Source organism: Vipera ursinii (genome assembly GCF_947247035.1).
Source record: "Vipera ursinii genome assembly, chromosome: Z".
Taxonomy (NCBI): Eukaryota; Metazoa; Chordata; class Lepidosauria; order Squamata; family Viperidae; genus Vipera; species Vipera ursinii.
Window position 1 is genome coordinate 52,594,292 of NC_139517.1, and position 101,019 is coordinate 52,695,310.

The window sequence follows — 101,019 nt, forward strand, 5'->3', positions numbered from 1 at the left end:
CCAGCACACTTCAAAGCAGAAACTAGGAAAACTTTGCTAGTTCCCTTCCCAAGAGCTCCTGAGGAGGCCCCCAAGCAACTAGGAAGAGCTCAGTAGGCAATACCAGTCAATCCTTTTACCAGATGCAGATGCCGATCAGAGCAAGCACATACACCATTCAGTTCAGCTTCCAAAAATATAAGTCATTGTTTATTTCTTAAACATCAGCAAACATAGAACATTGACTAAAAAGGTTGTTGATATAAGCCTAAATATTACTTTATCTGGAAAAGTAAACTTTAATGTAGTCACTATGGCTTTCAAAGCAAAAAACTAACATAACATATCATATCTAATTTCACCAACATCTTATTTATATTTCCTTGGATGAAAGCTAATTAAACATTAGGAAATTTAATTGTATATATTTCTCATATCACATTATCATACTGTAGTTTTTTTCAAACAGTAAAATGTTATGTATGTTTACATTACAGCCAACCCTTACCTTGTTTTATATTGTTTACTTAGTGTTACTTATGTGTATTTGTAAATGTCTAAGTAACATCAAGTAAGCAGCATAAAATAATTCCAAGATTTGAAAATCAATACAGCAAGTATTTGCACCTTACTGAACACTTCTAATATATATTTAGTCTATATTTCCAAAAATATATCAGAAATAACTACAAACACTTGCTGTATTGATTTCAAATCTTGGAATTATTTGGCACATATTTCAAATCTTGAAATTATTTGGGACATATTTATGCCTCAGGTTTATTGTTCACAATCTGAATGATTAAATTGTCCTCTAATATAAATTCCAATAGAAAAGAGTAGAATTTTAACCAATACTGTCTGACAAATAATTTCAATCTGTCATAATATTATATGGGATGTCATGGGGTTCCCATCAATATATAGAATGTAAGAGCAACAATAAGTAACAAACAAAAAGGAGATGAAAAAGTCTGATAGGCAGCTGAAGGCATAAAAATATCTTCATACTTGTAAATACTGACCACATGCTCCGAAACTGGTGGAGAATCTATATCATGCCGAGTTATAGAACCTAAAATAGATTTAAAAAAAAGAAAATATAAAAGAAATCATATTAACAATAAATATGGGAAATGCCATAAAAAAGAAGGAACATTTTACTCTATGTGGTGGTTTACATATGTGTATCCCTTAAAAGTATTAGAAAGAAATTATTCAAAATATTAAGAAAATCCTAAAAAACAAGTAAATTTGGCACAACATTGGAAAGGAGGAACTGTGCAGACAATACCAGCCTGGGATACCAAAATTGGAGAATATGCAGCAATGGAAAGATTGCCAGTTTACATACATCATAGAAATCTAGCCAAATTTAAGCAGGAATGGTTCCTGTATATACTATACATTATTATCGTTGTCAGCCATTCAGTCATGTCCAACCCTCAGCCACTCTATGGATTAGGACTCTCCATGCCCCTCAACCTCACACTGCCTCCTTTAGATCTGCCATAGACATACATCCCAGTGTCATCCTTTATAGTGTTCAGCCAGTGGGTACTAGGGCAGCCCCTTCTCCTTTTTCCAGCATGATTGACTTTTTGAGTGAGTCGGCTCTCATGACATGATGAAAGTATGACAGCAATCTTGGCTTCAAGTGGTATTTTTGGTAAAGTTTGGTCTAGGACAGGGGTCCCCAACCACCACTCTGCATCTTGGTAGCAGGCCGTGCCTCATTGGAAAGTAGCCTGCACAAATGGTGAACGAGCATGCAAGCACACAAAGCTCCATTTGTGCAAGTGGCAGGTGCATGTGTGAAACCATCCCCTCTGTCCCTTGCCGCAGTTGGTCTCAGCCAGAAAGGTTGGGGACCGCTGGTCTAGAACTTCTTTGTTATTTTTCCAGTCCATGGAATGCATAAAACTCTCCAACACCACAGTTCAAAGACACACACCCTTCTCCTATCTGCCTTTTTCAGAGTCTTCAGGTTTCTCAGCCATAAATAGCAAACTATTCATTGTATTGCATGGCAAATTTAGAATATTTCCAACCTGCTTTTTGGAACAAAGTTATGGAACCAATAAGAACAATGAATGAAAGTATTTAAATTGATACTAACAGTAATGTTTAATATATAATGTAAAGTTTAAGTATCTAAGTTGTAGTTAGTGGTTAGGGAAATAAATGGAAGGGAAGGGAAGAGAGTTTTCTGAGAATGTTTGTATTTAAGTCTTGTTTATATTTAGTTGTTTCTCTTTTTGTTATTCAACTGTTATCCAATGTAGACCATTATTCTTTTGTATTTCATAATTCTAAAAATATATATTTTAAAAAGAAAAAAATAATGGAAACTGTTAATTAGACAGCTTACATATAATTGTGGGGTTTTTTCCCATTGATCTTGCATGCATTTACATTGAGCAGGAAACTGCACCTCTGCATATTCTCTTCATGAACTTAAGTGGTTGGAACTCAACTCCTAACTGCCTAAATACTTGTGTCCACTTAAACTGCCTTAGTTTTTCATTGCTACTTAACCTTAAGATCAATATGGCAATACAAGTAGCCCCCAACTTACAACCATAATTGAGCCCAAAATTCTGTTGCTAAGCAAGATAGTTGTTGTGAGGGTTGCCTATTTTACAGCCTTTCTTATCACAGTTGTTAAGTGAAGCACTGTAGATATTATGTTAGTAACATGGTTGTTAAGTGAATCTGGGTTCCCCACTGACTTTACTTATCATAAGGTTGCAACTGTCATAAATACATGTCAGTTGCCAACCATCTGAAATTTGATCATGTGATCATGGGGATGCTGCAATAGTTATAGGTATGGAAAATGGTCGTAAATCACCTTTTTCAGTGCTGTTGTAACTTTGAATGGTCGCTAAGCAAGTGGCTGTAAGTTGGGGACTACCTGTATAGTCATGTGGGGAACAGCAGGGTGGTCTGAATATACACAATAACAATTAAGCAACTAACAGTTATTCTGTGCATCATATCATATTAAACCACCCAAAGTCACTTGATAGTAAAATGGGCATATAAATTTAATACATAAATGATGGGAAAATATAATTACCTAAAAGAAGTAGACTTCAAAATATGGATTCATTGACTGACAAAACAAAGTACTTAGTTCATGATTTGAATTATTCCTCAGTAAAAGAATATCGTCTTTTCACTGCTTTGAATCTAACTAAAAAATACACACCTTTCTTAGTAAATGACTGACAAGTGGTACCATGCATTTGGCTTATCATGGGTCTGATATTGATAAGACAAAGAAAACTAAAATTTTCTTTCTCACTTTTTAATTGTAAGCCTCCCAAAGTCTGTTAGGTGAGATGGGCAGAGTTGAAATGTGGAAGATTATAGATAGATAGATAGATAGATAGATAGATAGATAGATAGATAGATAGACAGACAGACAGACAGACAGAAAGACAGATGAGAGAGAGAGAAAGAGAGACAGACAGACGGACGAACAGATATACAATAAATCACAACTGATGAAGTTTCTTGGATGAGACATGAAACATTTTCTTCTTCCTCAAGGAATAAGCAATCCAGTTACCTTTTAAAAAAACCATATTTGAGATTGTCTCGACAACCACAAGGGTGCCCCAGAGGGGATCATCTCTGACAGAGGCATACAGTTTACATCCTGCTTTTGGAGCAAATTTTTAAAATTATTGGGAACATCCCAAGGGCTTAGCTCCTCACACCATCCTCAAATGAATGGAGGCTGTAAATGTATGAATGGTGTCCTAGAACAATGCCTCCGTTGTTATGTCAGCTACCAACAAGACAATTCGTCTGACCTCTTTCCTTTCAAGAAGGTGGCCTATAACAATCCCATGCACTCCAGCACTGGATTTGCACCATTACATGTGGTGATAGGGCAAGAGTTCATGGCTATCCCATGGCAGACCCCCTAGAATAGCTCTCTTGCTGACTGGATGTCATCCGTACAAAATTCTTGGCTGATTATTTGCAAAGTGCTCCAATATCTAGTTCTATGGAAACATTTCCCTGCTTCTGAATCCAAATGGATCCCATGTAAAATCCACTTGCCTCACTCAGAGTTTCCACAACCAATATCCAGACAAGCCTAAATAATTCCTAATTTTTCTTTCCATTTTCTCTTCTCTCCTCTCCAGGTTTAGCTCTTTTCAAAGGGGGCAGAATATCAGAGCTGCCATCTTTTGCTCACTTTTCTGCTTCACTTAGGTGTCATATGTTAAGCGGGGGAGAGGATCTTGAGGGGAATCAGAAGAGGAACCTGCAAGCAAGATATGGGAAACCAAAAGTGATAGTTGTGCCATCCCGAAACATCTCAAGGCCGTGGTCCTGGGAATGGAATGTAGCACCTATCCATATATTGACCACAACAGACCCCGTTACCAAAAAATCTTCTCTAAAGGTAACTGGACAATGGGGAGATAACGAGGGGTTTGGCTTGAGAAGGTGAAGTTAGCCTAAGGATTTTCACGCTTAAATCTTTAGTTCTAGCTTCGCATTACTGTAACCATTTAGCTTTTAGTAAAAGTAACCTTTTTATTACATATGGAGTCAAGAGTAATTCTTTCCTAAAGGATCAAGTTTGGGCCAGGTCTGACAGTGTGACTACCAACAGAGGAGAATATTTGTAGTTGAACTGTGGGGTCCTTGGTGCATTCTAAGCTTGGTTGTTTTCTTTCAGATATTTCACTATCCAACTACCCAACTAGGTATTCACATCAATTCTAGAAGAGAGTGGGGCATGCTTTCTGGCATTCACCCTGTCAGTATTGGTGGGAGTATTCTTGATGATTCCTGTTCTTTACAATTTGATTGAATTGGTATTTCCTTGATTAAGATATAGTTTACTTCTTGATGGTTGGTCTAGTATCAATCTTGATCTTAATTTTTACTTATCTGGGTGTTGATTGTTGGCATAAAATGTTTTAGTCTTTCAGTTTTTCTTTGTCTCTTGAATGATACGTAGATATTGTTTATCTTTATGTGCCTGTTGATGGCTAAGTCATAGGCTTCCAGGTATTCTTTAGCATTTTTGGACTTAGCTTGGTCTCAGACACCCAAAGTTTTCCAGTCGAAACTATGGTAAAGTGTATATATCCTTACAGTATATATTGTAGGTAACGATGTTGTGAAAATGTGACAGTATTATAGGTTTTTGTAGCCCCAGGGGGAAAAAGGGAACCATCCACAACATATAATGTAAGGACTGCAACAGCCACTCTATTGCACTATACAGCATAGACAGAAAACCAGCAAAAGTGCATCCATGAAACAATCAAAAAGTTAAAAGACCACAAAACTTCCTCACTGGCAATCAGCAGCCAGATAAGCAGGGATTAACACAAAAATTAATATTAGACCAATTAATACTAGATCTGGAGTGGGCTACATGTGAGCTGGTGTCATATTGCAATATGGGTTTGGATCTGTGCCAGGCCTCCCAGGGAAACCCCCCCCCACCTCCTGAGGCCACCTGTATTCCATTTGCATGATGACTTAAAGATTTCAACAGAGCGATGCAGTTAAGGACTTTAACTAAGACAATCACATGGATGCCTCACAGCCATAGCTTAAGACCATAATTCTGAACTCAGTTGTCTTTGTAGGCTGAGGTCTTCCTGTAGCATTACAAAATGTTCCAAATGTAATTAATGGTGCAGCATATTGTACAAAACACAAAACTAGGAGATTTGGAAGGATACTTTTGAATCCTTCTCTGACAAAAGTAACATGAAGTAGAAAACACATTTTCTACCAGAAATATATTCAAAAATGAATAAATAAAGGAAGTAGAATTAGACAGAAGATAATTTTAAAAAACCCTCTAATGTCCAATGAAACTATACCTGTCTCTATATATAAAAGGGCATTTTGGATATTTTTGGAACCATCAGCATGACTTGAATAAATTTATTTTGAATAAATAAATATTAAGCTTTGTAAAAAACAAACTAACCCTGATTTGGTTGCCACAAAGAAGCTGAGGGACTACCTTAGTTTGGAAACTGTGCAAGCTCTAGGGATATAATGGATTCCTTTTGTGCAGTAAAATTTTACAATAGCTATAGACAGGTACACAGTGCAACACTTGCCCAGTAAGGAGAGAAGAATGGAATGCCTTCTAAGATATTTATAGATGTGGACCTGCTCAATTTGAGTCCTGTTTGTCTACTGTTTGTAAATTTCTGATAGTATACTGATCGCTTTTGTTCTGTAGAGAATAAATACTTTTCTCATGTTCACCTGTGGACATAATAAGTACATTGTTGGTATACAGTAATGCTGGAATTGCACAATCAGCTAGAATAGGTAGGTGATGGGTGGCAACAGCAAAGACTTGGATTATTGTATTTAAATAGACATCGTTGTCTCCGGGGCTCATGAGCGGGTCGTGGGATTACCAATTCCCACGACGGGGAATGGCAGCAGGCGGATAGACAGGGGGCCATATCGTTACCGGGAGCGCCGTCTCCGCTATTTGCAAGCGGTGGGGCGCTCCGACCCTCTGCTTCTTTCCCGAGGTTCCGGGAGCGAGGATGTGCAGCCTCCTGAGCTCCGGCTGGTGTACCTGAATGCCAGGTCCGTGGTCAACAAAGCTCCCCTTATTAGGGATTTAGTTGAGGGTGAGCATGCGGACCTGGCTTGCATCACGGAGACTTGGTTGGGCCCAGAGGGTGGGGTCCCTTTGGTTGATCTTTGCCCACCAGACTTCCGGGTGCTACACCAGCCTCGAGCTCAGGGTAGGGGTGGGGGAGTGGCGGTGATCGTTAGGGAGACCTTATGTCCGCGGGAGACCACCGTTCCTCAGATAGTCGGGTGTGAGTCTCTCTTTATGAGATTTGGCTCTGGGGCGCAGTTGGGCTTGCTGCTCGTGTACATTTCACCTAGTCGCGTAGCGGCAGCCCTGCCCGAGCTGCTCGATGTCCTCTCAGGGTTGGTGGTTGAGTTCCCCAAACTTATAGTTTTGGGAGACGTCAACCTACCATCCCTGGGAGGTTCATCTGAGCTTGCTCGGGAGTTCATGGCTTCCATGACGGCCATGGACCTGACGCAGGTAATTTCTGAGCCAACTCATGAGGGAGGCCACACCCTTGACCTGATTTTCTTATCTGGACGGTGGTTGGATGATCTTGGTGGGGGCTTTCCATTTATTATGCCCCTGTCATGGACCGATCATCACCTCCTGCGGCTGGTCTTCCATTTTGCCACCCCTCGCCGTGGAGGTACGGAGCCAACTAGATGGTACCGCCCCAGACGCCTAATGGATCCTGAGAGATTCCAAGCGGCGCTGGGGTCTCCACCTGCCTCCATTGCTCACAGCTCGGCGGATGCCTTAGTGGAAGCCTGGGAAAGGGCAGCCACTGAGGCACTCGACCGGGTTGTACCCTTGCGGCCCCTGACCCGGCGCAGATCCCAGTGAGCTCCATGGTTCTCCGCGGAGCTCCGGGAGATGAAGCGTCGGAAACGGGGCCTAGAGAGCTGCTGGAGGTCCAGCCGATCTGAACCCGACCGATTGCGGTTAAGAACCTACATTAGGTCTTATCTCGCTGCGATGAGGGAGGCGAGGTGTAATTACTTCTCCACCCTCATCGCGTCCGCAGACAATCGCCCGGCCGCCTTGTTTAGGGTGACTCGCTCCCTTCTTAATCAGGAGGTGAGGGAGGATCCCTTGCAGGGTCGTGCCGAGGAGTTTGGTCAACATCTGTCGGATAAAATCGCTCGGATTCGGACCGGTTTGGACTCCAGCTGGGCAGAGTCTGACGATCAGGACACGGGCGGTCTTGTCAATGTTATCTGGGAGGAGTTTGATTCTGTGACCCCTGATGAAGTGGACAGGATTATGGGGAAGCTGAGTTCCACCACATGCTTATTGGACCCGTGCCCTTCTTGGCTGGTTTACACAGCTAGGGAGAGGACACGAGGCTGGCTCCAGGCGGTTATATCTGCTTCTTTGAGTGAGGGTTATTTCCCCACCGTCTTGAAGGAGGCGGTGGTGAGACCTCTCCTCAAGAAGCCTGCCTTGGACCCAGCTGTATTGAACAACTTCCGTCCAGTCTCCAACCTTCGCTTTCTTGCGAAGGTTGTTGAGAGTGTGGTGGCGCATCAGCTCCCTCTGGTCCTGGATGAAGCGGATTATCTGGACCCTTACCAATCGGGTTTCAGGCCCGGGCACAGCACAGAGACGGCATTGGTCGCTCTGGTGAATGATCTCTGGAGGGCTCGGGATAGGGGGTATTCCTCTGTCCTAGTCCTATTAGACCTCTCGGCGGCTTTTGATACCATCGACCATGGTATCCTGCTGCAGCGTCTCAGGGGATTGGGAGTGGGAGGCACGGTTTTTCAGTGGTTCTCCTCCTATCTCCTGGGACGCTCGCAGTCGGTGTTGGCAGGGGGGCAGAGGTCGACCCCTAGGACTCTCGCTTGTGGAGTTCCTCAGGGGTCGGTCCTCTCGCCTCTCCTGTTCAACATCTATATGAAACCGCTGGGTGAGATCATTCGTGGTTTTGGAGTTGGGTATCATCAATATGCTGATGATACCCAACTTTTTATTTCGACCCCAAACCACCCCAGTGATGCCCTCGCTGTGATGTCCCGTTGCCTGGAGGCGGTTCGGGTCTGGATGGGGAGGAACAGACTTCAACTCAACCCTGACAAGACTGAGTGGCTGTACATTTCGGCTTCCCGAGACACCTGGGATGTTCCACCTCTTTCTATGGGGGGTGAGCTTTTACCCCCTGTGGATAGGGCTCGCAACTTGGGAGTCCTCCTAGATTCACGACTCACTTTGGAGGATCACATAGTGGCCGTGACTAGGGGGGCTTTTGCCCAGGTTCGCCTGGTGCGCCAGTTGCGGCCCTATCTGGATTGGGAGGCCTTGTGTACGGTCACTCATGCGCTCGTGACCTCTCGCCTAGACTACTGTAACGCTCTCTACATGGGACTTCCCTTGAAGACTACTCGGAGGCTCCAACTGGTACAGAATGCGGCCGCGAGAGTTGTCTTGGGAGTTTCCCGGTACTCCCATGTTACACCTTTGCTCCGTGAGCTGCATTGGTTGCCAGTTGTCTTCCGGGTAAGGTTCAAGGTTTTGGTTATGATCTTTAAGTCCCTACATGGCATGGGTCCGCGATACCTCGAGGACCACCTGCTACCGGCGTCGACTCCCCTCCGCCCTGTGCGCGCCCACAGAGAGGGCCTCCTCAGGGTGCCTCCTGTCAAGGAATGTCGACTGGTGGCCCCCAGGGGGAGGGCCTTCTCTGTGGGTGCTCCGGCGTTATGGAACCAACTGCCGGTCGAGCTCCAGATGGCATCAGACCTCCGATCCTTCCGTCGCGGGTTGAAGACCCATTTATTTGAACTAGCGGGTCTGGCCTGATGGGGGTACTTGGGTTTTTTATTGGTTTGTTTTAGTATTCTGGTTTTAACTTGGGCATTAATTTAATTATTTTTTAATGTTTGTATTGGTGTTTATATTTATGCCCTGTGAACCGCCCTGAGTCCCTTTGGGAGAAGGGCGGTATAAAAATCTCAATAAATTAAATTAAATTAAATTAATTAGAAAGTAGTGGAGATAATATGGAATCTTGTCTTACATCTTTATAGATTGGAACAGTTTTGGATAAATTTCCCCAAGGATTACATCTAATTCTCAGGGAGGTATTTGAATAAAGTGACTAAATGAATTAGGAGCAGGTTTTTTTTATCAATAATGGAAGGTTTCATACTGTCCCACAGTCTCTCCCTTGGTATTAGGTCAAAAAATGACTTAGAATCAACAAAAATTGCAAACAGGAGACACAGAATATTTTTTCCAAATGATAGAGAACTAAACAATGACCTACCATTGACTGTTCCTCTCTAAATCCAGCCTGTAAGTTTAGAAGATTTTATTTGTGAAGATTAAAGTGGGTTTTTACCCAAAACATCTGTTGGTGGAGTCAGGAAGAATTTTTTTATATATAATACAACATACATAATTATAATACCTGCCAGCAGGACCTCATGAGAGCTCCTGCAGATTCTCCACAGTTTTAGGCTTAGAATGGTTTCTGAGCCAGAAGAAACTTCCCTGGGAAACGGGAAGTTCTGAAAATCAACCCTCTTGCTCCCCTGAATAGCTAGATGCTATCAGACTGCTTCTTGATGAAGAAGTAATCAGGTGAGTCCTGGCTGGGGTGGTACAACCATGCAAGTTCACTGTGGAAGAACCAGCTGTTTATTTGGACATTAAGGGACACCGCCAGTTCTTAAGACACTTATTTCTCAATATATTACCTTTCTGGTCAAGAGAGACATCCTCTAGTTGCAGCTTGTCATTTCCTTTTTGTGAAACTATTGTCATTTCTGAAGCTTTGTAACTTTAAAAATGGTGTGGAGGAATCAGTTTTTCCGAGCCAAACTAAAGAAGCTGGAAATCATTATGGAAACTATTTTGGAAACTTAAGGATATAAATCTTCGGATGACTCTATATGGCTGATTGATTATGTGGATTTCTCTGTTCTTTTTTCTGCCTTTAAAACAAAGAATTATTTAAATGAGGCTTTGAGTTTGCTGTGAGGGGAGAGTGAAACAACACCTTTGATTGATTAACAGCTTTGATTGATCCAGACTGTGCCTTTTTTCTCTTTTCTTTTCCTCGGTCAGTACCATAAGTGACCACAAGAGGAAGCCAAAAGATTGTGATATGGTTAACCATTACTTTTTTTTTACTAGTTTTGCAAATTAATTGGATTTATAATAATTTTAAGTTATAATTTATAACTTTAAAGTGTTTAACTTCAAATTTTAAGCTTTATCTTTATATTAAACATGACAACCAGGAAAAGAATGGAGAAGACTGAAAGATTATCAGGGGAGTTAAAGCTCTTAAAACCATTTTTGGATGAATATATAGCTAAGACACATGAGTTAATTCAGAACGTGGGAAGAAGTATCGAGGCTAAATTTGATTCTTTAGTGAAAGAGCTGCATGGTGAAATACAACACTTGACTGGAGAGAATAAGAAGGTGAAAGTGAGATCTAACTTTTTGGAACATGAGATGGAGAAGGTAAATAATTTGCTGGAAGCTGATTTGGACCAAAATGCAACTTTGCAATCTCAGATACAACAGTTCCAATTAAGATTTTGAGCTCTTCCTGAACAGTCAGGAGAAGATATTAGATTAAGGATGGTTAAAGCCCTGACTCAGCTGATCAATTGGGAAGAAAAAAAATATGAATCTAGAGATAGATAACATGTTCAGAGTAAACTCCAGATTTGCTACTATGAGAAGACTACCAAGGGATGTGTTAGTTCACTTTGTAAGAACAAGAAATCTTGTTTTGGATTGCCATTTTAAATCAAAACCAAGAATGGAAAATGTGGATATTATTGTGCAGAAAGAAATCCTGTTAAGAATTTTGAGAAAAAGGAAAACCTATGCTTTTCTTATTGATATCTTAAAGAAGAGAAAGATCCCCTTTCATTGGGATAAACTCAAAGGAATGATGTTTTACCTAAATCTTTCTCTGATCATAACATAACCAGTGTTTTTGGTACTTAGAGGAAAGAGGTTGAATTATAGATGGAGACTATTTTGTAAAAGGAGGTGATTGTGAAAGATTGTAAAAAGATATTAAAAGAATATTTTGATAATAATTTAGGTAGGAAAACAGCTTTAACAACTGTGTGGGATGCAAGCAAGGGTGTTATATGGGGTTATTTTATACAGTATAATAGTCTAGAGAAGAAGAAATCCCTGGAAAAGATGCAAAACATATTAGATGAGATTAGACAGAAAGAAATTGAGTTGCAAAAGACACCTACGGATGTAAAACTTTCACATAAAATTAAATTGTTACAGCAACAACGGTGTATGTTAATGGTTCAAGAAATAGAAACAAAAATGAAGTATGTGAAACAAAGACATTTTGAATTTGCCAATAAACCAGGGAGATGATTGGCATATAAATTAAGGAAGGAAAGGGAAAGTGTATAATTGAGAAAATTTGTGAAGGGGATAAGATAATAACTGATAATGAACTTGTTAAAAAGACTTTCCATAATTTTTATTCTAACTTGTATAAAAACAGGAGTTATATAGGTCTAAAATAGATGAATATTTTTAAGACAAAGGTTACCTAAGTTATCACAATTCCAGAGGCAACTTATGAATGACCCAGTAACAGCCTTCAAAATATCAGAAGCTATTAAAAAAAATGAAACCAGGTAAAGCTCCAGGACCAGATGACCTTACAAGTCAGTACTATAAATGCTTCAAGGAGGAATTTCTGCAGCCACTAAAGAACATAATGAATGATATACTTCAGGAGGGAAGGATATCCCAAACATGGAAGGAAGCCAGTATTGTGTTATTACCAAGGGAGGGTCAGGATCCTACAAAGACAAAGAATTACAGACCAATTTCACTATTGAACAATGACTATAAACTCTGCCACAATCTTGGCAGAAAGTCTAAAGAAGATTTTACAGGTTCATGAAGACCAATCTGGCTTTCTGCCAAAAAGACAGTTAAGGGACGATGTGAGGACTGCTTTGAATATTACTGAATACTTACAATACCACAATGAGAAAAAGGCAGCTTCAATATTCCTAGATGCAGAGAAGGCCTTTGACAATTTAAATTGGGCTTTCATGTTTAAAGTTCTGGAAGAAATGGACTTTGGAGAGAGCTTTGTTCAAGGAGTTAAAGCTATTTATACATCACAGCAAGCAAAATTGTTATTAATGGTGATTTAACTGATCCATGTGACATTCAAAAGGGTACAAGACAAGGATGCCCCTTGTCTCCCTTGTTGTTTATTTTGGTGCTGGAAGTTTTGAATAGAGGCATTAGACAACATGAGAGAATAATGGGTATACATATCAAGAAAGAAGTTTACAAATTGAGGGTATTCGTTGACAACTTGGTTATATTTCTACAGGACCTAAAAAATAATATAGAGTATATGTTGAGGAAATTAAATGTTTGGGGTTCTAGCAGATTTTAAAATAAATAAACAGAAAACAACAATGTTGATGAAGAATATGTCCTCCCAGAATGGTGCTATATTGAGTAAAAGCTCTGGTTTCAAGGTTGAGAAAAAGGCAAAATATTTGGGGGTTATGCTGACAAATACAAACACAAAATTGTTTCAAAATAATTACGTACCTCTTTGGAATGATATAAAAAACGATTTACAAAGATGGGACAAATTACATTTATCACTATTGGGCAGAATTTCAGTAATTAAAATAAATGTTTTGCCAAAGATGCTATTTCTGTTCCAGACAATACCAATACTTGCAAAGGACATTCCATTTAAACAGAGGTGGAGGGATATCTCTAAATTCATGTGGCAAGGAAAGAAACCAAGAATCAAATATAAGTTATTGCAAGATGCCAAAGAGGGGTCTGGGTGTACCAGATTTGAAATTGTATTTTGATGCATGCTGTTTGGTTTGGTTAAAAGAGTGGGTGAACCTCTAGAATAAGAGGCTGCTCAATTTGGAAGGCCATGAATTAAGGTTTTGATGGCATAGGTATATATGGTACGATAAAGTTAAAATAAATGTTTATTTTAATAATCACTTTATTAGACGTGCCATATTAAGAGTTTGGAATAAATATAAATCAAGGGTTTTTTAAATGAAATTGTCCCTATGGGTGTCTCGCCAAGAAGCTTTTTTTAGAAAAGAAATGGTGATGAAACAGGACTGGTGGATATATGGTAAAGAAGTATCTTTCAGTTCTGGAAACCCCAACCTCAAGTCTAGGGAAGAATTGGAATTAGAAGGTCACGCTTGTCACTGGTTTACATATCAACAAATGAAGGAAAGATTTAAACTAGACAAAAAGGCTATGGTTTTGAGTTTGCTAAAAGTGAATTGGAAACCCTGTGTGATAGTAATGATCATATAATTGCCAAGGTCTATAAAATGTTATTAAAATTGAATTTGGAAAATGAACATGTAAAACACTGTATAATCCAGTAGGCAAGAAATTTTTGGTATAATGTGATGTTTGAACAATGGGAGAATAAGTGGATAAAAGGTTTAAAATTCACATTAAGTTATAATCTAAAAGAAAGTTTCTACAAAATGATGTATCTCTGGTATTTAACACCAGATGTTATCGAGAATATATAAAGGTATTTCAAATGAATGTTGAAAATGTAAATATAAACAAGGCACTTTTTATCATTTATGGTGGACATGTGAAGAAGAACTATTGGAGTAGGATTCATATATTAATAGAGAAAATTCTTGAAGTGAACATAAAGATTAAACCAGAAACTTTCCTTCTGGGCCTAATGGACAGAGAACTGGAAAAAAAATGGAACTCTGATTTTATATATAGTAACAGCAGCAAGATTGCTCTATGCACAAAAGTGGAAGGATGCCTCAATTCCCACCATGGACGAATGGTTACAAAAGCTGATGGAATTAGCAGAGGTGGCCAAATTGACTGTGCTGATAAAAGAAAAGAATGTAAGTACTTTTGTTTCTTCTTGGAAACCCCTTCTGGACTTTGTGCTTCAGGTGGAAAAAAATGATATCATGATTTTTGGTTTTACCGATTAGACTGATTTGCTGATATAGAAATGACTAGTGCATACTACTATAGAAATGTAAAAAGTTGAGATTTACTGCAACAGAGTCGGAAGTCAATGCCTTTTGTTTCTTCCCCCCTTTTCTTCACACCATTTTTGTTTTCCCTTTTTCTACTGTTGTCCCCTACTATTTGCTTTTGTATTTTCACATTTTATGTTATAAATGAATAAAACCTAATTAAAGAAAAATAAACAATGACCTACCACTCATTGTTCCCCACTAAATCCAGCCTGTAAGTTTAGAAGACTTTACTCGTGAAGATTAATGTGGGTTTTTACCCAAAACATCTATTGGTGGAGTCAGGGGGAAATTGTTTATATAATACAATATAATTATATTGTATATAATTATACTTACAATACATAATGTAATATAACACAACATAACATAATCACACTTTAGCTTGGCACAATTTGTATATCCAGTCTTAGATCAGATTTTTGGGTTGTTTTACTATGAGTACATACCAGGAATCCTATTCAGGTGTTTCCCTCTCATAAGATAGAACATAATATATAATCATGTCAAAACTTAACCATGCAAGACTACTGTATAGTTTAATTTAGTCTGTGCTGTGTGTTTTGTAATAATACATAAATTAAGAATTAATTAATTGGTTTGATTAAGTGCCATTAATTGTTATTGACACTTAAGACCACATAGATTTTCTCTAGGAGGAGTATAACCACCCAAACAAAAAATGAACTTACCCTGAATTGCTGGGCCCCAAGCAAATAAATAGTACCAACTCAGATGGAGATCTACGATAGTTTCATCCCTGGGAACCTTCACTGGGCGCTTAAATCGACATGTGACACGATTATTTTCAAAAATACCTTCTTCATCTCTGGCAGGGTTTCTTTGGATTTCTTTTGCCCACTGACCAACATTGTAGAAGTGATGTATTCTGACTCTTCCATTATCATCATGAACACAGGCCATAACATCATCTCCACCCTAAATTGAAAAATGAACTAAGAATTTCACTTTCACTTTCTGACTCTAACAACATATATAATAACCAAAATAAGATCAAGTCAAATTGCTGTTGATAGACTAGTGCTATTTCCTCAACTAGTGGAAATTGCTATTTTCTCAACTAGTGGAATAAAGGCCACAAAATTTTATGGGAGAGAATGGGGCTGGAGCTGGCTTATACTAGCTCATAAGAGATGATTATTAATTTTTCTGTAATTTTGTGAGCCAGCTGAGAGCAGAACTAAGCAACAACACTTAGTGCACTGATCAGCTGTATGAAATCAAGTGTGGCAATGGATCAGAGCTGGTTGTTAAATATTGACCATGACATCACTGACTATATACTCTCCTTGTAGATAAAGTTTATTAGTTTCATTGAGGAAGGAAGGAAGGAAGGAAGGAAGGGTGCAAAGTGCAGGGTTCCCCACTATGAAGTGGATGAGAAGGACCCCTATTGACCCACTGCACTCCCATATCCCACACCTACCTCTTTACCTTTACTCCTTGCATTTATCCTCTTTGTTTATCTGCCCAATGGTTAGGCTGGTGGCACTGAAATGAGTAGAGAGTTCAGCAAGGGCTGGCCACCAACTAGAGATCGGAGCTGAGGCTGAAGTCATAGAACTGAGGCCCAGAGGTAGGGAGAAGGAGAAGGGACAAGCAAGGGCATGCTGAATCCGGGCCTCCACTTGTAATTCAGAGGTCAGAGGTGCTGAGCCAAGCCAATGGCATTTGCATTTACTTTTGCATTTGTATCATCTGAGGCAGTAACATCAAAAAGTTTCTCAGGGTGAAATTTGGAGGCAAGAGATGCTGAGCCAAGCCAAAACACTGGCAAAATCTGGTGAAGGAGAAAAGGCAGTGGGGAAGCACCAAAACTTGGTCCTACTCTGATCAGGAAAAGAGATTTCAAATGTGACAGTTGATGACAGTGGCAGGGGCAATAACAGCTATAAGACAATGGATAAAAATGCTGGTGTGGGTTAGGTTTGAAGAGCTGATTTGGAATTACATGGTGATACCAACAAGCCTAGAGACTGCTGACATGCTAGCCAGAATTGGATCCTATGCTTCTAGTAGGACTATTGGAGAGGGTGGATGGGTTGTTTTGGGGAATGGAGGTCTATTGGGATAATAGCTGGGCTGGCAGTGGAGTTCACTGGACTTTGATGCTTGCGGATTTCAACCTGCCATTCTAAAATGTGGGGTCAGATGCAGCTACGGAGTTTATGGCCATCACAGCAACCATGGACCTGGCCCAAGTCATCCAGGACTCAACTCATTGTAATGGTGATACATCTATTGGATCAATACACCCCCAGGCAATTAATGGAACTGGTTGGGTTTCAGAGGGAACTTGAGGTTATTCCAGAAAGCCTGATACTAAATCTAGATGAAGTCTTGGTGCTTGCATGGAATAACAAAGCGGCAGCATCTTTAGATCAGATTGCACCTAAATTACCTCTCTGTGTCTAGGGATCCCTATACTCCCCATGGTATAAATGTAATTAAAAGAAGTGGGCTAAAGCATTCCTGGGGAAAGACATCCAAGTAACTTCAGACGGCGAGTACCCCTTTCATTGTACTAGGTACTGCTCGATAGATGCAGGCCTGAGAGAGGTGGTCGTCTAATCGCTCAATGAAGTGATGGATTAGGGATTGCTCAGGCCACCCCTCTATTCGACCTGCTATCTTGTGAAACTCTCATACGTACTCCATGGCAGGGCTGCCGGCTTGTTTTATTTTTTGGATTTGTTCTCCTGCCTTGAGGCCAATGGATGGGTCCTCAGATCTTTCTCTCAGCCCTAGGAGGAAGAGATGGGGGTCCTCCAATTCGGGGGCTTGCTCATTATATAAATTGTTCAGCCATTTGGATGCTTCTTCCTCTAGGCTGGAGGCACTCACATTGACCATGGCGCCTGGGTCCGGGTAGAGATAGGCTCAGCAGTTCAAATGTGAGTGCACTTGATTGAGGAAGAAAAACAGCTTTTCTGGGTCCCCATCGAAGGTTGCTCTGAAGGGTGGAATCATCATTGTCTGCTGGGGCCCCCACTGTGGCTTTTGCACTTCCAGCTGCCATTGGCCCCACCTGATTGTTGGGTGGGTGGGGGTTGTTGCCATTCCCCCTGCTGCTCTCCTACTTTCTGCATCACCCCAAGTTGTTGCAAGGCCTCTATTAGTTGATGCAAGCTCAGAGGTTGTTAGCCTTCCTTTTTTTGTATATATTTGATTGGTATTTTTTAACAGAACATAAATCATTCAGTAATTTGTAAACAGTATGTTGTCTGGGTAACATTTAGAAGACAATCTTTAACAGTTGATTTCTATAATCTATATTCCATATGTTAATTTCAGTTGATTTCCCCTTTCGCCAAAGTATTTTTCTTTGTAAACATTAGATTAAAACAATTCTCATTATTTTGATAAACAATAATTAAGTACCGGTATATAGTTTTTCCAATATTCCTATTTGTCATTTTAGTTGCCTTATCGTAAATCCTGTTACCGTGCTTGTTTCTGTTTATTTCTCCCCCAAATTCTAAATATTCTTACTAGTGACAGTTTTCTCAACAATTAATTACATTTACATTGGTGGATTTAATTCTATTTTTCCATATAAGCCCTCTCATACTTTTATATTTCTTAATCAATAGGTAAAAAAGTAGAAAGAGAAAAGAGAGAGACAAAAAAGAGGAGAAAAAGAAGAAAGAGGAAAAAAGGACAAAAGCACTGAAAAAAAAATAACATACTACTTAAAATATATCTCTCCCCTAATTTAATATATATTTATTCTCTCAATTTCTTATTCTTTTTAACCAAAGCTGAGAATATATTTAATCTATTTAAACTTTAAGCATTCCATTCAATAGATCTAATCATCTAATCCTTTAACTTTAATTCAAAACACATTTTTATGCTTTTCTTATCGTCACATTTAAATAACTTTGTTTAAATTAGATTCAAGGTACTAGTAATGGTGTTTAAAGCCCTACATGGCAGGGGTCCGGAGTACCTCAGGGAACACCTGCTGCCGGCATCAATCTCCCTGCGCCCTGTGCATTCCCACAGAGAGAGTCTCCTCAGGGTGCCACCGATCAGAGAATGTCGATTGGTGGCCCCCAGGGGGAGATCCTTCTCTGTGGGCGCTCCAGAACTATGGAATCAGTTACCGGTAGAGCTCCGGATGGCGCCTGATCTTCGCTCCTTTCGCCGCGATCTGAAGACGTTTTTGTTTGCGCAAGCCGGCCTAGCCTGATGGAGGATTGGTGGGGTTTTTTATTCTTGTATTTTTATTATTGTATCTTTGGGGTTTTATAATTGTAACATATCAATTGTTTTAAAATCGGGCAATTATTTAATTTCCTTTTAATATTTGTAACTTTGTATTTTATTCTTGCCCTGTGAACCGCCCTGAGTCCTCAGGGAGAAGGGCGGTATAGAAATATTATTAAATTAAATTAAATTAAAATTAAATTACATCATTTCAACATTTTTTATAGAAAGGAAAAAGAAAAAATATTGTATTAGTTAAAAAAATTCATCCCTCTAAGAGTAATATATTCCAAAGTTTTTCCATTTCTTTAGCCATATTCAAACAAATGTTTCTTTTTTAAGTATTCTCTCTGATAAGTCCCATCATCTATTTTCTTGGTTTCCATTTTTTCTCTGGCCATTGCCTTTCTTAATCAGTGTATTTTGCTGCATCATTCATTTCTCTGTAAAGTATTTTTTCTCATTCTTTTCCTTATCTTCAAAGTTGCTTGGATGCATTGAAATATATCCCACTTGAATTAAATCATGATTTTTTATTTTATACGGTTCCATCTTTAAGTCACTATCCTCAGAATTATGTCCAGTCATTTCTACTGTCTTTTCCTGGGAAGTTTCTTGGATTGAAATTAAGTTGGAGATAAGTTGATTCATACTCTCAAAGTTGTTCTGTATTTCTTTGTAGTTTAAAGTCATGGTCCTTTGAAACGGTTGCCACCTATCATATGTTTCCTTCTGTGAAGTATTCATTGCTTCAGATTTTTTAGTCTCACTTTATTTACACAGCTGTACTTTTTAAGAACTTTGAAGGTCAGAGAGAAAAATCCTCACCCACCAGTAGGTGTCAGCGTTTGCTCATTTTTTAGATCTTTCTAGTCTTTTTTTCTCTCTCTAAAGGGTAAGTTTCACTGCTTCCTGTAGCCAAAAGGAGGGAGTAGAAACCCCCTCCTTTTTTCTGGAGATCTCTTATTTTTGGGACTTTCTTCTTCAGGAAAATAGGTAGGGTAGAGAAAATCAATATTCTTACCCAGATTCAGGCATGCTGTTTAAAATCCACTTAATATAAAGCTTGTGACTTCCATTGTTTTCAGCTATGGCTGGACAATGGAGTTAGCCAGACTTTTCTTCTGTTGGTTTCTGGAAGGCTTCTCCTGGACCGTTCGGGGAGACTGCAGTCTCTCCTAAGTCCTTGGGATTTCCTTCCTTCATTCCACCTCTTTGGGGTGGGTTCTGGCCCCTTAGGGTCCCCTACAGAAACAAATTTCAGATGAAGGGTTCAGCATTCCGAATCTTCCAACTGCTCTTCTGGAAATAGGAACAGGAAGTCTCAGAGGTTGTTAGCCTTCCACTTGCAGGGGTTCCCAAACCTCCCATTGCTGCAGGGGCCCCAGGCTGGGGTTTTCTCTCTGTGTGTGGCTGGAGGGCCTGGCAGGGGACTCCTGGGGCTGGAGGACTGACTGGTCTGCAGACAGGATTTTCCACTTACCCAAATTCTCAGTGGTAGACAATCTGGTAGCTCTCCACCATTCTGTTTTTGAAATCTTTGAGGGCAGCAAGGCAGTCTTGAGGCATCTGGTGTCTCCACAGGGCTGGGTCCAGCCTGACAACCAGATAAGCTCTCCTAGCTGCTTGAGTTTTCTCTCCAGCTGGGAATTCTGCAAAAACTCTTCCTCCCCTGGCATCCTGGCTGTCGTTCCCCCACCCCCAGGGTAGCAGCTGATGCCGGGCTGTTTGCTTCAGGCAATTTGCCATTTTTCATGATGAAATCTTGTCTTGGAAATTTTGCCAGCTTCCCTTAAGTTTAAGGGTAGCGACTGGAGTTTAAGACTCTTAGATGTTTTGAAAAGTTTGTTGATCTTGGCATGATGTCATGGTTCTGACTAACGAAACACTTCAAAGAACTTTCAGGCATTGTTTATCCTAAAAAGTCCTTAATCGTGAAACAAAGCATCGGCACAGCATGGTGGATCCCAAGATCTGAATTCCCCTCCCTTTCAGCACCTAATATCTGGCATAATTCCCTCCTCCTCCAGTCATAAATCACATTCTCCAGTCAGTTTGAAGGGCAAAGCTTCCCTTCTATTCTGTAATGTGCCATTTCTTATCTTATTAAAAACAGCTGGGAAAAACATTCTTCCTCCTCCCCCCAGCTTCATCTAATTCTAAGAGCAAAACAATTTAAAGGAAAGGGCTACCTCTTTATATTGTCAAAGCAAAAACATCCAATGTTTGCAGCGTTGACATTAAGTATGTATATGTACACTTTTGAAAGCATACAATAGAATTTCAATTTTAATATGTGCCAGTGTGCCTAGAGTAAAAAATGACAATAAAGATTATCTTATCTATGCTGGACTCCAATGCAGTGTCTATGGAGGTGGTGCGGACTACATCTTGCAAGCCAATCTGGGAAGAGTTTGAGTCGGAGGAGATGGACAGGGCTCTCTCAGTTGCTAGTCCGGCTACCTCCTGTGTATTAGATACTTATCCTTCTTGGCTAATTAAGGCTTCATGGAAGGGGATGCCTGAGTGGGTCTGGGCAAGCTCTTAAAGGATCTACTTAAAAGAACCATTGCATGACCTAGCTACCGGGCATAGATTTTCCAGTTTTCAACCTTCCCTTTCTAGGGAAGGTGGTGGTGATAGTGTTTGTGTTGCTTCAGAGCTTCAGAGAACTCTGGATGAAATAGATTATGTAGAACCCTTTCAGTTAGATTTAGACCTGGGTTTGGGACTTAGACAGCACTCATAGATAACCTCTGTCAGGATTGGGAGTGACATAGTGCATCCATCCTGGTTGTTCTTGACTTCTCAGAAGCATTCAATGCTATCAATCATGGTATCCTTGTGAGCCAGCTCTGGGAAGTAGAAGAGGATGGCATTATATTATGCTGGTTCTTCTTCCTCCATGGCCAGCTCTAGTTAGTGTTGATAGAGGGAGAAAGATCTAGCCTGCAGCCCCTAGTTTGTGGGATGACTCAGGACACTGTTCTCTCCTCTATCTAACATTTATATGAGGCTGCTGGGTGAGGTGATCCACTGGTTTGGGGTGAGTTATCATCAGTTTGCAGATGACACCCAGCTTTATATCTATACTCCATACCCTTGAGTGATTCCATAGATATCTACGTCAGTATCTGGAGGCTGTTGGGAAATGAATGAAGTGAAATGGACTCTGACTCATCTCTAGCAAGACATAGTGGCTTTAAGTATATGGACCCCCTGAAGACAAGGTTTTTCCATCTCTGATTCTGGATGTGGTTGCACTGCCCAAACGGTGCACAATCTGGGAGTCCTTCTGGACGTACAGGTCCTGCTCAAAAAGTAGATGGAAGCGATAGTCAGGAGGGCCTTTGCACATCTCCAGGTGAGGCACAGTTGCTCCCATACTCGGACTGGGAAACCCTGCTCACAGTAACTCACACCCTTATAATCTCCAGGTTAAACTATGGTAACACAGTCTACATGGGGCTGCCCTTGAAGACCATCCAGAAACTTCAAGTGATGCAAAATGCAGCTGCCTGGGTAGTAAATATACAGTACAGGTAACGCCACTCCTACATGAGCAGCACTGGTTACCAATATATTTCTTGGTGCAATTCAAGGTTACCTATAAAGTCCTACATGGCTTGGGACCGGGCAAGCTTTTTCTGCAATGGCCCCCTGCTCTATGGAACATCTTCCCTTCAGAGATTAGAATAGCCCCAACCCTATTAGCCTTTTGTAAGGCCTTAAAAATTTGGATACGTTCCCAAGCCTGGGGCGCTAAATCTGCAAAGGGCCCTCTTTCCTGGCTACATTGTTAACAGACCAAATATCTTGCACTTGTGCATCTTGAATAGGATATTTTAAAGTATTGTTGCTGGTTTTAACATTTTTTACTGGTTTAACTATTTTTATTTTTTTAAATGTTTTTAATTTTTTTATTCTAATATATGTTCTGAATTGTAAGCTAACCAGAGTCATTTAATGAGACTGGCAGTTATAGAAATGGAAGGAAGGAAGGAAGGAAGGAAGGAAGGAAGGAAGGAAGGAAGGAAGGAAGGAAGGAAGGAAGGAAGGAAGGAAGGAAGGAAGACCTAGGAATATTCCATAAAGAAAGGAAATTCTTTATGTGTGATTGTTAAAATAAGAAGGAATTGAAAGAAAAACAGTAGGTTCTAATCATATATTCTTTTCATAAAAAAATTCAAATATAGAAGGTTCTAACTGATTTTAAAACCACATTTGCCATGGCCAAAAATTATAAAGAAGAACAGGTTTATTGATTAAGTGAAACACCTTCTAGGGATAAAAGGTAAAATATTTACTTAAAATTGTTTATCATCCTTAACTGGTTATCACATTTCTGTCATTCTGTCCCACCATTAGAAATGCTACATGTACCAAATTGCTATATTTTGTCATTATCTTTATTCAAATAATAATTTGAATTTTCCCCCCAAGAAAAAGCGGTCATTATTTGAGCAAAGAACACATTCTTACCATTTTCTTATCTGAAGAAAATCCTACAGCTACCCAGCCATCAGCTTCAGCACTCAATTCAAACTCTATGTCAGCTCCAATTCTGCGGTAACTGAGAAAATAGTCACATGTATCTGCAGCGCATCCAGGTTTACCATACCTACATGTGATAAAGGAAATGGAAACCATTCAAATAACTTTCCTGTTGCAGTATATCTGCATTTGCAGCTAAACAACATTAAATTGGCAGTTATTTCAATATTTCAAGGAAATATTGGACTTAGTGTACTACTAACTTTTCCCCCATTTATTTAAGGTTTTATTGAATTATTTGTTATAGTTTTAGTTATTTTTTTACTACTTTATGTATCAGTTCTTAATTTATTAGCTTATGAAAGAATCCTGACCCCTGAGGGCAGGAAGAAAATAAAAGTGTGACAAAATGTGCCCAGTCTATATGATTTCTACAAAATCAGTCAAAATATCTGATAAGAAAACATAATGCATAGTCGCTATATTAAATTCAATTTGAATAGTGAATAACAATGAGATGTTGGATCACAATTTGTGTTGGAACCAGAGCTAGAAAAGTAAAATACTATAGTACTCTATTGGAACAATAGATACAACAAATTGTCTTCTGTTTCTGTGGTCTTGTCAGTTGTTCCAATAAAGTAGTGATCACTTCCCAAATATCATTTGGAAGACCCCAGGGGCTCATTTCATTTAAATTACGAACAGAAGCAGTGCCGTTTTAATTAGCAGCACTAAGTAAAAATACTGACTTGCTAAAATATTATTTTGAAATTGTTCCACAAAAATACTCAGAAAGCTGAATCCTTATTGTTGTTATTTGATGTGCAGTCCTTGAAAACTTTAAGAGTTACACACGAAATAACAATAAAGAGATTACTTAATCATAATGACCCAACACTGATTTGTCCAGAGCCTTTGCTCCTTGCAATTTAAAGCTTGGTGCTAGAACACATAAGATAACTATTTTCCAACAATATGCTTTTGTTGATGAATTTGATGGTTCCTGATGTAGCTAATAGGCAACAGGCCCTTAAGCATGTGTTAATATGCTCAACGTTTTTCTTTGAAACAACTTAGTTGTTTCAATAGGGGAGCATGAATAGTTGATTCCCTCAGTTTGACTTTACAATAGGCACTGTACCAAATACTTCCATACAATACTGCAGGTTGGAATATATTTCATTTTCATATTATCTTATTTCTGGAAATTTGGGCAACAGTAGGTTTCAAAGTGTATGTCTTTGCTTTGAATATTTTGGAAAAATCTCCACTGTCATGAAGGGTACTGTTGCAGGCAGCTTTGCCTTGTTATTTCTACTAGTCTATGAGCTGAGCTGATTGAACTCAGCATTTGTCAGCACTTTGTATACATATTTGACAATTTAACAATCATAGAATCATAGGGCTGGAAGGGACCTTGGAAGTCTTCTAGTCCAACCTCCTGCCTAAGGCAGAAGTCCTTATTCCGTCCTGTACAAATCCATTTTCTTCTTGAAAATCTCCAGTGAATACTTCCAGCGATGAAGCATTCACAACTCCGGGAAGCAAACTATTCCACTGATTATTTGTTCTCACTGTCAGGAAATTTCTCCCTAGTTCCAGGTTGCTTTTCTCTTTAACCAGCTTCCACCCATAGCTTCCTTAGATGGAGAATAAATTAACCCCCTTTTCTTTGTCACTCCTAATCCTTCTCTTTGTTAGGCTAGACATTCATAGTTTCTTTATCTGTTCATCATATAGTTTAGTCTCCAGACCTCTTATCTTTTTTTCTGCACTCTTTCTAGGGTCTCAGATCTTTTTTTTTTTGGTAAGCAGAATTGGATGCAACAAGCTAGCTCAAAGAACTGGTTGATGAAGAGGTTTATAGGTGACAACCAGTACTTTAAATTCACTGGCAACTAGTACAGCTCACAGAGCAGTAGTAACATAATATGAGGCAAATGTATACAAAGGAAAACCAAGATGCCATTACACTGCTGCAGTTTCCTAGTGGTTTTCAAGCACAGCATTGCAGTAAGTTGAAACAGATAGTGATTAAGGCATGAGTGAGTGATTATGAACAAGACCTCCCAAGTCAGAAATAGATACAATATTTGCACAAGATAAGGCCTTCTTGGTCAATATGTCTGCTTCTGCACAATCAAGTATTCTCCTAACCTCCACTACCCCCTTTTAAAGACAACAAGATCAAGGCAATGCTGATCTCTTTCCTAGGTCTTCTATTTTCCCAGGACTGAGCAATTGCTTCCTGTCTGAAGGCCTTAGCTAAACACCTCCATACCCACTACTTGTTGATCAACAGGAGCCATGAGTCTAGAAAATCCACAGATTAAATACTGGATAATGCAACCCCAACCAGGACCAAAGGTGGAATATCTCCTGTTCCAGATGGTTCAAAATGTATGGTGACTTGGTCTTGCTAGCATTAACCCTGAGTCTATTCTTTCCCATCCAGGTTGTTCTGTACCAACCTGCTACCAGCCCTGCAGAAAAGGCAGGGACAACCCCTTTTACAAGAAGGCAAGAGGCTGGAATTACGCCTGCCAAATTTATTGCTACAAAAACAAATAGAACAAGACACGAACCAAGAAAGAAGAGCTTTTCAAGCGGTTGCCTTCAGCAAAGCAGCCCTCCCACGCATTCCCCCTTAAATACAGTTCAGGGCGTGGCTTCTCTCTGCCTCCTTCCGAGGAGCCCCATTGCCTTCCTCTGTTTACTCCTGATTGACTGCCTCCTGCGTCAGGCGTCCTTGAACAGGGCCAGCTGTGGGTCATCTTCATCCACGCTGTCAGGCTCACACAGCTGGGTCTGCATCGTGACCAGATGAGAGGGGCCTGGCTGAGGGCTCTCATCAAGCTGTCCAATCCCCTCAGCAAGCTCTTCAACACCCCCCTCCTCCTCCACCTCTGAGTCGTCCGACCCAACTGCCGAACCCACAGGCTGACCCTGAATCACAACACAGGTCTCTGAAGCAACAAAACCACCGCAACAATGTTTAGCTAGCCAAGAACTGAGATTTATAACTTGATATAATCAATATGCTAAAAGTTGAATACCCAGATGCAGAAATTAAACAGGACTGTGAGGGAGAAACCAATTTTTTACGCATTCCAAAAAGCAAGTTCTGAGGATGAGATCTCTTCCCCCCTCATTGCTAACTGGAGGCAGCTCTGGAAAAAGGAAAGCCTTCACAACACTGTGCCTTCTATTCCCCTATTCCCCTTCATTTGCTTCCAATAACATATGAAAGAGATAAGATTGCTGCTGGAGGACCCAGGCTAGCAGCCAACTTGGGCAATATCCTGTTTCTACTGCTGCTTCCTTATGGCTTCCAATTGATCCAGCACTCTGCCTACAGTAATGAGCCAGGTTGCCACCACTGCTACCACTGAGCTGTTAATAGCAATGCCCTCAGTGCTGCTAGAAAAGTGCTCACTGCTATCAACCAAGCATTCATTAGTCCAAGACATTTGAACTAATCAGCAGTGCCTCCAAGCAAGTGTGCACCACTCAAAACAACTGATCAGCAGCACTGCTGCCGCCGCTACCAAAGAGCTAATCTGGTGAAGTCAGTCAGCATCATCTTCTTAAGTTCCCACACCATTTCAGTGGTACAAGATGCACTCTACATACTGCCTACTCCCAGAAAAACTATTCCTCATCAGCAACTCCAAAAAAACTCCTATTGTTTTCTCAGTCCTTAATAGCCATCAATAGTTCCAGTAGCATCAGAAGATCCTTTACCCTTTCCATAGCCATCATGTTAATTTACAACTCTCCTGAACACTCATTCATCTAAAATCTCCTATTCATCACAGACTACCATCTTGCCTTGGCACTATTAAAAAAAAAAGATTCCAATACAATTTGAATCCACTTTGAACTAATTTGGGAGGGAGGAGAAAGATACATTCTTCATGCTAGAATAGAGGATCAATTGAAGTTCTGTACAAATATTTTAAAAAGACTTGCAAAAAAAATGCAATACCTATTCACCCTAGATGAGTTCAAACCACCAGGATCAGATGAATGACATTCCAGAGTTCTAAAGGAGCTGGCAGGCATGATCTCGGAACCACATCACCATATCTTTCAAAGATCCTGGAGCATCAGATAGCTATCAGAGGACTGGAAAAGAGCTCATGTGGTTCCCATCTTCAAAAAAGGAAGAAAAATGGATCCAGAAACATCAATGCCAGGGAAGACCCTGGAAAAGATCATCAATAGATCTAGAAACACCTAGAAGCAAACAAAGTTATGTCTAGAAGCCAACATGGCATTTTGAAAAACATCATGCCAGACAAACCTTATTGCATTTTTCTTTTAGTCTTCTAGTCTGACCCTCTGCTCAAACAAGATACTGTATACTATCACAAACAATTGGCTGTCTAATAACTTCTTAAAAACATTCAGTGATGGAACACCCACAATTTCTGGAGGCATGTCATCCACTAATTAATTGTTGTTAGGAAATTTCTTCTTATTTCTAGGTTGGCTGTCTCCTTAATTAATTTCCATTGGTTAATTCTTGTGTTGCCCTCAGGTATTTTGGAGAGTAGGTCAACCATCTCCTCTCTGTGACAGCTGTTAGAACTTCTCTTCATTCTACTATACATTCCTAGTTATCACAACCATTCATCATATAGTTTATCCTCCAGTCCCATAATCATCTTTGCTCTTCTTTTCTGCACTGTTTCTAGAGTCTCAACATCACTTTTATACCATGATGACCAAAACTGAATGCAGTATTCCAAGTGTGATCTTGCCAAGGCAGTATAAAATAATACTAACATTTCATGCAATCTTGATATTATCCCTCTGTTGATACAGCTTAGAACTGCATTGGCCTTTTGGCAGCTATGGCATACTGTTGGCTCATACTCATTATCCACTAGGACTCCTAGATCCCTCTCACAGTTATTTCTGTTGAGCCAGGTACCACCTATTCTACATCTGTGCATTTGGTTTTTGTTGACTAACTGTACTATGTGTAAAATCTTTTCTTATCAGTAAACTACATTTTGTTGGATAAGGTCCAATCCTGAAGTTTGTCAAGCTTCTTCTGAATCTTGAATCTATCTTCCAAAGTATTTGCAATTCCCCCCTAACTTTATCTCCTCATCTGGGTCATTTATGAAGAAGTTGAAGAGCACTGGGCCCAAGACAGAACTCTGGAGGTACCCCAATTCCGGTGTTCTTCCATGTAGATGCAGCTCCATTGAGGACTATATGCTGATGTGCACTTGGTTAGAGGTAAAGGTAAAGGTTCCCCCGCACATGCGTGCTAGTCGTTTCCAACTCTAGGGGCCGGTGCTCGTCTCCGTTTCAAAGCCGAAGAGCCAGCGCTTGTCCGAGGACGTCTCCGTGGTCATGTGGCCGGCATGACTAGACGCCAAAGGCGCATGGAACGCTGTTACCTTCCCACCGTAGTGGTCCCTATTTTTCTACTTGCATTTTTACGTGCTTTCGAACTGCCAGGTTGGCAGAAGCTGGGACGAGTAACAGGCGCTCACTCTGTTACGTGGCACTCGGGATTCGACCCGCCAAATTGCCGACCTTCTGATCAACAAGCTCAGCGTCCTAACCCACTTAGCCACCGCGTCACTTGGTTAGGCAACTGCAAATCCATCTGATGGTGGTACTGTCTATTCCACATTATCCTACCTTATCAAGAAGTAGGCTGTGATCTAGTTTGTCAAATGTCTTATTAAATCTCCATATATATTATATCCACAGCATTTCCCTGATTCACTAATTTAGACATTTTGACAAAGAATGCAATAAGGTTTGTTTTTAGCAAATCCATGCTGTCTTCTGGTAATTGCCTTGTTCATTTCCATTAATCTGCTGCATGGTTATTGCTTCCAGGATTTTCCCAGGTATTGATGTCAGGCTGTCTGGTCTGTAGCTTTCTGGATTCACCTTTTTGAAGATTGAAACCACATCAGCTCTTTTCCAGTCCTCTGGTAGTTCCCCTGTGCCCCAGGAATTCTGAAAGATTTTGTTAAGTCGTTCTGAGATCACACCTACTTTGTCTTTCTGAACCATAAACTATCTGGTAAACTATCTGATTTGAACTGCCTAGAATGGATAGGTGTTCTCTTACCAATTTCTTGCCTATCTTGACTTGCATTCCTGTTCCATTTCCCCACAGAATTGCTTTTGACAGATTGAACTATTTTTTTTCCTTTTGCATGAAGACAGGTACAAAGAAGGAATTAGCAGTTCCACTTTCTTCCTGCTGCCTATCATTTTGCTATCTTCTCCCATTAATGGACCAATCATTTCCTTGACTTTCTTCTTGTTCCTCACATATTAAAAGAAAACGTTTTGTTATTTTTGGCATTTGTTGTAAGTCTTAGCTCATTCTAAACCTTAGCTTCCCTCTGACTTCATCTTTGTAGATTTCAGGCTATTTGCTGGTATTCTGCCTTAGTTAAATGCTTCTCTTTCCATTGTTTATACTTTTCCAGTTTGTTCCTCAGTTTGTCAGAGAGTTCTATATGACTATTACATCTAGATCAAACTGATCAGTTATTGAGATTAAAATGTGCGGATGGATACTTTATATGCAAGGCTTCCATTTCATTTTGAACATCCAAGTTGAACTCAAAGTATTTTTTTAGTCAAAGAAAATATTTGTAGATTTTAGTCCCCATATCTTGTTTGGAAATTAGTTTCAATGGCTTTTATGTATCCAAACATAAGTACCACTTATCTTCACGCTGTATTCTTTTTCTATTAACAGGCCCTTATTAACAGCTCCAGATTTCACTAGGCCTTCATTCTTGAAGCAGCTTTGAGGAATGCTATTTTCTGGCCTTTGCAGCATCCATGCTGTTGTGCAATTTTTGGAGGCTCCAGAGGTCACACAAGAGCACACCCATGCAGCTTCTGGAGCCTCCAAAAATTGTGTGAAGGCATACCTGTGCTCACACAATTTTCAGAGGTTCTGAAGGCAATGCAAGAACACAATCTCATGGACAGCTTCAGAGGCTCTGGAGGCTGCACAAGAGCACACCTATTTTCATATGGTCTCTGCAGTCATCAAAAATCACAGAAGACTAGGTGTGCTTTCAAGAATAATTGGTGTTGATAAATGCTAGCATGTCAAACAGAATGTCATAGCACATCACCTTTGATACCCATTACATATGTTTGCTATCACTGCCCTATAGCATCTTCAAATTTTGTTTCATCTGAAATTTCTGCTAATTTAAATCTAAACTGTTTCAAGAGAATTTCCTGGAATCAATGACTTGTTTCAGCTTCAAAAGCATATTTTCTATTTTCTACATACCCTACATGTGTAATGTAATGTAAAGCCTAATGCAGTACAATACAAGAAAATATATAATTGAGACTGAGGTCAGAGCTAGCTGTTGTTTTTTTGGCTGTTGGAATTGTGGGCAGGGGCTTCTGCAACAGGACTGACCACCTATTTTCTGCTTAAACTGAAAAGTTAACAAATAACATTCATTTTTCACAGGCTTTTAAAAGAGAAAATTAAGTATTATGGATTCCCTCAAAATTTTTTGAGTAATATGAATAAAAAAACAATTGTATTTGAGCTCATTCTCAACATTAACTGTTTTGAAAGGTTTCACAATATTTTCAAGTCTATCAATTACCTGAGAAAACTTGCAACTTTGAAGTAATGTGGAGCATTCACATGTGTTGTCCTTAGGTAACAACAGCAATTGGGACTAGGATTGCAGTTGCTAAATGATGCAATCATAAAACATGATGTCATGTCATTGCATTGCTTAGTAACAGCAAACTAGGCCAATCCAGTTGTTGGCCTAACTTCAAGAGATATGATTTAAGTGGAAGCAGTGAGAGTTCCAGGAGAGAAGGCTAAGGAAGGTCCTTGGATCTCTGGCACAGACAGTATGTGACTTGTGGGAGGGGTTCTGCAATACTGTGCAAACAGAGGGTGATCAAGAGGAGGATGTGGATCAGTGCAATGACAGGAAGGGTGAAGGAAGGAGGATGCAGATCAATGTGAGAAGACGAAGCTGACAGAAAGTGAGCATGGGTCTGTGCAAATGTAGGGAGGCCAAGGAAAGGTGGCGAATTAAAGTCATGTAGTCATAGAATGCTGCAGTTATTGAAAGTGCAGTTACCAAACATCTGAATCATGATCATGTGATCATGGGAGCATTGCAATGGCTTGAAATTTGATGACCAGTCATAAGTAAATCAGAATAGAGCTGGAAGGGACCCTGGAGGTCTTCTAATCCAATCCCCTGCTCAAGCAGGAGACCCTATACCAGGGGTGTCAAACTGCTGGCCCACAGGCCGGATGTGTCATGCTGAAACCGCGCCCACCCCAGCTCCAGCAATTGGGAAAAAGTCACCTGCCCTATACTATTTCAGACAAGTGACTGTCCAGTCTCTTAAAACCTCCAGTGATGAAGCACTCACAACTTCTGAAGCCACGCTGTTCCACTGGTTAATTGTTCTCTCTGTTAGGAAGTTTCTCCTTAATTCCAGGTTGCTTCTCTCCTTGATTAGTTTCCATTCATTGTTTCTTTTCTCGTCTTGACGTCTGGTAAAATAAGTTGTAAAATAAGTTGAACCCCTCTTCTTTGTCGCTGTCCCTCAAATACTGGAATACTGCTGTCATGTCCCCCCCAATCCTTCTTTTCTCTAGACTGGCTATACCCAATTCCTGAAACTGTTCTTCATGTTTTTTATCTTCAGGTCTTTAATCAACTTAGTTGCTCTTCTTTGCACATTTTCCAAAGGCTCAACCTCTTTTTTGTAATATGGTCACCAAAACTGGATGCAGTGTTTCAGGTGTGGTCTTACTAAGGCTTTATAAAGCGGTACCAATACTTCATGTGATTGATTCTATGTCTGTGTATACAGCCAAGGATTGTATTAGCTTTTTAGCTGCACACTGCTGGCTTGTGTTAAAATGATTGTCCACTAGAACTCCAAGATCTTTCTCACAGTTACTGTTTTTCAGCCAGGTTTCAGCTACTCTGTACTTGTGCCTTTGGTTTTTCCTGCCTAGGTGTAAAACCTTGCTTTTCTCCACATTAAATTTTATGTTGTTCGATAGGCCCATTATTCAAGTCTGTCAAGATCCTTTTTAATTCTGAGCTTGTTATTTCAGGCATTAGCTATTCCTGCCAGCTTAGTGTCATCTGCAAATTTGATGAGTTCTCCTTCTATTCCCTCATCTAAGTCATTTATGAAGATATTGAAGAGTACTGGGCCTAAGACGGAACCTTGTGGTACTCTACTGCTTATTTTCCTTCCATGTAGATGTAGTATTATTAAGGACTATACATTGAGTATGGTTTGTCAGCCAGTTACAAATCCATCTGGTGATGATGCTATCTATACCATATTTTTCTAGTTTACCAAGAAGTAGGTTTATTTATTTATTTATTTATTTTATTACATTTATATACCGCCCTTTCCCGGAGGACTCAGGGCGGTTTACAGGGTAATTAAAAACCAAAATACAAAAGTTAAAAAACCAAGTTTAAAAAAAATTAAATTTATCCCTGTGTAAGTAAAACCCCAATTAAAATAAATTAATCCTCAGCCTGGGCCAGAGAGCTCGAAGAGCCAGGTCTTCAGGTCCCGGCGGAATGAACGGAGGTCGGGGGCTCCCGACCTGGCAGCTCCACTGGCAGCTGGTTCCAAAGGGCAGGTGCCCCCACTGAGAAGGCCCTATCCCTGGGTGTCGTCCACCGGCAATCTCTTACCGGTGGCACCCTGAGAAGACCCTCCCTGTGGGAGCACACTGGACGAAGGGAACTTGATGCCGGCAGCAGGCGTTCCCTCAGATATCCCGGACCCAAGCCATGGTTGTGGTCTACTTTGTCGAATACCTTGCTAAAGTCTATACTATGTCCACAACATTTTATTGGTCTATTAATTTAGTCACTTTGTCAAAGAATGAAATAAGATTGGATTGGCATAATCTGTTTTTAACAAACCTGTGGTACTAGTTATAACTTTGTTTCTAGGTCTGTACAGATCTTTTTTATTATTATTTTTTCCAGTATCTTCCCAGGTATTGATGTTAGGCTGATTGCTCTGTAATTTCCTGGGTCTGTTTCCCGCCCGCTATGGTAGTTCCCTGATGCTCCAGGATTTTTTAAAGATATGGTACAGTGGTTCTGAGATAAACTTTGCCAACTCCTTCAAATCCCTGGAGTGTAATCCATCAAGTCCTAGTGATTTATATTTGTCAAGATCAGAAAGTATTCTCTTACTATATTCTTACCATATTCTCTTACCATTTTCTTGCTTATATTAATTTTTATTTCTAGTCTGTCTTTTATAGTTATGGTTTGATAGGTTGGGCTATAGTTTCTTTTTGCGTGAAGACTGATGCAAAGAATGAGTTAAGTTGCTCTGCTTTCTCTCTACTTCCTTGCCATCTTTCCTTTTTAGTGGACCGACTGTTTCCTTGATTGCTTTCTTGTTATTTATATGTTGAAAGAAACTTCATTATCTTTGACTTTTGTTGCAAGTCTTTGTTCATTCTGAACCTTTGCTTTCCTGACTTCATCTCTGCAGATTTGGGCTACATATCCCTCTTTCCATTTTTTGTAGTTATCCTTTTTATCTTTCAGTTTATGAGAGAGATCTTTGTGCAACCATGCTGGTTTCTTCTTGGATTTCTTGTTTTTACTTTTCAGTGGTATTGTGTTGTACTGGGCTTTTATGATCATATTTTTCTATGTTTCCCACGCTTCTTGAATTGTTCTCCCCTTTAGGATTTTTATCCGTGGAATTTTTCTTAGACTCTCTCAGTTTGTTAAAATCATATTTTTAAAGTTTAAGACACTAATTGGATTATATGCTATTGCTTGTGTTGCATTATATTGAATTCCAATATAATGTGTTCACTCTCCTCGAAGGTTCCGGCAACTTCAATTCCCTCTATCACTTCTTCTCTATTAGTAAGAATTAGGTCCAGTAAAGCTTTTCTTCTAGTTCGTTCCTCTACCTTTTGGATGACAAAGCTGTCAGCTAACTTGGTTAGGAATCTGTTCAATCTCCTACTTGCTGCAGAGTTGGTCTCCTAGTTGATATCAGGGTAGTTAAAGTCTCCCATTACTACTGTGGTATGTTTTCTACATACATTTGTTAATTGATTAGCAAAGAGTTCGTCTATTTTTTTCTACTTGGTTGGATGGCCTCTAGTATACTCCTATAGCAATGTCATTTTTCCCATTTTATACTAACCCATATGAATTCTAGGATGTTTTCATCCTTGGTTTTGTGTATTTCTGTAGAGCTGTACTGATCTTATATATAATGCTACTCCACCTCCTCTTTTGTTAGGTCTGTTTCTTTTGAATAGTTTGTATCCTTCCATCAGTACATTCCAGTCATCAGTTTTATCCCACCAAGTTTCAGTAATGGCAACTATATCGTATCTATCTTCATGTACTAATGCTTTAAGTTCACCCTGACTGTTTCCTAAACTTTGAGTGTCAGTATACAGGCATTTGAGTCCTTTATGTGTCTTGCATATATTTCTTATTTGTAACTGAGATTTCCATCCTTTCCATCATTCTCTACTTCATTATGGGTTTTTTTTAATTTCTTTTCTCTTTACTCCTTACCTCCTTATGTAATTAGTTATCTAGTGTTTTTGCTTGGTTAGGATGGTTTAGTTTAAAGCCCTTTCAATAAGATGAACCAGTCGTTTTCCAAATATTTTTTTGTTTTCCAGTTCTTGTGAGATGCAGTCCACCCCTTGCCAGTAGCCCTTCATGTAAGTAATGCAGACCATGGTCTAGGATGCCGAAATTCTGTTGATGACACCAGTTTTTAAACCAGTGGTTCATTTCTAAAATCCTTTGCTCCCTCACTGGATGTTGGCCTTTTTTTGGAACATAGATGAAAACACCTAATTCTTTAACTTTCTTGTCTAGCTGTTAATAATCTCATTATTGCTTTCAGATTCATTGTTCTGTCTTTGGTCCCCACATTTAGGAGAAAAGGGTAGTAATCCTGGGGCTGATTATTTCAGTAAGGTACTCAATTACATCTTAGATTTTTGCTCCAGAGAGACAACATACTTTCCTATTTTGACTGCCTGGTCTGTAGACTAGTTTTTGTTCCCCTAAGAACTGAATCTCCTATCACCAATATTCACCTTTTTTTTTCCTAGGGAAGTCTGGAATAGTTTTTTTTCCTGTCACAGGAATACTGGGTTGTGCCTTTTTAAAAGAAACTATTGATGAATGCTCTTTTGTGAGTGCTTGTATATTTTCTTCCAGAGGGAGGCCATGAAAGCAATTGTTCATTTCCAGAGGGGGTTCATTGGAGTGGGCTAGGGTAGATAGTAGGGGCTTTGCTTTTGGTTATAATTTTCTTCTAAAAGTGACACATTTCCATTGGTCTTGCTCTTTAGGTACATATGTAGGCTAATTTTTTTACAGAAGCTATTTGTTCCCTATTGTATGCAATTTGGGTGTATTAGTTTTCTTCTTTATGTTCACATATGGGGTCATTTTTTAGAAGCTATTTGCTCCCTATTGTGTTTTATTTTGGTGTAGTTTTATTGTTTAGGTTTGGATTTCTCACTTTGTTCATTGAGTTTCAGAGTGGCTAGAGTTGCTTCTAGACCCATTACTTTTTCTTCTAATATTTCAAATAGTTTACATTTGATATATACATAGTTTGGGTTTTCTTTGGGCATAAGCTGAAACATATGACACATTTTGCAAGTCAGTCTCTATTTCCATGACTTTTTTGTTTGCTAAAAAGTTAAACATTTCTAAATATTAAATATTTTCCCTGTTGCAAAATGCCAGTTTACAACAGTTCTTGACATTTTGTTCTCTGTCTTGAAAAATCCATCATTATTAACTTCCGGCAGAAGAAGCCACCCTTGGATGTAGCAGAGTTCTGGACTCTGTTACAGATTCTCCACAGTTTTAGGTCTAGAATGCTTACTAAGCCAGAAGAAACCTCCTTGGGAAAGGGGAGGTTTTGGAATTCAACCCTTTTGTTCCCCCAAATAGCCAGACCCACTCAGATTGCTTTTTGAGGAAGAAGAAGTAATGTGGTGAGTCCCTGGCTGGGGTGGGGCAACCATGTAAGTTCACTGTGGCAAAACCAGTTCATAAAGGATAATAAAGGGTGCTACCATTTCTTAGGCACCAAGTTTTTCTGTATATTTATTTACCTTTCATGCTGAAAGAGGCTTTCCCTAGTTGCAGCTTGCAGTTTCCTTTTTGTGAAATTATTGTCATTTTTGAAGCTTTGTGATTTTAAGATGGTGAAGTGGGAGGAGTTGGTTTATCCAAGACAAAACAAAGAAACTAGAAACTACTAGAATCTAAAACATTATGGAAATTACCTATGAAACTTTTGAACTTAAATTCTTTAGAATTTAAGAATTATTAAGACTTCTTTAGAATTCTTCTACTAGCTGATTTTGCATAAGTTTTTTTTTAAAAAATAGGACTGCTCGAATGTTGTTTCATACTTGCCATGAGAACATGATAAAAGTTTCGATTTCAATTGTTTCTGATTGGATTAGCAGCATGGGGCTTCTAAGCAAAGAGGCTTTGTTTTTTCTTGTATAATAAGGTTGATCAACCACAAGAGGGAGCCAAAAAATCATTGAACTGCCATTTCTTTTAACCCTTAACTAAACATTATTAAACCCATTGGATTTTATGCTATAAATCTATATCTCTATAACTTTAAATTTTAAATTTCAATTATGGCTACCTGCAAGAAGACAGAAAAACCTGAGAGATTATCAGGTGATATAGAAATTTTAAAATCCTTTTTGGGTGATTAATAATGAATTAATTAAAACAATGGGATCAAAGCTTGAATCTAAGATTGATGTTTTTGCAAAGGAATTCTGGGAGGAAATCCAACACCTAACCAGAGATGTCAAACAGGTGAAAGATAGAGTGAATCTTATGGAACACAAATTAAAGAAAACAAACACTTTGTTTGAAGCAGATCTGGATGAGAGATTAATTTTGGAAGCACATATTAAGCAATTAAAATTAAGATTTTGAGCAATTCCTGAACAATCAGAAGAAGATATCAGACTAAGGATGGTTAAGAAAAAGACGGGGCCACCATCCAATGAAGAAGATCTGGACCTGCACTCAGATCTAATGGAGGCAATACTGAAGCGAGCTATGCATCACATGGTGGAAGCTTTTGAGGACCTAAAAGCCAAGTTCTTGAGATGCCCAGAGAAGGAGGAAGAATTAACCGAGGAGGTCAGCAGCAGAGGAGGAGAGGCAGTGGTAGTGAAGATGGCAGCAGGGGCTGCGGATGCTGCAGACAATGGAGACCATTCCAGCAGCACAGCAGTGAGCCAACCCCTGGAGAGCCCATATCCCATGACTGCCCGGAGACAGAACTCTCCCTGAGGACCAAAGTTGGTCCCATTGGCAGTCAATGGGGATCCCCAGCAGCTAGGCTTCTTCTTGGCTCACTTCCTCACCTACATGCAAGTGTATGGGAGGTCTCTGCCAACAATGACACCAAAATCCGGGTTGTCATCCTAGCTCTGGAAGGAACCACGGCCAGGTGGATGGTAACCCTGTACAATGCAATGCTCCCAAACTTTAACCATTTCATGACCGCACTGAGATGCCGTTTTGAAAATCACCTAGCAGATTGAAAAGCCAGGGATCGTATCAAGACCATAAAGCAAGGGTTTCATCTGCTAGCTGAGTACACGGAGGAGTTTTGAGATTTGGTTTGCTACCTGAACTGGCCCGAAGACATCCTGATACCCTGTTTCCAGAATGGGCTAAACGATGACCTCTACAGTGCCTGTGTGGCCCACAGGACACCTGACCACCTCTATGAATGGTGTCTTCTGGGCAAAGAGGTGGAAATTGACCAAATTCAGAACCTGTACCATCCTATGAAGTCGGGGAGATGGAGCCAGCCTGAGAGAAAGGGAGAGTCTGGCAAAACCTCCACAACCCAATCACACTCTACTGCTTGTTTCAAGTGTGGCAAAGAAGAACACCATACCACGGAGTGCCATAGCAAGAGGTCAGTTAGAAAATGGGATCACACCTCTAGTGGGAAGCCAAGCAGCAAATCCAGCCAGCACTAGAAAAATATGGCCCTGAAGTCCTCAGAGGTCATGGTGCTACCCTAAGACCCAAAGGCGGGGGGGACGGGTAGAGCTACGACCCCATCGGACAATGAGTCGGCGACATTTGAGAGCAATTACAATGACAATCCACTTGTAAGTGGGCCGACTGACCCCATAACCATGCCCATAGAACTGACAATCCCGGGCAAGGGCAGGAAAATGGCCTTAACCACTTTGCTGGACTTGGGTTTCATACGGTGCTTGATAAGTCCTGACCTAATTGGAAAATTGGGGCATCCCCTAAGAAACCTCAAGAACCCTATTGCTTTCTGCCACCTTGATGGGTCCATAGCAGAAGACATCTTGGCCAGCTTTGTAACCGAGCCCCTGGGACTAACTATGGGAAACCACTTGGAAACTTTAGCATTCATTGTAGTTCCCAGCATGGAATGGGTTCTGGTACTAGGGCTAACTTGATTAAAGAAATGGAACCCCCAAGCGTTTATCCAGTATACTAGGCCCTGAGTGTGGCCCCTGTTCTATTCAGGGGAAAAAAAGATGGGTCTCTTCACCTCTGCATGGATCATAGATATTTGAACATGGTATCAGTGGAAAATGTGTACCCCTTGTCCCTTATGAGGGACATGTTAGCCCATCTGGCAAAAGGAAGATTTTTTTTCTAAATTAGACCTGCGAGAAGCCTATTGCCATATCAGGATTAAGAGGGAGACGAATGAAAGACTGCTTTCAATTGCCCTCTAGGTAGCTTCCAATTCAGGCTACAGGAAGCCCCCACAGTATTTAAGCAACTGATTAATGAGGTCCTCCATGAGCACCTATATAAGGGAGTTTTGGTGTACTTGGACATCTTGATCTACACCAAAATCAAAGCTGAGCATGTGAAATTGGTTAGAGTGGTCCTAAAGACCGCTAAACTGTATACCAAACTCTCAAAATGTGAATTTTACAAAAATAGAATTGATTACTCGGAGTATCGCATTTCTCATGAGGACATGGAGATGGACCCAGAAAAAATATGAGCAGTCATGGAATGGAGCCTTAACAGCCCAGAAAGCAACTGCAGAGCTTTCTGGGGTTTGCTAATTTTTACCAGCAGTTTACCCTCCTTTGCTCAGATCACACTCCGTATCACAAACTTGCTAAAAACTAAGGGAGGGGGGAAGCTGAAGCCTTGCCAGCCACTAAAGTGGACAGCAGAATGTCAAGCCACTACTGAGAAACAGAAGGGACTTTTTTCTGCAGAACCGGTGCTGAAACATCTGCACCAGGAAAACCCTTCATCATCCAGGCTGACACCAGCAATGTGGCAGTGGGGGCAGTACTGTTACAAAAGAACCAGCAGGATCAGCTACAACCCTGTGCCTATACTTCCAAAAAGTTATCTGAGACTGAGCAGCATTGGGCTGCTTGGGAGAAGGAAGCTTATGCAATAAGATGGGCCCTTCTAACCTGGAGACACTTTTTAGAAGTGGATTGGACCTATCACAAGAACCTGGAAACTTTAAAAAAAAAAGCAAGAGACTGTCTTCGAAACAGGCACACTGGGGCCAGCATTTTCACTGGTTTAACTTCTCCATACACTACCTGCCAGCAGGGCAAAACCTCCTGGCAGATGCTTTGTTGAGCATGCCTCAATATAACAATGTGAAGTTGGTCAAACCTCTACTCTCCCTGCAGCAATTAGCAGCTCCAGCCACTACAAGGGCACAAGCTACAAGGGCCCCACCTCTGGTTAATGAACTGTTCGGGGATTTCAAAAAGAAGAGGATGAATGGTTTCTCAGTATCTGCTCCTTGCAAAAGGGCTTAGCCTGGGTTGGAGGGAAGCTGTACGTACCTGCAAACTTGAGACTGAGAATCATGCAGGCCTGCCACAATTCAAAGTTAGCAGGACATTTTGGGTTTGTGAAGACCCTTCATTTACTCAAAAATCAATTCTGGTGGCCCTCTTTAAAGAAAGACATTGAAAGCTATGTGGCCAGTTGCCCTATTTGTGCTGCCACCAAGCAGAGACAGAGAAAAATGCCTGGCCTCCTGCAGCCATTAGTGAGCCTTCAGTACCCTGAAGAGGAATCTCCATGGATTTTATTGTGGAGTTACCCGAAAGCACGAAAAACACTGTCATTTGGATTGTCACTGATTTGTTCTCCAAACAAGTCAATTTCATCCCATGTCAGAAAAGCCCAACCACAAAGACTTTGGCCAAATTGTTTGTACAGCATATTTACCATCTCCATGGTGCCCCCAAATGCCTTATCTCAGATAGGCGGGTTCAGTTCACTTCTAAATTTTGCAAAGCCTTTTTGGACTTTTGGGTTCTGACCAGGGACTGTCATCTACTCATCATCCTTAAACAAATGGGGGACAGAACGAATGAACTCAGTTCTAGAACAATACCTTCATTGTTTCATTAATTATCAGCAACATAATTGAACCGATTTACTACTGTTTGCTCAAGTGGCTTATAACAACGCAGTGCACTCCAGTACCAGGTTTACTCCTTTCCAAGTGGCAAATGGCCAATGTTTTATCCCCATGCCTGAATTGCCTGTAATGAACCTGCCATCCTATCCCTTAAGGATTGGTTTCATCAATTGCAGAATATCTGGCCAGTATAGCCAGAGAAGCCTATAAGGCTTCTGACAAAAAGAGAATGGAGCCTAAGCCTTTCCACATAGGGGATACAGTTTATCTCTCCACTAGGTTTTTACAGTCACTACAATCATCAAAGAAATTGGGTCCAAAGTACATCGGTCCCTTTCCCATCAAACACATTATTAACCCTGTCACAGTGGAGTTGGAGCTCCCTCAGAGTTTTAGACAAATCCACCCTGTGTTGCACTATAGTTGGTTAAAACTTGCCGTCATCTCTAAATTGTGGCCGACTGCCTCTTCTACCCCTCTGCCTATCATAGTAGAGGGCGAGCAACATTTTGAAATTAAAGACATTTTAGATTCTCACAAGCATCATAGGTCAACAGAATACTTGGAAGCTTGGAAAGATTTACCAGTGTCACAAAATGAATAGGTTTATAAGAAACATGTTAGAGCTCCTAGATTGCTCAGACATTTTCATGAAAAGTATCCTGACAAATCTGATTAACATGTTTGTGGGTTTTTCCCCCTGGTTTTGTCTTACAGGTGGATTTGTCTTTCTATTGGGGGGATGTATGTCAGGACCCCTCAATTATATTTGCTTGCTTTTGCATTCTATTTACACATTACCTCATCCATTTCCCTATCCTTCCCTGCTTTGCTTATGTATGCATTTTTGGGGTCTGCCATTCTATTGGGAGGTGGATAGTTGCTTGGTGAACTATTATTTGCTTTGCTCTGCTCTGTGCAAGAGGTCTCCCTCTGGTTGAGAGGAATGTGAGCAGAAAGCATCTGCCTTGTCTCGACAACGGAGCCTGGGACCATTGGGAAATGAAACCAAGAGAGATCTTGAGAAGACCGCTGAAACTCCAGCTTCTCATAACATGATGGCACCTGTGGATTGGATGGAATTTACTGGGACAGTTGGACACTGGGAGGAAGAGTTGTGAAATGCCTTTTTGATGTAATCCTTTATGCACCAAATCTCAGACTTTTCTTTGCTCTCTTGCCATCACAAACTCTCAATAAAAAGTTCCTTTTGAGACAATGCCTATTTCAAGAGTTTGCTTTCTTGGGAGATGTAGTTGAGGCACCTTACAGTGCCTTTCCTTTCTTAATCACCTTCAAAGACTATTATTCTTTTCAAGCCAAGTTAAAAAGAGGCTCTTTTTTAGTTACAGTCTTCTGTGCCTTTTTGAAGACTCATGCTATTTTAGGGATTTCTCTTTGTCTCAAATAACAAGGGGCTGTTAAGGGAAACCAAATAAGGAAGTGTGGTGAAGAAAAAAAAAGCTGATGGAGATATATAAAGAATGAATGCTGTGATTTTAGTCCAATATTGTACTAACTTGTAGCTTGATTTTCTCTGCTGTGGGTGGCAAAAAATTTCTGATCCTAAAAGTGGAAGTCAAGATGGACAGAGTATTAGATATATTCTTGAAAGGTCTTTAAACAAAATTTTCCAATTTTTTGACCAATTTGTGGACCAGCTGTGATCTAAGGATGAAGAAAATCCTCTCAGATTACTGAGATGCAAACATGTGGAGAATGCTATGATGCTACCGAGGCAATTTCACAAATAGTTGTAACTTCAGAAATAGATGAAAAGGCAGAAAAGGCAGAGCAGCACATTACAGTTTTGGAAGAATCTAATACTAACTTTTACTATTATGGTGTTAATATAAAACTCACAACACAACTGAAAGAAGAGCCTGAGGAAAAAAGACAAATTTGGGACCTTCTCTTTAAGGACATTAACAAGCCTGAGGATTCTATGATAAAAAGAAACTCCTGGGTAAAACCTCTAGACAAGAAAAAGATTTTATTCTATGAAGATAAGTATGAAGGAGTGACTTAAACTTAATGAGATAACAAAGTAGACCACAAACTACTTCTTGGTAAGCTAGAAAGAGGGAGAATAGACAACATCACCATCAGGTGGATTTGTAGCTGGCTGATAAACCATACTCAACAAATAGTCCTCAATGGTACTATATCCCCATGGAGAGAAGCAAGCAGTAGGTTACCACAAGGCTCCATCTTAGGCCCAGTACTCTTTAATATCTTCATAAATGACTTACATGAGGGAATAGAAGGGGAACTCATCAAATTTGCAGATGATACTAAACTGGCAGGAGTAGCCAACACCACAGATGACAAGCTCAGGATCCAAAAAGATCTTGACAAACTTGAACAATGGGCCCTATCCAATAAAATGATATTTAATGTGGAGAAAAACAAACTTTTACATTTAGGCAGGAAAAATCAAATATATAGGTAGAGATTAGGCAAAATCTGGCTCAAAAACAGTAACTGTGAGAGAAGTCTTACTTGATGATCACTTGAATATGAGCCAGCAGTGTGCAGCAGCAGCCAAAAAAGCTAATGCAATTCTGGATTGTATAAACAGAGGCATAGAATCAAGATCATGTGAAGTATTGGTACTGCTTTATAAAACCCTATTAAGCATACCATATTTTCCGGCGTATAAGACGGCTTTTTAACCCATGAAAATCTTCTCAAAAGTTTGGGGGTCGTCTTATATGCCGGGTCGTCTTATACGGCAGAAAAAAAACAACAAATCAGTCGAGCGTCCCCGTTCTTGCAAAGCTGGGCCGCCACGCGCAACTGAGCTATCTCTGGCGCGGCTCTGGGACACGGCTGGGCGGGAGCATCGGGCAGCTCTCCCCACGCGAAGGCGGCGCTGCCCGTCGGCTCTTGGCCCGAGGGGAGGGCCTCACGCCCACTGGACTCACCTGTCACCAGCACCGCTCTCCCCCCTGCGGGGATGCGCTTCTGCCGGGCGGTGCTGGCCGAGACGAGCCAGCAGGCAGCTGCTGTGAGCGCGGCGCTGAGTGGCAGCGGCAGGATGGCCTGGCCCAGCACCTGCAGGACGGCCAGCAGCCCCATGCACAGCAGCAGACGCCGGCTCAGCAACAGGTCCGAGCGCAGGAGCCACACTGCCAGGCTGCCCAGGAAAAGCAGCCACACCGAGAGGCTGCACGCCCAGTCCAGCTCCATGAGGGGCAGGGCGGGAAGCCGGCTGGGAAGAGGGACCAGGAGCCTGGGCCAAGCGCACCTCGGCCGACAGTGAGAGGGAAGCGGCATGAGTTCTAAAAAAGAGGCTACGGGCGGAGCTGCCCCACCCTGCGCCCAATGGGAGAAGTTCAAGGCCTGGGGGGGAAGCAGGAGGGGCGCTGGCCATGGCAGGGTGGTGGCTGCCCTCCGGCGCTGCCTGCCACCCGGGAAACGCTGCGCCTCGGGGGCCAGCAGAAGCGCGGGAGCAGTGGGAGGGCCGGCGGGGCCAGTCGGGCCTTCACCTCCTCTGCGACGGACAGGGAGGGCAGGGCATGTAAGTATTTTCCGGCGTATAAGACGAAAAACCTTGACAATCTTCTTAAAAGTCGGGGGTCGTCTTATACGCCGGGTCGTCTTATACGCCAGAAAATACGGTACCTTGAATACTGCAACCAATTTTGGTCACCATACTACAAAACAAATGTTGAGACTTTGGAAAAAATTCAGAGAAGTGCAACTAAGATGATCAAAGGCCTGGAGACATTTGAAGAACGGCTGCAGGAATTGGGTTTGGCTAGTGTAAAAAGAAGATATAGGGGCGACATGATATCAGTATTCCAGTATTTGACGGGGCACCACAAAGAAGAAGGGGTCAAATTATTCTCCACAAAGCATCAGCAGGCAGGACAAGAAACAATGGTTGGAAACTGATCAAAGAGAGAAGCAACCTGGAATTAAGGAGAAACTTCCTAACAGTGAGGATAATTAACCAGTGGAACAACTTGCCTTCAGAATTCATGGGCACTCCATCATTGGAGATTTTTAAGAAGAGACTAGACAGTCATCTGACTGAAATGGTATAGGTTTTCCTGCTTGAGCAGGGGCTGGACTAGAAGACCTCCAAGGTCCATTTCAGCTCTATTCTATTCTTAATTTGTCAACTGTAATAAAGCACTTTATGTTTTATGCAGATGTGCTTAATTCTAAGTTCTGTAAGTTCTAAACCTGGCATTTTCAGTTGATGTCAGCCCTAGTCATCTTGCATTTAGATTACTGAAACATGTTCCAAATGGAACTACTCTTGAAGAGCATTCAGAAGCTACAGCTGATGCAGAGTGTAGCATTGTAGACAATTTTGGGGGTAGCAAGAACGACCCATGTAATACCACTGCTCAATGATCTGCACTGGCTGCCAGTTTGCTTTGGGTGCTATTCAAGATGTTGGCAATCATTTTTAAAGCCCTTAATGACATGGGTCCACATTACTTGGAGGACTGTTTTATAATAATAAATAATAAACCTTTATTGTCAAAGTACATGTGTACATTGAGATTAGCTGAGACTCCCCCCCCCCGTGCTCTCTCCCCCCAACACACAGTGACAACAAACCCTCCATCCTACCACACCATGTGAACCAACTACACCACACACCGGCCTCCCAAGTCAATTCTGCATAAATTCACAGAGATTATGTCCCATTTAAAAGCCTAATAGCCCATGGATAAAAGCTATTTTTCAGCCTGTTGGTACGGCTGGCTATACTACTATATCTCCTACCGGATGGTAGGAGAGTAAAGAGATACCGTCCAGGGTGTGAGTCATCCCTGAGAATCTTCCTCACTCTTCCAAGGCAACGAGCCCAGGCGATGTCATCCAGTGGTGTCAGGGAACAGCCCACAATGTCTTTTGCTGTGCTCACTACCCTCTGTAATACTTTCCTGTCCATGGCTGTCAGACCAGCATACCAAATCACAATACCATACGAGAGGATGCTCTCTATAGTAGACCAATAGGATTGGTCACTCCACCCATGCTAGCAGATGCAGCATGCTGCAGGCCCTATTAGCTAGGGCAGGGGTCAGCAACCTGAAACAGTGAAAGAGCCACTCGGAACCGGTTCCCTCACAAAAGGAAAAACTGGGAGCCGCAAAAAATGTGTTCACATGCGCGTACATGCGCGCATACGCAGAACAGGGTTTGAAGAGTGGAGCCAAGGCGAGATATGCACCTACCCTGCATATTTGAATTGATTGGTTGAACTTTTTTAGTCCCACTTTTTTTTTTTTTGGACTGCACATGGCAGAGGACTGGGAGCCGCAGGAGACGGCTGAAAGACTGCGGCTCTGGAGCCACGGGTTGCAGACCTGTGAGCTAGGGTATTCCAGTAGGTGGGGTCCAGAAGAGCCTTCTCTGCCATTGCTTCTGTTCTTTGGAACATTTTTGAATTGTCTTCACAAAGACGAGAGGGAGACCGTAGGCAAGATTCACAATGTTTATTCGGTTCAGCTCCGGGGCAGGGGCCTGTCAACACAAACCCGGCTTTTATAGGAAACTGTCAAATGTTACAACCAATCAGTTAACAGTGTTTTTCCCGCCGCTTGGCGGCGGCCAATCAGTGTACGGCAGTCTGACAGCTCGGCGGCTGTCAGGGAATTCCTCTCAGCTGAGCGTTTGGCTCGGCCGGAGGACCTGATCGGGGACTGCCGATTTGACAGCTCCGGCAGCTGTCAAATCTGATGCATCCGCATTTGGCAGCCCATCTGACAGCTGTCATTGGAATAGCGGCCGGCGGGGCAGTGCGCATGCGCTGTTGCTTCCGGCAGCCATTTGACAGCTGTCAACTGTCAAAGTCTGCCGGGCCAGTGCTTTCTTTGCCGTTTGGAGGTTCCGGGGTTCTCGATATGAATCACCCCCTTTTCCCCCCCTGAAATGGGTATGTTATTTTTAACAACAGTTGAACCTTTTAAACAAACATTATTAACGGGGTTTTTGTCTGTCGGCATGTTCCCAGTCCACTCAAAGTCCGCGAGGTATGCGGGGGGTCTTCTGACTCGGCTGGATCGGCGGAGGCAGGGGGTGATTTCTTCTGGTTGTGTTGCCGGTTGTGTTGTGAGTCCCGGGGGGGTGAAAGTTCGTCGGGATTGGGGCTGCTGGATGGCGCTGGCTCCTCTGGGGGCGGTTGCTGAGTGGGGTTGGGGGGTGACCTCGGTCGAAGCTGGTCTGCATGTCTGCGTTGTGTTAGTCCCGTCCCCGTGTCCACCGTGTAGGATAACGGCCCTGTTTGGTCCAGGATAACCCCCTGGACCCACTTATCCCTTCCCCCATAGTCTCAAGACCAAACATTGTCCCCGGGAGAATGTTTTTGGTTGGGCGTTGGAGGCCATTTCGGCTGCTGGTCTATCTGGGTGGAGCCTGTCCAGCCTTGTCACCAGGCGGCGGCCCCATCGCAGTTCGGCAGGGCTTTTCCCGGTGGTGGAGCAGGGCGTAGCGTGGTGGGCCAGGAGGAATTGTGCCAGGCGACGGTGCCAGTTTCCCGTGATGATTCTTTTAAGGGCGTCTTTGGTGGCCCTCACCATAACCTCCGCAAGGCCGTTGGACGATGGGTGGAAGGGAGCCGACTTCGAGTGCCTAATACAATTGCTCCTCATGAAGATCTGAAAGTCATGAGAAGTAAATTGAGGGCCATTGTCTGATATTATAACGTCGGGGAGACCGTGTGTTGCGAAGATTCCCCTGAGGGCTTGGATGGTTGCGGTAGTTGTTGTGCTGTGAACCGGGAGAACCTCCAGCCACTTGGAATAACTGTCCACGACTATAAGGAAAACCTGCCCTTGAAAAGGTCTGGCGAAATCAATGTGGATGCGGGACCAGGGGTTTTTTGTGAGTTCCCATTTGTGAATTGGGGCTCTGGGTTGGAGCGGTCGGGACTGCTGGCACAAATAGCAGCCAGCAATGTGTTTTTCTATGTCTTGGTCGATGCCTGGCCACCAAATGTAGCTACGAGCCAAGGCTTTGGTTTTTACAATGCCCGGGTGGCCTTCGTGCAATGTATGCAGGACCTTGGATCTGTGCCTGGGTGGCACGATTACTCTACAGCCCCAGAGTATGCATCCTAGGTGAGAGGTTAGTTCATTTTGTCTAGCGAAGTATGGCTGGAATTCTGTACTTGGGCAGGAGCATTGCCAACCGGTGTGTACCCACGCTAACACCCTGCTGAGCGTTTTGTCCTGGGATGTTGTGGCAGCGATATCGTTTGCTGTCAGTGGGCATTCCAGGAGCTCCTGGATGGCCAAGATGTTGCTAGCTGGGTCTGGGTCTGGTTCTACTTGGGGTAAGGGTAGCCTGCTGAGGCCGTCAGCGTGGTGTCCCGGTTTGTATATTAGTTGATAGGAATATGCTGTGAGGAACGTTGTCCAGCGCAGCATCCTGGGAGACAGAATTTGGGGGGTTTGACGGTCCCAGGTGAACAATCCTAACAGGGGTTTGTGGTCTGTGTAGATCACGAAAGGGCAGCCATAAAGGTAGTCGTGAAATTTTTTAATTCCAGCCACTATTGCCAGGGCTTCCTTATCTATCTGGGCATAATTTCTTTCCGTTTTGGAAAGAGTTCTAGAATAATAGGCCACCGGGGCTTGAGTGCCGTCGCTGTATAAGTGGCTCAAAACTGCTCCAATCCCGTATGGGGATGCGTCGCAGGCTATGCAGAGAGGTTTGTCTTCTTTGTAGTGGGAAATGGTGGCGTTGCTGGATAGCATTTGTTTGAGTGATTTGAAACTATTGTCATGGGCTGTTGTCCACTGCCAGGCTGCCCCTTTATCGAGCAGCCTGTGGAGTGGCTCTGCGATGGTTGCCTTCCCAGGTAGGAAGGCGTGATAAAAATTCAAAAGCCCAAGGAAAGCCTGGAGCTCTGTTTTATTTTTGGGTGTTGGGGCGGCTTTGATAGCAAGGATTTTAGAGTTGGTGGGGTGGATTCCCTGCGAGTCGATTTTGTAGCCTAAAAAGTCTGCGGATGGGACGCCTATAGAACATTTTTCTCGTTTAAGTTTTAAACCAGCTTTCCGAAATCTGGTTAATACCTCTTGCAGCCTGGCTGCCAGGTTGTTTTCAGATTCCCCTGCAATGAGCACATCATCGAAATAGGGGCAGACCCCAGGGATCCCCTTTAGGGTTTTCTCCATGACTTCCTGGAAGATGCCAGGAGCCACTGAGATTCCAAATTGTAAACGGTTTACCTTAAAGGCGCCGCAGTGTGTGACAATGGTTTGAGCCTCAGCTGTTTCTTGGGTGACAGGTAGCTGAAGGAACGCATGCGCCAGGTCGAGTTTGGCGAATATTGAGCCAGAGCCTATTTCTGAGAGTACGTCCCTAACTGCAGGGACTGGGTATGCATGGGGATTTAATGCGCGGTTCAGGGTCGCTTTGTAATCTGCGCATATTCTCATGTCCCCATTTGGTTTGACTGGTGTTTCCCAGGTGCCCCCATCTGTTGGTTCTAAAACCCCGAGGGTGACTAAACGATCTAGTTCGGCCTCGATTTTTTGTTTTAGTGCGAAGGGGACCCTTCTTGCCTTAATGCGGATGGGACCCACTTCTGGTCTAAGTTTGAGGTTGACGAGGGGGCCAGTATATTTGCCCAGTGTCCCATCAAAAACGTCAGCGAACGCTTTGCAAACGTTTCCTAGAGATTGAGATTGTATTCGGTTGGTGCCCTCCAGGCGGATGCCCAGAGCCTCGAACCAGTCTAAACCGATGAGGCTGGTTCTGGGTGCCTCTGTGATCTGGACTGTCAAGTGCCCTAGGAATTTTTTGAATTCCATTCTCAGTTGTGCCTGTCCCTTTAATTGAATAGCGGCCCCCTGGAAATCTGCGAGGAGGATTTTGGAGGGTTGAAGGGAGATATGGCGTCTGCTTTTAAAGCCGATTTTTTTAGAGTGTCCCAGGACATTATCGAGACGGAGGATCCGGAGTCGACCTCCATCTCGCAGGGCACCCCTTGGATCTTAACCCAGATTTTGATTTTGGGTTGTAAATGGTGGATGGCCGAAATCTTTTGTTTGGCAAGGATGGATAACACTGAGGGCTGGGAGGTTTCCTTGGTAGGGAGGGGTTTTTTGGTCCTACCTGCCGGAATTTCCTCAAGCTTGTGGAGGGTTTCCCGGTTCAGGCTGCGGCACACGGAGCGGATGTGCCCGGTCTTCCCGCATCCGTGGCATTTTGCATTTCTGAAACGGCAGGTAGCTCTGGCGTGAGCTCCACCGCAGCTGGCACATTTCGGTCTGGGCCCGGTGGAGATGGGTCTTTGACCTGGACCGGCTGGTTTGGATGGCCTGCGGGTTCTTCCATGGTCGGTGCTCATTTTGTTGAAATGAGACATGATGTCATCGATGCCGGTGCAGGCCTCCGGGTGCTCGCTGTCTGGCTCCCAGGCATGGTGGACTGACCCGGCGGGGCTGCCTCTGAACACAGGGGAGCCCTTGCGGTGGCTGTCTTCGTAGGCCATAATTTCTAATGTGAGTTCAGCGAGGTCCATCGTGGGCTTGGCTACCAATTTCCGCTGGAGCTGTTCGTTAGAGAGACCGGTGATAACCTGGTCTCTGATACGGTCTTCCAGGTCGGGAAATTGGCATCTGCGGGCGATGTGACATACCCCTGCGATGAAAGCTGTGGATGCTTCACCCGGTTGCTGGCGGCGGCGGGCGAAGTGGAGGCGCCAATACAGCTCGGACCGTCGGGGCATATAGTGCTTGCTGAGGCGATCGGTCAGCTCAGCGTATGGAATGGCCGCGACGGGGTCTGGGATGCAGAGCCCTACAGCAATGTCGTAGACGGCGGGCCCACTGAGGCACAGAAGGGCTACAGCTTTGTGGCGGTCCTCCGTTATCTTGTTGATGACGAGGTAGCCCTCAACTTGCCCCCAGTGCGATTCCCATTCCTCGGGATGGCGGACGTCGAATTCTCTGATGTGGCCTAAGTTTGCCATGGTCTGGGTCCACAGTACTGTTCAAGCTGCAGAAGGGTTCCTTTGCCCTCAAAAAGCGACTTCAGCAGTGACTTATCAGCGAGAGGGATCGGAACTCCTTCGCAGTGTGACTTAGCTCAGTAGGCAGCTCTGTAGTACCAGGATCCCATCCTCGTCGCCAGGTGAATTGTCTTCACAAAGACGAGAGGGAGACCGTAGGCAAGATTCACAATGTTTATTCGGTTCAGCTCCGGGGCAGGGGCCTGTCAATACAAACCCGGCTTTTATAGGAAACTGTCAAATGTTACAACCAATCAGTTAACAGTGTTTTTCCTGCCGCTTGGCGGCGGCCAATCAGTGTACGGCAGTCTGACAGCTCGGCGGCTGTCAGGGAATTCCTCTCAGCTGAGCGTTTGGCTCGGCCGGAGGACCTGATCGGGGACTGCCGATTTGACAGCTCCGGCAGCTGTCAAATCTGACGCGTGCGCATTTGGCAGCCCGTCTGACAGCTGTCATTGGAATAGCGGCCGGCGGGGCAGTGCGCATGCGCTGTTGCTTCCGGCAGCCATTTGACAGCTGTCAACTGTCAAAGTCTGCCGGGCCAGTGCTTTCCTTGCCGTTTGGAGGTTCCGGGGTTCTCGATATGAATCAATTTTGTCCCCTCCCCCAAGTGAGTTTGGCTCTAATCTTCCTGACCTTCTGCAAGAGCTTAAGACCTGGCTCTGCCAGTTGGCTTAAGGTTCCAATGGGGAGGTCTTCACAATGGAGATGGTTGACAAATTAATAACAGACCCCACTTCCCCTCCTGCTGATCCTACTCCCTCCCTCCCTCCCCATTTTTAGTTAAGGTTGAGTTTTATATTTATTGTACTTTGTATTATGTATAGGTTATGTATAATTTTATCCTTTTAATATTGTAATCCACCCAGAGTTACCCTGTGGTAAAATGGATGGCCAATGAATTTAATAAATATAAGTATATGTTGATAACATTGGCCCAAAAATTAATTGAAGAGGAACAATAGGGTGAAAATGTGTCTCTGTCTCCTCTTTAAAAGCATTGCAGGGGATCTAGTTGATCACTGTGGGAAATAAAATGCTAAATTAAAATTTTTATTCACTTATATGTTTGTATTCTGTATTCTGTGAGGCAGAATACAAACAAATCCAATGCATCTTCTTCCTCCTATTTTCCTCACAACAACAAACCTGTGAGGTAGGTTGGACTGAGAGAGAATGACTGGACGAAGGTAATCAAACTGGCTTTCATGCTTATGGCAAAATTAGAACTCATAATCTCCCACTTCCTAGCCTGGTGTTTAACCACTAAATCCCTGGCTATGGGATTTAGCCTAATCCTGCAAGATTATTTTATGTAAAATAGGAATAACTCAAATCTATTCACATTTGAGCCTATCAGAAGGAATACCCACCCATTTATTTTAGTCTTTTCACCCAGCCAAAACATGACAAAGCAACACAAAACTTTTTTTGGTTAATCCAACATACCTATAGTATCTTAGCAAGAATCCCTCTACCAATCCTCATCTAACTATACCATGTACACCAAAAGCAGCCACTATAATTATACACTTTGAGTGAATCCATGATCATCTGAAAGCCCCAACTTTGTGTGATAATTAAACCATCAGGCTAGAAACCAGGAGATGATGAATTCTAATCCACATTAGGCAAGAAACCAGCTGAGTGATCTTTCTCTAATCCTAAAAAGCAAGCAAGGGAAAGCCACTTCTGAAATCATGCCAAAAAAACTGCAGGAACCTGTGCATCAATCTCCAGAAGTCAACAGTGCTCCCCCACAAAAGGCCCCTGAACCCAAAATATTTTTGCCTTTTAAGCAATTCCCTTCCTATGGCCAGCTGAATCAAGATCCCATTTGGAAGTATTCAAATCGCTACTGGCCACAATAAATAAAGTAGTGTCAGTCTCTGGAGATCAGCATCCAAAATGGCAAATATTCTGAAAGGAAAAGGCACAAATGGAATCATCAATCAGTCACTTCGCTAAATCTTCTGAATGACTGGGTTGACAAAGAGCACAATGTTTCTTCTGTAGTACAAGTTCTGTGGTATAAATAGTTTAACTACAGGATAAATATCTGTGATGAGGTTTTCAAAGTACCCAAATTTCTCTGGAGCAAACAGTTTAACAAAATCATTTTAAAAAAGTAGCTGGAAGCATCCTGGTCACAGTTTCTGGTCATTTTTCTGCCCCTGGTGTGGTATGGAATCAATCTTGTGCAAAATGGCACCTGTGGAAAACAAAAGGAGATATTGATAAGGTAACAAGCTGGAGGCAATAGTAGGAACATAATTGCACAAATGCTTGTTGGAAAGTGAAAAGTTTTGAGTGCCAATTGGGTTATTTTATAGAATAAGGGGAATAGTATAGTAATTGTGAATATACATACTCCTTCTTCCTTGAAGACTGTAGAAAAATACTGTGTGCCATAATTATATATTTCACTGTGTGCATTCAGCCTGTGATCCAACAAATATGTTCAGGAACATTGGATTGAAGTACATTGTGTAGACCAACTTGTTTTTCCAACTAGGGTTTTCCTGCTTGTAGAAGTGAGTATCTGCCCAATGTGTGGAGAACATTATTAGGAAATAAAAAAGTATTAGACAAAAATGATCACAATAATTAAGGAAATGAAAAATGTAAACATAGCACTTACACATTGCCACATATTTCCACCCATTCCCTTCCTTACCTGGATGAGGCATATACCACTGTCCCACAGTTGTTGGAGTCTAGCAGATGTTGGTGCCTGAAGTTCCAAGGTGAAGTAATTGTTAGGGTTCCAGACAGAAATATTAGCTATGTATGCACGTATTCAAGTATGACATTAGGGTAGACTGTTTTATATAAACCTTTCTCCATTGTTTCCTCAGCCATTAGTTTCCTTCTGTGAGCTCCAATGGGCATGACATATGATATACCATGTGATTTATAATATACATATTTCATGTTTATATGACTTCGTATACTACCTGATATAATCTCTTAGATGGTCAAGGATTGTTTATAAGTTCCTGCATATATCAGGGGCATATATAATAATAAAGGAGATAATAATAAAAGAGGTTCAGCGTATTCCATCTACACAAGATGGGGGATAGCTGCCATGCTGGCAGTGTATCGTTATATTTGTGTATAAAAACTGTCAGTGTTACCTATAGAAAACAAATGTACTTTAAAGTCACAAATCCAAAGCAGTTATTTTCTTCATTGGAGTATGTCTAATTAATTAGTTTGATCATACTATACAGAGATCAGTAATTACACAACCAATATCTTCTTTCATAAAGTTTATCATCCGAGGGGTTGCAACGATCCAGATAATGACTAGATAGAAAGAAATACATAAATATCTCTGTTGACACCTAATAGTTATTGGGAAATTTGCAACTCAGGTATAATAGTCCTAGTTATATTTAACTACTGTTGCTCCATGTCCCAAATTTTTAGTTAAAAATTCTATAAAATTTACTGTGTTATGAAAATTCCTGTAAAGAACAACCTTAAGCTGTTGGTCTTGCTGATCCTTAATAGTGTTCTTTATAGTAACCATTAGCTATTTCCTGATTTATGACAGAGAATGTCCCACTCAAGATAAAACATGATAACATTTAATATTCAGACTATAAATAAATAAGAATAAAGAGAAAACAGTGAAATGAAAATTAAGTTTAAACACATGCCAAAATAAAATAGTTGAATATTGGCTTAAAAGTGAACAACAGAGATCAGGACAACTATAGTTTGCAATGGAATTTAATTCTATAATGATATGATCGAAAAAAGCCATTTCTGTAAGGTGACAGGAAACAATAAGATTTTCAGAACAAGCTTTCAAGTCATTCTCAAGTGAGAAGTAATTACTGATCCTAGACCATTTTAATAAGGATGTACAAAACATATTCTGAGCGTAACATGGCCATTTTCAGTATTTCAATTTCAGGATAAAATATTTCAATGAAGCATTGTTCCAAGATGGGGCCAAAAGCAGGAGTTTCATTCCATGTTGTGTTCCATAACTACTTTTTAAATTCTAAGCCATACATTTATCCATAAAATAGTTCCATCTGCCATCTCTACTGTCACTGACATTGTTTAAAATTTATATATTATCAGGAACTCTGAATTCTCCAGATGTCTTCAGATGAATACAGAATAACAAAGTTGGAAGGAAAAAACTTGCAGGTCTTTTAGTCCAAGCCCCTGCCCAAGCAGAAGTGCTCATACCAATCTAGACAAATGGCTGTTCAATATCTTCTTCAAAATCTCCAGTGATGGAGCACCCACAGTTTCTGGAGGCCTGATTAATTGTTCTCACTGTCAGGAAATTTTGCCTTAATTCTAGATTGGATCTCTCTTTGATAATTTTCCATCAGTTACTTCTTGTCTTGCCTCAGGTGTTTAGAGAATAAGTCAACCCCCTCTTCTCTGTGACAGAGAAGACTGCAGTATTCTTTTCAAGCCAGATTATACAAGTCAAAATATAAACTGTGCACGGGCTTTGCAAATACTGTTTCTATGATGGTGAGTTTTCAGATTATCAAATTCAAACACAATGTTACTTTATTTCTTTGATGAACTTTACATTCAGTTTGCCAAATGGAAACAGGGGAGGCAAGCTTTAACAAATCCACAATTATTGGTATTTTGTAGTTCATAGGCTCTACTGAAATGAACCCACTGCTGAGCTAAGTGCTTTAGTTCTGTAGATAGACAATTTACCAAAAATCCTTTTAATTTATGTAGCTATTTTAAAAATTTACTCAACCTTTGTGAACTTAGGACACACATCAAGGTAGCAAGGGTCTTGTTCCTATTGTTCCCTATGGGAAAACACTCAAAATTTCAAGTTTTGTGGATATCAAAATACAGTGCAAAGGTGTTCTATTCTTACAAATAGTTCTATTCTTAGAAAGTTTTTTTAATTTATGCCGAACTCTACATTTCAGTTGTCTAAACAAATGAACCACAACTGGAAAACTTCACATGGACTCAGTTACAATAAGTCATTGCTAATAAAATATAACAATTCATAGAGTGACCTTGTTCATAGGTCACATTGGTTTTATTTAAAAAAGAAACAATTAACAAATTTTCATTGTATCATACTGACCTAAAGCATCCTTTTGTTTTTCCGCAATCATCCGCTCGAATTTTTGCAAATGGATCTACTGGAGGAGCAGTAGGAAATGGATAACCTTTTAAGAATCAGAATCAAAATATTAATTATTTAATACAATGCATTTTAATTTAATATAAAATGTTAATTTGTATTTTATCTAGTCATCAAATTTATATCCCACATTTTGTTTCTTACTGGAGTCAGCAATCACCCTGCAAAGTGTCATATTCAGATGTTAAAATAAAAACTCTTCTCATTTCTTCATAATCTACATGAAAGAACCATAGAATAATAATTGGAAAAGACTTTAAAGTCATCATCCAATCCTCTGCTCTAAATTAAAGGATCTAGGATCTAAATTAGTTGTTATGAAATATGGTCACTGTCTGTTTGTACACAACCAATAAACCATCTCATATCCCCCTTAGATCTAAGACCTTTATATTTCTGCTCATACATCATTTTTCCATCAATTTCCTGCAAACCACATTCTTCTTAGTCAGATTATGTCTTTTTAAAAAGCCAGAATTCAGAAATGTTTTGGCCAATGTTCTTTTAATGCCATTAAGAATTAGAGCTTAAGAATTAGAGCTACAGACCCGCAGGTGTTTGACCTAGGTCTCAAGATAGAGAAAGGTGAATTATGTATATTAATCTTGACAGATTATTAGCAAGAGACCCTTTACACCAGGAAATTTGCTATTCAGTATTACCTGCCGTTAGCCTTTTTCTTTGCTTGTTTTAATGACTTAGCATCTGCAATACTGAGGAGAATATACATACATACATACATACATACATACACATACATACACATACACACACAGAGAGAGAGAGAGAGAGAGAGAGAGAGAGAGAGAGAGAGAGAGAGAGAGAGAGAGAGAGAGAGAGAGAGAGAGAGAGCCTTGTTCAAAGTGAAAATCTGTCCCTATGATCTGGAGGAATCTGATATTCTGGGCATATGATCCTTTGATGTCCTTTTTACACAAACAGCACTGTTCTCTCATAAATGTGCTTGCATATAGAAATTCTGAGAATAATATAATTTGATTTTTACAGTCAGATTACAGCCCTTACATTGCCAGGAAAATTGAAAATTTTCTTTCAGCTGTCATTGGTTCATGCTGAAAAGTGTGGAAAGTATTCTATTTTTTTAAAAAAATACTTTATTAATTTTTTATAATTACAAATCTTTAGTGCTTAGTAAACAATGTGTTGACTGAGTCCACATATTTAACTTGATAATGCATCTCAAATTCCTATTCTCTACTCCGTTTTAATACATCCCATGTTTGAAAGTATTCTATATCTTCTTTCCCTTTTATTTTCAGTGTAAGCCTATCCATTTCCGCACAGTCCAAAATTTTCTTAATTATCTGTTCTTCAGGTGGTATTTCTTCATTTTTCTAATGCTGTGCAAATAAAATTCTCGCTGCTGTCAATACAGGTAACATTAAATATACACATATACATTCTTTATCATAATTTCCTGAGTTATACCTAAAAGAAATAATTCCGGCTTAAAATCTACATGTTTTATTAACATTTTCTCTAACCACATATGTATTTTTGACCAGATTATTTGGGGGGGGGGGATGCCTACCAAAGGTGGTAGTACATGCCTGGCTTTTGCCTACATTTCCAACAATTGCTAGACATGTTTTTTTTTTAATTGAAAAGTTTTAACATACAATTTTTCTTTAAAAATCCCCCCTCCCCCTCCCTTCTCCCTCCCCCCCTACCTCTCCCCCCTCCCCCCCTCCCCCCCGACTTCCCAGAGCTAAATACAAGGTATATATAAAAAAACAATCATAAACAACCATATACTAACAACTATAAACTCTAAAATCCATCACTCTCTAGCTTATATAGGATAAAACAAACCTTAGTAATATTAAATATATATAAAGAAACTAAAATAGAAAAAGAAAAAAAGAAAGAAGACTTATTCAAATGCTACATGAAACTTCTTAACCCTATACTTGTTCTGGATAAACTCAATCCATTTTCTCCATTCCATAATATAGCGTTCTTGCGAGTGATCTTTCAAATAGGCCGAAATCTTCGCCATCTCTGCCAGGTCGGAAACCTTTAAAGTCCACTCTTCTATGGTCGGCAGTTCCTCTTTTTTCCAATACTGACCTATCAAAAGTCTTGCTGCCGTAATTAAATTCAACATCAACTTGGTGTCCACAACTGTAACATCTGTAATTATTCCCAACAAAAAAAGTTGCGGACAAAACTTTATCCTCTGTTTAAAAATCTTCTGCATGTTCCACCAGACTTTTATCCAAAAAGCCTTGACCTTTTTACAAGTCCACCATATGTGAAAATATGTTGCGTCTTCATCACCGCACCTCCAACATTTAGGCTGATAATTCGGATACATACTTGCAAGCTTTTTAGGATCTAAATGCCATCTATAAAACATTTTGTAAAAATTCTCTCTTAGATTTTGAGCTTGTGTAAATTTTACGTTCCTCACCCAAATCTTTTCCCACGTGTCCATTGTGATAACTTCCTGGATGTTTTGGGCCCATTTAATCATACACTCCTTAACAAGTTCTGTTTCTGAATCAATCTCTATCAATGCAAGATATATCCGTTTAATATGTGCTGGTCCCTGATTTCTAATTTGCTTTATCAAATTTTCATCAGTCATTGTAAAACCATTTTTCTGGTCTTCTTTCCACCTGGCCCGTAACTGAGTATATTGAAACCAGTTTTGAACAACCTCCTCTTCTCGCAAGAGGCTATATGATTTCAAACACCAGACATTTCTTTCCAAGCTTAGGATCTCCTTGTACGTAGTCACATCATGTTTGAAACCAGCATGTATATTTTCTATTGTGTGTTTTGGAATTGCCCACAGTGGTATCTTGCAATCTAGCTTATGTCTATACTTCTTCCAAACTCTCAACAATGCCTGTCTTAAAATATGCACTCTAAACACATTGTCTACCTTCTTGTCATACAACAAATATGCATGCCAGCCAAACAACAAATCGTGGCCCTCAAGATTTAATAATCTCTCTTGTGTCAAATTAATCCAATCACTTATTCCTACTAATGCAGCAGCTTCATAATATAGTTTAAAATTGGGCATTTTAAGACCACCTCTCTCACGAGTATCCTGCATAATCTTAAGTTTAACTCGTGGCTTTTTCCCTGCCCAAACAAATTTATTGATACCTCGCTGCCATTCCTCCAAATTAGAATCTTTCTTAAGAATCGGTATCATTTGAAATAAGAATAAAAATTTAGGCAGGACATTCATTTTCACTGCTGCGATCCGTCCCAACAAAGACAATTGCAATTTTTCCCAACTCTCCAATTCTTTTTGAATTTTCCCCCATAGTTTTTCATAATTATTTTTATATAACTTTGTATTAGAGGGCGACAAAAGCACCCCCAAATATTTAACCCTTTTAACAATCTCAAATCCAGTTAATCCTTCTAAGAGAGCCTTTTGCGAAACTGTCATATTTTTGGCCAGAATTTTGGTTTTCTGTATATTAACTTTAAATCCAGAAACCTTCCCATATTGTGTTATTATCTCCATCAGGTCCACAACAGAGTTCTCTGGCTGGGTCACTGTAACAACCAGATCCTCTGCGAATGCTCTCAATCTATAATCCTGATCTCTAATTTGTATCCCCTTAATTTTTTCCGAATTCCGTATTTTAACCAATAATATCTCTAATGTTAACACAAATAACAAGGGCGATAACGGACACCCTTGCCTTGTGCCCTTCTCAATATTACATGCTTCTGTCAGACTATTATTAACTATGATTCGGGCAGTTTGTTTTGGTATAATGCCCTAATCGGTTGTAAAAATTTTCCCCCAAAATCCATTTTGTCTAAAACTTTCAACAAAAATTGCCAATTCAATTGATCAAAAGCTTTTTCAGCATCTAGAAAAATTAGCGCCGCAGGGATCTGGTTGTTCCTTTCCAAAAACTCTAACACATCAACTATATGCCTCACATTATTTTTCATTTGCCTACCACTAATAAACCCCGTTTGGTCCCCATGAATCACCTGTTACAGAACCCTCATCAGTCTATTAGCCAAAACCTTAGCAAATATCTTGTAATCTGTATTTAAAAGCGATATCGGTCTATAATTTTTAACTTGAGTAGCATCTTGGTCTTCCTTCGGAATCAAGGAAATAAAAGCTGTTCTCCAAGACGGTGGCACCTTTCCCCCCCTCTGGATTGTCTGGAACAGTTCCTTTAACGGTTTTATCATCTCTAATTGTAGATTTTTGTAGTAAGCCGCAGTCAAACCATCCGTACCTGGTGCTTTATCCACCTTCAATTCCTTAATTGCTGTAAAAATTTCTTCTTCTGTAAACAATTGATTAATCCCCTCTTTTTGTACTTGCGTAAGAACCGGGATGCTAGCATTCTCCAAATATATATCAATGTCTTTTTCATTAATCTTCTCCTTAGCATATAATTTAGAATAAAAATCCACAAAAGCATACTTGATAAGGTCCTGTTGAAACACAACCCTTCCTTTATGCTCAATTTTGTCTATATTAGAAGCCCTTTGTTTTTTCCTCAATCTATAAGCTAACCATCTACCTGGTTTGTTAGCGTTGCAAAAGGTATTATGCCTGGCAAACCGCAAATTGGTTGCCACTTGGTCAGCCATTAATTTATCAAATTGTCCTCTTAACAGTTTAATAGCCTCCTTAGTCTTCACATCCTCTGAATTCAAAATCAAAGCCTTTTCTTTTTCCTTTATTTCATTCTCCAGTTCTTTCCTCCTAGCTTCCACAGCACGTCTATGTTTATTATTCATATATATCAACACCCCTCTCATGTAGGCCTTGCTAGCATCCCAAACCATATCCATAGAGGTGCCCTTATTCATATTAATTTCAAAAAAATCCTTCATCCGCTGTTTGCATTCTTCCACATTTCTCTGATTTCTAAACAAATTCTCATTTACGCGCCACGAGCGCCTGTCTCTATTCTCCTTATCAATCTCTAACCAAACTGGACTATGATCAGAGATAGTTCTTGCACAAATCTTCACCTTTTTAGTCCTCAAAAAAAATCATTAGTCAACAAAATAAAATCAATCCTAGAAAAAGATTGATGTCTGTCAGAATAAAAAGTATAATCCTTTTCCTGCAAATGTCTCTCACGCCAAATATCTCGCAATTCCAAGTCATCCTTCATTTCAAAAAAAGATTTAGGCAGTCTAGCATGACTTGGGATGCGCTTAAAAGCTCCAGCCTTGTCCATCTGTACATCCAAAACACCATTCCAGTCCCCCATAAAAATAAAAGATTTATAATCCAACTGGGTAAGCTTTGTGTGAAGTAAACTAAAAAAGTCAGCTTGTTGTTGATTAGGAGCATATAATCCAACTAAAAGCGTCTTTTTACCTTCTAACAGCAGCTCTATCATAACGTATCTTCCATGCTTATCTGCTTCAATTAAGTCTGCTGTTAAGGCACTTTTAACATAAACAACCACTCCATTTTTCTTATTCATTGCAGAAGCAACAAATTGCGTACCCAACCTTGAGTTCGATAAATACTTTTGATCCACAACTCTAATATGCATTTCTTGCAAACATATAACATCTATCTTGAATTGTTTTAAATATTGAAAAACTTTCTTCCTCTTCTGTGGTGAATTTAGCCCATTAACGTTCCAAGTTAAAAATTTAGTTGCCATGCATATCCTCCCAAAGCTCTTGGAGCACTGCTTTGATAGGACTATCTTCTTTAGACCATGCTCCTCCCACTGCTTGGCTGTAAGTACGTTGTGGAAGTTCCAAAGACTTTTGCTGGTCTTGTTCTTTTATTTTTTTTGATCGTTTTAAAGCAGCACGCGTTACCCTTTGCTCTCTAGGATCATCCAAAGAAGTTATAGCTTGATCTCCTCCAGCACCGTTTTCCTCTGCTTCAGCCTCTTGATGTTCTCCTTCTCCAGATCCCTTTGCAGCTTCCAGAAGTGTTAATGGGGTTGCTTTTAAAACGTTATTGTAAAAATCACGCGCTTGCTTCACAGTAACCAGCCGGTACCTTTTACCTTCATGCATCACCATCAACCCAACTGGAATCTCCCATCTGAACCTTATATCTCGTTGCTTGAGCTCTTGCACAAGAAATGTAAAATCCTTCCATCTCCTTAAAATCTTTGGAGGAATTTCTTTTAGAACCAAGACTTCTTGATCAGCAATCACAACTTTAGCATCATAGGCAGCTTGTATAACTTCATCTCTAATTTCCCTTTTTGCAAAGTAAACCACCACATCTCTAGGCAACTTTCTCTGTCTAGCAATCCATGAATTCACACGGAACACTTTATCCATACCTCCTCTTATTTCAGATGCTGGCTGATTCAATACCACTTCGAGAGCCTCAGAAACCAGCTGCTTTAAATCTTCCTTAATATTCTCTTTTAAGCCTCTGATTCTAACAGCAAACTGCATCTGGTAATATTGAGCAAGACTTAATTCTCTTTCCATTTTGTCTCTTAAATCTTCATTCTCCAGTACTTTTGCTTCTAATATGGCATTCTTTTGAGTCAAATCATCCACTTTTTCATCCAAATCTTCCACACATTCCGCCACTTTATGCACTGAAGACAAAATGTCTACCTTCATCACGCTGAACTTCTGTTCCATCCTCTCTTCCATTCTCTCCTCCAGTTTCTCCAATTTCTCCTCCATCTGTGCAAATTTATCACCCATTGATTCCAAAATTACCTGGGCATGTTTTTCAAGAGCATCTCGTAAGTCCTTCGGTGTCAATACATCAGGAGGATGCAACGCCTGCAATGATGATTGTTGCACCGGAGAAGTTCCACCACTCCGAAGAGTTTTAGGGGGAGGTTTAGCCGCCATCTTTTACTTTCAATTGTGACGCACTTTCACTTTAAGTTTAAAAAGTCCATCAAGCTCGAGAGTAAAATAAAATAATCCTCTTCACCTTTTCCTCTTGTACCGCTCTGCCTGCTCTTATTACTCCATAGTCCTTCCTTCAGGCAGGGGTGGTCGCAGACGCCTGGCTCTGCTCCAAGAAATCCGGAGCAGAGACGCTGGCCAGCTGGGAGCGACCCAGGCTTCGGGGGAGTTCAATCCTTCAGCCGCCCAAGCTCCAAGCTCAGGCGGCCCCGGAGAACTCGACCCCTACCTGGGGCCTCACCCCCTCCTCTTCTCCCGAGGAGGGGGCTTCAAATTCGCCCGAACAGCTGATCGGCGCTGCTTCGGGCGAAAATCACACAGCTGAGCCGCGGGCAGCCCGGGAAGGCTGTTTCCGGTGCCGCGCAGCCACCGGAAGTCCCTAAATGTTTTTAAACATTTCTGCTAACCTTGCCAGTGGTAAATGCCATCTGTAAAACATTTTATATAGATTTTCTTTATAATGCTGCTGCTATTGTTATTTTATAGTTTCTTTCCCACAAATTTTGCCAATTTTCTAGCTCTACATTGTGCCCAAAGTTTTTTGCCTGTGTTATCATTGTTTCTTTAATTTGCTCATCTTTCATCTTTAAATTTAACAAAATGTTATACAGTTTCTTAATCAATTTTTCATCTAATGACAATAGTACAGTTGCAAGAAAAAGTATGTGAACCCTTTGGAATTACGTGGAGTTTTGCATGAATTGGCCATAAAATGCGCTCTAAATGTCATGTAAGTCACAACAATAGAAGGGAAGAAGGGAAGAAAAAGACCAAAATATCTTGTCATTAATAATCAGTACCCAGATGAGCATATATTATATATTTATATTTGTATTTATATTATATTTATATTTAAATATAAATATAAATATTATATATATATATATATATATATATATATATATATATATATATATATATATATATATATATGTATATATATATTAGCTCCAAGATTAACATCAGATTAGCAATCAAGAAGTAAACAGTACGCTAACAAAGAACTGCCAAACAAGCTAAGAATAAACAGCCCAACCAGAACCTCCAAGACCACTTCCACCAGCACTGACAGGGACAAGCCACTAGAGCAGGAGTGGGTGGATGTGTCATGCCAAAACCACGCCCATCCCATTGCCGGCAATGGAAAAGTCACAATACGTCGCAACACGTCAGTGACATTGCAAGTTTGACACCCCTGCACTAGAGTATATATAGTAAGCCCATCTTACTGATAATGTTACCTAGTTTGTATAATGAAACATTTACAAGAAAACAATCAGGTTCAGAGCACCAAGGACCCTTCATTTCAACCCTGAGCTACAAATATTCTCGTGTATTGATAATGTAAAAGTTATCCCTTCCCTATATGCATATGATATCACAGCACATGCAAGACGTTCAAAAAGGTTCAGAGCAAAGGAGAATGATTTTGACAGTAAACCCTTCCATGGAAATTCTCTTGCTTCTACTGATAGAGGAAGTCAATTCCATATGTCCTGCCATGTTATAATTCTCTATTCAAACAGAACTTCATTCTATTTTTGTTTGCTTCATCTTTACATCCTGGAGATTCAGATGTGGGTTAATATAAGTTAAACTTCTTGTTCAATATGCAACTTTTGAGCCATGCAACTTTTATTTACTACTGTACTATTCCTGGGTCCATGTGAATTAATAAATTTTGACCACACCTTTAATCATAAAGTCAGCAGTTAAGCTTTTGCTTTCTTGACAAATACTGTAGCTACACATTATTTTTTTAAAAAAAATAACCATTGAGAAAATATTAGCATACTGGATTTTGAATATTAAGACTTTGAAATTATTTTTAAAAATGCAATGAATTTCAGTAGAGAACAATGTGGATGAAACTTAGAAATGAATGTTGGATAGTGAATGTTCCAATACCTGGAGACAGCAGAGATAAAGATCCAGAGAAAAATCACAAAATACAAAAAACTGAAATCAAAGAAGGACAACTGGTAAATAAAGCAAAAAATAATACCAATAGCAATAGGTACCTTGGGTGCAATTCTAAAACATCTGGAGCACCACTTGAACACTTATCACAAAATCACAATCAGCCAATTGCAAAACGCAGCAATTGAATTCAGGCAACTGAAAAAGCTTACATTCTCTGACAGTGCATTTAAAGATAGGAAACAACTATTGCCTATCCTAGGTCCTTGGGAAGGACTCGATAGGTGGATAAAAATGCCAAATCCTGTCTAAACATCTGACTGTGCAACCAATCATCATAGTAATAATATGCTACGCTTTGGATGACACTTAGAAAATCCGTGCACCGACAAGTGTTCCAGTTGTCAATTAGAAAGGCTGCTTGGATCCATGCATGTACTATGCTAATACATTGCAGCATCCTAGGTGTTCTTGAGAGAGTCAGTTTGGTGGTGCGGTTACAGCATCAGGCTAGAAACACAGGGACCCTGAGGCAGCAACTTTTTGCCCTAGAAAAGAAGCAGTGGCAAACCACTTCTGAAAAATCTTTTCATGAAAAGTGCAGGCATATGTCCAGAAAGTCTCCAAAACCTGATATGATTGAACAGAAGGGGAAAAAATGCTAAGATAAACTCAGTGGAAATGACGGATAACAGCAGTTAAAGAACTGGCAGCCATGATTTCAAGTTTTTGTGTATGGAGTAATAACCAGAATCATAAAATGATTCAAAGTGCATATTGTGTAAAGAAGCAGAAGAAATAGTAGATAAACTCAGCTCAAACAAACTGATTGGAGAAATAATTGGAGCCCTTGGAGAAATAATTAAAGGACTTCCTCAGTATTTTGAAATATTGAATTTATCAGACCTAAACACTTTAATTTAAAAAAAAATGCTTTTAGTCGGAATCACCTTTATCCTCAGGCGCTATCTTAATGTTTCATATGTCCTTCATTAGGATTTGAATTACCAAGTTTTCATCCATTTAGACTGAATTTACAGTTGCAAGAAAAAGTATGTGAACCCTTTGGGATTACGTGGAGTTTTGCATGAATTGTCCATAAAATGCGCTCTAAACGTCATGTAAGTCACAACAATAGAAAAACACAGTCTGCTTAAAATAATACTACACAAACATTAGCTGTTGTCATGTTTTAATTGAACATAACATGTAAACATTCACAGTGCAGGGTGGAAAAAGTATGTGAACCCCTAGCCTAATGACTTCTCCAAGAGCTATTTGGAGCCAGGAGTGAGCCAACCTTGACTCCAATCAGTGTGATGATATTGGATGTGTTGCTGACAGCTGTCCTGCCCTTTAAAAACACACACCTGTTTCGGGTTTACTGGTCTCAAGAAGCACTGTCTGATGTGAACCATGCCTCGCAGAAAAGAGCTCTCAGAAGACCTACGATCAAGAATTGTTGACTTGCATGAAGCTGTAAAGGGTTACAAAAGTATCTCCAAAAGCCTTGATGTTCATGTGTCCACAGAATGGAGAAAGTTTAGCACTGTTGCTACTCTCCCTAGGCATGGTCGTCCTGTAAAAATGACTGCAAGAGCACAGCGCATAATGCTTAATGAGGTAAAGAAGAATCCTAGAGTGTCATCTAAAGACCTACAGAAATCTCTGGCACATGCTAACATTTTTGTTGACACGTCTACAATAAGGAAAACATTAAACAAGAATGGAGTACAGGGGAGGACACCACGGAGGAAGCCATTGCTGTCCAAAAAAATATTGCAGCACATTTGAAGTTTGCAAAAGAGCACCTGTATGTTCCACAGCACTACTGGCAAAATATACTGTGGACAGATGAAACCAAAATTGAGTTGTTTGGGAAAAACACACAACACTATGTGGAGAAAAAAAGGCACAGCACACCAACATCAAAACCTCATCTCCACTGTAAAACATGGTGGAGGGAGCATCATGGTTTGGGGCTGCTTTGCTGCCTCAGGGCCTGGATGGATTGTTGTCATTGATGGGAAAATGAATTCCAGAGTTTATCAGGACATTTTGCAGGAAAACGTACGATCATCTGTCCACCAACTGAAGCTCCGCAGAGGATGGGTGAAGCAACAGGACAATGACCCAAAGCATACAAGTAATACAACAAAACAATGGCTTCAACAGAACAGAATACGCCTTCTGGAATGGCCCAGTCAGAGTCCTGACCTCAACCCGATTGAAATGCTGTGGCATGACCTTAAGAGAGTGATTCATACCAGACATCCCAAGAATATTGCTACACTGAAACAGTTTTGTGCAGAGGGGTGGTCCAAAATTACTCCAGATCGTTGTGCAGGTCTGATCTGCAACTACAGGAAACATTTGGTTGAGGTTATTGCTGCAAAAGGAGGGTCAACCAGTTATTAAGTCCAAAGGTTCACATACTTTTTCCACCCTGCACTGTGAATGTTTCCATCTTATGTTCTATTAAAACATGACAACAGCTAATGTTTGTGTAGTATTATTTTAAGCAGACTGTGTTTTTCTATTGTTGTGACTTACATGACGTTTAGAGCGCATTCTATGGCCAATTCATGCAATACTCCACGTAATCCCAAAGGGTTCACATACTTTTTCTTGCAACTGTATCTGGTCAAACACTATCTGGTCTTTATAAAAACCATATATTTTGGCATCTTTCTCATATCTCATTTGTATTTGCAGGTGTGGCCACCATGATAGCTCAATGCCCTGTTCTTCCAACTCTTGTTTAGTTTGTAATTTTCCTTCGGTATTCAAGATGTTTCTATAAATCACAAGTTTCTCATAATTAATTAAATTTGGGTGAACAAATGCTTTCGTTGTCAAAATCCACCCTGGTATTTTCATATAAATTTTCACTTTTATCTTTTCCCATAGTAAAAGCAGTGCATTTCTTATGTAGTGATTCTGAAAGTATTTATGAATTTTATTCCTCCCATACCATAAAAAGACATGCCATCCAGGTTTTAGGTCATGTCGTTCTTTATGTCTAAGAGTTATCCATTCTTTTAGCCATGTGAATGCAGATGTTTGATAATATAGAACCCAGTCTGGAAAGTCAAATCCTCCATTTTCTCTAGTTTCTTGTAGCATTTTCAGTCTGATTCTGGCTTTTTTTCCCTTGCCAAATAAACTTCAAAATCGATACATTTAACTCATTAAAAAATTCTCTATTTTTATAGGTATTGTTTGAAATAAAAAAGTAATTTTCGTAGGAAGTTCATTTTCACTGTTGCTATTCTAACATTGATAGTTGTAATTTTTTCCATTTTTCCAAGTCTAATGTAAGGACCCATTTCAAAACATCCCAAGAAAACAGGACTCTTGGAACAGTTTCATTCCAAAAGGAACTTTTATTAGGAGAAGCTGATAGCAGGCTTCCTGCTCAGATCAATAGGTTAAAAAACCCTCAAGCAAACCCCACCCCAATAGTTCAAATGAGCCAATCCCCAGGTGTTAATTCCACTGTGGGAACTGAGCTGATAATGCAGTCCGTTCCCATGCCTGTGAAGACATTGTTGGGTCTTTGCACCTTTCTTTTCCACAGCAAGAGATAAGCCAGATGGCCAGAGGCACATTCCTTTCTCACCCCAGGTTGACATCAAGGGAAAACCAGTTCAAAGAGCAAGCAGATAGAAACAGCAGAGGGTACATTGTAGAGGAGTGAAAGGAGAAATAGTGCATCCCATAGGGCCTCCCCCCTCCCCCTTAGGAGAATGACAGAACCCACAGAAAGAATGCAGAAAGGGATGAATCAACCCCTCCCCCAACAAGGAAGTGGGTTCTGATATCTAGTTTTATTTGTTTTAATAGTTTTACATGGTTGTCTTGTTTTACTGTTGAACGCCTTGCTGTTAAATATATCCCTAGGTATTTAACTTTCTTAATTACTTGGAGGTCTGTTTTTTTCTAACAGCTGATTTTTTTGTTTATCTGTAAGGTTTTTGACTATCACTTTAGTCTTTCTCTTTTTATTTTCAATCCTGCTACTTCTCCAAATTCTTCTATCTTTGTCAATAATTTAGGGCTTGTCTCCAGTGGGTCTTCTAGTATAAATACCAAATCATGCTTGTAGTTTATTTTATTTTTTTGTCTTTTATCTCCATTCCTTTAATTTCTAGGTCCTGTCTGACATTTCTATTCAGCACTTCCAAAGTTAAAATAAGCAAAAATGGAGATAGTGGGCATCCTTGTCTTTTGCCTTTTTTAATATTAAACTATAGACCAATATTTGTATTAAATGTGGACTATAAAATCTTCACTTCAGTAATAGCAGAAAGACTGAAGAGATTTCTGATTGAATTTATACATCCAGATCAAAATGGATTCTTACCCAAGAGACAAATAAAGAACAATTTAAGAATGATTCTAGATACACTGGAATATTATGAAATGCATCCAGGGAAGCAAATGGCACTAATTTTTCTAGACACGCAGAAAGCCTTTGACAATGGAAACTGGCAATTCATGATACAACAGTTAAACTGTTTGGAAAACTGCCTTTCACATCTTGCAATTTATTTATCAGTTTCTTCTCTCTTTTTTCCATTTATAAGGCAACCATCTACCCGGCTTATTAGCATTTTCAAAAAAGTTTTTGTTTTGCTCTTTTAATTTGTTGGGCCATTTCTTAAGCTTCTGCTAAATTTAGTTTGTGTTTTATTATCTCCATTTGTTTTTTAAGAGTTTTCTTTTGTGGATCTCTTTGTAGTTCTGATTCCAATTTTATAAGTTCTTCTATTAACTTCATTTGTTGTTGTTGTTTATTCTTTTCTGCCATGTAAGTGATGGCTAATCCTCTAAAATATGGAAATGTAGGTTGATGGAGGAGGAGCCAAGATGGTGGATAGGCAGCAAAGGCTGTAAAGAGCTCCTCCAAAAGTAAAAGCTTTATTTTATTTCATTTTTAACTTTTTAACCTCTTTTAACATTGTATTTTTAACTTCTTTTAACACTGTATTTTAACCTACCCCGTTTTAACCTATTTTAACCTTTTAAACCCATTTTTAACCTTTTTTAAACCTAGTTTTAAACTTATTTTTAAACCTGTTTTGAGTGGCTCAAGTACAGTTTTTTTCAGAAAGCACAATAGTTCTTGCTAATTTAGGCTGTTGGAAGGCATGGGGAAAAAAAGAAGCGCCATGGCACCAGCCTGGGATCTCTCCCACCAGTGAAGAATGCAAAACAACCAAAGATTGAGCAGCACTTTGCTGGCAAGAGACTTGTAAGTAAAACTATCCCCACCTTCATTTCCAACAATCCAGAGAGATTAGAATGGGACCTGAAAAGAGGTCTGACAAAACAGCAGATACTAGACTTTCTTGACCTGGGGGGAGGGGGAGCAAAATGATAACCAGCTACTTTCACAAATAACGAGTCCAGCTACAGCCAGTATTGAGACTGAGAAAAGACTAACAAGGTTAACAACAAACCAATTCAGAGTGTGGAGAGCTTACCATGGGAGAATACAATAGAGTTTATGGCAAAGCAATGCCTCCTCACACCGCAAATGGTAGTGTCAATATTTGAACAACTAATAACCATTCAACATGATGTAGAGACATTGGAAAAAGATATAGCTGGTTTTCTCTGAGCACAGCATTGGGCTACAGGCACCCCCACTAAAGTCCTTACAGCAGACTTGGGAAAATCCAATACTCAGGAGAAGGAAGAGGATAAAGAGCACAGATCCTGGGAAACACTTAAAGAGCCTGCTAAAAAGTGGCAGCCCATTCAGAAAATAAGAGGGGGAGGTATTAATAGAGAAGTTTCATGGGAAGACAATAAAGCATCTCACCTACAATTACATCAATCAAATTGCTCACTACAAACACATCAGGTTGTACTGAGAATCCATATGAACAGGCTCAGTTATGGTCGCTAGAATACCAAGAGTGCTATATTAAATTCTCTAAGCCAGCTTCTTCACTGTCACCGGGGGTGACTGGATGGTTTTGCCAATATCAATTAATATACACGATATTACAATGAGATTGGTTCAATGATCCAAAAACAAGGACATGGAAGATGATTTGGCAAAGGAAAAAAGCCAGAATAAGACTTAAGAAGAATGGAGTTTCGACCATCTTATTGAAATCTGAAACAGAATGTACTTAAATAGATAAGATGTATATGTTGAACACAATACATTGTTATGAACTGAGATAAAGAAAAAAATTGGTCATTAAAATTTAGCAGTATAAATATTAATACCTAATTTGAATATTGATTTGTGCATAAAGGTCATGTAAAGATGAATAATGTAGACAAGCTAAAAACCTATTGTTGAAAGTAATAAATAGGTCTATATGGAATGTTAAAAACAAAAATTATCAGTTTAAGCAAGAGATAGCAGATACAAAGAGGAAGAGAGGAAGTATTAAATATTGAAATAAAAATAAATTTTGATTCCTACTTAAAAAAACAACTGAAAATTAGCAAAAAGGAAGGATATCATATTGTATCCTTAATTTGTTGACATAGAGGGTGAGAAGTTAAGTAAACAGGATGTGTATTTTGAATATTAGATTTTGTGAGGAATGGTGATAGATGAATTGGGAGTATACTAAAAATCTTGGGAATGATAAATATCAAACGTTAAATCTAAATGTTAGTGGAAATTAAAACTGAAAAATCTATTAGGTCATTGATTCTCTAAAAGATTGTATGTTAAAACAATTAGAATATGTGTAAACTAAAATTTGTCCAGACTGAACTATTTTAAATCAAATTTAAATATATTTCTTACCCCCTTTAATATTACTTTGCCACTTCCATCTGTAAGGAAATGGGGATATAGTTTCCCTCCCTTCACTTCTGGATGTTTTCTTGCTTTGGGGATCTTTTCAAAGATTTAGATAGTAGATAGAAGAAAGAAGATCAGTATTCTCACTAATTCCAAGCATGCTGGAATAGGTTCATGCTATGGGACTTTAGCTGCAAGCAGCTTGGGCTAGAGACTGATCTCACGCTAGCCTTTCTCCTGTCGGGTTTGGAGGGCTTTCCCCAGATCAAATGAAGTGATTGCCATCGCTTCATGATCAACGGGTGCCCCTCCTTCACTGTCACCAGTCCGGGGCAACTTTGGACCCATCTAGGGTCCCCCAAACAGAAAGAAACTAGCCATGGGGAGCGGAGGTCTGCTCTCGTGCGGCCATGCGCTGTGGGTGCAAAACCCGAAATCTCAAGCCCAGCTTTTCTTAATAACCCCAAACAGAAACTAAGCAGAAACCAGCTTTTTGAAATGCAGATGTAATAATCCATTCAGGAAGGTCGGAGCCAGGAAGCTAGACTCTGATTTGATTAGGAAGACAAAGATCCCTAAAATCTACATGCCCCTACACTCTAAGGATAGGAAACACAATATGATTAACCCACCAATACCTAAAGGTCACACTCAGACAGGAACAGGAAACAACCTCAAAAGCCCCAGAAGGTATAAAAACTCACCACTCCCAGCAACATGTGGTCAGCTTTCCCAGAGCCGTGTTTCTGTCTAGCTCTGCTCTTCAATAAACTACATCCTTCTTTCTAAAGCAGTCTCCATTTGTTCATTCCTGGCTTGGACTGGACCCTGATGAATATTTTTCTTTCAACAATTTGGCACCCCACATGGGACTTCAAGCTAGCCTCTCCAATGGACTGAGACTGGTAAGCCCCATCTTGCTGGCAGCAGATCCCTTGTGTCTGTGGATGGGTTTCCCAGACTCTGCCCATGTGGAGCAAGGGTGGTAAACGGAGTTTTTTTTATTGAAAAGTTTTACAATACATTTTTGAATACAAACCCCCCTCCTCCCCCTCCCCAACCCCCCTCCCCTCCCCTCCCCCCGACTTCCCAGAGCTGAATAGAGGGTATAATAATACAAACAAGCATAATCTAAAATATGCTAACAACAATAATAAAACATTAAATTCTGTCACACTTTAACTCTCCATAGTCAAAATAATAATAAAATAACTACTAACTAATTATATGTCATAAAAATCCGCTACTTATTCAAATGCTAAATGATACTTTTTAGTCCCATATTTATTCTGAATATATTCAATCCATCTTCTCCATTCCACAAGGTATCTCTGTTGCGATTGATCTTTCAAATATGCTGAAATCTTTGCCATTTCCGCCAAATTAGAAACTTTCAAAGTCCACTATTCTATAGTCGGCAGTTCTTCCTTCTTCCAATATTGTGCTACTAAAAGTCTCGCTGCCGTAATTAAATTCAACATCAACTTTATATCTATAACAGTAGTATCTGTAATAATACCCAATAAAAACAATTGCGGAGAAAACTTTATCCTTTTCTTAAATATCTTTTGCATATTCCACCAAATTTTAATCAAAAAAGCTTTAACCTTTTTACAAGTCCACCATATATGAAAATACGTTGCATCCTCACAGCCACACGTCCAACATTTGGGCTGGCAGTTCGGATACATACTTGCTAATTTTTTAGGATCTAAGTGCCACCTATAAAACATTTTATAAAAATTCTCTCTTAAATTTTGGGCCTGTGTACATTTTACATTTCTAACCCAGATCATTTCCCAAGTATCCATTGTTATAACTTCTTGAAAATTCTGAGCCCACTTTATCATACAGATTTTAACAAGTTCCGTTTCTGAATCAAATTCTATCAATGCATTATATATCCTTTTTATATGTGCTTGACCTTGATCTCTAATCTGTTTTACCAAATTTTCATCAATCATCGAGAAACCAACTTTCTGGTCCTCTTTCCATCTTGTCTGTAATTGCCCATACTGGAACCAAGTTTGTACAATCTTTTCTTCTTTTAAAATATTATATGGCTTTAATTGCCATACATTCCTTTCTAAACTTAAGATTTCCTTATATGTAGTCTCATCATGTTTAAATCCCACATTTATATTTTCTATTGCATGTTTAGGTATTGCCCAAATTGGTATCTTATAATTTAACTTATGTCTATACTTTTTCCAAACTTGCAACAGAGCATACCTTAAAATATGTATCTTAAACACATTATCCACCTTCTTATCATACAATAAATATGCATGCCAACCAAATAACAAATCATAACCCTCAAGATTTAATAATCTCCCTTGTGTTAAATTAAACCAGTCACTTATCAATGACAAAGCAGCAGCCTCATAATACAATTTAAAATTAGGCATTTTAAGACCGCCTCTTTCACGCGTATCTTGCATTATCTTAAATTTAACTCGTGGCTTTTTCCCTGCCCAAACAAATTTATTAATTCCTTTTTGCCATTCCTCCAAATTTAAATCCTTTTTAAGTATAGGTATCATTTAGACACCCCTGCCTTGTACCCTTTTCAATATTACATGGTTCTGTCAAACTGTTATTTACTATTATACGGGCTGTTTGCTTTTGATATATTGCCCTAATAGGTTATAAAAATTTTTCCCCAAATTCCATTTTCTCTAATACATTCATCAAAAATTGCCAATCCAATTGATCAAAGGCTTTTTCAGCATCCAAAAAGATCAGCGCTGCGGGGATCCGATTATTTCTTTCCAAAAATTCCAATAGATCTACAATGTGGCTCACATTATTCATTTGTCTACCACTTATAAATCTAGTTTGATCACTATGAATCACTTGTTGCATTACCTTCATTAGTCTGTTAGCTAAGATTTTTGCAAATATCTTATAATCAGTATTTAAAAGCGATATTGGTCTGTAGTTTTTGGCTTGGGTGGCATCTTGATCTTCCTTTGGGATCAACGAAATAAAAGCAGTTTTCCACAATGGAGGTACCCCTCCTCCCAATTGAATTGTCTTAAATAATTCCCTTAATGGTTCCACCATTTCTAACTGTAAATTTTTATAGTAAATGGCGGTCAAACCGTCAGTTCCCGGCGCTTTACCCACTTTTAATTGTTTAATTGCTAGAAAAAGTTCTTCATCAGTTATCAATTGGTTCATCCCTTCCTTTTGTTCTTGCGTAAGAACAGGAATATTGGCTTTTATCAAATATTCATCTATATCTACATCTCTAATCTTATCTCTAGCATACAACTTAGAATAAAAATCAACAATAATAATAAGATTCTGCTGATACACTACTTTACCCTTATGTTCTATTCTATCTATATTACAAGCTCTTTGCTTCTTCCTTAACAAGTAAGCTAACTATCTACCCGGTTTATTAGCATTACAAAAAGTGTTATGTCTAGCATACCGTAAGTTAATTGCCAGTTGATCTGCCATTAACATATCAAACTAACCCCTTAATAAAGTAATTACCTCTTTGATCTTCCCATCAGATGGATTCAAAATTAAAGCCTTTTCTTTTTCCTTAATTTCATCCTCTAATTCTTTCCTCTTAAATTCCAGTTTACGTCTATGTTTATTATTCAAATATATTAATACACCAACCATACTGGACTATGATCAGATATAGTTCTTGGACAAATCTTGATCTTCTTAAACCTAGGAAAAAAATCATTAGTAATTAATACAAAATCGATCCTGGAGAAAGATTGATGCCTTTCAGAGAAAAAAGTTAAGTCTTTTTCTTGCAAGTTCCTTTTTCTCCAAACATCTCTCAATTCCAAGTCATCCTTCATTTCAAAAAAAGATTTAGGCAGTTTAGCATGACTTGGTGTGCTTTTAAAAAGGCCTCTCTTGTCCATTTGTACATCCAAGACGCCATTCCAATCTCCCATAAAAATACAAGATTTATAATCCCACTGAATAATCTTGCTGTGTAGTAAATTATAAAAATCTCCTTGCTGTTGATTAGGAGCCTATAGTCCAACCAAAAGCGTTTTCTTACCTTCTATTAATAGTTCAATTATAACATATCTTCCTTGTTTGTCTGCTTCAATTAAACTCGCTGTTAAAGTATTCTTAACATAAATAACAACTCCATTTTTCTTATCAGGTGCAGAAGCAATAAACTGTGTGCCCAACCTAAAGTTTACCAAGTACTTTTGATCAGCTGCTCGAATATGTGTTTCCTGTAAACAAATAATATCGTTTTTAAATTGCTTTAGATATTGAAATACTTTCTTTCTCTTATGTGGTGAATTTAGACCATTAACATTCCAGGTTAGAAGCTTTGTCGCCATCTTTTATGACCTGAAGCTTTTGAAGCGCCTCTTCCAAAATCACCTGCACTCTCTTTGGCCTCGCTCCTCCCACTGCTTCACTGTAAGTAGGTTTTTGAGATGCCGTCATAACTCTCTGCTGTTCTTGCTCTTGTCTCATTCGTCTAGCTGCAGCGCGTGTCATTCTTTGGTCTCTGACCTCCTCCGTTGATACTGAAATCTGATCCACTCCTGCAACTTTCTGGAATTCTCCATCTTTCAGCTGCGTGACTCCTTCAGCACCTTGTGTACTCTCACTTTGTGGTTGACGCTCTCCTTCACCATTCTTCCTTTTGGATTCCAGAAGTGGTATGGGGACTGCCTTCAAAATGTTGGCATAAAAATCACGTGCCTGTAACACTGTAAGAAGACGATATCTCGTGCCTGCATACATCACCACCATGCCTACTGGGATCTCCCATCTGAGCTGGATATCCCGTCTTCTTAATTCTTCTGCCAAAAAAGCAAACTCCTTCCTTCTCCTTAAAATTCTTGGAGGGATCTCTTTTAAAATTAAAACTTCTTGCTCTGCAACTGCAAATTTGCTATTATAAAAAGCTTGAATAACCTCATTTCTAATTGCTCTCTTTGTAAAATAAACCACCACATCTCTAGGTAGTTTCCTTTGTCTTGCAATCCAGGAATTGACACGAAATATTTTATCTATATCCACCATAATATCTTCTGCTGAGCGCCCCAAAACCTCTTCAAAGGCTTCTGAAACTACTTTTTTCAAATTTTCCTTAGGGTCTTCCTTCATCCCTCTAATTCTCACAGCAAATTCCATCTCTCTATGCTGAACCAATAATAAATCGTCGTCAATCTTTTCCATCACCGTTTCAGCATCCGTCATTTTAGCATCTAATCTCACACTATTTTGGCTAAGTTCTTCCACTCTCTCATCCAAACGTTCAATACAAACGGCCATGCCTTGAAGTGCAAGTAAGATGTCTGCCCTCATTTCTGTGTTCTTCTCCTCAATAAGTTCAGCTAATTGTTGAGATTGCTTTTTCAAAGCCTCTTGCAAAACATCCTGCAGATCTTTTATTGTCAAGGCTGGTGCGGGTGCAGGTGCCGGGGGGGCATTAAAGCTTGTAATGAAGATTGCTGAACTGGTGAAGCCCCCACGCTTCTAGGAACTTTAGATGATTTGGCAGCCATTTTCACCCACTTAATTCTGTTGCACACTTTCACTTTTAAGAGTCTCCACAAAATCTACTGAGTTAAAGTTCATATACTTGCTCTGACAACATTCTCCTGTACAGCTCTGCCTGCATCCAAGTAATCCAAAGTTCACTCTCGCTGGCAGGGATGGTTGCTGCATCCTGCTCTGCTCCAAAGCCCTGGAGCAGAGGCGTCCCGAAGTCCAGAGCAAACTCAGGCTTCGGGGGGGCTCAATCCTTCAACCACCAGTTTCAACTCTGGCAGTCTGGGAGAGCTCTACCCCTGCCTGGGCGCTCACCCCCTCCTCTTCTCCTGAGGAGCAGGCTTCCGAGCCACCAAACAGCTGATCGTTGCTTTTTTTGGCGGCTCTATGGAAACAACGGGGCTGACAGCCGAAATGGCTGCCGGCAACGGAGCCTTGCCACCCGGATGTCGGTAAAGGGAGTTTTGAGTTTGAGCTCAAGGGCTGCTTTGGAAAGAAGGTGAGTACGTCTAAATTTTAACTATCAAGCCCAGGGGAGTGAGGGAAATGTGTATATGTCTGTGTGTGTGAATGAGAAGACCTTTTTCCCAATCACAGTTGGATTTTGTTCCCTCTGCCTTTCCTAACCATCAAAAGGATCTGTTCAAGTGGCAGAGCCTGGAAAGCATGGGGATTTGGCCAGAGCACAGGTCCTTTTGTTAAGGAAAAGGGAGAGGCTGTGTGAAAATGGAATGGAAAAGTGAGAGAATCAGATTTGGGCAACCAGCTGGTAAGGCTCTGTAAACAAAGCCCATTTGAAGGAAGGTGCCTGTACCACTGCACAAAGCAGAGGTCCTCCCAGATGTCTCCTGGGTCTGAAAATTGACAGTGGGTGAAGGAGGTGCCCATACCTGTTGACCTTAAGTCCTCTTTACCATGTTACAAATGTTCAATTTCAGAAGTGAGATCTTTTATTTTTTTTGTTCTCTTACCAGAATCCAGCCTCTCTTTTTTCCTCATCTGTGGTGTCCCCATTTTGTTTGCTTATCAGCAACTGCAGTATTAATACCTTTTAAAACTCTGCCTGCAAGCTATCCCCCCCCCATTTTGTTTCTCCATTTTTTATCCTCTATTCTCCCATGCCTAGGTCTGACCAGCAATGCCTCTCCTGGGTGAGTCACCCAGAAAGGGGGGAAGGTACCTTGCTCTTATGTTTTTCAGCTTGACATAGATGACCTCAGCAACCTTTGGAATCACAGCACACTGACTCAGACCCAGATGCTATCTCCATTCATTTGAGCCATGGAATTGGGTTTGAATCCAGCCATCCACTAGAAAGCCACCATGCCACCAGAATGGAACAGATCTTCCCAGGTCCTACATCAACCAGATGCCTGTGAAAGCTGCAGAGGAAGGAAGGATTCTTGGAGTCATTAGCCCTCACATGAATCCTCAGAAGACAAAAGGAAGACTATGGGGGAAGAGCAGAAACTCATTGTAAGATTTTCTTTCTTGCCTCATTTGTATTAAGCAGTTGAATGGATTCATAGAGGGATGGCATTTGGAATGGTTGGCACAGCAAGTATTGAACAACTTGGACTTCTGTCTGGTGGGAGGGAAAATTGTCCAGGATGCTTGTATTGCCTGTTTTGTAGAAGTAGATGCATGCACACATGCACATACACCATTCAGAATCACACTGAGTCTATCCCCCTCACCTACCTTCAGTAAAGCTCCTTAGGCTGGTTCTTGCTCTTAATGCTAAAGTTTTGCATGCACAACTTCCTGCAAATTCCAAGGGGGAGGGAATAATTAGCTCCCCCCCAAGAGATTTGCAATTCATATGGTCTCACTGAGGAGGTAGCAGGAAGGAGATCTCCAAAACCTAAGCCCTGAATATGCTGCACTGCTGTGGACTCAGAGTGGGAGTCCTAGGGCTCACTGTGTGCACTTTAATAGCCTGGCTTGCACACTGGCTAACCTCGTGCAAACTCTGGATGCACAAAACTAAGAACTAAGGCAGGTTCTAGAAGTAAGCAACCCTTGAAAATAGGCAGCCAGTGGTCATATACTCAGAAAAAACATGGCTGTGAAGAATTTTGGAGGCATGTGCAGACCTGACTGGAAAGCTCAAAGTGGCATCAAACATCTAAAATAATTGGCATAGAATATTGGACACTATAAATTTCTTTTCCACCTAAAAGAACTTTTGCCCTGACTTTTAGATCTTCATGGGTTGGAAACTCCCCATTTTGGGATCCACTGCAGGGATCTTTTTCTGCTGCCTCTATTTGGGTCTTCCCCCTTTTGCATTAACAGTTTAAAGGTTGTTTATCAAGTCTCCCTGACTAGATCAATTTTTTTAATCTTGTGTCAGTAAACGTATGTCACCCACATTCTTATGGGACAAAGGGGGGGATTGTGGGAAGAATGCATAGAAAGAAATGTTTTGGGGAATATTAAAAAGGCAGAATATATTTCCCCAAATGATTTTAAAGACAGAAAAGCAAGGCCAGCTTTTCTTAATAGCCTCAAACAGAAACTCAGCAGAAACCAGCTTTTAGAAATGCAGATGTTAAGAATCCATTCAGAAAGATTGGAGCCAGGTAGCTAGAAGCTGATGAGATTAGGAAGACAAAGACCCCTAAGGACAGGAAGCATAATAGGATTAACCCACCAATACCAAAAGGGCCCACTTAGACTCAGGTTAAAGTACATGACACAGGAAATACAAAGCCTCAAACAGGAACAGGAAATAACCTCAAAAGCCCCAGAAGGTATAAAAATCACCACTCCCAGCAACATGTGGTCAGCTTTCCCAAAGCCATGTTTCTGTCTGGCTCTGCTCTTCAATAAATAACAACCTTCTTTCTAAAGCAGTGTCCATTTTGTTTATTCTCGGCTTGGACTGCATCCTGATGAAGTTTTTTCTTTCCACAATCCTATTACCAGATATTTGCAACTGTCTGAACAATTGTATCTTATAAAGGTTCTTTGTCAACATGAAGAGAAACATCCAAGATACATCCAAGTGAAGTATCTGAGGAATATAGAGCAGGTATACAAGCTGAAATAGGCAAGGATGTAGTAAGAAAATACCTCTCTAGCCTGAACCAGATAGCTTACATCCCAGGATTTTGAAAGTGTAACATTGAAGACACTAAATGTAATATTAAAAAGCTTCTATAGCACAGGGGAAATACTAAAGGACTGGAAAAGAACTGTTGTGATACAAAAAAAGGGGGGGATATATCCAAGAAGTTATACACCAATCAGCTTGACATCAATTCCTTGGAAAATACTGGGGGAAAATAATAAGCAGGGCATTTGTAAGCCAATGAACAAGGTGATTACTAAGATAGGCAGCAAATAAATTTAACAAATAAATACAATCAATATGGTTTTGTTAAAAACAGATCATACCAGACAAACCTTATTGCCTTCTTTGATAAAGTGACTAAATTAATGAACCAGCAACATGCTATGGATATAATATATTTGGACCTCAATAAGACATTTGACAAAGTAAGTCACAGCCTACTTTTTGTTAAAATAGAACAATCTGGGATAGACATTACCACCAGCAGATGGATTTGAAATTGGCAGACTAATGCACTAATGTGTAATCCTCAATGAAATTACAACTACATGCATTGGGATACCTCAAAGTTCATTCTTAGGCCCAGTACTTTTCAACATCTTCATAAATGATCTAAAAGAATGGATAGAATGGGAACTTATCAAATTTGCAGATAACACCAAGCTGGGGGGATTGCAGAAGCTTGGAAGACACTCAAGATTCAGAAGGATCCTAACAGACTTGAGCATTGGGCCCTATCCAACAAGATGCCACTCAGTGGTGAGAAAAATAAATTCCTGCACTTAGGCAGAAAAAAAATCAAATGCATAGTTACAGAATAGGCAGCACCTACCTCAACAACAGTAACCGTGAGAGAGATGAGGAATGGGACAATTGGCTGAAGCCTCCCAGCCCCACCCACTTCACCCTAGCCCCCTGCCCCAGCTGACCCACTGTGGGCATTCCACCCCAGCTGCTCCTCCTCGCTATCATGCAGGAACCCTTGGGGATCATAGTGGGAGGCCACTGTCTCCCAAGGCCCCAAAGCCCAGTGTTTCCAAAGTTCTTTAACCCTTAGAACTCTGGTTGAGGTAGTGGGGAGAGACAACCTCACCCATCCACCTTTGCGCTGCCCTGGTCCTCTACCTGCTGCAGACATCCGCCTTCTTTCCAGACACCTCCACTGCAGTCTTCATCCCCAGAGAAGGCTTTGATCTCTGGGGCCCTCCTTGGCTTGTGAAACCCCTCCTAAAGAAGCAGGGAACTAGGCTCCATGGGCGGGCTGAGATGATTTTTGAAATACAGGCAAACTGACATGGCTGAAAGCAGCCCTTACAAATGGGCTTGCCAATCTGTCTGGCCAGCAAAGCTCTAGATAGCTGGCAGCAAGCCACAGAGCAGGCTGTCCCAGGACTTGCCTGTCCAAGGGATTGATACCAAACTACAGACATACTGCTTGCTTGCAGGATGGTCATCAGACTGTGCAGACAATCATGCAGGTCGGCAAATGCCCCATTGCTATACCCAAACCTCAGCTGCCCAACTGCTTCAGCCTCCTACCACTCCAATGGGCTGACCAAGGCAGCCACACATTGATCCTTTGGTGGCCTTTGCAGTAGCTGGGACAAAATTTGGGAACAGCTGGGCTCATTTGGCCCTTGAAGGCTTTGGGAAGCCTCAGAGGGTGGCCTGAAAGGGGCTGGATGTGCAGAGGAGCTGAGGAAGAGTGTTAAGGCTGGAGGAGACACCTGCAGGCCATGCTTCCTGACTCGCTTCTCCCTCAATCCTGTATGGTCAGCGTGCCTGGAAGAGAGTATGGGAATCCTAAAGGCATGTTCGCCTTCCTTTTTTGGGAAAAGTAGCTGCTCCAGCAAAAGCTGCTTCCCTCACACAAGTGAAACTTGGCCCAATCAGCTGAGCAGCCCCAGGCAAGGAGGTGCATGGCTCTTGAGGAGGCAGAGTTTGGAGGATGGCTGGGCTTCTTGTCAAAGAAGCCAAGGCCATGGGCTGAAGGAGGGTCTGTGGCATGAAAACGTGGAGCACAGGGAGGCAGCACTAGTTCTCCCTGGGGAGAGCTTGCATGCCAGGCCATAACGCACCTGGGCCTGCAAGGAGAGAGGAAAGGAGCAGCTGGGGACGAATGCCCATGTTGAATAAGTTAGGGTGGGGGAGCCAGAATGAAGTGGATGAGGTCAGGTGGCTATGGCCAATTGTCCTAGACCTAGACCCATCTAAATGTTCTAGTGGATCACTGTTATGTATTAATGTTATGTACTAATGGTTATGTATTACATGTAAATAGTTATGAGGTAAAACCGGTCTGGAACATGCGGCAGCTTTTGACAGCTGTCAAAAGCTGCCAAAGGTAATGCGCAGGCGCAACAGCTTGACATCTCTCAGCTGTCAGAGTACAAGTAAAACAGCACAGGTGCGGTGAACAGCTTGACAGCTCCAGGCTGTCAGAGCTAGCCGCCGCCGACTGGTCCTTGCCGGCAGCGGGAAACCGGCGCAGCTCGGATTGGTCCCCAGCCTGCCAGATGGGGTATAAAAGTATGCGCTGTAAATCTGTGTGCCCAGTTCCTCACGAATAAAAGCTGTCAACTTGAGCCAGCCGTCTCGCGTGATCCTTACAAGAAGAGGCAGCACTGGCGACGAAGGTGGGATTCACTGCTTCGCAAAGCTGAAGTCACTAGCCGGGGAAAGAGAATCTCTTCCGCGGCTCAGAGCTAGTCACAGCTGTAGTCACAGGGCGGGAAGTACAACTTCCTCAAAAATGCTCGCGAAGCAGTACCCAGGACCGGGACAGTATGGCCAACCTCGGGCATATCCGTGAGTTTGACATTTGTCATCTGGAGTGTTGGGAGTCACACTGGGGCCAGGTCAAAGGGTTCCTGCTGGTCAACAAAATCACGGATGATCGGTCCAAGGCAGCGGCACTCCTATGCCTCAGTGGGCCGGCCATGTACAACGTGGCCGTTGGACTTTTCAGCCCTGAACCCATCGCCTCAGTACCATATGCGGAACTCATGGATGGACTCAGTAAGCATTTCATGCCGACTAAATCAGAACTATTCTGGCGCGTAAACTTCACACGGCGGTGCCAACTCCCGGATGAATCAGCCACTGACTTCATAGCGAGGGTCCGGCATGCCGCACGTAGATGCCGGTTCCCGGATCTGGAGGACCGCATCCACGACCAGATAGTCATCGGGCGTAAGGATGAACGACTGCAAAGGAAGCTGGTCGTGAAGCCCACCTTGAGTTTGGCCGAGGTCACCATGGAAATCATGGCTTACGAGGATAGCCACCGTGAAAAAACCGGTCAACCAGGGAATGGACCGTTCTGGTCCGTACACCAGGATGACATTGGCCCCAGCGACTTCGGGGAAAACGTTTTGACCGACGTAGATGCCATTCAATGAAGGTTTGAAAAACTCCAGACCCGCCGCGGGGGCCTGCCGAGCAACAAAACCGCCAGCAAAAACACCAATTACCAAAGGGGCAACCCTCAAGAAAACCTGCCCAGATGTGCCAGCTGCGGGGGAAGCCACCTCACAGCTACCTGCCATTTCCGTAGTGCCAAATGCCACAGCTGTGGCAAAACCGGGCACCTCAGAGCCGTATGCTGAAGCCAGAACCGGGAGAACCTGCACGAGCTGGAAGTGACATCTGCAGGTATGAGACCGACAACGGCCAATAGAAAAAAGCCCCCTAGGTCCCTAGTACAAGACGTAGGGAATAAGGGGTCGCTGGTGGTCCATCAAGTACTAAAACCTAAAGTCAAAATTAATGTCCAGCTTCATGGGGTCCCCTGTGAAATGGAAGTTGACTCGGAGTCTTCGGTCTCCCTCATTTCATTAAAAACCTTCCAAGATATTTGCCGCCGCAGCAAGCAGCAAATTACCTTACAACCCACCCAAATACACCTAGCCGATTTCCAAAAAGCCCCTATCACACTTAAAGGGAAGGCCAAGATTCGGGTGGAATTTAAGCAATTCAAGGGATTCCTAACAATCTTAGTGACCCAAGGGAACCGAACCAGCCTATTAGGTCTCGACTGGTTCGAGGCCTTAGGAATTGCCTTAATGGGAATTAACGCAACCCAGGCCGCAAGCCTCAAGGCCGTCTGCAATCAATTCGCAGACGTCTTCGATGGCTCAATAGGAAGATATACAGGTCCCCCAGTATCCCTGAAATTAAACCCCGAAATTTTACCTGTTAGAATAAAAGCCAGAAGAGTCCTGTTCGCGCTCAAAAGCAAAATTGAGAATGAACTGGACCAGCTTGTTAATCTGGGAGTTCTAGAACCGGTCGAGGGGGGTGATTGGGAAACCCCAATCGTAACCCCAATTAAACCTAATGGCCAAATCAGAATTTGCGCCGACTATAAGGCCACCCTAAACCGAGCGTTGAATTCGCACGCTTACCCAGTCCCAGCAGTAAAAGACGTCCTCGCGGCTATACGATCCGGCGCCATCTTTGCTAAGCTGGACTTGGTGCAGGCATATTTACAACTACCCGTTACCCAGGAAACCACAGATGCGCAGACCATCGTTACCCACCACGGGGCTTTCAAAGTGAAGCGCCTGCAATTTGGCATTTCAGCAGCCCCGGGAATTTTCCAGGAAATTATTGAAAAAACCCTTAAAGGAATTCCCGGGGTGAGTTCCAGGCATATTTCTCCAGGAGAATGGAACTGTCATCCCATCTAGGGTGCATACTGTGGGGAAATAGGGTCGTTGTCCCTGACAAACATAGACCCAAGGTTTTGAACACACTACATGAGGGGCACCCGGGGACAGTAAAAATGAAGGCATTGGCTAGAAGCTACGTTTCATGGCCAGGCATAGATAAAGATATCGAGGCACATGTAGCCGGCTGCTACCCCTGCCAGTCTGCTAGACCTGCACAACCGCATGCCCCCGCCCACAAATGGGAAGCAACCAAAAATCCTTGGTCCCGGGTGCACTTAGATTTTGCGGGACCCTTCCAGGGACAGGTGTTTCTAATAGCAGTAGACAGCTACTCCAGGTGGCTTGAGTTCGTGCCTGTCAGCAGCATGACTACGGCTGCCACAGTACAGGTACTGAGGGGGCTTTTTGCCACACACGGCCTTCCTGATGCAGTGGTCTCGGATAACGGCCCCCAATTTACTTCCCGTGAATTCCAGATTTTCACCATGGAGAACTCTATTAGGCACATCATGTCAGCTCCGTTCCACCCCTCGTCTAATGGCTTGGCTGAGGTTATGGTGAAATCCACAAAAGATGTACTACGGAAAATCATCACGGGGAACTGGCACCGCAGGTTAGCTCAATTCCTACTAGCCCAACACACCACCCCCTGCACGGCTACGGAAAAGTCACCAGCAGAACTGCGTTGGGGGAGATGCCTGGTAACCAGACTTGACAGATTACACCCCAACAGGGCAACAGCAGAACCGGAACAGCCCCTTCAGTACAGAACCTTGGGAAATGGACAAACCATTTGGGCAAGAAACTATGGGGGAGGGAACAAATGGATTCAAGGGGGTTGTAATTGAGCATTCAGGACCTTTATCATACATAATTGACACCGGAAATAACTGCCACATACGTCAACATATCGACCAATTACGGCAGCGCAGCACTCAAAACGTGGGGGAAAAGGACAGCGAGTCACTTCCAACACAGAGCACCACCACTGGAATGAATAACACCCCCTGCATAACACCCCCCCCCAACAAGCACAACTAACGATGGAAACCACGAATCTCCAGAACCAGACCCAAGACAAGCAATTGCGCATCCAGAACCGGGGGAAGCGGAGCCTATAGTAGCAACACCCCTCCGCCATTCAATAAGAACCAAGAAACCCCCGGCCTATTTAAGAGACTACAAATGGGGCACACAATATAAAAGCAACCAAGAAGGGTAACCCTCCAGTTCAGGGGAGGGGTAAGGGGTGTTATGTATTAATGTTATGTATTAATGGTTATGTATTACATGTAAATAGTTATGAGGTAAAACCAGTCTGGAACACGTGGCAGCTTTTGACAGCTGTCAAAAGCTGCCTAAGGTAATGCGCAGGCGCAACAGCTTGACAGCTCTCAGCTGTCAGAGCACAGGTAAAACAGCGCAGGCGTGGCAAACAGCTTGACAGCTCTGGGCTGTCAGAGCTAGCCACTGCTGATTGGTCCTTGCCGGCAGCGGGAAACCGGCACGGCTCGGATTGGTCGCCAGCCTGCCAGCTGGGGTATAAAAGTAGGTGCTGTAAATCTGTCTGTGCCTGGTTCTTCACGAATAAAAGCTGTCAACTTGAGCCAGCCATCTCGTGTGATCCTTACAAGAAGATACAGCAATCACCACTTGAGTATGGGCCAGCAATGTACTGCAGCTGCTACCTAGCATTATAGCTATGAAAGCCAGGTGGGTGACTTCTCTCAGCCCAATTCACCTCACTGGGTTGTTGTTGTGGGAAAATAGGAGGAGGATCTGTTACATATGTTTGCCACCCAGAGTTATTTGTAAAACTAATGAAGGTGAGATATAAATATAGTCTCACCTTCTTATAATGACATTCATCATTGTTTTCTGAATAAATAATAGATTTAAATAATAGATTTATTCCCAATGAAATAATCATTCTGGTTTCTACATATTGCTCCAGCTTTTCAAGACCACCTGAAGACTGCCTTCAAAACTCTATCTCTTTTTGAGTTGTCTGAAAATGTGATAAAACCATATTTCTAGTGTTCCTTGAACAAAATAAGTTGATACCAAACTACAGACATACTGCTTGCTTGCAGGATGGTCATCAGACTGTGCAGACAATCATGCAGGTGGGCGGAGGTGCGCGTGCACCTCTCCAAACCTTTGGAGAGGTGCGCGCGCACCTCCGCCCGAACAGGCAGTGGCGCCGCTCGTTGGGAAAGCTGCCGCGGCCCGTTTGCACAGCTGCCGCCTTCAGAGGAAGGCGGTAGCCTGCAAACGGGCTGCGGCAGCTTTCCCAATGAGCGGCGCCACTGCCCGTTCAGAGGTGCGCACGCACCTCTCCGAACGAGCGGAGGTGCGCGCGCACCTCTCCAAACCTTTGGAGAGGTGCGCGTGCACCTCCGCGTGAACGGGTAGCGGCGGCGCTCTTTGGGAAAGCTGCCGTGGCACGTTTGCGGGCTGCCAAAGGTGGCAGCTCTGGAAACGGGCCATGGCAGCTTTCCCAAAAAGCGACGCCGCTGCCCGTTCCGAGAGGTGCGCGCCCGCACCTCCACGTGAACGGGCAGCGGTGCTGCTCTTTGGGAAAGCTGCCGCGGCACGTTTGCAGGCTGCCGAAGGCGGTAGCTCTGCAAACGGGCCATCGCCGTCGCGCAACCGGTTCCATCATACATTTAAAAAATGGCACCCGCGCGCGTCCGTGCATGTGCAAGAAAAAAAGTTTTGCACAGACGCAAAACGTTTTTTGCGCATGCGCGTGCATGGATGCACGCACGCAGCTCCCACTTTTTTTGTGTGTGATGGAAACGGTTCCCAGTGGCTCTTTTCTTTTTTCAGGTTGCTGACCCCTGGTCTAGCCCATACAGTATCTCTTTATTTTGCTATGATTTTATGGGAAACATTGACAAATATATTGCTGAAAAAACTAGTTTAGCCCTTGAGAAGAAAGAGGGAAAAGAAAAATGGTTTCTCAATATTGGAAAGTAGAAAGCGCAAGAAACAGACACATACCAGCCCTACCATGATCATGAAAAGGGCCCGTGAAATTTCTAAAAGGTTTTCAAAATTCTTTTAATATATGTGTAAGGACCTGCCTCAGTTAGACCTCCCAAGAAAGCAGAACTCTTGAAACTTGCATTGTTTCAACAGGAACTTTTATTGGAAATTGACAGCAGATAATCATGATAATCATGATAGATTAAAAGAGCCCAGTCAAACCCCACCCCAACTGTCCATCTGGTCAGTTCAAACAAAACCAATCCATAGGTGTCAAATTATTGTGGGAAAGAGTCGATAAGGTGCCACTCTCAAGGTTGTCAGGTCTCTCCGCGGCTTCTTCCCTCCACCCAAAGATAAGGCAAATGGCTGGAGGCATGTTCCATTCTCACCCCAAGAAAGATACTTCAAAGACAAGGAACAATTAAAGGAAGTACATTGTAGGTCCCCCTCCCCCCATTAGAATGGCAGAACCCAAAAATGAGGAGAAAGAATAATAGGGGAAAGAATAATTTGTTGTTAGTTGCGAAGTCGTATCCGACCCATCGCGACCCTATCGACAATGTTCCTCCAGGCTTTCCTGTCCTCTACCTTCTTCTGGAGTCCATTTAAGCTCATGCCTACTGCTTCAGTAACTCCATCCAGCCACCTCATTCTCTGTCGTCCCCTTCTTCTCTTGCCCTCAATCTTTCCCAGCATTAGGCTCTTCTCCAGTGAGTCCTTCCTTCTCATTAGGTGGCCAAAGTATTTCAGTTTTAGCTTCAGGATCTGGCCTTCTAAAGAGCAGTCAGGGTTGATCTCCTCTAGGACTGACCGGTTTGATCGCCTTGCAGTCCAAGGGACTCGCAAGAGTCTTCTCCAGCACCAGAGTTCAAAGGCCTCAATTCTTTGGCGCTCAGCCTTTCGTATGGTCCAACTTTCACTGCCATACATTGCAACTGGGAAGACCATAGCCTTGACTATACGCACTTTTGTTGACAGGGTGATGTCTCTGCTTTTTAGTGTGCTGTCTAGATTTGCCATGGCTTTCCTCCCGAGGAGCAAGCGTCTTTTAATTTCTTGGCTACAGTCCCCATCTGCAGTGATCTTGGAGCCCAGGAAAATAAAATCTGTCACTACCTCCATTTCTTCCCCATCTATTTGCCAGGAATTGAGAGGGCCGGATGCCATGATCTTGGTTTTCTTAATGTTAAGTTTCAACCCAACTTTTGCACTCTCCTTCTTCACTCGCAACAAGAGACTCTTCAGTTCCTCTTCACTTTCTGCCATTTAGAGTGGTATCATCTCCATATCTTAGGTTGTTGATATTTCTTCCAGCAATCTTAATTCCAACTTTTGATTCATCTAGCCCTGCCTTTCTCATGATGTGCTCTGCATATAAGTTAAATAGGCAAGGCGACAGTATACAGCCTTGCCGGACTCCTTTCCCAATTTTGAACCAATCAGTGGTTCCGTGTCCAGTTCTCACTGTTGCTTCTTGGCCCGCATATAGGTTTCTCAAGAGACAAATAAGATGGTCTGGTACTCCCATCTCTTTAAGGACTTGCCACAGTTTGTTATGATCCACACAATCAAAGGCTTTAGCATAGTCAATGAAGCAGAAGTAGATGTTTTTCTGGAACTCTCTAGCTTTCTCCATGATCCAGCGTATCTTGGCAATTTGATCTCTAGTTCCTCTGCCTCTTCGAAATCCTGCCTGTACTTCTGGTAGTTCTCGATCCACATACTGCTGGAGTCTAGCTTGTAGGATTTTAAGCATAACTTTACTAGCATGAGAAATGAGTGCAATGGTGCGATAGTTTGAACATTCTTTGGGACTGCCTTTCTTTGGAATTGGAATGTAAACTGATCTTTTCCAATCCTCTGGCCACTGTTGAGTTTTCCAAATTTGCTGGCAAATTGAGTGTAGCACTTTTACTGCATCGTCTTTTAAGATTTTGAATAGCTCAGCTGGAATACTGACACCTCCACTAGCTTTGTTGTTGCTCAGCTTTTCTAAGGCCCACTTCACTTCACATTCTAGGATGTCTGGCTCGAGGTCAGTGACCACCTCATTGTGATTATCAGGGACGTTAAGCTCATTCTTGTATAGTTCTTCTGTGTAATTTTGCCATCTCTTCTTAATCTCTTCTGCCTCTGTTAGGTCCCTGCCATTTTGGTCCTTTATCATGCCCATTTTTGCATTGAACGTTCCCTTCATCTCTCCAATTTTCTTGAAAAGATCTCTGGTCCTCCCTATTCTATTGCTTTCTTCTATTTCTTTGCACTGTTCATTTAAGAAGGCATTCTTATCTCTTCTAGCTATTCTCTGGAATTCTGCATTCAATTGGCCGTATCTTTCTTTTTCTCCTTTGCCTTTTGCTTCCCTCCTTTCCTCAGCTATTTGCAAAGCTTCCTCAGACAGCCATTTTGCTTTTTTGCATTTCTTTTTCTTTGGGATGGTTTTGGTTGCTACCTCTTGTACAATGTTGCGAACCTCTGTCCATAGTTCTTCAGGCACTCTGTCTATCAGATCTAATTCCTTAAATCTATTTGTCACCTCTACTGTATATTCAACAGGGATATGATTTAATTCATACCTGACTGGCTTAGTGCTTTTCCCTACTTTCTTCAGTTTAAGCCTAAACTTTGCAACAAGAAGCTCATGGTCTGAGCCACAGTCAGCTCCTGGTCTTGTTTTTACTGACTGTATAGAGCTTCTCCATCTTTGGCTGCAGAGCATATAGTCAATCTGATTTCTGTGTTGACCGTCTGGTGATGTCCATGTGTAGAGCCGTCTCTTAGGTTGTTGGAAAAGAGTGTTTGCTATGACCATCGTATTCTCTTGACAAAATTCTATCAGCCTGTGCCCTTCATTTTGTACTCCAAGGCCAAACTTGCCTGTTATTCCGGTTATCTTTTGGCTTCCTACTTTAGCATTCCAATCCCCCATGATGATAAGGACATCATTTTTTGGTGTTAGTTCTATAAGGTGCTGTAGGGCTTCATAGAACCGGTCAATTTCATCTTCTTCAGCACCGGTGGTTGGGGCATAGACTTGGACTACTGTGATATTGAATGGTTTGCCTTGGATTCGAACTGAGATCATTCTGTCATTTTGAGGATTGTATCCCAGTATTGCTTTTCCTACTCTTTTATTGACTATGAAGGCTACTCCATTTCTTCTGAGGGATTCTTGCCCGCAGTAGTATACCTGATGGTCATCTGAATTAAATTCACCCATTCCTGTCCATTTTATTTCGCTGATACCTAAGATGTCGATGTTCAGTCTTGTCATCTCTTGTTTGACCACGTCCAGCTTGCCTTGATTCATGGATCTTACATTCCAGGTTCCTATGGAGAAAAAATCTTTACAGCATCGGACTTTCCTTTCACCACCAGACACATCCACAGCTGAGCGTCCTTTCGGCTTTGGCCCAGTCGCTTCATTCTTTCTGGCGCTACTAGTACTAGCCCTCTGCTCTTCCTCAGTAGCATATTGGACGCCTTCCGACCTGAGGGGCTCATCTTCCAGCGTCATATCGTTTTGCCTTTTGGTACTGTCCATAGGGTTTTCATGGCAAAGATACTGGAGTGGGTTGCCATTTCCTTCTCCAGTGGATCACGTTTTGTCAGAACTCTCTGCTATGACCTGTCCGTCTTGGGTGGCCCTGCACGGCATAGCTCATAGCTTCATTGAATTACGCAAGCCCCTTCGCCACGACAAGGCAGTAATCCATGAAGGGGGAAAGAATAATAGGAAGGGAAAAATAGGGGTTCTGACAATATGCTTTGGCAATGAAGTAACATTCTTTGATATGCCCACCTTTAAAGACTGACACTACAGTATCATGTTTGCCATGTCTACCACATTCCTATGCTCAACTAAACTGGTCACTTGAAAAAAAAATGAAGTTTCTTCAAGACTCTCAGATATCTAATCTAATTCTGGAGTCTTAAACAGGTAGCCAAGCATTCCCTAATTATATTTTTTTCTTACTCAGCTTGCCACCTCTTTAATATGTTAACTGTTTTGCTTAGGGCCACGTGAAAAGAGTTTCTTTTTGAGAAGTTTAAATTCACTGGTCAGGAATTTTGTCTGTGGAATCCTACAGTAGTTGTTCAAACTGGCACAGTGAGATAGCTCAAAATGAAATTTTTACAGGTAGTTCTTGAGTTATAAATTCAATGGAGCCTGCCTATTCCACTCGTAATGAGGATTTGTAGGAGTGAATGGTGTAGCCTGAACGTAATCACTCCCTCCTTAATTGAATGTGCAGTTCATTAAGTGCACATGAGGTATCTCAGGGTGGGGAAGGCCATGGGGGGCCTAGCAATGGAGCAGGCCACCTGCTTCAGATCACCCAAGGCCTCCCACTGAAATACCTCATTCTCCCCACATTTGCTTTCCCCCCCCCTCCAATCCTGCTGCACCAGGTCACTTATCTTGTGAAGATCTAACAGATCTTGCCCAAATCCTCTCCAACTGTCTCCTCTCCAGCATCTCTGCTGCACAAGATCATGGCACCCATAAACTTCCAGTCTCCGTGCAAAATGTTTGCAAGCATTGGGAGGGGGGTTCTTCCTATCTCTCTTCTATGCAACCAAGTGATATGTTTGCTAAGATTTTTGCCTTCCCTAAACTGAGATTTATGGTAGCAATGACCAGGACTTGAAAATCTAAGAGTTCTGTTTCCCTTTTCTGTTCTCCTTCCCTTGTCTTTGTCAAAGTCTTTGTATGTTAGGTAAATGTAACTGTTAAATGTCTCTAATCCAAACAGACAAGAATTTTAAAGTGTGTTAGAAAATAATGTTAAAATGTTAAAATGTTAAAATAAGCAAAGCAAAGAAAAATACCTACACTCTAGTTTGCCTGGCCAGCAAAACAGGATCTGTGTTTTCTTTTTTCCCCCTCACTGTACTTTTAAGAAAAGCCCAAACTTGTCAGAAAAATCTGGAATACACAATATCACCACCAGATGGATCTGTAGCTGGCTGACAAACCGTACTCAAAGAGTAGTCCTCAATGGCACTACATCTACATGGAGAGAAGTAAGCAGTGGGGTACCACAAGATTTCTGTCTTAGACCCAGTATCTTCATAAATGACTTAGATGAGGGAATTGAAGGGGAACTCATCAAATCTGCAGATGACACCAAACTGGCAGGAGTAGAAGACAAGCTCAGGATCCAAAAAGATCTTGACAAACTGGAACAATGGGCCCTATCCAACAAAATGAGTTTCAATGTAGAAAAAAGCAAAGTTTTAAATTTAGGCAGGAAAAATCAAAGGTAGTTGTACAGATTGGGCAAGACCTCGCTTAAAAACAATAACTGTGAGAGGGACCTTGGAGTCCTAGTGGACAATCACTTAACCGTCAGCCATCAATGTGCAGCAGCAGCCAAAAAAGCTAATACAATCCTGGGTTGTATAAACAGAGGCATAGAATCAAGATCACTCAAGGTATTAGTACTGCTTTATAAAACCCTAAGACCACACCTGGAATACTGCAGCTAATTTTGGTCACCATATCACAGAAAAGATGTTGAGACTTTGGAAAAAATTCAGAGAAGAGCTATTAAGATGACCAAAGGCCTGGAGACAAACATATGAAGAACAGCAGCAGGACTTGGGTTTGGCTAGTCTAAAGAAAAGAAGAAACACGGTGACATGATAGCAATATTCTAGTATTTGAGGGGCTGCCACAAAGAAGAGAAGGTCACATTATTCACTAAAACACCAGAGGGCAGGACAAGAAACAATGGTTGGAAACTGATCAGAGAAGCAACCTACAATTAAGGAGAAACTTCCTGACAGTGAGGACAATTAACTAGTGGAACAGTTTGCCTCCATAAATTGTGGGCACTCCATCACTGGAGATTTTTAAGAAGAGGCTAGACAGTCATTTGTCTGAGATGGTATAGGTTCTCCTGCTTGAGCAGGGGGTTGGACTAGAAGATCTCCAAGGTTCTATTCTATTCTATTCTATTCTATTCTATTCTATTCTATTCTATTCTATTCTATTCTATTCTATTCTATTCCACAGGTCTGCAACCCGCGGCTCCGGAGCCGCATCCAGTCTACTGCTATGTGTAGTCCCCCCCAAAAAAAAGTGGGACTAAAAAAGTTCAACCAATCAATTCAAATATGCAGGGTAGGTGCATATCTCGCCTTGGCTCCACTCTTCAGTCAAACCCTGTTCTGCATATGTGTGCATGTACGTGCATGCGCACACAATTTTTGTGGCTCCCAGTTTTTCCTTTTGTGAGGGAACCGGATCCGAGTGGCTCTTTCACTGTTTCAGGTTGCTGACCCCTATTCTATTCTGTTCTGTTCTGTTCTGTTCTGTTCTATTCTATTCTATTTTACAAGAAAAGTTTCATTCTTGCATTTATTGTATGTGTTTAAGTGGATTTCATCTGTCTATTTAACATCTGTAAAGTTAAACTTAATATCTTTTCAAACTCTGCCCTCAAGCTATTCACACGCACACACCCCATTCTACTTCTCCATTTCTTAACCTCTGTCTTCCATTCCTCATGTCTGACCAGTAATGCCTCTTCTGGGAGAGTCACCCACAAATCGGGGAGTGGGGCCTGTTCTCATATCTTTCAGCCCTGCACAGATGACTCTACAGCCTTTGGAAGCAGAGCACACTGATACAGACGCTGTCTGCAGAGGATATCCTCCATTCATTTGAGCCAGGGAATTGGGTTTGGATCCAGCCATCCACTAGAAAGTCACCATGCAAGAAGAGTGGAACAAATCTTCCCAAGTCCTATATCGCCCAGATTCCTGTGAAAGTTGCAGAAAAAGGAAGGGCACCTGGATCTATTGGCACCCACATGAAGCCTCAGAAGACAACTGGAAAAACTATGGGGGGAGGGCAGAAACTCGTTATAAACTTTTTTCTTTCTTTATTTATCTTAATGTAATCAGCCAGTTAAATGAATTCATGGAGGGATGGCATTTGGAAGTGGTTGGCACAAGAAGTTTTGAACACCTTGGACCTCTGTCTGATGGGAGGGAAAATTTGTTCAGGATGTTTGTATTGCAAGTAGCTGCACACACACACTCGTGCACGTGGACACACACACACACACACAAACACACACACACAGAGAGAGAGAAAATCCCCTTCACCTACCTCAACATAAAGCTCCCCAGGCTGGTTCTTGCTCTGTGGCACTAAGACCTTTGCATGCATACCTTTCCTGCAAATTCCATTGGGGAGGGAACCATGTCCCCTCAGGCAATTTACAATTCATACGCCCTTACTGAGGAGGTAGCAGGAAAGATATCTCCAAACCCAAGCCCTGAATATGTTGCACTGGTGGACTCATAGTGGGAGTCCTAAGGCTTACTGTGTGCAATTTAAGAAATATTAATAGCCTGGCTTGCACACTGGCTAACCTTCATTGGACATAATGAACCTGGATGCACTAAACTAAGAACTAAGGCACGCTCAGTAAGCAACCCTTGAAAATGAGCAGGCATTAATTATTTAATAAGGCAAAACATGGCTGTGGAGAATTTTGGGGCAAACCTGACTGGAAACTCACAGGAAGTGACATCAAACATCTAAAAGAATTGGCACAGAATATTGAACACTGTAAATTTCTTTTCTACTTAACCAAACATTTACTTTGGCTTCTAAACCTTCATGGATTGAAAGCTCCCCTTTTGGGAGCCCCTGCAGGAATCTTTTTCTGCTGCCTCTATCAGTAACTTCCCCTTTGCATTAAAATCCTGGAAGCCCACCCCCATAAAAGCACCCATTAAGTCTCCCTGACCAGATCAATTCTTACTTTTCTGCCAGTAAAAGTGTGTCACCCACACTTATATGGCACAAAGGGGAGATTGTTGGAAGTCAGCACACACACACACACCCTCCTAGAGAAGGAAATATTTTGGGGAATATTTAAAAAAGGCAGAATATTATATTTCCCCAAAGAAATAATGGAGAAAAATCTTAGGCAGAAACCCACCCCCAGTCTCCTTCCCCCAAGCAGACCAGCTTTTAGAAATGCAGATTTGGTGCCACCTATTCATAAGCAAAATGTCTTCAGGAACAGTCCCAGAGAAGCAGGACATAATCTTTGAAAATATAATAGGATTAACCCACCACCATTAGAATACCAAAAGGATTATAGATTGAGGGGTTTGCAGACGATCTGGTAGTTACAGTGACTCAGCCTGAGGACTCAGTTGTAGAACTGATGGAGATAATAATGCAATATGGGAAAGTTTCTGGATTTAAGGTTAACATACAAAAAACTAAAATGTTGTCTAAGAATATGACAGTATTACAAAAGGCTGTTTTGGAAGAGCTAACGGGATTTGAAATAGTTAAAAGGGTTAAATATTTGGGGATATATTTGTCACCCTCAAATGTAAAGTTATATAAAAATAATTATGAAAAGTTATGGGGAAAAGTTCAAAAAGAATTGGATAGCTGGAAAAAACTACAATTATCTTTATTGGGAAGAATTGCAGCTGTGAAAATGAATGTTTTTCCAAAATTTTTATTTTTATTTCAAATGATACCTATACTTAAAAAGGATTCAAACTTGGAGGAATGGCAAAAAGGTATTAATAAATTTGTTTGGGCAGGGAAAAGGCCATGAGTTAAATTTAAGATTATGCAGGATACGTGTGAGAGAGGTGGTCTTAAAATGCCTAATTTTAAATTATATTATGAAGCTGCTGCTTTGTCAGCGATAAGTGATTGGTTTAATTTAACACAAGTGAGATTACTAAATCTTGAAGGCCATGATTTGTTATTTGGTTGGCATGCATATTTATTGTATGATAAGAAGGTGGATAATGTGTTCAAGGTACATATTTTAAGGCATGCTCTGTTGCGAGTTTGGAAAAAGTATAGACACAAGTTAAATTATAAGATACCTATATGGGCAATACCGAAACACGCAATAGAAAATATAAGTGTTGGGTTTAAACATGATGTGATTACATATAAGGAAATTTTAAGTTTGGAAAGGAATGTATGGCAATTAAAGCCATATAATATTTTAAGAAAAGAAAAGATTGTACAAGCTTGGTTTCAGTATGGGCAATTACAGGCCAGGTGGAAGGAAGACCAGAAAACTGGTTTTTCAACGATTGATGAAAATTTGGTAAAGCAAATTAGAGATCAAGGTCAAGCACATATTAAAAGGATATATCTTGCATTAATAGAAATTGATTCAGAGACAGAACTTGTTAAAGACTGTATGATAAAGTGGGCTCAGAATTTTCAAGAAGTCATTACAATGGATACTTGGGAAAAGATTTGGGTGAGAAATGTAAAATTTATGCAGGCTCAAAACTTAAGAGAGAACTTTTATAAAATGTTTTATAGGTGGCACTTAGATCCTAAAAAATTAGCAAGTATGTATCCGAACTGCCAGCCCAAATGTTGGAGGTGTGGTTGTAAAGATGCAACGTATTTTCATATATGGTGGACCTGTAAAAAGGTTAAAGCTTTTTGGATTAAAATTTGGTGGAACATGCAAAAGATATTCAAGAAAAGGATAAAGTTTTGTCCGCAACTGTTTCTACTGGGCATTATTACTGATACTACTGTTGTGGACACTAAGCTGATGTTGAATTTAATTACGGCAGCGAGACTTTTAGTAGGGCAATATTGGAAGAAGGAAGAACTGCCGACTATAGAAGAATGGACTTTAAAAGTTTCCAATCTGGCGGAAATGGCAAAGATCTCAGTGTACTTGAAAGACCAGTCGCAACAGAGATATATTGTGGAGTGGAGAAGATGGATTGATTATATCCAGAATAAATATGGGACTAAAAAGTTTCATCTAGCATTTGAATAAGTACTGATGTGATATTTATATTGCTTGTAGTTATTTTATAAGAGTTAAAGTGCGATAGATTTAATATTTTATTGTTGTTTGCATAAGGTAGACTATGATTGCTTGTATTTTTATACCCTGTATTGAGCTCTGGGAAGTCGGGAAGGGGGGAGGGGAAGGGAGGGAGGTGTTGGGGAGGGTTGGGGAGAGGGGAGGGGGTTGGGAGGGGTTTTGTCTTTTAAAAAAATGTATTGTAAAACTTTTCAATAAAAAAAAAAGAATACCAAAAGGGCACACTCAAACTCAGGTCAAAGTACATGGCACAGGAACAGGAAGAGCCTCAAATACAAAGCCACAGGAACAGGAAGAAGCTTAAATACAAAGCCCAAAGAAGGTATAAAACCCACCACTCCCAGCTCCATTTTTCTCAGTTTTCCCAGAACCACATGCTGTTGGTTCTGTTCTTCAATGAACAGAACCTTCTTTCCTAAGGAGTCTCCATTTTGTTTATTCCTGGCTTGGACTGGACCTGATTATTTTTTCAACATAACATTCTGGCAAGTGGTCAATGGGGAAGCCAGATTCACTTAATCATGTTACTAATTTTAACAAGTGCGGGAACTGAGGTAATAAATGTGGCAAGAAAAGTTATAAAATGAGGCAAAATTCACTTAATGTCTCTTACCAACATAAATTTTAGGCTCAATTGTGATTATAAGGCAAGGACTACCTGTACTATACCAGTAGAAGATACATCTATGGTAGAATCTACTCAGACTTAACCGATAATTGGCAAAAGTTTTCCTATTTGGCAAGGTGACCCAATTTTTATCATTTCCCTTTTGGACTTAAATTTATGAATGTAAAAATTCCGGATCTAATTGGTCAAAAAGAATACCACATTAAATCTTTCACCCCAGGTATATTACAATTATCAATAATTTAAGCATACTGGCTTTCCCTATGTTTAGAGCAAACAAACATAAATTCGTCAGAACCATATTGAAGCAGGAAGAGAAATCATGCACTCTATATTAGTTTCACCTAATCCTTGTAATTTATACTCTGCATACATTTCATATTTTAAAATTTTTAAGTGGATGTATGCTACTCTTGACAAAATGGTTCTATTAACCTACCCTGGATTTTCAGATTCAGAAAATATTTTTAGGATAACAATATGCCAGCATTCCAACTGCCTGTTTCCATGGTAGCCACTAGAAATTGAACATCTGTGGAAAGGAATCGGGTAGATTAACTGTCAGAAAATCATTTTGTTTGCTTCACTCCGTGAAACCAATTTATCCCAAGTGGAGGCAACCTCGCTATCATATACTGTCCCTTATATACTGAATCGAATGTATCTATCCCATTTTATCTCACCCCTTTCCCCAAACCTTGCCTTTCCAAAAAGCAAGGTTATATACGGAGTGCCCTTCCCCCACGGCAGCCGGTGGCTGACAATTCCACATTTCCCTTTTCAACAGCAACAGAGACGCAGCACGTTGCATCCAGCAAAATTAGATAACCTAAATTTTTCCCTTCTACCTTCCTTCTGAAGTGCTTCTAGCTCTCTCTCCTCTATTTGGATAGCTTCTCACCCTCGTCGGAGAGGAAGCGCGTGTCGTAAAACTCGCTGGCGAAAGTGCCATATGAGGAATCGTGAGGTTGATGCTTCTCATCAGGCTGATTCCCTTTTGCATCTGTTTCGCGGCCTTGTACAGATCTTCTTTCATTGCCGGTGTTCTCGTCCGCGACGATGGCCCAAGAGGAAGCAGTGGAAGCGGCCACAAGCAGCATCCACAAGCTGCACCAATCCAGCCAGGACAAGATTGCTGCAAATGCGGCCATGGCGGCAGTTCTTAAGTCCGATAGAGCACTTGCGCGTCGCCACCGCCTCTTCTGGTCTTCTACTCCACCCTAGGCAAGACTTCAACTGAACTACTGTATTAGCCTAGTATCTTATTATCATAATCAGGCTTCAGCCTCTTTTTTTTTTTGCAAACCACTTCCTAATTGTTGCTTAAATATCTACATAAGTATGGATGGCTGTATACTTATTGGTAGTCGAGATGATTGGTCATCACTGAAATCGATGTAGTGCAACCAAATGAACAGCAGAGGAAGACATATTTGAGATTGAAACCATATTTCCATGGAGGGGAATAGCAGGCACAGAACTGGAAGTCTAAAAGTGATACTGAATTACACCTATCTATATTCCATGAGAAGCAGCCAAGTACAGTATATAGTTTTGTGCATATTTGATAGTAAATTTATTAATAAGCTATTAGCTCAAGCTCCCCCAATCTTTTTAAGATAATGCACATTAAAAAAAACCTTCAACACACACACAATCTTGAAAAGAGACATTTTTACCAGTGGAGAAATCTAATCCTAAAAGGTCCTTCATTTTTCTATTTTTTCCCAATGAAATTTCATTGTAATGTATGCCAATTAGTGTACAGTCAAAGTGACAAAGTTGTTTTTCTATTCTATTCTATTCCATTCCATTCCATTCCATTCCATTCCATTCCATTCTATTCTATTCTAATTCTATTCTATTCTATTCTATTTTCTATTCTACTCTGCTCTACTTTATTTCTATTCTATTCTATTCTACAATTCTATTCTATTCTATTCTATTCTATTCTATTCTATTCTATTCTATTCTATTCTATTCTATTCTATTCTATTCTATTCTTTTTCCCCTCATATTTTATTTTATTTTCTTATTATTAACATACATATGTTAAATTTTCCAAAAAACATGTGAGCTGAGTTCATAATCCATTAATACATATACAAATTTCATTTTTTGGTTTTCTTTTCCAACCATTTATAAAATAAGTTCCAGCTTTCATAATATTCTAATTCTTCTTTATCCTTTAATCTCATAGTTAATCTGTCCATTTCTGCACATTCCAGTATCTTCTTTATTAGTTCTTCTTCTGATGGTACTCGTTCATTTTTCCAGCATTGTGCATAACTTATTCTTGCTGCAGTTATAATATGTAAAAAGTATGTATTTTGTTTATTAGTCTTTCCTGGTAGTATACCTAATAAAAATAATTCAGGATTGAATGTTACATGTTCTCCTAATATATTTTCTAGCCAAGTATGTATTTCCTCCAAGTAGCTTTTACTTTATCACATGTCCACCAAGTATGATAATATGTACCTATACTACATTTACATTTCCAACATTTACCTGATACATTTTTAAACATTTTTGCTAATCTAGCTGGAGGTAAATGCCATTGATAAAACATTTTATACAAATTCTCTTTGTATGCAGTTGACATTGTCAATTTATAATTTCTCTCCCATAATTTTTACCATTCTTCTAATTCTATATTATAACCAAAGTTCTCCGCCCATCTTGTCATTGACCCTTTGA

At 41.0% G+C, this 101,019-nt stretch overlaps 1 protein-coding gene across 1 annotated transcript; it reads right to left on the reverse strand.

The window, feature by feature from the left end:
• Positions 1-742: 742 nt before the first annotated feature.
• On the reverse strand, positions 743-99,470 carry FRRS1L (ferric chelate reductase 1 like; the record flags this gene model as incomplete). Its single annotated transcript, XM_083377165.1, has 6 exons — positions 743-1,054; positions 15,309-15,555; positions 23,332-23,470; positions 53,526-53,582; positions 55,947-56,031; positions 99,221-99,470. 6 exons carry the CDS (start codon positions 99,468-99,470, stop codon positions 882-884), a joined length of 951 nt encoding a protein of 316 aa, XP_083233291.1. The 3' UTR covers positions 743-881.
• Between the last annotated feature and the right edge of the window lie 1,549 nt (positions 99,471-101,019).